Genomic DNA, 144,179 nt, shown 5'->3' on the forward strand with positions numbered 1-144,179 from the left:
GTTGAGATACACAACTCAGAACCTTTTAAACCTTTTTACCACATTTTACTGTAATGCTGCTCTGTACTTCTGGATAGTACATAAGTTACCCATATCTAGTGTCCCCTAGAGCCAACAGAAGAAGGAGAAGAGGAATCAGTAGCCCACTCTGACGGTAGCATAGCATATAAACAAACTGGCGGCAAACACCATAGTGTCTACTCTGCCCTACAGCGAACAGAAGAACAAGACAAAAACAAAGAAGTGGAAGCAGCAGCAAATGGATAAATTTGCAGCAAGCAGAGCATAGATATGGGTAGCAGTTAGTGAATAGCACGGTTGTTACAACAATGATGGAAGGTCTGAGCAAGCAAACATTACCTTCGTCAACACTTCCTCACAAGGAAACTGCAACCAACAGCAAATATATGACATTGCAAGAAAAGTTTAAAATGTATAAAAAAATACAGCTTTTGGGCAGCTAAGAACTAAAATCTGGTTTAGAACTTGTAATGTGGATGCAGCTCATACTTTAATTTTTCTCAGCTGATTCTGCAGCATTAGCCTGTTATGTCTAAGCACACGCTGATGATGGGCTGAACTTTCTTTGTATGTAATGTGTGCATTACCAGAGAGGAATGGCTTTTTTGCACGAGGCGTAACTCATGTGAAAAGGGCTATAGTGTTAATATGTTTGTTACCACATTTGCGCTTAAAACCAAGCTAAACCTATGATGTCACTTTAAGTTACATGTGTAAATGTCGCTGTACTATCTTGAGCATCAGCAATAAGATAAAAAGATATGCTCATTGTGTTGTTTGCTGTTAGTCAGCTACTTTCTTGTCATTGCAAATTATTTCTTCAATTAAAATCGAATGAGTCTGGCGTCAACATGAAAATGAGCCGATTAAGAAAATATCTGGTGATATTCCAATAAGTGTAAATTGCTAATTATACAAATTTGTGTAACTCAATAATGATTATATGATTATATAGTTCTCCACCTCCTATACTAATTGTTATTTATTTACAACACCCCCTTTCCCAAAAATAATAAGAAAGATAAAATAGTGAGAAAACAAAGACATAGAAAAGAACTTCATGACCCCTCTGGTGCAGATATTACCGCCCGTAACCTTATGTCTTAATTTTGTACAAAACTGGTGTTTTCATTGTAGATAATAATGTGCCCACAAAAGATTTTTACCCTTTTTCTGAAATCATGACACAGTGCTAACTAACCAACTGACTTTATTTCAGCTTTGAGAGTTAAAGTTTCAGGATTATTTCAAACAGTAGGTGGCGTTTTAAGCCATTTCCAAAGAAATTAAAATAATATTTTCATACAATTATGAAAAAAGTACCTCTTTAGATACTCACATGCCAACTTTGAATATTTTGAGTTTGTTGTTATTGTATTTATCTTCCATGCTATATAATTGCTAAAGTATATGACCCGCTAAAAGTGTCATCAGTAAACTACCTAAAGTCTTCCTACTACATGCAGCTATGTTTGAATAGCTTAATCAGAAATTACGTGTTATGTACCTTGAAAAATTATGCCTGAGTGTTTAATAATGTTTCATCCAATACATAATAGTGTGGGTAGATAGAGGTGTAACAGCTCCGATCTCATATAGTGACACTTCCTGCCACACAGTGCTCACTGCCGCAGTCATATGCTTCTGAGACCATGTGTGTCAGTCTTTGCAGCTGATAACGCTGCTTCTGTCACACTCAGGCCAAAGAGTGTTTCCTTGGGACTGAGAGAGCAGGATTCGTTTTGTTATGCAGCACATAGTCACATTCAAATAGAGAAAATAAGGTGAGCACTTTTTTCTCGTCCTTTGAACCATGTCACATTTATTTTGTGCCACATGGCGTGTTTTTCTCTTTCCTTTTGAGGAAAGAATTCATGCTTGAACATAATTTCTACCAGAATGTCCCTCCAGTTTGGTAAATAGTTAAATACTCTGTTAACAAATGAGATTTCAACATTCTCCAGTGTTAAACAGAATGTTTTCTTCAGCTGGAATTTTTTTTATTCTTACATGTACGTGACTCCACAACAATGGCAGGTGCATCTCTGTCTCGATAGGCCACTGCCTGCCCACAGTTTCTTTCACTGAACGCGGCACTGACAGATTAAAGAAGAGCTCCTTGAGAGCAGACTCTCTTATCAGCCTCCAACATCTGGCTGAGACTGATGGGCTCTTGGAACAGCTCTCCAAATATCATTGAGTTTGAGCTGCATAATGCTTGTTTAACTGCATCCTTCCTACAATACAAATTCAGCCCCTTTCATTATGTGTCTTTCACCAGAGGAACCCATTTCTGTGATTACTAAAATTAGTTTCTCAGCAGGGCAGGATTGATGTGAGGCAGCAAACACAAGGGGGAGGAACAGGAGAAACTGAAAGGTGAGTTAGTTTAGATGTGAGCAGAAATATTAAAAATGTCATGACCAGTCTTGATGAAACACTACTAGTCAGAAAATTATTGAATTTGAAAGCTGGTAAGTCTTTAAACCTTTGACTCTAAAGGCATTTTTCACTGACACACATTTAATCTTTTGCAGAAAATTAGTCTTGCTAAATTGAAATTATTGCTGATTTAAAATGTAAAATATTGGGTACTGCGAGCGACAGTATTAGTTTGAAGCTCAGAGGAAATCTGTACTAAATTTAAGAGATTGTTCAAAGCAATAGTTTCCATATCTGCTGGTGGCAGGATACTGTGATCAAACATGAGGGGGGTTTTAGCAGATGTGCCCTACTGAGCATCCTTTGTTCTGGTCACAACAGGACATTATCAGGATGGATCAGTTGTGTAAGTTTGTGTTTTGTTTTATTTTGATTGCAGAAGAGTCATCCTTTTTTTTATCTCCATGTGCCAAGCCTTGTTTTCTTGTTGTCATAGAATAATCATTTCATCACATAATGTGCAAACATTTTGACTGGTGACACCTGCATCATTCCTTTCTTTGTTTTCTTTTTGCCCCCCGTTCCCTCCAATTTTAAATGTTAAATCTCCAAGTACCCCAGGACCTGCTGAGCTAACCCCCCACCATTAACCTGGGGAGGATGTAAATAGCCATGTGCTGTCTTCTATTCTCATGGAGTTGCCAACTGCTTCTTTCGACTTGACTGCAGGAAGTTTCAAAGTACGTGCTGAAGTTCAGAAAACATCACACATCCCAACACAGACACCCTTATAAACCAATGGGAATCACCTGTGCAGGTATAAGGAACACTGCCAAGAGAGGTTTTTAGAGCTCGGAGAGTTTTAGGTATTTAAAGGCCTTGATTTTTGATTTTGAATGTATTCAACACTCATCTGAGAATAACAGAATCTGCCTCAAAAGTCCAGCAGATATATTCCCAAACATGCCAAGATTACTTTGTGATCATAGGGACATACAAGATTGTAATGTCAAGATGACAGAGTAACTGTCCAGTAATCATGAGCAAATCAAGCCTAAAAGTAATTGCACTCATTGACTCTTGATTCCCACTGAGACTGAAGCTGTCCTTTTTCTTTTTTTAAAAGCAATGTTACAAAAGTCACAAACTTTTTTTCTCATGTGTTCTACAACAAGTAAAGATGAAGTTTTGACTTGGTTATGTAAGAAGGAGAATACAGGGAGCAAATTAATAATTGTTACTAGTACAGCTCTGAGCTGTTGCCTGTGAATCATCATCATCTTGAGATACAAAGGCAACATCTTTTCATCTGTTTTTTGTTAGCCTTTCCATGATGCCTACCTGAGTAACACTGTGTTTGTTTTTAAATCCAAAAAGGCATACCATATAATTATTTATTTTTGTGAGAGAATGGAATTCCAGCTCAAGCGAGAGAATAATGTGGCATGGCCAAAATATCCTAATTGCAAATAAAGCAGTGGAATCACCATAATCTAAAAATCAATTATGTCAAGGTCTTATCTCTCTGCTCGAGCTCTCATCTTTCCTTATCTTTTTTTTGTTTGCTCTGTGGGTTTTGTTTGAGAGTTTTGTACAATTAACTCAGTTCTGACTGGGAATCAGGATGCACTATTAAAGAGTGACTTAAGTGTTCCCTTTGTACTCTTTCAGTTAACTGTGTTTTGTTGCATTTTAGCAGATCAACATCGCAGGTATCCTCCCATCTCCTCTCAAACAACTATCAACATTTGAGATGAGGGTATGATGTGATGTTGTGGAAATAGCAGATCACAGAAGTCAGCAGGACATGGACTGCCGTTGCTCGTTATGACTTCAGCCACTGAGGTCAACAGCCAACATACTACAACTTTGACACACATGCTGCAGGGACTGGAGAATCAATGTGATGTCATTGTGCTTATATCCCCAGAGACACAATAAATTGTGGGAATAGACATCAACTTTGACTCTGATTGGAAGAGAAATCTCACACACACACACACACACACCTACAACTGCAGAATTGCTTATGTTATCCCAATGTGAAATATCAAAACGCAAGCAATCAAATTTATAAAATCATCCTAATTTCTCTGATATTTCACATTGTCATCTGTTATTATAATGTTTAACGATGCTTGATCAACTGCATTGTTCTGGCAGAGCCCTTATCTCTCTGACTCTTGCTGGAATCAGTCATTTACTTCTCTTTCTCTTTATGAGCTTACACTGTTTTATTGCTTTTTAATGCAAAAAATCTTGAAAAGTTGAGAACAGGATACACATGCCATCCTGTATTAAGGCGAACAAGGCACATTGTAATATCAATATCAAAAGACTTATCCATGTGCAATGCAATTAAAAACTCAATTTTCAAATGGCTTTGGTGAGGGTGATAAATGGGCCAGTAATCCCTTAATTGTTCTCTCTTAAGCAGAATCAAAGGAATGATAGATGTTTCATTAGAGACAGTAAAAATTCAAATAAATATAATGACAGTGAGTGTATGGAAAAATATGACTTGGTTTTCTATCACAGATCTTCAAAAGAATGCTGTATGTATATTTATATGTTTCGAATTTCTGTTGAAATGAATAAAAATCACAACCAGAAAATACTTTGCTTCTTTTTAATCTCGCTATATAATTTTCAGTACCATGGACAGCTCTGCTGACTACGGGATTCCTCGGCTACGTCTGCCTTTTTTGTGTGGGTGTCCAGGCATTATGTTTGTCTGTCTGAATTTAAGCCCTTTATTTTTTATTTTATTTTTTATTATTCATTTAATCGTAGCCTTAACAATTATATTGTTTTACGCGCCCCAAACGTGGATAGCTTTAGAGTTAAAATGATGCAACATGGTAACTTCTAAAGTCACACTTTTAAGATACAGCCTTGTGTATCTCATTGCTGAAAAATACTCACAAATCTCTGTTTTCGACCCATGGGACGAACATAAAGATTTGCAACAAACAAACGCCGCCTCTTCGTGTATCCTCGAAATGCAGCAGCAGCCACAGCTGGAAGCGGTCGAGCAAGTCAGAATCTTTGTCCACCTGAGATTGCAGTGTTTTTTTACTGACTCGGTCAACAGTGAGCTTTTAATGACAAGAGCCGCGTTTATTCCAAGGTGTCGTAATCTAGTGGGCTGAGGCTTTTTAATTCAACGTCAGATCAAGTTTGACCAGCACTGCCCTGCCGCGACGGGTCCAATCGGAGTTCAGATCAGATCCTTCTTCCCCCACCAGCCCACCCCTCCCCTCCCTCTCCGTCTCTTTCTCTCTCTCCCCTTCCCTCTATCTCTCTTTCTTAGTTGCAAAAAAAAAAAAAATCCTCCGCAGCTGGGCTGCACCTCAATGAATGAATTGGTGCACTGTGAGCGACCATCATCTTTCCACTGGATTTCCATCTGCTCCCGGTTTTGACCCAGAACATATGAATTTGCTTAGACAGACCCTTTTAAGGAGTTGAACAGATAGGTCGGAGAAAATGGCACAACGCGTGATTTTCTTTCTCCTGTGGCTCCTTGACCGGTCATTAGCTGGTTTCCCAAATCAGATCAACATCGGTAAGTGTTTTGTTGTGTTAAGCGGTTGCAGATTTGGGTTTGTTTGTGGAAATAAAATGCATGATTGCAATTTTAAACCGGATACTGCGCGCGGAGCTCTGCGCATTGATGCCGACTAACTTGATTTTCCATGGGTTATGCAGCAAGATTAAAACCACTGGTTTGAGAACTAAACTATCATTATATCTATTGTTTACTGCTATTGTAATAAAGAACTGAAAACAGACTGAAAATTTAAAGTTATAAAAAGCATTTTTCTTATAATGAAGACGGGAGACGGCATGTTCCCCACTCATACCGGCGACTTAGCAGACAGGCGCGCTGGTCAACATGAGTTAGGCTGTTTTGTCAATTGTCAACTAGCCTCTTTGTGTATAAAACGTAGAGTTTTTCGTCATTTAACAAAACAAGAGTCTGAAGTGACAGTTGTCCGGGTGCGACTGTGAGAGAGTTATCTGATCTTGGTTTTCATCTTTTCAAAGGGGGACTGTTCATGCGTTCAACGGTGCAGGAGCACAGCGCGTTCAGGTTCGCTGTCCAACTCTACAACACCAATCAAAACACCACTGAAAAGCCTTTCCATCTCAACTACAATGTCGACAACCTCGAGTCCTCCAACAGCTTTTCGGTCACCCATGCATGTAAGTGTACCTCCTTGTCAGTCACATCCAGGTTCCCATTGCTTCTGTCCACCGAGAATAAGCAGAATTATTTATGTCAAGTTTGTGGCTACAGCTCAGTGCAGGGTCCTCTCACCTCACTGATTCATAAAGTCTCAGAGGAACAGAAACACCTGCAAACACTTTTTTTTTATCCCCAATGAGTGTATTTGTTTTCATTGTATAGGCCTAAAATATTGCCAAAAACCTTAATAATCATTTTTATCTATAAAGTAACAGTTTTACAGACACAAACAAGTTATGGTATGGATTGTCATGACACTATTTACAATATTTGTGCTTGTAGTTTGCTGCTACAGTAACACACAGTAAGTGTGTTTCTAATTACACAATGCTGGGGTCAAGAACTCCCTGGAGGAGTTCATGTCGAGTCTGCAAGGAAAAGCACACTAAACTCTGTAAATATCCTTCATTTCATCACAAAAAAATCACTTGCCTAGAGAAAAAGCTTACTTGATATATGTATATTTTTTGTCCTACTTTTATTTTGTTATGTGGTTATTATCTTCCCATGGTGCAATCAATGTAACTTTGCCATGTATCTTTATCTCTTTATCATACTTTGTGAGGCTAGATTTTGTTTTCTTTGTTTTTTTAATGAATAGAAAGAGAGAAAAACAAATGGACAATTTGGGAAGAAACAAATGATTTGGATTGCGATTTTGCTATCTGGTGTAAAAAAAAAATTTAAGAAATCAAAAAAGCTCAGTTTGGCTTTGTAGGCACTCAACTCTTGCTGATTGACTAGTGCGTTTGTGTTCTCCTAACCCCTGTATGACATGATCATAATGGCCCCCTGATTCCATGTGTGCCAGAGCGTCTTCGCCAGTTCCATCCTTTGACTCCCCCTGTGTTACAGAGCATCTCCCCAGCACTGCGGAGTCAGCTCATTAGCACTCAGCCCTCATACCACCTCACCGTGCTGTCATTGGGTGAAAGGGGGAAAAAAATCCATAGCTCCCCAACCAACGCCAGCAAATGAGTTGGACTCAGACCTGCAGAGGAGGTGGGTCTGAGCAGTGAGGAAGATGAAGCAGAGCATCATATCGCAGGCAGCAGAGCTGCAAATGCCTTAACGAAGGCATTCACAGGAAACAATAAGCAAATGAGAGTGAATAAATAATAGATAATGCCGTGCAATTTCACGCACGTTGAAGAGGAAGGGAAGCATGGGAGAAAAAGGCTTGATATCAGAATCTAATTAAATTCACGGGGCAGACAGAGTTTTAGCAAGAAGGAAGGGCTTCCTTTGGGAGCCATGACCCCGTTTCATGCCGCCATGTCTTAGTATCTCTATCATTCTGTGGCAATACTGCCACAAACTTTATATATGAAAAGCATAAGCCTTGAATGATGCAAAGAAACTAATTTCAAAGTACAAGTGCCAAATATCATGCTGCTGGCATGAAGATTGCTCAGATACTCTATTCTGGTTGAATGTTTTCCTGCTGCAATATACAAGAAGACATTTTACATTTATCAGCCACAACATTAAAACCACTGACATGTGTTTAAGTCAGCAACATTGATCATCTTGTTAGGCAAGCAGGGTTCTGATTATTAGTATGTGATGCTGATTTGTCAGACCCTCTGTGTATTGACCACAAACATGCACTTTAATTTGAAGCTTTCCATGATGTTTTCTCTTCTTACCCTGATCCAAATCAGAATTCCAAGAGCCTTGCACAATAACCACATACTCACCTGGCCTCCAAACTCTAAAGATCTCAGTCTGATAGAGTATCTAAGGGATGTGCTGCAACAAGAACAGGCCATGAAGGCACCATACCAAAACCCACAAGACCCGAAATATTTGCTGCCAACATCCCAGTCATCCCAGGACACCCTAAGGGGTCCTGTGTCTATGCTCTGATGCGTCAGAGCTGTTTAGCAACACAAGGGGAACCTACACAATTTTTGGTAGGTGACTTTATTGTTGTAGATGATAAATACATATTTCCCAAATAAAGTATTAGGCTTTTGATTGTAAGAACGAACTTTGAGCAAAGAATGTTGTTAGATCAGACAGAGACATGGCTTTCCTTTTCATTTCATTTGTGTAACATTGGGAGATCTGACATTTTTGTCAAGAGAGCACTCCGAGACTCTTGTCAAGCTGAGTTCGCCAACTACAGACAGCTCATGCTGAGCTCACAACAGTCGACAAGCACCTCAGATTGCCTCTACCAATGCAGGGAACAAAACGGAGATGACGCTTATTAAATATCACTTATCTGCTTACTTCCAAGCTTGTGAGTTTAAGCCTTTAGTAGGAGAAGACATCATGTGCTCTGAGTTTTAGATTTGTCAGTGTTGCTGTTTTGTCTTTAAACTGCCACAATTATTTAGTGGACATTCAATGTCCCTTTGTCATCATTAGGATCCTGTGAATGACTCAGGCATTTGTCAGAAGTAGCACACGTCCACTTTGTGAGTGGTTAAGGTTTTACCCAAGTGGCATTTGTGTTGGTTCGGGGAGCATAAAACTATTTTGAGACATGATTTTAACTTTGATCAAGATGACATCTGACATATTTTTTATTAGTTTGATATGGACAACCAGCTAGAGCGCTTCCAACTCTCACTCTTCACAAAGTAGACTTACCCTCATTCACTGCTCATCCTCTACTCTCATAATTCCAAGAGAGCCTGTAGAAAGAAGTTTATTTGGCTTTTTAGAAATAAAAAGCATATTCTTGCGTCAGTGCATTTTCTTTCAAGTCAGTTTTAAGCCCTAACGTTATTAACTGAATTAGTGACTGAGAAAAACAATGCTTAGCTTCAGTAATCCTGGAGACATGGCTTTGTGCCACATCAGCATGTTATGTGTTTTGGTGACAAGATTTTTGTTGCTTTGAAGTAACAGAAGAAATTGTAAAATGTGTAATTACCAGCTCAGGGTCCATTATAGCGATGGAAGCTAGGAGTCAGGTATGCTCACAGAGAGTGCCGAAGTAGTTCAAAGCAAAGGTTACCAGTTTGAGGAAAGCAGAGCAGACAGCATTAATGTTGCTGATAGTCGTGGCTGGCCGATTTAATGACACTGTCGTCCTTTTCTATCCTGTTTACCCTTCTTCTGTACTTTCTTTACCTGAGGCAGAAAAAAAGAAACATCAAGCTCCTTCGCATTTCTTCTTGCCTCACTATTTATGAGATTACTTGCTTTGATTCTTGTTAAAGGCAGATTTTGCACTGCTTGGCTTTTGAATCTTGTCTCACTATTCCTCATTCCTCATTCTGTCATTAAGCTAATGGTCTGTGTCCCCTCTGCCAGCCTTTTTTTACATCTGCCTACCCTTCTTTTATTGAATCCTCCTGGTCTTTAAACCCTGGCAGAAGCACATTCTTCTTTGGCTACTCTCTTCTCCCACTTTCCCCACTGTTATTAGCTGTAGACAAAACTGCCTCGTTCCAAGAGTCTGAATAAGAACACAGGATAAAGCAGGACAATGTGACTGCATTTGTATTTTACAATGGCAAGAAAAAAGCACAAGAGAGAAAAGCGGAACCACAACGATAATTTATTGGCTACTCACCAGCTGACACTCCAAAAAGTTGCTGGTCCGGTATATAAGCAGCAGTAAATTCCACTATTTTTAGTCTTTCTTCTTGTTTTACAGAGATTTATCAAACAAAACACGTGTTTGTGAGCTGTAGTGGTGTGCGAAGATAGATTTTGTTAGCTGTGGGCAAACTAGCTGGACTACGTCTTTTCCCTGTCTCCATGACTTAACTGGCTATTGGTTCTACCCTATATGTTATAAATCTTCTCTTCCACCATTCAGACAAACATATTTTTTAAAGTTGCTGCTATTTTAGCAGTTATAGTACTGACTTTTAGTAACTAGGTTAGGAATATGTTTGCTTTATTTACGACCATTACAGATGTTGAAAATAATTCCAAAAGACAGCTCTCTAAAAGTAGCTGGTTTAGTTTTTTAATCCTTTTTGGCTTAAAATGAATGAAATAAGATTATCTGTCCAAACTGATCCTATTTAGTCCATATATGTTCAGTATTACATTCAGTGTTTCTAAGAAAACGTTTTGTGTATCATGATGACTCTTTTCATGTTATAACATTTAATATTCAAAAGGATACATTTTGGAAATTAAATAATTTTGTTACAGACACACTTAAACCCCAATGAGCTAAATATAGTGCCAAGCAAAAATATTTTAGCATTTAAGGGCATTTCTGCAATATATTTATGTTCTGAAGTGCTGTTCAGACGAAACAAGACATTTAAATACCAGCTTGAGGTTTTGGTAAGTTATTGTTGATGATTCAAGAATGAAATGGAAAAAAGAAAATGTCTGTTGCATCCCTGTTACTAATGTTGTCCATATCCCCACACCGGAGCTAAGACCTATACAGAGTCCTGTTGAGAAACCAGCTCTTTGGGAAAGGTTAGAGGAGATATGTTTGCATAATATGGCAGGCAGAATCACAGGATACCCCACCTCACTTTGAGCAAAACTTCAGAATACAGCAGATGTAGTAGACTATAAAATGATGATGTGACACCTGTTTAGATATACCTGACATGGGCAGTTTGTTTATTTTATGGCAGGTTGAAAGTGGTAGATTGGAAAAGTTCTGTTTGAGTTAAACTAATCAAGATAAATCTACTTTTCATTTATATTTCCCATTATGCTTACATCGGCTTTAGTCTAACTGACAGGTGACATAGCTCCACACTGCTTACTAACATCGCCATCAAACAAGCCTTGAGTTTGTCATCTTAGGTGTCTGTTTTTTTCTTTTTTCTAACTGATATCTGGAGTCTCCTGTGTTTTACACTAGGATAAGCTCATTAAATTACCCATATTATGCATATTTACAGGCTCATTTTTTCAAGTATCTTTTTATATTTATGATCTATTAAAGTCTTTGTTTGAGGTGTGTAGAACTAGCTACCAGCCCAACATCATGCAAATGTCTTTCATTATGATATGCAAAAGAGAGAACAACTCGATTTAACATTTTCAAACCCAAATATGCCTTCTTTAACAGGATTCCTGCAGGTGCTTGAATTTGGAATATCGTCATAATTGATCTGGGTCATCATAAACACCAAGGCACACATTGCACAAGTCAGATTTTTTGTTTACACACACAACCCTTAAAATCTTCATCTTTCCTGACCTTTACGCTCACTCAGAGAGTGCTAGCTCTGCACATGTTGCCCAGAAACCAGCAGCCTCTTCGCACCGGTGGCCCGCACTAAGACTGAGCACATGTGGCAAATGGCATATGTTGTGAAGCACAAATGAAAGGGCCCTTACCAAATCTTCACATGCATTGTTGAGTATAGCTTTTGGGGTTGTTGTTGTGGTCCCGTGTTGAACAGATTAGAAACAAAGCGACAGGGAGACATGTGTTTGCAGTGCTTGGCCTACTAGCACTGACAGACAGACTAGGTCAGGAGAAGCTCCTCAGGTGATGGCTGTGGTGCCACAGTTCTTGTTCTTGCTGATTGTAACACAGCTTGAAAGCTGCTACGAGTTAAACAAGGAAACTGCAGAATAAAAGAGAAAACTGAGGAGTGGGGAGGTAGAGATGAAGCATGCAGTAAGTAAAGGCAAGAAGATACGAATTTCTATTAGAATCTTTCCTTAAGGTTACTTAGATTATGTGTGTGCATGAGTGCATGACTTCTTGTTTAAGTGAGAGACTTCTGTAGGCTATATGGGGTTGTACGGGGACACGCGTTCACAGTCCAGCTGTGTTGGGGCACAGATGGAGGTTTGTTTATAGATGCTCTGGCATGTGCACATGCACGGAAGTGTGTACTCATATGCACATAGCCGCACACAAACATACACACTTTAGGTGTGTGTATGAAGTGAAATGTCTCCCTCTTCAAATTTCTTGCAGAGAATATCTCACTATTTACCATCATGTAATCCATCACTTACCCAAAACAAAGGTCAACGGTTAAAAAAAAAAGAACAAAAGAAGAAAATGTTGCATTCTCGCCTCTTTGTCACAACAGAACAACTTTATGAAATATAATTTTTTTTAATATACATACTGGTATTATGGCACAAGCAACAAAACACAGCAAAAGCTTCTCAGAGAAACATGAGCCACAGTAGAGAAATGTAATGGTGTGAGTTTGAGGGCAGGCGCCCAGGCAGTCTCAGAGGTGACTCCATATGGGTCTCAGTCAAATAAAACAGAAACACAGCTTGGAAGAAACAGGCTTGGAAGACGATTGTAGTTTTAGTTAGTTAGTTAGTTACTGTAGAAAACGCTAATTAAAAATGAATAACTAATGCCAATTTTTACCACAGCTCTCTTGAAATATTGAGGGCATTTCATAGAGTCATGGATGCAGTTTGTAGCGGATACTCAAAGCTGTGTTTTTTTTTCATACAGCATAACACATAAAAGGCTGGAGAAATTCCAAAAGCCCAACCTCCAAAGAAAACATTATTTTTTGACCTAATTTACTGCCCATGAGATGCCCTCTGTTGTTAGTTAGGCGCATCCCTGAAGCCGTAATGATATTCAAAACACAAAACATAGTACACACTGCAAGGCAGATTCAACACAATGAATTTTTAATCAGAATATCAAAGATCCTCTTAAACCCAACCTGAGGAGAAATGCTGCTGTCAGAGAGCTATTTGTCTTGGAATCAGTGATGCTGGCAGATGCTGTTTGGTAAAACAACAGATTTCCTCCCTTGGTACAGTGGTGGCTTCAAATCTCTTGCAAACACTGGGCATTTGACCGTTTTCAGCAGTGGTAGCAGTGAGACGAGTATGTTGTGTAGGGACAGATTTTTGATGTGAAAGATCAGTAAACATTGTCACATTATAGATTTACTTTGTTGCTTGTAAAGATTTTTACAGTTATCAATCTTTTGTGTTGTGTTCAGACCTTCTGTGGGGATGTTTGGGTCTTTGAATTCCCTATTGATTTCCTTTATCTATGTGCTCAGTTTTATAGGGCAAATATAAATTGCAATGGGGAAGAATGGGGGATTAAAAAGGAATGGTTATGGATGGAAAGTCCTGGCAACCTGATGATATCATCATTCTACAGCCTGTAGTCACAAACACAGCCAACAAGGAATTGATGTTCATTGTATTATATTAGTATAATAGCTGTTTTTTATATAACAGATAGTACAGTATATTGATTCTGCAATTGGACATACAGTATGCAAAGCTATTACACAGATAGATATTTGCTGCAGTTCAAGCCCCAATGTTACCCTTAACCAACCTGACAAGAATAGGTATAAGTATAATTTGTTCAACACTGATGCATATGTGAGCTTTATGGCAAAGCTATGATTGCAAGGTGTAGATCAAGTTCCCATTTTCATCAGCAGACATAATGCAACATGACAGCCCATCTATGCTCCACACATCTGTTTACCGCCGTTCAAATAATGGAGGGGGGGGGGTTCTGAACTATAAGTCAACAATGACAGAGTAAGTCTGTATTCCCTTATTGAAGATGATATCATCGCAGCCTTGTGATGAACAAGAGGAGCTGGCTGACCATATGAGAAAGCAGGGATAAACACGATGAGGGGCCACACAGGAGCACACACACAAAATCTTAGCGGCACATGAAGCTCGTTCGCTGCTGTTCTCTGTGCAAAGAAAAATTGCTTCTGATAAGACACAAACGCTACTTGTTGTGCATTTTAAGTAAAGTGAACAGGGGGCAAGCAATGATTTTGAAGCATTCATCTCATGCCAGCAGTCCAACTCTGTGTGATGGCTGCTTTCCATTTTGTTTTCTCTGTGAGCAAAACCTCTCAAGGCGAGTGGGTTATGTTGTTTGTGGTACAGATTATTTTTCATTTCAAAATGTCATTTACCCTCATGCACCACTTTTGAAATGGCAGGGAGAGAGTATGTAGAGGGAGAAGAAAAGAAAAGCGTTTTCAAAACTTGTCTCTTGTAAGGATCTATGACACTACTACAGTCAGCATTTTTTACTTTTTCACAACCTCTCTGTCTTTCTCATTTCTTTGCCCACCCCCTCCCCAAGCATCTTATTCTATATATATTTAATCTCTTTCACAAAGCTCATCACTATGTTCCCATCCCTATACCAGAGCCATTGCAGTTACATTCAGCCAGCTATTGGCCATTCACTATACTCCAATACAATACCCGTAATCACTCACTGAATCAGTAATCCCCTTCTTCAGCTGGAATAGCACATCCACATTGTGTCTCTTTGGAGGTTGCTGTATTGCTATGGCTTCTCTGGCTCCTAAAGAAAAAGGGAAACTATATTTTTCCTCAGTAGGAGCTGTGGAATGCATGGTCTGAACCAAGGTCATGCAGCAGTCAAGTAAGTCTAATCTTGTTGAGCCAGTTGGACCATATATTATTAACTGTTTATTGATATGATTTCTCTGCGTATGTCAGAGTATATTTTCTGTACTAAAGACAGTAGATAATGAAGTGGACATCATGGCTGTGTTGTGAAGAATAAAAAATAAAACACCAACCGGGTGTGTCACGATGTAGTCTCCAAACTTGTAAATATTGGATCACAGTGCGACGGGGCTTCCAGCTTGCAGCCCTCCGCCTGCCGACTGAGCAGATTGATCCGCACGTTTCTGGCCTGTTTCAAAAGAGGCAGTTGCTATCAGAGCCTTGCCAAAGCGGCATGTCTGTGCAGAAACAAGGGCTCCATCATAAGTGATTGCTTGTGACAGTTCACAGTCGCCGGGCCAGTGAAGCATCATAACCTTGTGAAACTAGTGGATGGAAACTCTAGCATAGAGACAAAGGAAAGGAGCAGGGGAAAAAAAATTAGCATATTCCTTGCAGTGATGCAAACATGCAAATAAGAATGATGTTCCATGAATAGCGTTCTTTGGTTAATATTGAAAATATCTTATGTAATGGAAGACATTTTGCAGACAAACTCTCCTGTGGACAGGGTGAATTTATACAATTACAGCAATTGTGACAGCAGCTGAGCAATGAGGCCTCCTCAGCAGTCTAGTAGAGGTCTGTTGATGCGATGGAGTAAACTGCTAATGACAGTAAAACAGAAATATCTACTGGCTATGCTGAGGGACAAAATCGAATCTTGCCAAATCACTGTGTTTGGCTTTGTCACCACAATAAGTTTATTTCAGATTGTTCACTGATTCACATAGAATGCATAAATTCAATCAATTCTGCATGAATGCTGTAAAGAGTAGGATAATAATCAAACAGCCGTGATTAATATGCTTTGATCCGGGTGTAGGGGACTAGAAAGCTCCATTGCTGCTTTGACTTGTCTGCTGCTTGTTTGCAAGAGGGACGTTGGACGTTGTCATCGCTATCTGTTAAACTGTTGAGCTTATATTAGGATGTATGTGTGTATGGTCATGCTGCACATGTTTTATTCCACTTCTCTCCTGTCCTTAGAGCTCACTATCCCCATGAGTGAAAATTAAGTGAACATGATGTGCTCTTTCAACCATGACCCTCCTCTGTTTCTCCCTCCAATGGTTAATTCGGAGAGAGTGCTGTTGTGTGGCTCTTGCCTTTTCACACATGGCTACGTAAAACCTGTGGGCGGTTGCTTCGAGGCCGCTGTCCTTGTTTGTGTGTCCATGCATGACTGTGGTGATGAAATATTGAAGTGGTCCATCATTCTGTGATCAACCATCGGGTAAGCGTCTGCCCTATCGCTGTCCCTTAATTTTATTTTTCCACCCATCTTTATCTCTGCATTGTGGCTTTATTTTCTGCTGTGTGGCGTGCAGATCAGGAAGGCGAACCTCATCTGGACCCATGACAGAGCTAATCCATCGCAGCTGCAGAATGAAAAGGCCGTTTGGAGTGGATTCATTCCAAAGGCCTCAATGGAAAGCCTCACTCAGATGCCAGTGCCCTTTGCAACTCTGACAGTGCTAGAAAATGATGAAATCGGACGTGGACGAGTTCAGTGGCTTAGCTGTGTTTATAAAAGAAGGAAATAGTAGAGAAGAGAAGCACCGGAGAAAGATGAAGAGAGGAAGCAACCACCGCTTGTGTATGCACATGTGATATAAACTGGACTGTGAGCACACAGCACACTCTATACTAAAGTTCAAAATAAAAAACATGCTGTCAGATGGGTGATGGTTTATTCTTCTTTAGATAACTTTCTGTTGCAGACCCACAACGGCAGCAACTCAGCAAGTAACCAAAACACCAAAGCACCTTTAGAATGACTTACCATAAAGTAATGTACAGAATTTTTTAATTGGCTGATCCAAAATTGAAAAGAGGTCCCTCACTTGATCTGGTGTAAACGGCGAGAGTGAATTTCTTAAATATGCGAAGGGCATAAGGAGCTTTCACCGGACTCTCTTTATATTCTGTTGACTCCTTCTCGTGTCATTGTGCAAGTGCTTTCCTGCCCATTGTAGTGTTTCTCCTGCCGCTGCTGCTGTTACTGTGGAAGAACCGTCCCTAAGCTGTAAGGGGATAGACTTTGAGTCTTTTATGCTTAAAGAAGCTTAAGTTTTAAAACTGCTCTCAAGTGGCCAAAGTTTATGAAAAGTCAGTGAACATTTCACTCCCAATTTCAGAGGCTTGTCTCTCAGTAAAGCCTTTTTCCTTTTCTTCCTCGCCATGTAATTGAGTGAAATATTCAGCAGTAATATTTCTGTATCTCAAAAATCTGTATTTTCAAAGGCAAATTTTGATGTTTCAGTTCTATAGTTTCAAGTTATGAGCTATATCGGTACTCTGTGAATGCATAGCTTTATTACTAAGAATAAATTCAACGGGTCGACAAACCAAGTCAGTCAATTGTACAAGCTGACAAAAAGCCTTTGGTTAGAAATTTGAAAGATGAAGCAAGGTTGAATGGTAAAATTACAAAGCAAACTGTCCATTTTAAACAAAGCCTGATTTCTTGATCCATTTTTTACCTTTGATATTTATCCCCTTGGATAAAAGTGACAATGTCCTCAGGAATTACTTTAAACTAATTGTCAGAGGCAATCAGATAAAACTAAATTAAACATCAACTAGTAATACTCAACCTACAAGCATTTCATGGGGACTATAATGTATCGTTGATGGGAATTTACATAAATAATTGCTTGTAAAACACATTTGATAATCTAAAACATCTTAGTTTTGCTGTCATCGCAGCCCTTAAATGCTTTGTGAGGCAATTTAACCAAAAGTGCAGTTTTCAAAGCAGCTTCATCAGTTTGGCTTAGATGACAATATACTGTAAATATCATTATGTTTTCTATTGTGGTCATCATTTTTTCTACTTATAATCCGCTCAGTTAGTCACATAGTAATATATTAGCTATTATGACAAATATTTCACATTTGCAAAAACAGACATTTCAATACTATTTACTTTCTACAAGTTGATAATATTGTAACATACAGCATCAGACTGACACATAACTGTTCCATTACCACTGGTACTCAGCATAATCTTTTTTTAGCTTAGTAGGATTTCCACTGGTTGATACCACATTACTTCTCGATTCTTCTTTCCATCTGCACATACAAATGTGAAAATATACAATCCACATGTAATGTGGAAGATATCAAAAAGCATCAAAAGAAAAACACTCTATCAGCAAAGACACAGAGATAACAAAAATTAAATGATTATTATGAAATGAGAGCATCAAGCTTGTCTTCTATACTTGATAAGAACTAAAGACCACATTCAGCTTTGATATTTGAAGATTTTTTTGCTTGCTTGATCAAAATACGCAGCTGATCCAAAATCTCATGACTTGTGTGGCTGAGCAATTAGTCAGGTAATAACCCCACTTTCAGATATCAGACACAGGTCTTCCTATTTTGTAGGGTCTACAAAAAGGTAAGAGGTATGCTGATAAACCAGAGCCACACGTAAAAGTTTGACTTGTTCCTAATTTTCATAGTATGCTATGTAACTGTCAGGAGACTCCTGCACTTTGAAGACTTGGCATTGCCCCCGACTTGACGTAATGTCCAGTTTAGTACGAATGAGACCATGCAGATTAATAAGGTATTTGATGGGAGATGAAAAGGACTGAAAAGGACTTTGTACTAGAAGTGTATGAATAAGATTTAGATTCCTCTCTGCACATAGTCTGAAATGATCTGTTAAACAACCTCCAATGAAAATCACATGTTTAATCTTGTTCATGCGTCAGTGTAGTGTTTACAGAAGCTTAGAGGGACTTCTAAATATGTATTTCCTACTGTGGCTGAGCATTTTCAGCCTGCAGTGTACCAACTCCAGTCTCAAAAACATAGATTCAAAAGGCCACAACAAACTTTAGAAACTAATCCCGTTGACTCACATGGTGGAACATTACAGAGTTGGCAATCAGCACAGTGAGGTTCATCTTACATTAACAAAACACTATTAGCAGAGTAGAGAAAGTGTTACAGAAACCAAATTTCTCTAGAGAGAGAGAGTTTAAGTAGACCAGCTGCATTCTAGCGCTAGATACAGATGTGGGGACCAGTTTGTATCGAATATATAAATCAGATGAGTTACATGTTATTGTAAGAGGGGATTATTTTGATTGAAAAAAAATATATTTTGTGGTTATAGTGAAGCCAGATAAGTTTTTTTCTTGTCTGATCTTTGCCAGTGGAGGAATTTTAACAGATGGGGGCAAGTTTTAGGTAAAGATTGAAAAAAGAGAAAAGGACCAAAGCAGCAACTTTGGAGAAATTCCACTTTCAGGCTGTTGTATCTGGTAAACTCTTTCCCTACAATCAGTTGTTTAAGTAACCTTTAGTACAGATGACAGCATTTGTATTAAATCCATAGAGAAAAGTTTTGTCTGCAATATTTTATTGTCTATTTTAAGAACAGAACTAACAGTCGAGCCAGCTTTTTTTTAATGTTTTATTTCATCATCCATTTAACCAGCCAACATACCCAGAACAATCTAATTTAATCTAATTTCATCTAATGCAAGAAACTTCTTCTCTTCTCTCTAAGTTACTTTACTAAGTGCCTCCTAGCTGAAGCCCTTGTTTATTTCTTGTTGATTTATTTTTTGTGGAAAAAATTGTTTTAGAAAAGTAAGTATGAATAGGGCACATTTAAGGGACTTGCAAGATTGGGCCCTGGAATATAAAGGAATTACATCGTAGACACTTATGTAGCCCTCTGTTTTCCATTTCGGTCTCTTTGCTACCTTCTGCAGCATTATCATTCAGGGACAGTGCACCATTTCAGCAAGAGCACTAATAAGATGGAAAGTGGCATTGGACTCTACATGCATAACCATGCCTGTATTGAAGCTTAGAAGGAAAGGGAAATCTTTAACTGATGTGTTCAAGGTTAAACAACTGATCCCATCTACCATCCTCATTGATTTATTCTATTATTCGTCACAGAGTGACAAAGGGCTGAAAGAGACTGGTCCTACAGGGGTTCCATTTTAAAATTCCACCCTGTAACCAGACTTCACAATGGAAATTCTTTAATGTCTGGATTGGTTTGGATTGTTTCGTCAGAAAAAGATGTAAAGGGTGTGTATAATTTGATTAGGCTATGGCTCAGTTTACAAGGATATTAAGAGGAACTCTTAAGACTGTGCATTGCATCCTTGCATGTGCATATGCTGTAAGCTATATATTTATACCAGCTGCAAGTCATTTAACAAAATGGTTGTCCGCTAATTCCAGGGTTGTTTTTTGTTTGTTTGTTTTTTTTAAACCCTGACCCTCCCAAATGTCATATGCAAGATAACAATTCCCAACTTGATTTCACTGACAAGCACTTTGCATGGCAGTGTTTTTGTGTAAACAAATGACTGAGACACCTACTGTGAAGCACTTTGTTTAACCCAGTTAAAGATAAATGAACTATAAATACGCTTTTACCTTTTGCATAAGGATCTGTAATTATCCCTAAGTGACAGAAACAACCAGTAAGGAAGTATTAAAGTCAGACTGAGTGCACTTGATAAGGAATATGGAAATTTCAAGATATCCTTGCTGCAACTGAGGAACTGAAACTTGAGCATGGCATACTAGTATAGCTGATGTGTACAGGAAGTCAGGAGAAATAATCTAACACTCTAGGGTCTCCAGACATCCACAAAGTTTACTGATATAGCTTGTTTTTTTCAGTCAAATGAGAGCAGGAAAAGGAGAGTATTTTTTTAGCTGGCAGGTTCTTCTTGTTACGTGCATAGAATTGGATTAAAAACAAGTCAGTTGGGTTCAGCACTCGATCCATGAACTATCATCACAAATCTTTGCTAAAGCGGGACTAGTACTCTTGAAGTCAAGTCAAATAATTGAGTCATCTTTTTAAACTATTCCTTTAATCTCTTTGATGGGACTGGGTTTTTTTTCTTCCATCTTCCTTTCTTTAAGGCAGCCTTAAGGTGAACTGTCTCGTATGATTCGGCAGAGCTAATCTGCCCTGCTTGTTGTGATGGCAGAGGCCAAGACCACTTCTGACAGTAACAGTTTGAATGCTTGCTGTTATGACGTGACATCCTGAACTCTGTCCTCCTCGTTCCTTCTCCTCCCCATCCTTGGCACCCTGCTGCCGCTCATCATCTCACTTCCATCTCACAGGTGGTGATCAGACTGACTGTTAGCACACATTGGGACATCCTAAGTGTCCATTCTTCTGAAGCTGTGCTGCCATCCTCACCCCTCTCCATCCACACATCCCCACTCTTTTCCTCTCTTCATGCACGGTTTTCTTCTTCCACATTCATCTGCAAAAAAGGGCACACTTTATGCCCGCAGTGGTGATTTGGAGGATTAGTGGTGTGTGAGCGACTTTGTCACCAGCTTTCTGGGAAATCCAATTACAGAATATCATAAGCTTTACATGTTCCATACTCTGCTGAATCCTCCTTAAAAATGCACACGGCCGTATTCAAAAGGTCAGTGTTCACCAGCTGTCCTCACTGTATACTGTTCTGACAAGGTGAGAGGAGTGATCATCTTCGAAAGGACTAGACAAGTGCTATAGCACTCCTGTTGCCTCTGCATTGCAGCAAATGGTGGACTGCATGAGCCTGTCAAAGAAGAGGTTGTTATTTGCGCTTTGCAATGGGCTGGGATCTCAATGTATGTCAGCCGAGGTGAAGTGAGGGCCAAAGGGTTAGTTCTGTTATCTGGTCACATAGATAGTCTTTAATTGCATGTGTCAAGGAGATGACATGCAGTAGATGGGGGCATGCAAAGTAAGGTTTCTGCTCATATCAAACTGATTATGCCCAGAGCAAACGATCCAATCCGGCAGCTGCATCACAACACTGTTATCTGAACTTTTGTGTGGTTCACGTATTGAATACTTGAACAACATCCTTGTTCAAACCTCTCTCTCTTTTCCTCTGCATAATGATGAGCAGGGAGCACGGTCAAGATAATGAAGACATGCACGCATGTGCAAGTCCTTTCTTGAGTGTCGGTCTTTTTGACCCACACAGTGCTTTCAACCGAGCATGTTGCTGTGTGTTTGAACAAAAACTTGACGGTAAGACCTTGAAGGTGAAATATCTGTCAGGGGAAGATGGAGATGAGTCACTGAGTCCCTTGAGGATTGCTCATTGGCCACAAGTACAGAACTATATCATCAAGATGGCAGGTGGAGATGAGAGGCAGCCGATGGCTTGAAAAGCTGCACAGAAAAACAAGTGAAGAAAGAGAATAAGAAATTAAGTCCAGTGGTTGGGAAGTGTATGGATGTGAGCCACATCTGACCTTTGGTCCACGAGTCCATTTCACATTCACATTCACAGCACAGTATTTTCATTGCAGCTCAAGGCAAAACTCAAAGCTTTTATGTGACAGGCATTTTTGATGATGAATTAAAGGTTCTGAATACAGATGATGGATTTAACTTAGTCCTGAGATTTTAAGAGGGGGGGGGGTAAAGTTATGTATAACTTTACTTCCTTGTCCAGTGATGGCCTACTCACTGAATAGGTCACCATTAGTATTAGAATGATTAGAGTAGCACTAATTTTGCTGCATCTACTCTAATATGATCTTTTTATTACCATATTCTTATTCTAAATCAATAGATTAATAAAGTTGGCTCGTAGTTACATCTCATAATAAAACCATATTGATAAACCATTGGTAATTTTTTTATTTATAAAACATTGACAATAGTAAATTATCCAGGCTGCAGTTGTGTTTCATTCACATCGTAAACATGTTAAAAAGATATTTTGTTTAACCAGAATTTTACATTTACTAACAAACAAATTAAATTTTCAAAATATTTTAATTATTTGAAACTGGGTGTTGTGACTTTATTCAGATGGGCATTCTGTTTTTCTTGGCCACATCTTATTTGAACCCAAACCACATCTAAACTTTGGTTTTAAGATGAATCTTTGTGCAGGGAGATAGGTGTGTTTTCTTTACTCATTCCCTGAAATGAATTCTGCTTCACTAACTAATGAAGCCCTATGCAATGTACAGGGTTTGTTGCTTTATACTAAAAAAAAGAGACGATCGTGTCAAAGAACTTGCTCCCACACCAATTTATCTATAAGGAAATTATTAATGACGACAGGATGCTGATTTCTATTGACCTCGGGACTAATCAGCGTTGGCTAAAGAGCATCTTAAGGCGTCACTCCTCAGACGCTATTGTCCATCGTGCACTTCACAGATTAAACACTAATGTGCATGTAAGAAAAATGATGAAAAGAAAAGACAAACAGGTGTGAATCCACTGAAGTCACCAGTGTCGTGCTTGTGCTTTTTTTCCCCAAACTCAAACAGCAGATGAAGCAGTGAGCAGTGGGAATTCCCAGCCAGGCTGCTCGAACATGGAGCAGATGACTAATTCAGAGTTTAATTAAACAGAGCTGCTCAATAAAACAAAGTGAATTTTAGATGTGATCACCTGCAAAACAGCTGCTTTACAGCAAAGTTCATATGTGTTTCCAAAGGCACCGTGTGAAGTTTTTTTTAACTATAAAAGAACTTTATTCTTGTTGTCAAACAGCACAATGATTGTGTTACTGAGTGGGATTTACCAGAACCTAACCCAAAGCAAAGCAAATCTTTGAACATGGGTTTAGACATATCTTACTTTATGGACATGCAGATGCTTTGTGTGTATACTTGAAGTCTAACATCCATCAGCTTTTTCAAAGCCGACGTTTGAATTTTTAAAGCCTGCACTGTTTACTTTCGAGCAATTTTCCTCTACATTGCATTCTGCTTATGCATTATTTTTCACAACCTTCTGAAGTTTTCTGGACTTTTTTTGTAGCAATCTGTCTTTCTTTAACAACAGTCCACAAACCTACAGTTAATATCTGCTGGAACTTTGGGAGAAACATGTTGTACCGTTTTTGTCTGATATCGGTTTCTAGCATTTCAGCAGTCACAGGTCTTTGTTGCATTTTATGCTTCATGATGTGCCAGGAGATTTTTGGCGTTTTCTTTTTATATCCAGTCACGTTACTGAGCTTTTGCCAATTAACTTAATTAGTTGTAACATGTTCCTCGAGCTGTTTCTTTTAAGTGCCACTTACTTTTCCAGCCTTTTGTTGTCCCGTCCCCAGAGTTTTGAGATGTGCTGCTGTCATTAATTTCAAGGTGAGCTAACAGTTTTCATGAAACAGAAAACAGTTCTGTGGTGAATAAAATATAGGTTTATGGGATTTTCACCTATTTGCAATCTTTTATTTACATTTTGCACTGCAGCAAAGATTTTTTGGAATTAGGGCTGTATTTGCATGTGCGCTCTCTTGTTGTCATGCTTTTAGCTCCCAGGACCATAGAGCATGGCAGGCATTTGTTAAACAAAACCATGATTACATCACATATTTCTACGGACGATTAGGTAACAATGATATTAGAACATATCTGTGCTCTGCCACCATATTGGATACATTGGTAAGTATGTGCTTGTGTTCTCCTGTGTGCACTCGTGTAATTCAGCTGAGCAGATCTTTTGAAACATAAATAGATTCACGATGTTGATTCAGCAAGACTTGTAACAGCTTCCCGTTATCGTCTCACGGCTTCACTGCAGTTGAGTAGTTCTTGAATCTGGATCTGCTATTTGAGTTAACAGTTTGAAGCACTTCACATCTCCGTATGACAAGAGCTGATGCAATCCCCCTGGGCACTTACAAGATATCTCCCTGTGACAGTATTCCTTCTTCAGTTCAGAGCAGGAACGGCTGGTCCTGATGTAGGCGAACAAGATGGAAGAGTCGGGAAGGCATCAGCAAGAGCAACACGGAGGACCAGAGGGAGAAGGAGATCGAGGTTTAAGCAGGGAATGGAGGACAAGTGCCTGAGAGGAGAAACATCTGAGCCAAAGTGGGAAAGTGAGAATGTGGATTTTGTGACAGAGGCAAGGAAAACTGCTAAAGAGATACAATTATCATTGACATTTACTTTTACCAACCCCTTCCCAAGGGCTGTGCAAAACTCTGGCTCATAGACCACAAACCAGCATGGAAACACAGACGTCTAAATGCTATGAGTACATGAACATTTTTATTTTTTTTAAGAATTAGCTCATTGTGCCTACAGGACAGCACATATCCCTCTCAACTGACATTCCAGGCCAGCCATCTCAAGTGATGCATCGGAAATGTTACATCCCTGTAGCGCTGCCGAGTGTCCTGATTATAGAAGGGAATGAGGTCGGCACACTGTGTGTGTTTGACCAGTGAACTGGAGATGGGATGCATGGTTCCCTGCAGCAGGGGGGTGTAGGAGCTCAGTTAGCTGCAGAGAAAGGAAAAGAAAGACCAAATGGGATTGAGAAAGACAATAAAAAGAAAGCGCATATGAGAGAGAGTTATGTGTTGTGTTGTTTACCACTCAGTCGTGCAAAAGCTTCAACAATCACTGTCTGCATGCACATGCTTGTCTGACTTAAGTAAATTAGCATTATTGAAATTCCAGGTGATGCTCACAGAATCACATTATAACTGATGCATTATTTCTTCAGAGTTGGAGACAGGTTCACCCGCCTCCACTTGGAGCAAAACATTCATTTCACTTTTATTTAATCACTAAGAGATGAAGCTGAGGGCTGAGCATTTGTTCACAGCAGCTCTGTCCAAGTCTGCACTGCACATCCTTTGTTTCTCCCAAAGTCCAACACCAATCTGTGGTTCACTGATAGAGTGGGGCGAAATTATGGGCGAAACAATCTGAGAGGGAAAAGCAAGAGGCACTCAGGTGGAGAGAAATCCTGCCATGCTTGAGGAGCAAGTGTGCTTTGGGGGATGACCAGATGGCCGTGGCAAAAAAAAAAAAAAAAAGCAGGCAACAAAAGAAGAGGTCTAATAGAGTTGTGAGGATAAAGGAGAGGAGAGCGGAAAGAGACAGTGAGGTGGTGAAGGAGGATGGGATCAGTACTGCATGGAAAGACATTACTGGTGAAGAGTGACTGGCAGAATGCATACTATACAGAGCTCTGTTGAGCTTTTGAGCTGCTATAGGATAATCCAGAACTTTCCATATGTGGAAGATTTCAGAAACTTTGTCAGTTCTATATCTGGCTCCAAATCAGGTGCAGGAGACACTTTCATATGCAAATATTAGTATAAGCTTATATTATAATATAAGCTTTTCTCTTTTTTAATTGAAGTTGATAATAATAATCCTTATGACCTTACTATTTATAGAAAAGACATTTGGAATTCCTCAGATTTACTTAATCCGTGTTTCTTCTGACTCTGGTAATGAAGGAGACAGTCTAGAAACTATTGAATTTATTTTCTTATTGTTGCACACCATGTACTCCAAATGAGAGGGGTAGCAAATTACTGCAGCCTGCAATAAAAATCCAAAATAATTAGAAATGAAAAAAATTTGAAAATTCAAATGAAATAAATAAATAAACAACACCTGCTGCACACAGGTGTTCCCTGCTGATGATGATAAGAAGCAACACTGTTTTCCTCCTGTAGTGCGGGTAAAAACAACAAATTTCCTGTCATCATTTCCTCGCAGCAGTTTGCAAAAAGGATGGTTTTACCCGCCAGCCAAAAGAATTGGGAAGTTTAGTTTGATGAGACAACATATTTCATTAATTAATCGTGAGCAGCAACATTGCTACTGTTCTGTGAGGAAAAAACACTGGAAGTTTGTCCTCAAGAAAACGTCCAATCATTTATGTATAACTTTACTTAGATCAAAGTAAAAAGGTCAGTTGAAAGGGACTCTTGAGTAATGAAAAATGTTATATCTCTATATTCAGCCCGAACTTACAACTTGAGGACCAGGTAAAGTCGACAAAATGAAGTGCACTAAAATATATGTATTCTCGCAGAACCTCATTACTCTGTTCAGGGTGAACCACACCGAGCCATTATTTCCAAAACACAGTAAATCTCTTGACTGTAGACAAGCACTTGCCTGCCTGTAATTGCTGAAAATGTGAATATGTAACCACCTTCCTCCGTATATCCCGACAAGAATTACCAGACAAAGGACATGACCGTGGGAGACTGTAGACTTAAGCTGCATTAATCACTTGACCAGAACACCCTCTTTCAGGTGAAGAGATACCGATAAATTAACGTAAAATTAACCTGGCCAGAAGGGCAATAACTCAAGCTTGCCGGAATTACCCATCCAACCTTTGCTGCACCACCAGATTAATATAAACATAAAAAGTTTTACCACCTATAACCTGTGAGCCAAAGGATTAAAAAGAATAGAATGAAATAAAAGTATTGGTTAGTACCGCAAATTCATGGTTTCCATTCATTAACAAATGCAAAGATTCGTGCAGCTTTGATGCCACGTTTTTGTGAGCTTAATTTGGACTTGAAAAGCATTTTCACATTTGCAAATGGAGCCTTTTAAACTATAGCTTTTTCCCCCCTTTTACTGCCAAGTAATGTTACGTTTGATGCACAGAAAAAGTCTTGATTGACCGCTCCTTTTCTTTTTTTCTTTTACATTTTGCTTGATAGCACTTACAACTTTTGAACTGGGGCCATCTTGAGCAATAGCTCTCCAGGCTTTTCAAAGTTTTTATTTGGAAATTGGCTGCTTTTCTGTAAATTTTAAGTTCTTGTACCTGACCATTTTTAAAAGAATGCGTTTTTCCTTAAATCCTTAACACTAACCTATAATTCATTCTAGAAAAATAAAAGACACCTAACTCAACAGATGATGTGTTGTGTCTACACATTAGAAAGTTTTGCAAACAACCATGATTTCTGGCAAAAATAGTCAGCTAAAATTGCAGAGTACAATGCTTTGGATACATATTTATATCATTGTTTACCTTGAGAGCAAAATAAGCAAAAATATGCATTTTGTGTATTTTATAAATTGCCTTTTGGGGGAAACTTGTCAGAATAACTGTTTAGAAGAACCAACTTTATGTAAAGTTTTCTTTGATTTATTTATTGTTCGGAGATTGAAAGTTCTGAATTCCCAGTTGCACACGACATAATGACTGCAGTATATCAGGAAATTGGAGAAAGATTGCAGCCACAAAAGAATCAAAAGAAAAAGAGAATAGACACAAATGAAAAAACATTCACAGCCTTACTTTTTTTTTTTTCAAAATATTACAAAGAGTACAATGACAAGAAAAAATAATAAAAAAATAAATAAATCCACTCTCACAATGACAAAACTTAATTAAAGAAAAACAAAATGGTAATTGTTTTATAGGCTAGCCCGAAGTTTTCGCAGCTCACATTAGTTCCAGGCTACAACCTGCATCCACAGAGACTCAAGATGTATCATCATTGGTTGGCCTCTAACCATGGAATGTGGCCAATAGTGATTAAGAGTGAGAAAACAAGTGACTTCTGCACGGCTCAGCTTAAAGCACTCCATTGAAAATCAATAACACTGTTTCCATTAATCCTATATAGTGTTTCACTAATTGTGGCTGGGTCTATAGGGTAATGCATACATGTGACTGCAAAAAGAATAATAATAAAAAGCCTTACAGAGCTCTTAAACCTGTCACAAATGATGATCACGGGACTGACTCTGGGGAATGTCAAGGTAAGAGAGAAGATTGTGAGAACAGGAGGGTAGACTACTCGGAGCAAAAGAGTTCAGGATTATTTGTGTCTAAGAGTCAGAGTTACTGGGAGCAGGCAGATCTTGCGAAGTGAGAGTGACCAAGAGCGTGCCCCCAAAACAGAACTCATCAGTCCTTGTCTGGAGCATCCTTATAAAACTCAACACCACCAGAGAACCCTCATGAAGCCCAGATCACTCAAGATGGCATTGCTCCCGGGGTCACTGCAACACAAAAACCTTTCCACAGGATGAAAGTGGTGAACTCTTTCAAAGACAGTGTGCCACTAAAGGGACAAAGATATGAGTAAAAAAAAAAGAAGGAAAAAAACAGGGAAAGGGATGCAGGAGAGGATACAGTGCTGGACATATCTGCTACTGAAGTTTTGGCTCGCTCAAAGCTTAGCCTTCAAAGCAGAAGACAGCTGAGCAGAAAGGAAGAGGCTAGGAGATCTGGCCCTGTAGGATAGGTCTTGTGTCAGTACTGGCCCAAATTAAGAGAGAGTGCAGAGGAAACTGGGCCTTGACAAGGGCTGGAACTCCTACTGGCTCCCATTCATTGTGGGAGATTGCACCACTCACCCTGCAGCACTTAGCCACAATACTGCTGTCCATCTGTTGATTCACTTATCAAGAAGCTCTGTAGGGTGTGTGTGTGTGTCCCTGTGTGCCTGTATGTCTGCATCGGCATGTGTGCCTGCTTATGTGAGTGTGTGACTGTGAGAGGATGCCTATACCGTGGAGGTGCCTGTACGGTGACAGATATGGAGGGAATAGAATTAAAGCGGATGAGGCAAATCCCACCAGTGACTAGATCTCTCATTCGCACAGTATCTGTGCTTAAGAGCCAAATACGTGAGCCCTGTCAAGTTGTCCTTTGAGCATCAGAGAGGCTTGCACATGCATACATAAAGACAGACGAATTCTCTTGGGTGTAAAGAAAAAAAGCAAACAAGTTTCTTTTGTGTGCGTCTGTGTTTGCGCGTGTGTATGATTGCATGCTTGATCGGGATGGAAGCACCAAATGCAAACTGTCATTTAGGTGATGGATTGTTTTCAACTTGGGGGATACTAATACTCCTTATTTGAAGCAAGAGTCAACGCTATATCTTGTGCTTGTTTCCGTGCGACTTCAGTGGATATTCATCAGCCAGTAACAAACAAATATTTGACACAGCCATTACCTAAGATTGGATAGAGTCACCCACCCCACCCCCACCCTGTCAAAAAGCAGCTTACAGGAATATTCAGCCTTCACGGAGGTTGAGAATGCTTAATTACCCAGTGGGAACACTTGAGAGTCAATCAAAATATGTGAACAAGTCGTTTGTGAAAGGGTAGGAAAGCAAAACACACCTGTAGCTCTTGATATTAGTTTATACACTAATAGCTTCTGACTTAATGGAAGTCGCCTCTTCCCAACAGTTTACACTTTCCCTACGGAATTCATAATGGATACACAAACCATGTGTTTGAGGAAATGCAAATGAACAAGCTGGTATTAAAAAAGCTATACGTATTTTAGTTTATACATATATCTATATATATATGTGCTGCTTGTATTATTGAGATATTCAGTTCCTGAAGTGCTTGTTGCAGTTCAAAGTTTTTTTTTTGTTTGTGTTTGTTTGTTTTCCTTTTTTAATAGACAACATCATTATTTTTTTTTCCACTGTCAGAGGCTGAATCTCTTAGACTGTTTTTGCAAATCAGATAAAACTGTTGCTATTATGTGTCGACTTCTTACATCTCACTTAAATGACAGCACCTTTATGGCAATAATTAGCGTCAAGAGAAGTAAATGTTTGTGCGAGGTTGCTTAAAGTGAATCTGTGTTCGCTTTCCACTGGCGGTAGAAAGAGTTGTCTTTTCTCAGCTCCTTTGTCGGGAGCCAACCGAAGCGAGGAACGGCAGCAGTGGCGCTCACAGCTGCTCTGAATGCTGCAGCGACGCGTTCACTCTGGATGAGGGAGCAGAGCGATAGCTGGTGGGAACTCCTAGTGGGAGCTGGAGACCTTTGGTGAATGGTGTGACGTTTCTATCCTTTTGGCTGCCACTTTTCGACCGGCGCAAACACACATGCTGCACCACTTACATTTGTGAGCCTCTATCACTGGATCAGTTCGCCTCCTGCTAGGATGGAGGCTGTGTTCATGTGCACAGTGCCTTAGAGTACATTGCACATAGATACAGATGAATGAACATTAACCCATTAGGTACAAGTGTAGGCTGTTTTGTCTGCCTCATAAACCATCTGAAAACTCTGAAAGACAAAAAACTGTCAGAAAAATACAGATTTAGATGTTTACTTTTGCTACACAAAGCAGTGCTTAATATAGATTATGTCAAAGTTGCATATCTAAGTATGAATGTTCAGAAAACCTTTAACACATAACTGATTATCTAAAAGTATTCAGCTGAGGAAGTTTCGCTATATATTGGCCAAATCCTTTATCCATATATAATGGTTTCCTCTAAATATGTATGAGATTTTATAATCCCTATCTTTGGCAGCTATTTTCTCATTTTTGAGTATTACTCTTTGCCAGAACTTACAGACATTACACTCCAGGTGTATACAGGTTTATACACAAGGGTTCATAAATCTAATATAAAACAACATTAGTATTCCTAAAACATTAGAAATACCCAACATTTCCTTTTATAAACTCATTTGACTTTAAAATATCAACAAAATTAAATCTATTTTTTGAAACTGGTTTTAGCCAATGTTCAGATTTGTGTCAGATGAAAATGCAATCAAATTACTACTTTTTTGATAGATAAGGCCTTATTTGCATATTTATGGTTAAAATGAGCTCAGCAGACCAATGAATATGATGAAAAGTGGTTTGGTCTGAGAACACTAGGTTAGAAAGAATCAACACTTGGTCAAAAGGGGATTTTGTATTGTGATCTCGAGGGATGAGAAACATTATTTTGGATTGGAGCTAATAATTGTATTCAAAGCTTTTTCAGCTTGCAGATAATTTCTAGGTAACATGGTACTCCAGTGTTGGAGAAATTTACAGTACATTGAGAAATGTGAATGTGTTTAAGTATTAATGCATATTTATTGTTTTGTCTAAACCAGGAGCTACAGTATCATAAATGTATTCACAAACTGTGTGATGATTCTGAAGAGTTGAATTTCACTAACGCATGTTTTCAGTGATTCATCAAGTACTCAAAGGGTCATTTAGAGCCAAGTCAACTCATAATTGGCTGTTAGTGGTTTGTCAGATGATGAACTCTTACCGCCTAAAGGAATGTCACTTTGAAAGTGCATACATGCTGACCACTGCTGTGACACTTGTGTGCTCTTGCGCTCTGCTTTCCCCCGCAGTTTGCTCTCAGTTTTCCCGAGGGGTGTACGCCATCTTTGGATTCTACGACAAGAAGTCCATGAACACCTTGACCTCATTCTGCGGCGCTCTGCACACCTCCTTTGTCACGCCCAGTTACCCCACCGATAACGAGGTGCAGTTTGTCATCCAAATGCGGCCCGCCCTCCGGGGTGCAGTCCTCAGCCTGCTCTCCCACTACAAATGGCAGAAGTTTGTCTACCTCTATGACACCGACCGAGGTAAGTGAAAGTGCAAGCCTTGAGTCAGGGCTTATGTAGCTTGAATAAAAGCAAAGAACCATAAAAAGCAGTCGCACAGCAGTGTTAGCAAATGATAGATTTACCCTGTAATACTTCAGGGAAGCCTTGTAAATTCTTGAACTTTTAACACTGCTCTATTTAATACATTATTGTTTTTGCACGTGAATGTGAAATGCATTAAATCTCACAATAACACGTCACACTTGCATCACTGGTTTGCTCTATGAGTCTTTCTAACAGTTGCAGGGTCGGTGTCAGTTAATCGTCTGTTTAATCGTGTTGTTGATATTGGCTCGTCTTTCATCTGAAATGAGCTATGTCACAGCTGCTCCTAAAATGTTTTCAACAGAAATCAGAGTCCCTGCCTTCCTGCGGGGGCTGCTTATTGTGCTGCATCAGTAGGGGTTCTCTGTAGTTCCCGGATTGCATTGCATTGTTGATGCCGTGTGTATGACAACCTGTCAACAGGGCAAAGTGTTCATTTCGTGGATTTCTAAAGTCAGACTTGGAAATTAGCTCATTATCTCTCTGTAAAATAACAACCCTCTCTTGCTACTGTAACTTCAATCTGTTCAAACAGCACCTGGGCAGGAGAGAAATTCAGGAAATGATAGACAAAGCCAAATTATTTCCTTCTTCTTTCTGAGAGTGCCAGAGTGTGTTTCTCATGCACTGTATAGTAGAGTTTGTATTTTCTTTCTTTATTTGTTCATTATAGAAAGGTCCTGACCTGCAGATCTGCTTCAAGCCATATGTCTGTCCTGCAGCAGCCATTCTCCTATCTCATTTGGTTCTTTTTTTTTTTTTTTTTTTATGGTCCAGCCTCACGCCCCCGCCTCTCTGTGTTTCTTGCTTTGAGGCAGACTATGAAGTGTGTTTCACCACAGAATCTTCTGTCTATGGGTCTCCAGGCCTGTAGAGTCCAGAACTATGGGCCTTAATCCTCCACACAGCCTGCAGATAATATGTGGTTAATTAGGGTCATTCTGACTAGGACACTCATTGGATCTTCCCCTGCGGACTCCAGCAACCCACATGTCCTTCAGCACAACCAACACAGCTCAGCCCCCATCCTTCTGCTTTTCCACTTCTGTCTGGCAAGTGAGACTGTCTGGGGCAGAATTGTATTCATAGTGGCTGTGGGAAAAATAGCTTGAAATACAAAAACTGAAGAGGTGTTAGTGAGATGGAGAGATAGCGATGACAAACCAACATGATCTTTAAAGAGATAAAAGGGCAACAGAGGGCAATGGAGGGAGAGAAAACAACAAGGAGCAGGAAACAAAACACCAATTCAGTCCAGCAATTAAGGCAACAGCAGGCGCGTGTGATTTACAGCTTGTTACCTGTGTACAGACAATTCCCAGAGTAGAGCACATCCTTGCGCTGAGGCCCATGCCAAACCACTTTTACTTCTTTCCTTATTGCCAGTGGTGTAAGACGATCCCTTATTAGTGGGAGGACATTGGCCCCAGGAGGGGATTAAAGTCGTTTATTGATGCACTCCATCCAGCACTTTGGGGGGCTTTGACACTTGGCTCATCAAGCAGACAGATGTGTCAGAGAGGCTCTACCTCTGCTTATCAGGTAGTGCAGCTCCCCTGGCAATGTGGACACTGACTGCTGGCTAAACTCAGAGGAGTGACAGGGGAAAATGGTTTTCAAGGGTTTATGTTTTCTTTTTACCCCCTAGCTGTGAAGCAGAAGGAAAATTGGAAAATAACTCGATTCACTGAATTACTTTGAGTTATTTTATCTATTTCTTTGTTTTCATAGTTTTCTTTCACATTCCCCACACAACTAAGATTGATGAGATGTGCTCTTGCCTTAATAAAAAAATGTATCCAGACCTGCTTATTCGAGTCAGCTGCCAAGTTGACTTTTACTCATTCTAAACAGAACAGGGCATTTTTTTAAAGGATTTAAACAGTGATTGAATATTTTGGAGTGAATTGCCAGTGATTAGGTCAGTAACAAAGAGCCCATATAGTACAGCTTTATAGGTTTTAGATTTTTTTTAGGGCCGCATGATGGTGTTGTGGTGAGCACAGTTGCTTCACTGCAAGAAGGGAACCTCCTTTTTTTTTTTGATTTCCAATGTGTGGATATCATTTTGATACATATCTAATTATTTAATTTTTTTATCAGAATCTATCTTTCTTTCTTTCTTTGCATTTTGTCTTAGGTTTGAAACTGGAAGTGGTATTTTTGGAAAGGTCATCTTTTAGTACACCATCTGGACATGAGCTAGAGGGAAAAATCTAAATGAATAAGACACATCTCTGTCTGTAAGAGGCTGTTGCATCTCTGATTTCTCTGCACAGAAGTCATTTTGATTTTTAATTACAAATGACCTTCTGTTGAGGATGTGCAACGCAAATCACCTGTTGTAGCGTATTATTTTCTCGAGTGCCTTTTTGCCTTTTAATTTGTATTTGATAAAAGCATTGATCATTCTCAATGCTGGAAGCAGCTTTGCAATTATTCTCCAAACTCTCCCATTAGGGAGGAAAAACACAACACTATAGGGGGAAAAAAATTAAAGAAAACAGCTGAGTTCCACCAAGAGGTTTTATTCAGTCAATAGAAAAGATTAATTACGGCCACACTATTCATTTGGCTCTGTTATTTGACTGGAAAAAAAAAAGGCTTTTAGGCCTCAGTGCAGTACTTTCGGTCGGAGAGTGATTGTCCGTATGCTTCAGCCTCAAATGTAATAGAGGGAAATGGAGGGAAATTTGTACCATAAATGCCAATATCAGACAGCTGTTTGAGAGCAGACGTTATGATGAAGGAACTACCATGGTCACAAATGGAGCATCCGTAGGCTGTGTTATGCCAGCTTCATGAGTGGCTACTCTCTTCTTGTCTGCAGTAATTTATTGACCAGCCACCTCGTGTGTGTGTTGATATACTGTATGTATAGGTAGAGGGAGATGAAAGACTGAAACAACTCTCACCGCTCTCTTTTTTTGATTATACCCAAACATTACATATTACTAATTAGGAAAAAAACTCTCTCATCCAATATTCCTTCAGCCATATTCTCCGTTCTCTGTGCCCTTACTTGTGCTACTGGGAATTTGGTCTTTTTGTATGACAAAAATCCCCCTTAAAAACTAGAGCGGTATAGGGTGATAGGTTGAAGGTAGATGGATCCTGCCCTCTCTGTTCTGGCGGTCAGGTACGTATAGGCAGATAATTGCCAGGTCTGTGCAGCAGAGACAGATGATTACAGGCTTTATTGTCTCTCTCGGGCACAATCAACCCTGATTCAGCAATCTCACCTCTTCTTGATTTATGAGTCACTCTCCTTCTCCATCCTTCCCCATACTTCTTCTTCATATGCTTTTAGCTTTCTCCTGTGTCGCCTCCTCCTGAGTGTATATCTTTGTGCTCACCGTGTACAGTGATGTCTTACAGCAGTCGCAACCTTCCCTGCCTTGAATGCAGCAAAGGGTGCAGTAAAAGATGAATTCAAAAGCAAATCACATGCGGTTGGAAAATGTGCTGTTTGCTTGACATCAGAAAACAAATTAAAATTTTCAGGATCAGTTAACGTGACTGTCAGTGCTACAGGGCTCTTGGAAATTTTTGAAGCAACTGGTTCTGCATTTCAAACAGACTTCTGATTTCACTTGGAACGACGATTGTCCCTGGCAACTTTTATCAGCTGTAGTTAGCTCATTAGGCTTATGGTAATTCCATGAGGTGCTTGGAAACAATGTTTTTGACTAACTTTTTTTTTTATTGTTTTCAGTGAACTCAGTGAAATAAGAACCCTGTAAAAGACACTTTAAGTATCTATACCAATATGCTGTAGATGGCATCAAGGATAAAGCAGCATGTCACACCCAGTCATTTGTAAATGAAAGCAAACAGCTTTGTTACTGTATTACAGTGAAAGTGCAACCTCCAAGGCTGAGAAATGGAGCCAATTCAGAAGTGCCACAAACTTCACTACCTTGAATGGCCGCTTGAGGCTTTCTACAAAAGTGAATCAATCCTCAATAGAGTCTCATTCAGACGGGCCCAACTACAGCAGAAAAAAACAGGGTTAGAGCCTTATTAAAAAGAACAAAAACTTTTTGTTACCCAATTTGTACAAACAGCTTAAATTAGATTTTTATAGAATTTCCCTGAATGAATTTTAAAGAAACATGAAGAAATGACTCAGTTGTATGTCAGTGCTTTCTGTAAATCTATCAGCATTTACATCACTGTCCTGCTTCTTAGTATTGTTTTAATTTTCTCAGTCTAAAAAATCCACAGTCTGTCAAAAGATGAGCAACTTTACGACGAAAGTCGTGCATTATGTATGAAAATGTTTGAATGACTGATTGAGTCGCCTGTTGGGATAAAAGCACTTACACTTTATTTTGACATTATGTGAATACCAATCTGCACAGAGCAATTCAGTCCTATTTTGTGCTAAAACCTGGAGCTGCCACTTTGCTATTTATCATTGAAAAAAAGAAAAAAGAAAAGATTTGAGCTTGTCTCGCGGTCATGCTAAAGCGTCGATGACATTAAGAACAACGATGGGTCCTCTGTAGTCTGTTTCCATCATTTCTTCTGCCAATATTCCAAATGTCATATCATAAGAAGGAAAATGATCCAACACATAGCTGCTGCAGAGAGCACAAAGCTATTTACTTTTACCATTTAACTGCTGACAGCTGAAACTACATTTGAAATGGTGTCCTTTGTTATAGCCTCATTACAGCACTGGGAAGTCACATGCTTTTATAAGAAAAATCTGCCAGATGGAAGCTACATTCGGTTTTAAAAGATCATCAGGGATTTTAGTTTATTCTGTCAATATTTCCCGTGACCCCAGCTGCAAATTTACATCGAACAGTGCAGTACGTGTACAGTATTGATCCTAGAAGGCTTTGGTATTTGTAGCCACAGGATAGCTCATTATAAAACATGCACATATTTTTAAATTGCTAAGGCCTTAGTTGTATATCTAAGCATCTGAACAGTAGGTAATTCAGGTATTCATTTTACTTTTTTATTAAAGTGATTAAGATTTAAAATTTGAGTATTGAGTATTTATCAAGCAAGCCTTAAAGAGTTATTTAATACTAGAGGAAGTTTTAAATCCAAGACAGCGTCGAGAGAGAAATATATTGACTTCCATTGAAAAAAAAAAAAGGAAAAAGAAAAACTTACTTGCTCCTTTATAATCACTCAGGCAGCTGTCTCCCAGACAACAGTTTGAGCTTAAACCCAGATCAAACAAGCCAATCTGGGAGTCTGATAATGGAAGAAATGATTGGTTTCTGTTGTTTTTAAACAACAAATGGATAGAAATAATTGAAGCTTACTAAACAAAAGAGAAAAAGAAAAAACAGTTCATGCATATAATTTTTTTTTCTCTATCAAGTAAAAAGTTAAGCTCTAAAGTGCAACAGTAAAACACAGATTTAGTTGTGATCCTAGACCCAAAAACCTGCAGTGTGAAAGTGAATTCCTATTAAGTGGGCCATACCTTGCAAGCATGTAAAAGGTGATGTGGCCACTTAAAAGAGATATGGTATTGTATCGAAACAGTAAATAATATTTGTTTGAAGAGCTTGAGAAAGAAATATGCAGTATCCTGAGTGGTAATTAGTGCCTTGTTGCTGCCCATCCCATAGCTGATATATTCAATTTGTAACCAAATCTACATTGTAATTAACCGAAAGCATCCATTAATGATTCATTCGACAATAAAGCATCGAGGCTGACCGGGGATTGCGAGTAGCTCAGCAGATTCCTGACGATTTTCAGAATGTTATGCCAAGCAAAAAGTCAGCTGGTCACTCTTATGGAAGGGTCATTTTTAGGAGTACTGACAGTCTGTTGCCTCGGTTAGAAGACGCTTACTGCATGTGACAGAAAAGATGAGAGGAATGTGAGTGACACTGACAGACGACACACTCAACACTACTGACATGCAGGTTGTGGCATGTATAGACGTCATTGTGTTATATAAACACTACAACTGATTTGAGCTTTTCAGCTCATTAATGTAAAATACCTTCCACACTTGTAGATACTATGTTGGGATGTGATTATTAATGTGGATCAGTTGAAAGTTACAGAACTATAGCCTGTTTGATATAAATCTGTTTATTTTCACAGTCTTAGATAGTTTTTCAGAAGGAATATTGAAAAAGGGCACAAAAAAAATCATTCCGACTGATGCCTCTTTAGCTACATCAATCAAAAACTGCGCTCTGCTTTGTATTAAACCCTCATAACATGCCACAGACACAGGTTGACTCCTGGCAGAATTATGTGCCAGCAAGGACAGGATGCTTGTGATTGGGAGGATGGCCACACCTAGTTAGCTTAATCTCTGCTGGGTTCCTGCCAATCTACATTATAGTAGAAAGAAAAATAGAAAGTCAGATATGGAGGGGGAGGGGGACTAAATTACTAAAGCAAACTTTGCACCCTATCATTCAGCAATCCCCCTAATTGGCTATCCAGAGACAGTTCCCTTTGTTCCTTAAAAGAGTCAAACAATAAATGCCTCCTGCTGCTCTCCTGGATGCCTTTGATGGCGAACCAAATGAAGTCTGTCCTTTAATTAGATTGTTGTGGTTTGGCATTGCTCCTGCTGTTGTGCACAACATAACAAACCAAGAGATTTGAAACATTCTGAGCACTGAGGATTGTCCAAACTAAAGTGATTTAACACATAAAAAAAACATAAAATGCTCCTTTTACTCCTGCATAACTATTTAAGTATGAGCGGTTATGAAGTGTACTCTGTAGTTCACACAAAACTGAAACAACATTTATAATCAAAGACTACAAACCTTCAGCAGCTTTTTCCCATTTCAATTTGTTATACAAGCAATTTTTTTATGCCATTTTGATGCATTTCACACATATAATGCCTTGTTAAGGGCAATATTGTTCTCCACAATGGTTCCATTCTATTATTTGTTCACAGTGCGGTAACAAGTGTGAATGCCAGCTCTTTACTGCTACCGTAGTTGGTTTCCTTAGCGTTGTGGTCCCATCACAGCCACAATAATGGTACATTAGCTGCACCTAGCTGGGACTTTATACACACAAACACACATATGCCTCTTGTGCTTTAGAGGGCCTCTCCTTCACGGTGGCTTCATAACAACTAAATTATGCATGCATCAGAAGAATAAATCAGCTTGGACACGCTGACAAGGAAGGGCACATCAGAAAAGCCATAAAATGCACAAGGAAAATAATATTAAAGAAATATGGATGAAGCTCTGCATCACCGTGATTCTCTGTCTCTTTTTATTTTGCACCCATAAACTGGTATCACTGCTAAAGTGACATCCTGATATAGTCCAACCTGCAATGGCAACCTGTGTAATGCAGCAACCCCTTGAAAAAAACTACAAGTCAAGCACTTGTACCTCAGAAAACATGATATGAGGGCTATCATCTGTCGCAATAAGCACACAATAAACCCCTCTGCTCTCCCTGTGTCCTCTTAACTGAACCTGGAATAAAGCCATTTTACCACCTGCCCACTGTTAGCTTCAGCAGCCATGAAATTACAGCTGGGAGCTTCCTTTTTTCATTATAACAAAATGTCCTGGCCTTTTCTCCAAGCAGCTATGGTGGGGGTGGATTGCTTTGATGTTACTTTATGTCACAGGAACAATTTGTTTGTTTGAAAGAACAAATAAAATATGTCATCCTTGAGAGTAAACACGACTGAAGAAAAACATTTGAACTTTTTCATAAAAGGGTCTCTCGTTTTGTCATTTTCCTTTGCGTTTCAGCTGATTAGCTAAAGCTGCCCAGAGACGTTTGTGCAGCTCTTGATCAAGTCCTTTAGACACACACATACACAACTCTGCCTGTGCGTTAGTGTCCATGCCCCTCTGTGTGCACAGTATGTACCAATATGTCACAGTATGTAGTGTGTGTGAGAGGGAACAATAACTGACAGGGAAAGATGGAGGAGCTCTGAAAAGTCTGTGGGTGGATTTTCTCAGTGGAAAAGCACTCCTCTCCTCCCTCCTGCATGTACTTCAAAAGATATATACAGCACGCTGCCTCTGCTTCAGATGACATGCGCTGTCTTGTTGATTGGGATAACATTTAGCAGAGAAACAGTTTTGGTTGTAGGCCTACCAGATCAAAGCTTTGGCTACACACTTTGGGCTACTACTTGCTTTATAAACAATGCTAAATGTCTGCCATTGCTGTAAAGTTCTAATGAAGGTGTAACATATTCTCTGGAACATTTTTTCATCCAAAAACAAATATATCTATTTGCATCTATTCTGACAGTTGATTGTCAGGAGTTTGAACTGTTTTTAATAGTTCTTTATGTTTACATGTCATTTAAGCTGAGAAAGACTACTCCTTTAGACAACCAACTGACGTCAACTTGACTACCTCTGTTTGATGTTAGTGCATGAAGTGGAATCAAGAATACAAGTTAAATAATACATGCAAACCCAAGCCTTTTATATACAAGTTGTTAGCCTATTCCAGATCATACTGGGACGAGATATTAAAGCCTTCTTCCGAAACTCATGATTTGGATTTCCACCACACAAACACTGTAGGGGTCATGAGAATCCTGTGAGCATACAAAGCTCAGAGGCAAATACTCCACAAGCCCTTAATAGTATTTATTCTTGCTAAAAAAAAAAAAAAAATAATATTTATCATTTAGAACAAACAGAGACACTGTTAATAAAGAGTGAGATATTTCGAGCTTCAGAATTTCCAATATAAATTTGCTGTGTTCTGTGTTCTGTTGGTAAAGGCAGCCCTCGGCTATTGATTCCTATTTTCTTTCAAGCCCAATGTTCCAAGGCCAGTTTTAATTCAAATAGATTTATTTTTATTTCAGCACAAGCAAATCTACTCTCCTCTGTTGGTCTAATCATAACTTTTATCCAGCTAACTGGCAACTGTTTACCTTGGTTACATCACAAAGTTTCAATAAAAAACCTTCTCGTAGTTGTATCTGTCTACACAAGTAGTTTTTGTTGCCCACAATTTGAGCTTTGAGGTGGATTTGAGCTCTTTTTGCTTCAGCCGCAGTGAAATGCTGGTGAGGTGTTCGTCTCTAAAAACAATTATCTCTAATTCATGTCTGAAAACCGGAACAGAACTGTCTGCCTGTCGTGATACGAGCAGAAATAAATGGTGCACAAACATTACATGAAAAGTATATGATCATCTGATCATTTTTCTTTCTAACAGACTTTTTGGAGGGTTTGTAATGGTGCCACATCTGCAAAGTTACCTTTCCATCTCTTTCTTTGGATCTTCACTCAGGATCAAGCTAAACCCACAATTACCAAAAAAATAAATAAATAAATGTTATCTTCAGCCCGGTCATTTCTGATTCCATGTGAGACCCTGGACAGTGCTCAACAGGGCGTTTCAGGCTGTCAGAGACCCTTACTTACCAGAGGATTAGCACATTAGAGTGGAGAGGAGCCACATTTACTGCTGGCTCAATGGCCAACACTTCTCTATCATGTGCACCCCCTTGGATTTTTATCCCTTGCTCATGGGTTCAGATTGTATTGTTTTTATCTTTCATTTATCTCTCCCTACATAGTGGTAGTTTAAGTGTAAGTGGTAGTGTAACGATACAGTGTTATATGAGCAAGCAGTATAGCTGTGTCTCTAAAGCTAACAGTGAGTTTTAGCTAACACTCAGGTGCTTGTTTGGAAGAATTTCCACTATTTTTATCAATTGCCTAGTTAGCGCAGATTCGCTGTTAGGAATGAGAGATGAGAGTGAGAACGAAATAAAGTGCAACTGAGGCCCATGACACTCCGCACCAAACCCTAATGAGAGGCAGGGAACCAAAGGAGCTGGGCAATGAGATTAGATGCAACCAAATTCAATTATTGCTGAGCCGCCATGGGTGACGCTTCAAAACTCAAACTGTTAAGATCCGGTTCACAGACGAAGAAGAGGACCACAGCTCTCACTCAGCCACAGTGCGCTACGCTGCCACAACGTCACATTCGCAACAGCTCTGATTTATAACCACACAGGGTATCTTTAGGCTCCATCTGGATTTGATCGCAGGAAAACGTAGGAATAATTGAGTTTTCACCCATCGCAGCTGCTTATACACTACTTCACAAACTGTAGGCCTAGAGTTGTTTCAAGAGGGTATTTGAGATTAAGAAGCAACTTAACACCCCATTCAGGCGTGAAAAGAGCCCCTTAAACAATTCGGAAATTTGAATTCAGGCCTGGACATGAAGTTACGCCACTGGCACTTATACTCCCACTCTCCTCTCAGCTCGCTTTCTTCATATAATATTTCTGATTCCTACATTCATTTCAATTGCAGCTTGTATGACTGGGTCTCAAAGTAGGTTTCTGTAATGATACAGGTTCTAACTGAACACAGAAAAGGCTGTTACGAGCAACTTCCTCTTTGTTTTAACATCTCTTAAACCACCCTACCAATGCACATTTAAATGTACGTGTGACCCAGACACATTTCAGCCTCAGCAAACTTAAGCATGTGTTTTCTATTTCAGTGCAATCTCAAGCGCCAGAGTTAACGTATATTTTGGACTATATCCTGGTAACGTTAGCTGGCAGAAACACAGAATATTAATGTAAAAAAAATAAATGAAAAACACATGATAAGATTTTTAATAAAGTAATATAAAACTGAAATTTAAAAAATATAGATAGCATTTTATAACTTGGGGGCTGTAATGCTATGCTGTGAAATTACTGTTAAGCCTTTGTTCCATCTGCTTTTTCTGTGAATACATATGCGGTGTATGATAATTACTAGTTCCTGTGTAGCTAACCCATTTTCATTCCCAGTGTGGCAAATACCTCCAGTTTGCAAAGCTGCAAGTCACTCTTATATACGTATGAAGGCCCTGATGTGTGAAACTCTTTTTTTGTTCACACAATGGCACAAATGTGCAAATGCCTTCCTTTCAGCTGGATTTGTAAAGCTCTGTTTATACCTGGGCCTCGTCAAGCCTGATTTCTGTCCCATCTTTAGCAGTGAAAAGATTAATTAATGCAGACACGCCATTAATTGATTTGGATATTCCATTTGGATATAGAAATTCAATTTACACCCAAAGACACGCCAGTAGTAATGACCCCAAGAAATTAAGTCTTAGTTCTTCAGTCACAAACGGACCAAAATTCTGTATGTGTGTAAAAGCTAAAATTATTGAAAAATGGTATATGCTAAATTTCGTCTACCCTTATTTTTCATTTCCACTTCTTTCTACCAAGCTCAGCGTTTTGCAAAAGATCTGAGTGCCCATTGTTTGAAGTTTTATTAAAAAAAATGGTGTGTGAGATAAGAGGTAGACACAGGATTTCAGGAGACCAGCTTTTGATTTCTATGCACGAATACCGTTGCCACTGCACTGTTTTGGTTACAGTTAGAAGTAAAATGTCACAGTGACGTTAACCTACATGTTAAAAGATATTGGGTATCCTGTGTTAGTGAGGAAGCCCTAATTAAATAGCTCTATCTGATTACTTTATACCTATACAGATTAAATATAGATGACATGCTTTATTGTTTCCATTGTACCAAGCACTGCTCTCTTGTTTGCAATACATCATGTAACTGGCTGCATGCGAATTGTCTACGGGTCTCGATGGTACGACTAGCACAGAGAAGTTTGATCAGCAGAAACTGCTGTATTTGTATAGCACAGCAATTTACAGGAGGTGATCAGAAAATCATGTTGCTGTCTTCTAAAATTTATATAGTTGACTGTAATACATTTTCAGATGCAACACAGCTGTGGAGCTCCTGTTAGCAAAGATCTACATAGGATTTATAGCTTTTCTCTATGTTGGAAATATATATCACTATCAAAAGCATTTGTGAGGGTCACCAGTGCTGTTTAGGACGATGAATTCATTGATTGCTGAAGCTGGAAATGGATTATTGGCCCAAATAGGTGAGTGGCAGATGTAAATCTTTATAGAAAAGCAGGAATTGACACAAATTTTTAATCTTTTTTTACTGACTTGTACAGATGAGGGAAGCGCTATCAGTTTTTGTTGCTGCTGTTAGATTAAGTTAAACGCTCAAAGGGTTCTTTTCAAGATTTCGAAGTCTAAATTATGAAACATAAACTTTTCTGCTGACTTTAGAAAAAAAAAACATGAGCAAAAGTAATCCAGTTCCAGCTGGACTATTTACCACCGCCAGATTCCATCTCTTCATTTCCATACAAATGTAAAACTAGGCAGGCATGGAATCTTCTGTGAATCTTAAATGAATCCGATTGTTCCTGCACAGTTCGGGGTTTGCTGGAGGCAGGGAGGATACAAATGCTTCCCAAATCAGCAATTTAAAAATAAAAGCCCTCCATGGTTTTAATCTGATTGACAGGATAGTGCTTCCCCTTTCCAATTTTTGTAGTTTTTCATGCACCTCAGAGCTCCTAAAATGAATAGTTTAAAGCACAATTTCACAGATAGTTATATAAAAGAAGCCCGAGTCTGTAAAGCGTTCCAATGTGAGTATTTAGTTTCTTTAGACACTTTAAATATTCTAAGACATATAATAGTGCCTTTAATGCTACACAGAAATCAGTGTTTTCACCACACTAAATAAATAGATACATGAAGCCCAAACAAAAACATCCAATCACTTCTCATCATTTTAACCCTTGCACACGTCACACACCTGATGAGATTAGTGCATTATGAATAGCTCATTTGCATTTTTACGTTTACCAGCCTTCTCAACAGTTTCTAAACCAACCGAGACCATTTTGACCCAGTTAATCTGCATGACACCTCTTAATGTGAGAAGCTTTTACTGCTGGGAAGACTGCCATGCTATCCAGCTGGCTTACGGTCGGTGAGGGTTCTGTGCATATGCCTGAGGAAAATGAATAATGCATCCATGTTATTCAAACCTGCTTTCTGTAACTTTTGCTTTAGGTAGAAGAGATGTGAGGAAGCCTAGCATATGAGAGACAGCTGCTGCTGCTGCTGTGCTCATGTGATAATGATGATATTTTATCTGGTGTGATATCTGATATTTGTGGCATTTATTCCCCCTTTATACTGCTGCGATGCCACTACAGTGTAAAGTCTCAGACTGTTCAGTTGTCGCCACACTTTAAACAGCCCTTTGACCCAGAAACCTCTGAGGGACTGCTCCATATGTGTATATTTACACACCCTCAACTCTCAGTATCATATGAATGACTTGTGCTACAAGTTACATTCATAAAGAGCTGGCTAACTCCTTAGAGATGTGACCTGATAGTTACATTGCCTCATAACCTTGAGGTCTGGCAGGCGACGTCTCCAGCCAGTACGCCGCAGCTCCTTGGAACAGATGACGCATGTGGGCCTCTGCTATTCTCTGTGCTGCGTGGCAAAAGGTCACCTGGTGGAGATGTGGCTGCGTGCTGCAGAAGTGGTGAAACGCTGGAAATGCAGGAACACGTTGTTCAGATGTCTCAGGGTATTACCAAGTTAAAGATTTCTTGACCACTCAGATGGAATGGAACTGATGGAAAATGCAAAAGCCGACAACCGAAAAAGTCTCAAAGTGGTTTTCTTGTTATAGCTGTTGTTGTTTCTTTGGTCTCTGTGCTAGCTTTGTCGGCTGTCTGCAGCTGGCTCGTGGTGATAAGGTTGAACAAAGAAATAGCTCAAAAGTAAGAAAAAACAGAAAATACATGACCAGTGTTTACTTTGCCGACTGCTCTTCCGACTGTGTCAGACAATTTGCAAAAAATACCAGGTCGCATTGAGCTATACCACCCATCATATAAAAGCTGTACATGTCTGCCAGAATTTTGTGTTGGTGCTGCTTTCAGCTTTTTTTTTTCCTTTCTATATCAGTGACCCACATGATGTACAGTGAAAATTAAACAGAAGTAGACAAAAGAAGCTTATTTGACATTGAATGCGTTTGCATTGTCCTTGGTTTAATGAAATATCAGCAGTATGTTTGATTTTCATTAATAACCCCATGTTCACTCTCACCCCTTCAACAGTAGAGACGAGTTAAGCCATTTTTATTTCAGCGTGTGCTACATGCAGTCTATCCCCCCAGAAAGAGGGCTGCATTATTCATTCTGTGGTATGTGATTTGACCACAGTGTTTCTGAGCACTCGGTTAAATGAAAATATTTCACGTGTGAATTAATCATTAGAAGGGCTCATTCTCCAGTCTTCTCGTAGTATAATGATCTCTTTCGAACAATGGCCTGGATGAATCTTTCATTGTCTTTATCTTTAAATGCGCCGGCACAATCCTCTGAGGAGAAAAGGGCTGCGATGTGTTACACAGCACCGTCAAAGTTAACATGTGGCTGTGCTAAATGCCATAATTTAATTGATGCCAAGTGCAATAACATCACCAACTCATCTTTTTATAATATGGAGATACAGTCCCTGTCTTTTAACTTCATTATGGTATTGCCTTTTTAAAATGCAAATGTGAATTCCCACAACCATTCACACTCACATGCACAAAAGGTTTAGATGATATTTAGTGGGTTTGCAGAGTTTGGGATCCTTTTGATTGTAATGAGATGGCCTTTAACCTTTGGAATCAGCTCCAAACCTCCACAGAATATTTAAGAAGCCATTCAGTTCTTGCATAACTGCTACTATGTGTCAGTCCCTTTGTTTTTTAATCCTCTGTGTCGATTCTCCTGCTCCGTAGGTTTCTCTATACTACAGGCCATCATGGAGGCAGCAGTTGCCAACAACTGGCAGGTGACCGCTCGCTCTGTCAGCAGCACCACCGACGCAGCAGAGTTCAGGCGCATCATCGAGGAGATGGACAGGAGGCAGGAGAAGCGCTATGTGATTGACTGCGAGGTGGACAGGATCAATACTATATTAGAACAGGTCGGTCTCACAGTCACCGTTCACATGAGGTTCGGCATGTACTATAGATGATACAATCAAACACTCACACCATCCATCCCGACATTTTTTCCAGTGTTATTAATTTCTGACAGATTAGAGCCGCCACTTTCACATGCCAGGGTTAGTTAAGTCGTAGTCAATACTACTCAGCCTGTGAAAACCTTTGTCTTGTTTTTCCATGTCTTCTGTCACTGGCAAAAATTGTCTTAATATTGAGTAAATCTAATGAGGCACAACTGTGACTATCAGAGGAATCAAAGAAAAGAGTTTTGCGGGTTTGTAACTTTATGATCCATATTTTGCAGGGAAAGTTACCATTTTACCATTTTCTGCATACCATGGATATGTATTTCAACATGTCTCATCAAATGCTATGGCAAGATGAGGATGTGAAGGGGTGGTGGTAGAATATGTCAGAGGAAAACCCAAAATCCTTTTTGCCTCGGATGTAACATCGAAAGTCGAGTGAGAGACCTTTTTTCTTTTCCTTTTTTGTTCTCTGTTCGTTTGGGGGTGTATCACACGTGAGTGACTGAAGGAAGACCCACGTGCAGGGCACAGGAGGCAGAACTAGCTAACTGAAGTCTTTTGAACTGAAAGTGCTGCAGAGACGGGTGAATTCCAAAACAAGCCACCGATAAAAATTCAAACTAGAATCGAGGGGTTTACAAGGCAGGGACACAACAAACACGGTAGACAGAGGCTGAGTGAACAAGCTCAGGGAACAGGCGGGCTAACAAAGGAAGAGGCAGAGACAGGAGCGTGCTTACGAGACACTTTACAAAAAAAAAAAAACAATAAACGAGCAAAACCTTGGGTATCTGTCATCTCAACATGTCTGAGCAAGAACAACATGGCTTATCTCACACCTGGTCAACTGTGAGGATTTTTCTGGGTTCAAAAAGATCTTCACCAAAATATCTTTGTTGTCCATACGCAGTTCTGCTCTCTAAAGCTGACCAGTCAGTGACTAAAAATGAAAGTGAAGAAAAAAGAATGGGGCTTACGAGAGCCTGGAACTGTGGTGTCCAGGCTAAACAATGTAGAGACAGAGATTTTACATTTCTATGGTTTCAAGAAATGTATAATGTGGGCAAGTGGGTTGTCAAGCCAGAACAACCCTGAAAAAGCAACAGAACATGGCTTTGATATGCTTTTTGTGGTGATTTGGCACTTATTTATGGTTACATTTCAAAACTTTTCTTATTGTTTTTTGTTCATAAAGGCAAAGGACCAAAAAGCTTTTAATTTGCTTTCTCAGAATTTTCTCATTAGTTGTACTTCATTGTTATTGCTATAGTCATTCGTCTTGTTTTCAGTTACAGAGTGCAGCTGTTTTCAGAGAAATAGCTTGGCAGTCTGATTAATGCCCAGTTAGCCCATAGTTAGCCAACTGCAGAGTAAGACTACCCTCTTTCTGTCTACACTATAATTCACTATTTTTAGTCATTTCACTCTAGACAGAAAAAAAATATATATATATAACACCCATATTTAGCTTTTCTGTTGAATGGGAGAGGGTACTACAGATAATTAATGCTTGGTTAAGGACTACTAGTTATGCGTATTTATTGGTTCGTATTTAGTGGCCACACTGCAGCAAGCAACAGAATGGAATCAAATTACTTTTTAATTTTTATCACTTATATAGGTAAAAAGGGTACTAGTGTTAGAGTATATGGTGAATTTATTTTTTTTTTAAAACATGAAGAAAATGATGTTGATTAACATTTTCTGTAACAGTGGATGTTTTCTGTGTGAGTTTTAATGACTAGACAGTTTTTACACAAGCAGATTTGTTTTTGTCAATACAAACTAAGCAGGCAATCCTATCCGTTAGAGAAGGCCAGTTTTGGGGTTGTTTGATTGCTTCATCGCTGTCTTGTTTGGAAATCATTGCGTTGTTGAAGCAGACCAAGAGAGCCTGAGGTGAAGAGGTCTGAGTGTGAGCTGACTAAAGACGATGCAGACTGTTTAATCCCTCTGTAACAACCCAAAAGCTCTCCATTCTTCTATCAAGTCGATTGCCTGAGGAGCAAATGAAAGGTCCACCAGTCCTTGTAGTAGGAGAAACACAATTACCATGAATAGAAGAGTGGCTATTATGCCATGCATTTCCTCTGTTTGACTGCCTCACTCCACCCTCTCCGCCTCTGCTTGCTGCTGCCTACTTATAAGGCAATCAGTTCCAGAATTGGATTCTGCTCGTTAACATTCATTTAGATATTGGCTTCTCTTTGCTTCACAATATCCCCTCAACGACTGTTTGTTTCACTTGTTTTTTATGAGTCTAATTTGATCCCAGAGTCATAGTTTAAAGCAGAATTGCCGTTAGTATTAATTTGCTGTGTCTAATTTAATTCTTGAGCTGCAGATTTCCTAGCCTTACAATCCTGCGACAAGACAAAAATCTTTTCCCTTTTTTTTTTGCTAACAACAAGCGTCAGCTTTTAAGAAAAGCTCATTACAAATCAAACATGAGGCATATTAATGGTTGTGTCTGTAATTGCTTCTTTCCCTTGCAAACAATAAGGATGCGGGGCAATAATCTGTTTGATGTTCTCCCGTTCCTGTCTGTGTACTCCTTAATAACTTAATTGTTTTTCTCTCAATCGCCCACCATCATACATTTTGCTGTCTAATTTTTGTTTTCAAAGAAGGATGAAATAATGTTTTCATAGGACCTAACCTTCAAAGCAGCAGCGTCCTCAGTTTTGCCCCTTGTTTCAGTGACAACCTCAGCATGGGACTTTTTTGCCCCCCCCTCCCTTTGTGGAGCTAATTGGAATAATCCGGCCAGCTCTGCCAATATGAATGAGTCACAGGCATTCAGAGAAGCGGCTGGACTTCTCTCTGTAGCTGCCCCCTATTGGGCCACACTCTTATACACTGAAACAGGAATGGACTGTCTCCCATGTGGGCAATCACACAAAAAATGGCACCCACTGTCAGCCGTGTGGAAACCTGCTGCTTACACCTGCTGGTGCAGTTCTATTAAGCAACGATTGTAGACAGATACAGATACATTTGTGGTTGACTGGTGGGAGAGTTTGAGTAGCCGAGGCTAGCGTCGACATGTCGTAATGTCTGCATGTTGCTTCAGTCCGTCAAGGTCACTGCCTGTTGCGAGAGGATCACGAAGCGGGGCAGATCTAGCGAGCTGATTGCTGGGGGAAATGTGAATAGCTCAGTGTCTTAGTTTCACTCTGAGTAATCCCACTGCCAGTGAATAACTTAATACCAAATAAGCAAAGTGTTGAGTTCGCCAAATTTGTTGCAGTTGTTCCACAGAACAAAAAAACATAGTACAATGTAAGTACAATGCAAAAACATTGAAATATATTTAGTCATTTACTCACCAAAGCTTGTTTTGGCCATATGTACTGCTATTTATGTGTTTTCTGTACAAATGAATAGTGAAACAGTTTTATGAAACTAATTTTCAATTTTGATCAAAATCATCTTAATATTTAATGAACCCAAAGCAGCTTTTGAAGAGCATACAAGGTTTCAAATCTTCAAATCCCTTGAAGGAAACTGTTAGTCAAAGTAATCGATGTCCCTGTGCACCGCGCAGAATGTAAATAAATGACAAATGACGTCGCCCACTGGTTTGTGAACTGCTGTTCACTGTTGCTCTAGATCACTTTTTTGGTGCCTGAAGCGATCATATTTGGACATGAAGGTGTCCAAATGAGCTGAATTTTGATCCTTTTGAGTCTTTTCTTTTGAGAACAACTTCATATCAAATTATGAAGAACCACCAGCACTCAGATCACAAGGAGTGGATCTAACTGACATGACCAGAAGGACATGAGAAAAAATGATTGACTGAGGTCAATGTTTTTTTTAAGGGGTCTGCTGAGACGTTCTGAGATGTTTCGGAGCCAGGATCTAGTGTCTATCAGTGGAACTACAGCTCGAGGCCTTCTATCAGCTTTATGCTGAACAGCAGATGATTTTGTCCCCTAATTTTATCCAGTCATTGATGGAGAGTTATGTTAAGGACCCGTCAGCTGTAGAATCATACAGGTTTATTGGTTTCCCTGAGAAGAAAAGGCCTTATTCTCTATTAGATTTTCTTAAGATTGAAGACAAAGTTCACTTTATGTTTTGATAATGTTTTATCTGTCATTACACTTAATTGTAGATGAGTTTCTTTCAATAGCTAACCAAACAACTAAGTAAATTTACAAAAGTAAAACCAAGGATCGCTAATGTGCACAGAAAATTTAAACTGCAACGACAATGTTTGTGATTTTCATATGAAAAGATAAACACAAAGCATTTGACTCAGAATTAGACGAAAAGTAACTGATTAGACATTTGGTGGTCAAAGATCAATCATGATTTTTGCCAAAAACCAAGTTGTAAAGGCTTATTATCAGAAAAGAAGAGAAAATAGGATAAAACAATGATAATGATGTCATGTTATACTCAAAAGATGAAAGGGTTTTTTCACTTTGACATCATTATGTCATGCAGAAACATCTGTCTGGCCGTTACCCAGCATAACAAGTTTTGTGACTATATTTCCTATTTCATTGGACACTGAATAAGCAACACTAATCTTGAAACTGCAGTAATTGCGCACATAAATCGTCTGTCCCGCCGAGTTGAAAATTTATGCGAGGCATCCACATTTTAGAAACTTCTTTAAAGCAACATCCATTTTTTAAACACTGACTAGTGTCATAGCTATAATTTACGTTGTTTGTATAACAGCTTTATTGGACAAATATGAATACACTCAATACCTTTTATCTAAATCCTTCAACGTTATATTATTAGTTTGGACAAACAGGGATTTAAACTGAAACGCTGCATAGAGGTGTAGGGCAGTAGTTTTTATATTTTTGGTTAAATGGTGATAATCAAATTGTAGATTGATCAAAATAGGAATCAGCTGTTTTTGTCCTTATCTCAGCCCCTGCAGATGTCGAAGAGTTCATCACACATCACGAACACAGAACACTGAATGTGCCTCTTCTCCAGTCAGAGCACGTCCTGCCATATGTCACTCGGATTGGCTTCATTTTTAGTTGGACATGATGTTACAAAACACTAAGTGTGGATTTGCATACTGCTGCATCAGGCCAAGTTTTGTTTAAGAGCAGAGTGAACTTCCCTGCAAATTTGTTTTGAGATACTGAGGAGAATGCTACGCTAGGGCCATTATCATTTATGCTGTAACAACTGCACAGGATTTACGGCCCATAGGAGTCCTCCATCAATACTGCACTGCAGATAAATCAACCCTGTGGCAATACTTCCCTTAGAACATAACTTGGAGAGCCTCTGCCCTGCTTTGCTCGCTCAAACATATTCAATCAATGAGTTTCATTGAACCATAGGTCCATGATATTATATGTTGATGAGAATGTTTGTGGCATTAAAGAAGGGCTGTAAACACTAAATGTAATTGAGTAGAAGTTAATCATCTTGGTACTGCCACTACCTGTCATAATGATGATTTTTAATCATGGGTATATGTATTCTAGATCCAGCGATGTGGCCTTTAGCTCACATGTGTGTTTGATCCTCTGTATTGTCAAGTCTAATCTGATGCATCTATGAGCCTGCTTATATTCGTTTAGATGGCCCTCACTGGCCCTTTTTCCTCATGGGATTCCTGTGTTGCTCAGTCTGCTCAGGTGCAACAACCTGCTCATGACTACTGTAAAGAGAAGGAGAAGAAAAGAGGAAGAAAAAAAAAAGAAGCAAAGACTGGGCTAGGCCCAGGGCAAGCAAGCTGTTCAAAGACAGGCTGGCAATGAGCTCTCCGTCAGCCACATGCTGGGGAAAAGACAATAAGACGTGAACTGGATTAAGAGCAAGAGCGTGAGGAAGAAGAGATGCATCTGGGGATTTGTTAGAACAAAATTCTGATGCCTGTAGAGGCATTAACAGTGGTCATATTGCCTCCCTGTGTAGAACTGGAGGTTGTCCATATCTTTCTTTTTGCTCCTGAATGGAGAACAATGAGAATATCCACAGTTGGATGTGATACAGGTCTGAAATCTTTGCGTGATATCAAATTTAAGAAATGGAAGGAAATCTGACCACGGAAGATAAGAAGTCACGGGAGAGGGAGAGAATGGACAGTAGATTTACTGCAGCAGATAAGAAATGTCAGCAATAAAAACTATGCCTTTAATCAATGTTGTGGATGACACAGGGAGAACAGGGAGCAGTATCAGCATTCTGTGAACTCAAGGTTGACATATTGTGTTGCAAACACAGGTGGAAACAAAGGTATTAAAAAGTAAAATAAAATCTAGATTAATGTACTCTGGCAGTGTCTTATTTCTTAGAGAACACAAAATCCACCACAAAATAAGGCACCATGATTACTTTCAATCTGTTTTGAAGTCTTGCTACTTGGCAAGCCGCTCAATTGGCTTGAAAAAATATAGAGAAGGAAAAGAGGACGATAGTGAGCTAATGTCTCCAGTGAAAGTAAAGGTACTCAACATCAGCTTACTGTCCCCGGTTTACCTCGAAGAGGGTTTCACAGAATCATGGATGAATCCTTCCTGCTGGGTATAAGGTGGAGATACATAGTGCTTTCAAATCCCTGGCACCAACCGTGGCTTTTGAGCACCATTTACTAGCTGCGATTATAGAATTAAATGGGATTAAAGTGTTATCATTAAAAAGAATGTGACCTGCTGACTCAACAACTGAATGAGAGACTGACAGTACTGAGCTGCATGAAGAAATCCTCATCACCTTATCAATCGTGCAAAACTGCCACGATCATTTCCAGTAAAAAAAAGATAGGCTATCTTAAAATGCAGTTTTGACACACAAACATGAGCTGCAATGTCAGCGATTCCTTCCTCTCAAAATATCATGTCTCCAAAAGCTCTTGTATCCCAGAGCGATTTCAAAGACATCATCATCTGAATATGGAAGGCTAATACTTCTGCCACTCTCTTCTGGGACATATGACTGCTGCCAGGAACAGCATCTCAGCCACAGTCTGTAAATTAGAGAGTGCTCCTCCAAATGTACCTCTACAAGAGCCTTGAAGTAAAAATGGGGACCTAAGAGAGGAAAGCCCTTTTACATCAAAAGCACGTAAAAGATCAAATTCACCCTAGTCTCCCACTGTGTTAAGTGGGACATTTTAATATCTGACTGCAAAAACAAAAACATATCTAGCATTCAGCACATCTTGTCATGAACACTGGATTAATAATTGAAATATGTTTCATACTTGCCGTTAGTATTTAAAGGGTTGAGTCTGTTGTGACAATGACCTCCTAAAAAATTCACAAATCACAAACAGGATCCATGCAGCATTTACAAATTGAGTCGGCATTTGTTTTGTGAGTCAACCAAACTGCTGTTGGCTGTTACCAGTTATCTGTAATCACTGCAAATTACTTTCTGTTTGATCAACCAACCAACCAACTTTTAGAGACAAGAGAGTTTATGTTGTTTGTTTTCCTGTATTGTTTTTTATATTTCAAAATAGAACTTGATAAATTAGAAAATATTTCTTTTCATAACTATTCAAAAAATAATCATGTAGATGATCTTGAATTAATTTTCTGTGCACATAGTTTACAGCCTTGGATTAACCACCCAGCTGACTAATATTTGGATTAGTGGAGCATCATTTTCTAGATCAAATATTGAGCTGCAGCTTATCAGTAGGTACATTTTGAAAATTGGTAAAAATCTACAAAAAGGTCAAGGGCAAGACTGAAAAAAGTAGATACTAGTGAATCGCTAAGTAAAATGGCCAAAAAATAAGAGCACTGACCTTCTACTACTTCTTGTAGCAGAAAGCTTTACTGATGGAGGTAGTTGCCGATCTGGCCGGGGATGGACTGGCTCTGTTAGCTGAGACGCCGGATGGGGCAAATCAGAGGGCAAATACTCAATTTGGACGGTAACTTGTGAATCCAACACTGCTACTCATGGGATCATCTATTTTTTGGCTGTGCATTAGCATGGAGAGGCTAACAACTAGCATTTCTTATCTGGTGACCCATTGGATTAGATACTTCCTTTGCTGTGCACTAGCATGGAGAGGCTAGGAACCATCATTCTGAGGCTGCCAACTTATTAAATTGTCTACTGCTTTGCTCACTATCATGCTGAAGTTACCTGCATTAGCTGGTGAGCTGGCTCCTCTTCTTTTGTATTTAGAGCTAGATTGTCCAGTACCTACAAATGCCTACTGTTAAATTGGTAGGTACTGCAGTCTGTGACTCCCATCATAGATTAGAAATTGACTGTTTCAAAGTCTCTCTTGCAAAATACATATTTGATCCCAGTTGGACCTTCTGGTAAAAAAAAATAAATAACCAGAAATAATCATCCTTTTTCTACTGTTGAAATTCCCTGAGTCACGCTGAGTTTTATGGATAACATTATTAGTTTCATATACCACTCAATTTTTCCAGTCTTCATATAATTTTCAAGGACGATCTTTGCACCAATTTTGATAAAAACAAATTCTGTGGAAAATTAGATTTTTATAAGCACTTGTCATTCACAGCCAATCAAAATTACAAATCTAAGCAGCGCTTCAGTCTATCAAAACAGAACTCAGTACGTTGAATCGGGTCTCTTGTTTAAAAATTAGAGCCATCAGCCACTAGTGGCACTTAGATAAGCTGTAATGTATTTTGCCTGACAATTGTTATATTCTGGCCCTTAAAATGTAAATCATCAGCTCTGTCATGCCATGAGAGGTCCCAAGGCAGAGCCATGTCAACTTAGTTGATGCAACATAATCGCTTCTCTACAACAGTTTCCTGTTTTCTTCACAGGTCACAATTTCTGCCATCAAAACTGGTGCAGATAATCTTCAGAACAAACCTAAAAAAAAAGCGATAATGCAGAGTTTGCTGTTCTGTGTTTTTCCTACAGCCATGCTTTTATCATGATCTGATCAAGTTGCCATGGAGACTGTGCCCTGCCGAATTTCTTCCCCCCTCATTTCTGCTCACGACTATTTTGTTGTTTTATATACATTTCCGAGCCACCTACTAACAATCAACCATCTACTACAACATGAAATTAAATGAAGCCTTAACACAAAAAAAGTTCCCTTCTACAATTTAGTTTGGAATTGGTGTGTTTTGGTTTCTGAGTTTTGCTAGTTCAGTTGGAGGCTAAAAATAATTGCATCATTATTTGCTCATCTTTCATATGCTTTAGTGATATTTAAAAGCTCTTGGGAATTATTTTCTGTCTGCCTCTTCCTGTGTTGTGGCAGGCTCTCCAGTGGAAAGGTCATACTTTGTGGAAATCGTTTATTAAAAATGTGAGGCTGTAGTTTTACATTCAGCGCTTTGTGTCTGTCTGGTGGGGCTAAAAGCATGCAGAGAGTGGATGAGGGTGACGTCAAGGTCATCCTAGTTGTCTGTCCCCATCAGACTTTAAAGGAAACTCCAGCTTGCAAACTGCACCATCTCCTCAAGCTGCGGAACAAAAGGCAGTGTAGCCAGCTACTGGATCGATGTGCAGGAATAACACTGTAGGAAAAAGAGGAACTGCTTTTTAGTGAGCATGTGTGGAAGTGTGGAAGCAACAGCAATCCCAAGGGAGATGAACAATAGGATGATGGAGAATGTTGATGATCCAATGTGTTTGAATAACTTTTGAAAGCTAATGCAAATGAATAATCTGTGTTGTTAGTAAATGTTGATTTATAGCTGAATGTGACTTGCAAAATAAGCAAAGTTTTGCAAAAATTTATGTAGAGAAACAGCTGTGATGATAAATCTGTTTTTTATATATTAAGCTAAGAATAGCATAAAGGGTGAAGGCAGGGGTAGAACTAGCTCTCACTTTAATGAAACAACAAAAAGACCTCTAAAGCCCACTTGTTAAAATGTTGTTACTCATTTGTATTGTAAGCTGTTCAGCTACAGCTCCACTGATGAGACTTGCTTGCTAAGTCTATGTCTGAAAATGGAGGCGTAGGACCAAGAGGAGGAATTGGGATTTGGCCTAAATGTAGCAAATAAAACGGCAACATAACAGCTGCACACAAATAAGCTGAGTACATATTATGTCTGTTAAGGCTACGTCATTACTGAAATAAGTTGAAGTTGAGATTGTCAGTTGTACATCACAACAAAGAATAATGAAATCTGCCCATCTGAGTAGGAGTTGGGGCTTTTGCCTGCTTCATAAAAAAGGTTCATGGGAAAGGTTAGTGTGTTCTGCCTGGAGGTTCTGTATATCTCTGTGTCATCAGTGTCTTGCTGTGCTCCATCCAAGGTTGCTGCTTGTAGCTTTTGCCAGGCTGGCTGTGGGCTGCAGGCTGCAAGCAGGTGGCAAGGTTTTTCTCTGCCCAGCTCCAGGGCAGGTGTTAGGAGGCTTACGGATGAGGTCAAGGTTAGCACACGGTGAAGGAGTGTGGAGCCATGGGGGTTTTTCGCCCAAGAAAATACGGCAGTGTTTCCAGTCCAGAAATATAGCCTCGTGAGGAATTACTTGACTGTCTTACCTTTAGATTACTCAAATAAAAGTGTTACAGAAATTTATTTTCATGATGCTTTTTGTCACTTAATCATTAAAATCAGACTTGTGGATTTTGAAAGCAAATTTCTGGTATTTCTGCATTAGAATTGACTCGTTTCCTCTGTTTTCATTTCAGCTCCTTTCTTTTTTTCCCCGTCTGTCTGACATCGTGCTTTGTTAGAGCTTTAAAACGTGATGGGGAAGCTGTCAGAGAATGCTGACCCATCCAGATAGCATGATTGGAATTCTTTGCGTGGTTGTGATCCCTCATGGGCTGTTCTTTATAAAACTTCTTCTTCGTTAACAACCGACAATCACCATTATGACAACCTCATGTCTTTAGAAAGGGAGAGAGTGGTTTATTTTATCTATGAGGGTGTTGAGTAAATTTGCAAAGCAAAATTGAATGTTGTAATTGCTGCTGAAATGAGTGAAACAAGATTTTTGCACCCTGAGATGTGAGGATACGAAAGTTTTCATCACTCTCTTTTACGGCTGGACTGTCGTAAACGATTCCAAGATAACAAATATCTAACGTCCCCAGCCCAATACGCACACACAAACAAATTATGAACTGACGGTTTGTTTTTGTGACAGTGCCAGAGCCAGAACATGTGCAAACATGTTGATTTTGCTGTAAACTTGTGTTGCTGTGTTTGTAGAGCGCAGATGAAAAGCGAGACATGGTTGACAGGTTTCTGCATGGCAGCCACTCAGAAGTCCATCTGCAGCAGACAGCAAACTCATAAACAACAGACCTCACAAAGCCAAGTCGAAAACCCTGTTCAGAATGTAATACACAGAAAGCCAGGACAGTTTAGCATTTTGCTACTGGATTCCTCTGCAGACCAAAATGAAGAAGAAAATCTAGAATAAAAGGTGGCATATGGTTTATATCACAGTGATGAAATGGCCTAGAACAACCACTTACTATTTTCAGACAAGCTGCGTGGGTTGAAACATGCTGTACTGCTCCAAAGGTGTGATACTTTCAAAGCACAGGGAGATCTACATCTCAATGTGTGACTATAAATTCCTCTGAAATAAATTCCAATTTCTACCTTTAGTCCAGCACTTGTGGAGGACTCATACCTGAACTGAAGGTGACTTCAGAGGGAGCAGAATATTTAAGGCTGTTCCACATTATTCCTGTTTCTCTCTCATTATCATTTGAGATGGAATAACCCCCCCTCCTGTTATTCCATTACAAGACTTTGCTTTGTTTAAATTACCATGACATCCTGCGTGCTTGCAGGTTGTCACTGCATTTACAGAGATTGTTGCAGCCACTTACATTAGCCGTGACTCTTAGCTTTCATCTCATGGGTGGTTTACGGTATTGATATTTTTCTCTCATAGGTTGTGACCCTTGGGAAGAACAGTCGTGGTTACCACTACATTCTGGCCAATCTGGTGAGTAATTGTGTTGCCTCCCTGAGAGGGAACGGAGGCTGCTTTTTGCTGCGTGTGACAAATGCACATGCACAAAAGGTGGATTATGTATTTTTGTATGAAATAAGAAAAAATGGCAGGTATACTTTTTTATTTTTTTGCTCATTCTTTGCAAATCACCTTCCTGTAGTCATTTTACACTGCATATTTTAAATGAACATGCTCATATTTTAGCTCTAAGAGCTAGACAAAAAAAGACCATTTTAACCATCTTTAGAGGATAGCCATGTTTCTAGTCTTGATGTTAGCGTTGTGTGAGGGTTATAAATTGAAGACTAGCACTGCTCTAATTTGCTGATCTCCTGCTGTTGTTTCTCTGGTCTCAGAGGATGTGATTATGCAACAGTCAGAAATGTGTCCTCGCACACCACGACAACAATGCTGCTCTTAAAAAAAATGTATTTGACCGTAAGAGAAATTGTCATGGCTCTGAGGTAAATCTAAATGGATTTGAAGCTGTTAGTTTTGGGAATGAAACCAAGCTGACCGGTTCAAGTAGATTATGTTGTTGTTACAAGATGCAACCCAAACTTTGGCTGGATGTTCATCTGAAAATAAATTCAGGTTATGCCACAAAGCGTGAAGAGAAACATTTGTCGAAGCATATTAGAACAGTCCCTGTATTTGTGCAAATATTTTTTGTGGTGCTTTGCCCCAGGTTAAATTATTTATCCTTCAAGAAAAAACAGCTTATCTTATGCCCCCCATTTCCCCTTTGTGTCACCTCAGGGATTTTCGAACGTGAGCCTGGACAAAGTCTTCGCTGGTGGAGCCAACATTTCAGGGTTTCAGATAGTCAACCCCGAAAACACAGTTGTGCAGCAGTTCATGCAGCGCTGGGAGCGGCTAGATGAAAGAGAATTCCCAGAAGCTCGAAACGCTCCTCTGAAGGTACCAGGCTTTGCAAGGCCTTATACTATACCTGTAGAATGCAGCAATTAAACCTTCTGAAGTTCTCTCAATCAGTTCTTCTCCTCTTGTCCCCTGTTTGCCTTTGTCATTCTCTCATCCTCCCACCCTTTGCTTCCTGTGCTGTCATTGCTTTGCATCTCTCCGAGCAATCAATATATTGATAGGCAGTGTGTGCCAAGGTTATAATGCAGCTTCAATTTACATCTAATTAAACAATGATCAAAGAATAAATGGATTTTGAATGCCATTTAATTAGATTTTCCTATGGTGGGGTGGTCAACAAACAAGTGGCTCAACCCTGAGTGGTTAAAAGGTCAAGAGAAGTTGGAGAGGAAGTGTATGAGAGATAAAATCATGCTCAATTTCATTATTTACTCCCCAACTCGGCACTAAAGTTTTGCAAAAGGTCCTGACCCTAAGACAAGACCTGCTTTATTTAGTCAAATCTGTGTAATAATATTAGGGTTGTTATAAGCAAAGTGTCAAATTGTACATCCACCTTACTAGCAATGACATGACCTGCAGGCACTGAGACGCAATGGAAGGACAGCAACACATGCACTGCCTTGCTTCCTCCTCGATGCTCTCAATTTGACAGCTTTATGACAAAAATAATAATCTCATTTTTCTCTTTTGCCTCAAACGATTTGTCTTTTTCTCACTGTGTCTGTTTCCTGTTCTGTTTTTGCACAGTACACTTCAGCCTTGACCCACGATGCCATCCTGGTGATAGCCGAGGCCTTCAGATACCTGCGGCGCCAACGTGTGGATGTCTCCCGTCGAGGCAGCGCCGGAGACTGTCTAGCCAACCCAGCTGTACCTTGGAGCCAGGGCATAGACATCGAGAGAGCTCTGAAAACGGTGAGGAGTGATGGGAGGGAGTGGCAAGTTGAAACCCATAGAAAAGGCTGGGAGAAGTGAAGCAGAGATAGCAAGTGAGTGAGATAAAGATGGAAAGTGACAGAGAGAAGGGGGGGGGGGGGGGGGGGGTGAGTGCAGAGCTATTCTCCACTCTCTGCCTCCAGATATCTCTGCATAGAGCTCACTCAAATCCAGGCCCTCATTACCATAAAACTACATCTTTTATTAAAGCGTATCCAGTTCATCACTTGATTAACAGACTGAGTGCACTCCAGTAACTCAGTGGACAGGAGCGCCTTCATTCCAGCTATATATGCAAAATGATGGCTGTCACACATTCCCCTGTGTCTTTATGTCTGTCTGTCCATCAGGTTCAAGTGCAGGGTATGACTGGGAACATCCAATTTGACAACTATGGCCGCAGGACCAATTACACGATAGATGTTTATGAGATGAAAACAGGTGGGCCAAGGAAGGTAAGACTTTTAATCGCTCTCAACTGTCACTAAAAAGCATTTGACACTATTTATTAAACTAATGAAGGATTTCACACCCTTGTGTTAACATAGACTTTTTATTAAAAGGATGCTTGTACAAAGTGCCAGCTGCTTTCTGTGCCATGTCTAGCAGGAGGAGACTCTTGTGGTTGCCCAATGAAATTAGAGTTGTTTATTGTTTATGTCTTTTCTGTTGGACACTGTTGATGCCTTTTTGGTCTATCAGTAAGAGAGATCACACTGATTGGCTGTTTAGCTAACCAATGAACTATGGTATGTTAATGTAACATTAACTGTGTTATTTCCCATGCATAAAAATTAAATGCTTAATAAATAAAATAAATATAAGCATACATATATAAAACAATGGATAAAATGTGGTAGTTTAAACTGAAATGCTGGCTTTTGAGGCAAAATGTCTTCAATGCACCTAAATGAGAGAGAACTAAGATAGAAGAACTGCTCGATACTAAAAACTGAACCAATAATGACCTGAGTTGACTTGACCTGAAAAAACATTGTTTTGTTCAAACTTTTCACCCTATTGATAAAAGTATATATTCTATACTGCAAAGTTTAGCCTTCTTGCACAGAAGTTGTGTTTTGTAGTTAGCTGCTGGAGGTCGTCTTTGTGGTGTGAGGAGACATGAGGAGACACAGCAGGGTGTCCTGCCATCACGGCCGGCTTTTGACGTTGGTTTGGTACTTAAAAGCCCCTAGTCTAAACTACTGTCTGGCCTTAAATGGACATCTTGAAGCATGGGTCATGAGATTTCAAATCTTGCAAGAATTCAACAAAGAAAATAAACATAACAGTGGCCGAAACAGCTTGTATGTGGGTCCAGAGGTCAGCCCAGAGTAATGCTGATTGCTGATCTCTATCTCTGTTAGGTAGCAGTACTCATAATCCAAAACCAAGCGTTACAATGTCCACAAATCACATAGAGCCTGCAATCTGATTGCCAAAAGTTTCCTATGAAAAAAAGACTTTTTTTGTTGCCCTGGGATAGTGCAGATATGAATTTAGTCTTCTACTGACAGTAATTACCATTCCAATAACCAATTACTGTAAAGGGTATCCAAGAATTCCTCTGGCTCTTCTTCAAAATGGTAATTCCCAGTGGAACACTCACATCATAAGCAGTACCATATGATGACCTCTGGTTTTATTTCATAACCTCACGTAGTTCCAAGAGACAGCTGTGAATTTCTCTTTAGCTGGATAAGTGTGTGCTCAATCCGATATGATGTGTGATCATGCTGCCTGCCTCCCAGGCGTCTAAAGCCTGCACTTCAATTAGCATTGCATAGCCCTCACAGTCATCCCCACACAGCCGACCAGAGGAGGGGAGAGCAGGGAGATGGATGGTGAGTGTGGGATAAAGGAGGTCAGTGGGAGAGAGTGAGGGAGCAAAGGAAGATGAGACAAGACGGGCAACACTTTGTCAGGACCTGCAGCCCCAGCCACCACAGTGACAGCTAGAGGATGAGTCTTCTTAGCTGTGACTGTCAGGAGTGATGTATGGGCTGATATCTGTCCCAGCTGCCTGGGGTGAGATCAGGACGTTGCCTTTGGAGCAGCACTTCATGACACAGGTCCCAGCAGTCCTGTCCCACAACCAGCACCTCTCAGATATCACTGTCAGACAAGAGTTGGGGGAAGAAATACTATTAAAAGCATTCCCCCATCTTGACAAGCACTCTAACTACTTGCACAACTGTAACCATAATTTGGAGCCCAAGCTTGAAAGGTTTGCTGCTTTCTAGCACCTCCTCTTGGTATTTAAACTTAGTGCACTGTTGTACACCTGTTTGCCCCAATCACGAAAAGATCTGAGGCTAAATAAATGCAGAGCAGATGTGAAGGGGAAACTGTTAGCCAGCAACAGTTAGACTTTTGGCAACAACATGTGCAACATGTTTCATCGTGAGCCAGAGAAGCCATTACTTCAGATGGGCAAACAAACACTTGACAGTGGTTTGACTTAAGCATCTGTACAGCAGAATACAGAATAAATGCAATGGCAGGATTGCGCAGGAGAAAACGTGCAGCCACTGGAATATTATACTTAATTATTAATTACATACACAGTTCACAGGTCTGAATATCAATAATTTAACAAAAAACCTGGCAAGCTGACGGTGGGAGGGGTCTGAGTTGTTAGCCATATGCTCAAATATTGCACAGGGGCAATTCAGCTTCACACAAACATAACCCCCAAAAGTATATTTATATTTGTGACATTTAACTACATTTTCAGTGAGGAAACGACAACTGGATGCTTGTATTACAGGGGAACATATTTGTTTGTCCAGTCCACATTAGAACTCTGCTCATTTGTTGCTATTTTAGTTGAACCTCAAGGCAGAGGCAGCAGGCCTCTGGGAAATGCAGCATTGTTTAATAAGTCTGCATCACTGCAGTCCCGAGTATGATTTGTCCTTTCTACATGCTCTCTTTTATTCTTGCTAGTGTGTTGGAATCCATCGCTAACTTCTTTTTTCCTTTTTTGCAGATTGGGTACTGGAACGAGTACTCGCGATTTGTAAATATTATGGACCCGCAGGTCTCCAACAACTCCTCAGTGGAAAACCGAACCATTGTGGTCACTACTATTATGGTACACTTTCCGTGCAGTTTTAAATGTGTCACGTATTCTGCCACTCAAGGTCATGGTGTTGATTCTAATGAGTGATACATTCTGTCCTGGGCGGGTAGAACCACATCTTTTTTGTGTTGCTTTCCATCCACTCACTACATGTTGAAACAGTCGGTCCAAACGGGGGAGTGTTTCAACTGTATCCGTGTGGGTGTCAAAGCATTTTGATTTTCCATATTTCAGTGGCCTGTCGTAGCAGTGACATCACAATAAATGGTATAAGTTATAATGGTTAACCCCATCAATAACAAAAAGCATACAAACGCATACGTAAGTAGACCTGTCTGTCCTCATCAAGTAAATGTTCAATGACACTTGGGACAGACTGGCTTCAGAATGACTGGAGAATGATCCTGTAATGGTTTTACAAGCTGGGCAAAGCAAAATAAATTTTGGAGGAGGTGATCACATTTTCCTTGTTATCCCTTCTTCAGACTCTTTTGTATTGCTCCTCCGTGTGTTCTGTGTTGAAGTATACATAATATCCTTCAGACCTTTAGAAGATCATTTTCCCTACTTTTCCCCAGACTGCATTAAGATAAACAAACAACATGTTTAACTGTATTTACCCAACTAAGGGCTCACCAGACGGCTTCCATTGCAAATGCATTAACTTAACTGTATAATAATGCAATAATAACCTACATGCATTAGCCCATGGAAACCAAGTATCTCTGGAATGTATACACAGTTGGATTTTCTTTGTATAAACCAGTATTTCCTTATTGCAAGAGGAAACTATTAACATCTCTAGATGAGAAATAAAGTCAGCAAGTAAACACATTTCAAATGTGGGAGGGGGGGGGGCTCAATGGATCCAAGGTGAGGGGATACATTCAGCACAGAACAAACAAACCATTGCTCTCCTACTTGCGCTCTAATTGTGTGTGGCTGTAATGACAATGCCTTCTCTCCTGAGCAGTCCTATTGTTTGATAATGATGATGTGCTCAGTATGAGAAAGGACAAGCTGCACCAGCGTTTTGAAAAGGAGAGGAACACAAGCACGCCCCTGCTCTCCTGTTGTAATTATTTATGTTATAGAACATTTTTGGTTTGCATTATTCTTGATAGCAAGTAACAGCTCTTTTTTAAAATTTTTCTTTTATGTTCTTTTGGAATGAAACGGCCTTTAACTGCGCATTGGTCCAATGTGCTTGAATATGTTGAGATACTAAGAGCACCCTCTGATCCCTCTCCTGTCACTGGCATTTACTTGTGAAAGCCATCCCCATTCCCATTTCCCATCCACCTCTGAGCTGACCAACACCTTGCCCGCCCAGCCCTATGACAGCATACTGTGGGCTTCTGTGTTCTCCTGGAGAAATGAGAGACATTTTTTTCTCTCCTATTGAATGGAACAATGTTATCTTTCCTTCCCCATAAACTGTTTTCATTATGCCCCAGAGTTGCACCCATGGGCTCAAAATGGGTTGGATACATAAGGCTCGGTGTCTGCTGGCTGCCATAGCTTGATGAGAGCAGTGCGACCACATGATCATGCTGCTCTTATCAGTGCATATTTGTGCATTTGCAGGGCATCATCTGTATAAGCACGGCTGCATGTATGTGTTTGTAACAGCTAATAACATTTTGAGTATGTGTGTGTGTGTGTGTGGGCGTCTTGACACATTATAGGAACCTCCTTATGGGGACAAAAAGCAAATCCTCTTGAATTAAATCTTTAACTTTAAATAGCTTTAAAGTTAGGTTATAAAAGACTGGTTTCACTCTTAAATTGTCACATAATCAGCACCCTTGGCATCACGTTCTACTGCACTGGGTATGCTTTTTTAGATATAAGCCATTATATTGTAAAAGAGTTATTTTAAGCCAAACCATGATCTTTTCTTAACAGCTCTAATACACCAAATAAGTGAACAACCAGCTGCAATGATAGAGCCTACTCAGAGCTCTGTCTGCTTATGGGAAACAAAACAGCCCCTAAGCATACCACAAACGTCAAACTGTCGGCCAGAACACACAAAATGTCTGCACAAGAAGATATAACTCGCTAGTGCAGAAGGGAAACAATAAGGGGAACCGGAAGACCTCACAGGTTTAGAAAAAGTAAACAAACAATGCTTGCTTTGTGTTTTTGGTAATGTCCCACAGAGCTGTTTCCACTTGAATCATGATTATCAGTGGTCTTCAGTTATTTTTCCACATCACATGGCCATGTTGTTGTGAAAACCGTTGCTTGTTTTGGAGAAATAAAGAAAAATGAGACTAAAGTGTGTATGACATGTTAAATTAGGTGTTTGCTTTCTGTTGTGCCACCTCCCTTCTCATGGAATCACTGTTCAAGTTCAAGAGTGAGCTCTTTTTGCTGATAGACTCATAGCAATTTCAACACACTGAATTTACTGAAAGGAAAAGCTACAACAAAACTTTTTTTAAGTTGTTGTTTAGCCTTCCAAAAGCAGACACGAAAGTACGGACAGACAGAAAGGGGTCGGCATGCAGTTAATTGATGCAGGCAAACTCGAACTGGCTTAAGCAAGGACTGCTCCTGTGGATGGGTCATGCGCTCCGTCCGGGTAACTATGTAGACATCCTATCTGAGACAACAAACCTTAAGAAAAAAAAAATTTATGTAAATGAAAAATGAAATCGCAAATGTGCCCCAAACGACTTGAACCAGTAGTGAAAGTCTATTGACTCTCACCACCAAATCTACCTGCTTACGCTTACTTTGCCAGTTGTTTATAGGGCAGACATTCTTGCATTTCCACATAAGAGCCCCCAAAACATTCTCATAAAGAAGTAAGGGGGACGGGATGGGGAGTTGGGGATATTGGATGGTTCGTTACACACAGCTCCAACATATGACCAACGACAACTCTTGAAACATTACCTTCATAGATGCCACGGGTTCCCGGTTACATGTAAACAGAACACATTCTGACAAAAAATTTTCATTTCCTGGTCTCGTTTAGCCAATAACTTCTCACAGTTAGGGTAGCAAATTAAAACTGCTTGGTTTTAGGTTAGAAAAAGATCATGGTAAGGGCTAAAATACATTCATTTAACAACATGGCTGTTACCCTCAAGACCACCATTTTACACTTCACATGCAATTGCTCTCTTAACCACTAGAGGTCGCATGCAGTTTTATAGGTCCTATTTGCCTGCAAATTGCCTCCATGGGGTTGTATGTGGGAGGATAGTCTCCAAGACGTGGCTAAGAATTAAGCAAGTACTTGAGTTAGGTTAGGGTTAGAGTTGGGGGGGAATGGAGTGGAGAAAGTCTTAAAACAAAGAATCAAAATGAATGTTGACGTCTTCTGAAGTCATCAAAACACTTTACACGTGTGTATGGATGTGTTTGTGCATGAACACATGTAAGTGCACGTATGCATATTTCTGTATAAACTAATTCTGTGAAAGGGCATGAGAGTGAATAAACCAGCGTGTGTTTGAATCAACAGGAAGCTCCTTATGTGATGTACAAGAAAAATTATATGCATCTGGAGGGGAATGACAGATATGAAGGCTACTGCGTCGATTTAGCATCTGAGATTGCCAAACATGTTGGAATTAAGTACAAACTGTCTATAGTAATGGATGGAAAATACGGAGCCCGAGACCCTGAGACCAAGACGTGGAACGGGATGGTGGGTGAACTGGTCTATGGGGTGAGTACTGGGAGTCTCGATTTTGCTGATTACATGACAGTTTGCAAGGAACTTCAACATGAGAGGAGATCTCATTTTTCTGTCTTAAGATTATCACCAACCCATTGCAAACTCATCAGCTCTTGCCTAGTTCAAAGTCTGGCGCTTTCTCAGGAAGCTCAGCTGTGAGTGAGTTTGTCAAATGCAGCCTCAAGCATTGGGGAGTTGGTGATCATCTTGAGACGGAGAAAATGAAATCATTTCTCAGTGCTGTTCACTGCATTTAATCCTTCTTGCTTAGCCTAAAAAGCTCTCTCTCTCTTACAGTCGAAACAGAGGTAGGTACATGAAAACAATGACTCCATATGGCAAACACACTGTAATCACTTTGATGAATGAAACATTGTATGCCTTTGAAGTGATTGTGTAATTATGTTCAATGTTTCATGCGTTTGATGAATATGCCACGTTCACAGCTGAGAAAATGTGCTTTAGAATCAACAGCTAAATGATGGTTTGTGGTTTGAAACAACTAGATCCATATGTGTTGTGCTCCACAAAAGTTGAACCTTTCACATTAGCAAAGAGGGTCACGCTATGGTTTACATCTGACAGAGCACTCTCGCAATACCCAAAGAATTCTGAAATTATCCCCCACACCTGCGCCCCTTCCACCCTCCTCTTTGACCCAGTCGCCTTTCTCCAATGCCATGATAGTTGAAAAAGGGCCAAATGCAAAATGCATGAAGGTTAGACTTCTTCACATGTTCAATATCCTAACTATCAGCCTTAGAGATTGCTTGGTTTGATGTGCTATCACCACCAAATTATCTTCTAAATGGGAAAAGTCCACTCCCAGCAGATGGAGGGTGGAATAAAAGATGTTCCCATCACATCTCAGTAAAGTCTTTCCAGGTCTGTAATTTTACAGCAAGTAGGCTGGAGCTAATAGTTTTGTACATTTTGACCTTTTGACCAGTAAATTAATTTGATTTTAGATGTCTTTTAAAGGTTAAGCCTGAGGCTGGTCTTTATTGGTTTGTTTCCCTCACCATTGATTGAGCGTTGCTTACCCCTGCACAAGGATTAAATGGTTATAGCCTCACGCAGTGTTGTGTTGACAGGGTAAAGAAAACAGTCGTGTTTATTGGCTCCATTTGTGTCGCTCCTACTTTGACCTTGTAAGAAACATTCTCTGCCTCGTGCTGGTTCAATTCAACTTTTTTCTCAGTTTCAACACAAAAAGACAAACCCGGCACAATAAAACAATACAAAGCATTGTCCTTTGCGTAGTGGCTCCTTTGAAGAGAAGCATTATTTAATTAATCACATACACGCAGGCTGCGGTAACTCTGTCTAACGTGATGAATTATTTTCTTCTGCTTTTACAGAGAAACCTATTGTGATTTCTAGAAAGGCAGCACCACCTCCATGGATGTGTTTTGATAGCATTATGTGATTGAAGTAGCAGAGCAAAGGAGGGAGATAAAGAGAAACAGCTTGGAAATAAAAGGACCCATGCCAGAAAAAGCTGTGTTTGGGAAACCCAGAGAACTGAATGGCATGTGATAAAGTGTATGCACCCAGGCTTTGCTGATAACTATGTACAGCATTGCCTTTACATTCTGCCAATTAAAACTTAACACTTTTAATTAGACACACCCACTTAATCATAATTAGTAATATATATATATGTATTATTTTATTTATTAATTTTCAGTACAAAGAATTAATTTCAGTGTTTATATTATATACTATGAGAACTTTTGCTCCCCTCTGTGTCTCATTTACTCAAATGCTGCTCAAATACCCTTCTGTCTCTGTGGATTGTTTCCAAGCTGCCTCTCTGAATGCTTTGCAACACCCTTGCAGTTTTCACTCTTTCCTATATCTAAATCTAGCAACATTTCAATGTATGTCCTCATCTCAGACTTATTAGCTAAAATCAAAGTACCTCTTCTTTTCCTGTGTGTCATCTTTTTTTCAGCTCACCTTCAAATGTAGGAGCTCGGGGTTTATTTCTGAAAATCATAAGTAAAAATCTGTGATAAAAACAGCTCCAGTCACTCACTGATGAAATTATCTATTTTCTCATCACTGGTCATGACTAATGCTTGCTGTGCATGTCCCTGTTTCCAGAGAGCAGATATAGCTGTTGCACCTCTCACCATTACTCTGGTTCGAGAGGAGGTGATAGACTTTTCCAAGCCTTTTATGAGCTTGGGCATCTCCATTATGATAAAGAAGCCGCAAAAGTCCAAGCCTGGTGTTTTCTCCTTCCTGGACCCGCTGGCCTACGAAATCTGGATGTGTATAGTGTTTGCCTATATTGGGGTGAGCGTGGTCCTGTTCCTGGTCAGTCGGTTCAGTCCTTATGAGTGGAATCTCGAGGAACAGGACGAGACCAAAGACCCCCAGACTCCCCCTGATCCTCCCAATGACTTTGGCATCTTCAATTCCCTTTGGTTCTCGCTGGGCGCCTTCATGCAGCAGGGCTGTGACATTTCTCCCAGGTGGGTGAGCTCCAGTAGTTACCAGCAGGGCAGAATAAAAGAAAAAATAAGAAACATATGAACTCCTTTTGGACATCATTATTTGCCTGATTGTGCATTAGAAATTCTCAACAAAATAGTTCCAGCAATAATTTCATGAAACTATTAAACAAACTTTGACCATGATTGTGTAACAGTCAATTTAACAAGTTAGATCAGAGGAAATTGAAACTACATGAAGTACTTTCCTTGGAAGTGTGTGATTTTAGAATTATGACGCACTGTCAGCTTGTTTCAACAATTAACAAGAAAATTCTGATTACTGATGCAATCACATACATGGAACACAACTGCTAGGTCTTAGCAGCTTGATAGGCACCACATTTTGCTGTGATTACATTCTGCATTTCCCTTTCATCACCTCCCTCTCCAGGTCACTGTCAGGCCGTATAGTCGGCGGTGTGTGGTGGTTCTTCACCCTCATCATCATCTCCTCCTACACAGCCAACCTGGCTGCCTTCTTGACAGTGGAAAGAATGGTCTCACCTATAGAAAGTGCTGAAGATCTGGCAAAGCAGACAGAGATTGCGTATGGCACTCTTGACTCAGGCTCAACAAAAGAATTTTTCAGGGTGAGTGTTGTCAGAATACTGGTTTCACATGTTGCGCTAATAAGATAATCGTTCCTTTTCTTTTAACTGAAATGGCAAATAATGCAAAGTCCCTATATGTTGAATTACAAAAGCAACGTCCTTGATACTCATTGCAGCTTTTCTATTTTTTACCATCATTACATCCCTACTGACCTGCGTGCGATTGCTCCAAATGAGGCATGTTGACATAGAGGCAGGTCTTGAACTCTTATGACTTGGATGTCAAATTTATGAGGCAGTACTGCAGTGTGCAACCTTGAGGCACAGGGGCTGTCAGCAGAAAGCGTGATAACAACATGGGAGACTCTGAGGGGATAAAAAAGACGCTAATCAAAGCATCGACATAGGACTCAAACTCAGAAGGGTCAGTTCATGAAGTATAATTAGCCGGCCAGTTGAGGCTGGCAAATTGGATGTGATGAAGAAGAGCCCCCGAGGTCAAACAGAGCAGCCTGAAAGACATTTTCGAAGGAATAAGCAATATGTCAGCTGGCATGTGGGACTAAACTGGCAATTAAGTTATAAATTAACTACAATCTGAGGCGAAAGTTTATTAGTCTCTAAGAGGGAACCGCATGCTCACAATGCAGGACTTAAACAGTGCTGCATTTCGTCACAGTGATCAACCTTCTGCTGTTAGATCCGTAGATGTTTTAGCTCATAGCGTCGCCACAATAACGGCCCAATGTTTAAAACGAATTAATGAAACACCACTCTGCCTGTGATGACGAAAAGGCAATGTGACACTCTTTTATCTTACACTCCCTCATTACTCATCAGCAGGAGAGAAACAATTCATATGTTTCACAGCTGCAGCCTGTTGGCAGAGAGAGCACTTCATTTGAGTTACCCATGGGTTGAATTGCTCACAACAGCAAGAGGGAGAATCAAATCCATGTTTTAGTTTTTTTTTTCAGACACAGAGCAAGATAGTGTCTGAGCTTAAAATCCTTTTCTTTTAAATCTGTAAACTCTCAGAGGCAGTTTATAAAAGACTGGATACAGTGAAGATAACACTTTGTATTCAAGGGAACGTGGCCTACATGACAACATCACTGTATTCTTCGTACAACACCTCACAAAGCTTGTCATTGCTCTCCCCTTTTATCAGAGATGCTGCTCAGGTGAATACACTGTACAGCATACAGTATGTTTTTGTGTGACAAATTCCATGGATGCCATTTGCACATTAGGTTTTCATCCTAACAGTGCAACCTCTGAAAGTCTGCTGTGTGGTAGAGCAATCTGAGAAATGGTAGAAGATGCAGGTTTTTCTGTATTCTGTATAATGAGTGTCCTAGTTACATCCCTTAGTCTTCAAATAAGAAATGACACGTGTGAAGTGCTATTCCAGGGGACTTTTAATTAAAGCTATTGAAGGCTGACAAGGGAAAAAACACACTGATTAATAGTAGTTCAAGTTCTATTTCAGATTTGTTTTCAGAAATATGTTCAGGTTTAATTAGACCCATACGGCACCAGCCATCTGGAAATAAATTAATCTAAATAAAGTCCAATGTTCAAACCAGACATATGTCATCATGTCTGACACTGTTGGCCTTCAATTTTTTATGCTTTCACCTGGTTTATTTTCCAAAGCTCCCTGACAAGAAGAATATGCAAGGTTATGAAAATGTAGTACAAACTCTCACTGTCAAACTGTCATGTCTAAGATTTAATATATTAGGGTATCATAAAAAAAATCCTCTGGTCCTTACAAAGTCTTAGAATTAGGTATGTAAAACCTCAGAGGAACAACAACACATGCCAAATGATTCCATGTCATTATCTATTTATCAAAAACTAAGTCAAAATGCAGAAGCAGTGTGTGGAAAAAACAGTCAATCCCATGATTCAATAGCTGGTAGAAACAACAATAAACTGAAGTAATCTTTTTCTGTGTGATGTTATCGGTCTCTAGCTGGATTGGGCCATTTCCAATTTCCTCTTTACAACATTGCTTTAGTTAATTGAGGTTTGACGGCATTTGTTTATGAACAACTGGCAACTGGATAGTACAGTGGTAAGATTGCTGCCTTTCAAGTGGTTCAAATCCTGACGCCCCTGCATGAAAGGTATTACCTCCAGTAAGGGTCCCTGGTCACGATCCCTTCCGCTACCTGCCTACCTGGGATGTGAGTGTAAGTCGCTTTGGATAAAAGCATCTGCCAAACGCATAAACATGAACAACTCTCTTAAGTTCCCATCAGAGCATTTCAATCAGGACTAGACTTTGACTTGACTATTGCAACTTCTTTTCTTTTTCAGACATTCTGTTGCAGATTTGCTACTCTGTTTGGGATCATTGTCCTCTTGCATAACCCAATTTTGGCCAAGTTTGACCTGTCAGATAGATGGCATCTGGAGGAGTTCATGGTGATTCAATGATAGCAAAGTGCTCTGGTCCTCTGGCTTTGAAACAAGTTTCTCTGAGCATCTGACCTTGGGGTGAACTTGCTGGAATTATCTTTCTCACAGTAGCATTATGGACTCCAATTTGTTTTGCAATGGCTTTATAACCCTTTCCGAAGTGACGAGTTGCAACTATGGCTTCCCAAAGATTATTGCTGTTGTCGTTACTCCTTGGTATTGAGTTAACACAGACCTACATGTTCCAGATCAGCAAACTGCTAAAACCTCTGCTTTTATTGAGGTCTTGCTAATAATCAGTTGAACAAGTGTATTTGATTAGAAGCACTTGGCTGATACTTTCCTTCTTATTTCAAATGGAAGCAGTAAGAGTGGGCCGCCTTGTCATCTTTCTTTCTTAATGGTGGAAAAAGTAATGTTGGGCTCCTCATCTGTCATGCAGGTGTTTCTGGTTGAAATATCCCATTTTCTTTTGTCATTTAGGATGTAGTGACAATTTTTTTTTCTTAGCTCCTGTAAAATTGACACTTTGGACATACAGGTTATTATCTGACAGAGACAATACTCCACTCATAAGTGTCTTCATTTTGGAATGTAGAGAAGCTGTAGAGAAGTTTTCAAAGTGATCAGACTTAGTATAGATCCCCCAGAAAGCCCAGATTCTGATGCTCACAACCAACTAGGACAGCTGGCCAGGGAGCCTGCTGACGTGCCCAACAGAAGCCTGAATCACTCGAGGCATTTGGCAGTGGCTTAGTACCAGCCCTTGGCTCCTCTTCCCCAGACTACCCTGCTTCTTTGGACACCTTCCTCTCCTCAGTCTTAAGCTTGCCTGTTGCTTTACCTTGAAACACTAAGGGAGAGCTTCAAGCATCCTGTTACTCTTCCTCAGCGTTGCAGCTGTCATGCACCACTGTACCTCCGTGGTTTTTTTCATCCTTTTAATTCCTGTCACAGATATTTTTTCATGCAGTCAGTTGAATATTTGCGTTTTGGATGATTAGAAAATCATGAGTTGTACCACTGAGACCATGTTTAGCCTCTTGATGAGGTTTGTTTCATTCAAAAGCTTGGCTCAGTTACATTTTGAGATGTATATTGAAAGAGAGTCTGGATCAGAATAATGGCATAGGATGATAAAATGAGCTGATGTGGTTGCTTAATTACGTGTAAAGACTGGGGTGAGACCATCAAAGACAGCCCCACTGCTATCCCTTCATGCACCTCATTTAACAGCGTAACAATGAAAGAATGATAATTGCATTGAGAAATGAGACCACAGCATACTTTTCTCCTCTCCTCAAAAGATTATACATTACCCAAAGCCTCAACAGTAACCATCATGCATCTTACAGATCTGCAGGTGTGGTGGAGATGGGGGACAACAGCTTGGGTGCAGCCACCAATACATTTTACTAAGCATGAAAATCAATTTCACGTCTCAGCTATTGTGGCGCACACTGTCGCTTCAGGATGGTCTGACACAATGTTTAATAAGTAGCTCTTTATGCAGAGCAGACCAGCATTTGAGCAGGGTTGCATGAAGAGGAGTCAGCAAGAAGATTTATACAAGAAATCCTTATGTTACCTTGCAATCAAATGCAGCACATTGTAGCACAATTCCCAGAGCCCTTGTCACTTTGTGTTTCAATACAGTGCTGAATAAAGGGTAGGCTTCTATAATGATTAGAGCCTGTTTGCATAAAAGAGAAAGCTGACAAAAGAGCGCACCGCAAGATAGGCATAACCTCTGAGGAAAAGCTCTGCGCTCCAAGGGCCGATCTTTAGATGAGCAGCAGTGGCGGGTGCAGAGGAGCCACAGGAGTCCAGCAACGAGCATCAAAGACAAGCAATTGGTATTCAGGGTGTAGCATGTGGTTTTCAATGACAAAGAACATCCCCAGAGCCTCAACTTTCATCTCTGCATACTTGAGATACAGGTAGTCCTGGCACACAGGATATTGGACGGAAGTGGTGATGTCTACAAACAAAATGGAAGGGAAGTTGAGTCGAATGAAATGTAATGGTGGGGTGTTTGGAGATGGCCTTTCGATGCCCAAGCAGTGGAGCATATGTGGGAGAGGCTGTAATGAAAGCAGCCATGCGATGCCAGAGGGAGAATAAAAAACAGGCTGCAGTTCGAAGGGCAGCGGGCAGAGGTCTGGAAATGCTGCGTAACTCAGAATCAATACAGATTAAGTGGTTATTTAGAAAGAAGAGGTCAATTTCCCTGACTTTAAAGTTTAATCACTCGTCTCTTTCTTGGACATTTTAATGAAAGACTTCAACCACTGATTTTCAACCAAAAACATTTCCAACTGCTAAGTTTACCAGTGATCTTATACAGAACTGCAAAGTCATTCTGTCTCCTTTTTGTCCTCTGCAGCACAGAAGACTTAAAAGACCTGCATATATACCTGCAGAGTAGCCTAATTTAGTGTAAGCGGGCTTGACTTCTCAGGCAATTGTAGGTGAAAAGTGTGTTTTCTTTTGTTGAATTTCCCTTTTGGTAGGGCATTTTGCAAATCTACTGCAGATCACCATATATATTTACACAATCCTTTTTTTCCATAATACTTGAATGTTCCCATACAGTAAAGCCACAAGCGAAGCGCTCATTGATCACGATGTGGTTTGATCAATGCATGAAAAGCTCTCAATGTTCTCTTTTATGTCATGATTTATTTTCCTTTCTCACAGTTTAGATTTGTAATCTCTTCTTTTACAGTGTCCAGTCCTCTCTATTCAGCTGTTATCACAGAAACGGTTCGCTTTAGAAAACCACAGTCTCCTCAACTCACTTATGGCCTTTTCTCTTCTGTCTAGCTGTGATTCTTATCACAACAATTACTTTGTGTGTAAAGAGACAATTAAAAAAATTAAAAAAACAAAACATTTTGAATTAACAACCATTAACATAAAGTTTTGTATCCAGTAAATACAAATAGACAATGTCTCAAAGCTATATAGTCATTTATTAGCGCTTAAAGTTTAAGTCCTGGCACAAACAATATCCCACACACAATCTTAAAACAGCTAACACTGCTAAATATTTCCCTTCAGAGTTAGTGGATACCATAAAAGAAAAGAGCTGGAAGGACCGGTTTCCCCCTACCTCTGTCTTTATTTATCTCTTTATTCATCTCTGTATTTATCGTCTTGGGTTTAAAAAGTTTGAAAAACAGACCTAAGTTTGTCCTCATGACTATTACAAAGCATCAGGAAACTTATTGTTTCAGGCAAAATTGCAGGTTACACACCTACGCAGATGATGTAGCAGTGTCACTGAGGTAGGAGGCTTGACTATTTAAGTAAACCATTGTGACGACAGCAACATTGTAGTTGCCGTCGAATGGTGTGTGTATGCGTGTGTGTGTGTGTGTTTGGGGTGGGGCTGTGGTGCAAATTATACAATATAGAATCGTGTTTCTTTTCACTTTTTCCAACAGATAAGAAATGAAGCTATGCCGTGTTTATTGGCTTGAAGTTCATTTAGAATACAGTGATGTGTTCTATCAGGGCCAATATATGATGAGAGGAAGGGCCACATGTACAAAGCTATATGTATGGAAATGTTTAATTGCTCAACAAATTGTCTATTAATTGCTCATGGACTTGTGCAGGCTTTGAGTCATAACATTTTAAAAGGAGATGAGAGAGATGAGACTGTCAGTCATCAGTTGACTATTACTTTGGTGTTATCTATCTATCTATCTATCTATCTATCTATCTATGATATATATCTTCTTTTCTTTCTTTTTTTTTCGATAGTCAAAATTTAGATGTAATTAGATGGTCATTTGCAGATATATCAATGCTAAAAGTGGCATCTTTATATCCTGCAGTGGTTTTGATTACTGACTGGCCCAAATGTGCACACTGACAACCACACACACACAACCACACACACACACACACACACACAGGCACGCTTGTCAGTGTGCACATTTGGGCCAGTCAGTAATCAAATATGTCTTTTTCCCTACGGGGCGCTTTCTTGAATCTTGTTTTCTTCCACTGTGTCTGCTGGAAGCATCTCAGCTGTGATTTTTAGTTCCTGTGGAATCGGCCTATTTAGGCTTTGATTGCATTTTGTTCCTGCTCTGATATTGACTCCAATAAATTGACTCCATAAAGCACAGAGGCAGCAGAATCTGTCGTCACTAATCAATGCCCAGATCCATTCTTTTCTCTTCATTTGAGGAGGCCTCTAAAGTTTTCCCAATGCTGAGCAAATAAGCCCTGCGACTTTGGAGAAATGTCCTCCAAACTGATGTTATTTGCATGATGTGTGACACATGAAAATATTATTGTTGACAAAAACATCCCATCTAACTGCTTCTTGCTCACCCTCTCTGTTGTATTTGCATGAAAATAGAATAGTTATTACCCCATCCTCAGTCTTTTCAATTTGAGAGGGGAACATTCATCACACACATTTCTATATTTATGTAATGTGGCTGTCTCATCTTATCCTCACCCATAGCCTGATATGTTAGATGCCTGCAAACAAATTGTATATAATCGAATAAAGCCAGTGAAGTGTTTCGATAAGGTCAAGGTTAAGCTTTTGTTTATTAATAGAAATGCAAAAGAGATAGATATACTCTTGTTATGGGGACTTTCAAGGCACTGATGTGACACCTGATTGTTCAGAATGTTTGAACACACAAAGCCATGGAGATTGGTACGTATTATTAGTATTATTCAAATGTACTTTGACTTTAGATAAGGAGCTTATGATGCACAATCTTATATTGCTTTTTAGCTCTACACAAAACTAAAAATACCACAATGTAGTGAAAGTTAACATTTTTGTCTCACAATATGTGCAAAAGATACATTCGCAGAGAAAACATGTTATAAGCTATAATATCATACTTTGCACCACGTTAGCTAGTTGAAAAATGATGTAGGACTGGAACTAAATTGACCCGAGGAGTGAATGTGAGTATGCATGGTTGTTTGTCTCTTTGTGGTTCTGTGATGGACTGGCGACCTGACCAGGGTGTACCCTGCCTTTTGCCCATTGACAGCTGGGATAGGCTGCAGCCCCCACACGACCCTGAGCTGGTGTAGAAAATGAATGGATGGATGAAACTGCCATAATCTGAAATAAAAACAAAAATATAAATGAATGAATAATGAAGAGATAGGCCAATAAATGCTATTAAAATGAAGCCAGAAATACTTTGTGCAGTAACTGATTTATAGAATATGTAATGAATTGAGGATTCTATATTTCTCTGCCTCTATTTTCACATTCCTGTACATGTATTTCAGAAGTGGGGAAGACTAACAGCACTAGTGGCTAGCTTATGTGGGCAAATAACTACGTTATGCCATTTCCCTGGCCTGGAACTGCTTTGGAGCGCCCAAAGGGTTGAGATACTGCACTTCATAGCTTTGGTTTGACACTGTTTTGTTTTATGGTACAATATCATGCCCCGACAAGATAGCAACAGAAAAAAAAGAAAAAGGAAAGAAAAAACACTTTTGCCATGAAAAAAAAATTTAAAAAGAAAAACAGCACTGGAGAAGACACTCGTGTTGCACAAATCAGATGCTACAGAAAGCTATGAGAGGAATTGAGGAGAAAGACATTGGACAAGAATAAACAGATTGGATTTTACTGCTGGAGAGAGCACAGAGGAAAAATAGCATGACAGACAAATGCGGAATTAGCTTCATTGTTGCTATCGATAAGTAATAAGCTTAGTTCTCTTGTCCTGTTGCACTTGCTTTGTTGGCTCTGTTGGCAAAGCTGCTGATGTGCGGGTTTGAATTCATGAAAATAATATGATCACAATCATTTCTCCCGCCGTTATGTGTAGATTCTGTATCTTGAGAGATCAAAGCTGTGGTTGATTGCCATAATAAATTATGAAACATCTTTACATACTCCAGACATTTACTTTAGTGCTCTGTATCATAACTAACAGGAAATACACAATACACAACAGCTGGGTGTTCATCAGTGTTATGTTATTCATCAGAGACTGATGTCATTATGTGTTATTTTTATTGTCTCTGTCTCACAGATGAAGCCTCACTGTAGATTACATTGCACATAAATCGACTGGACACATAAGCCAAATAAAAATATAAAGGAAAAGCAAACTTTTTTTGTTTTTTTCTGTGAGCCTGTGTGAAGTCTTCTTCTTGTGAAGTTATGTAACGTTGCCCTAACTTGTCTTTTTGACTTTTTTGTAGCCTATGGAATTGTTTCGTGTCTGCCTCTACAACTGCCTCGTGTCTGCCCCCCCCCCCCCCCCTCTCTTTTCTCTCTGATTTGTGTAATGACATAGAAATGCATAGAGGAATGTACGGATATTAATACATTGTTGCTTAGGTTAAGAAAATGGAGAAAATAATTGAGAAATATATGTATCTATTAATAGATTAATAGACAATAGATAATGGTAGGGGATAATGATGTAGAGATAAAATATATCAATAAATGAATAATAGATGAGTAAATAGATTTAATAAAATTGAGGATAAAATAGCAAAGATAATAAAAAAAGGTATTAGCACAACGTTGAATAAATACAGTTCAAATTCAAAGTAGAAATTACATTACTATTTTACAATCTACATTTTTCTGGCTTCATTTTAGTTGCATTTATTGGCAGTAAAAAAAAAGAAAATGACTCATGATATTCTAAAAAGAAAAAAACACTAAATGGAAGTATATCTGGCATGTGAAAGTGTGGATATAGCTGGTGTATCCATATTCCACACAATATAGATCTTTTAATGCCTTTTTCTAGCCCTTACTAGAAGAGAATATATTTAATTATGTTTAGTCTTCAGCACACATAATACCACTGGGGAAGTATGGCTAATCACTGCCTGGACCAGGATCACACCAGGAAGTGTTTCATGCCCATGCCAAAATAAATCCAGCGGCATTGAATAATTTAATTGATGCTTATTTTAGATAGAGCCCCACTCCCCCAGATTTTACAGTCTTGCTAAGCCTAACCCAAGGCACTGGGGAAATGCTCGCCTTTGTCACTTTTCATGGGTTTCCTTGTTGTTCACTTCTCCTGCTCCTCAAACTTGAGATATTTCATTAACCACGTTGTTGAAATAAATGACTGTAATAAGTTCTAAAAGTTAATTTTCAACTATCTGTGGCAGATCCCCTGCAAGTTTTTAAATAAAAAGATCATTACCTGCAATTCACTGTCACAAAAGATGGATTATTAAGGATATATTTCACAAAACAGGTCCACAAATGCCAGATTTTCTTCCAAAACTCAATTTGCTCAAATTACCCAAGGGTGACGTGTGATCCTCATTCAGATTCAGTGAATTTGAGTTATTACATATTTGAATAGTATATTAATTAATACTTGTGAGGAGAGATGGAGTTTGTAAATTCTTGTACTTGATGATCATGTACATCATCCATATTTCCTTGAAGTATTTAAAGATATCACACAGCTACTTACCCAGATGTCTATAAATACTTCACAATGACACCTTTAAATCATGTGATCGTGAAGCACAAAAATATAACAAAACCCATCCCACAGCTTTGTTTCTGGAATTCTAAACTACTTCTCTTCTCCTTTTCTTCTCTGCACAGCGATCCAAAATAGCAGTCTATGAGAAGATGTGGTCATACATGAAATCCGCTGAGCCTTCAGTTTTTGTTAAAACCACACCTGATGGTGTGGCCCGAGTACGAAAATCAAAAGGCAAGTTCGCCTTTCTCCTCGAATCCACCATGAACGAGTACATCGAGCAGCGAAAGCCGTGCGACACCATGAAAGTGGGAGGGAATCTCGACTCTAAAGGCTACGGTGTGGCGACGCCCAAAGGCTCTGCATTAAGGTGGGTGGAATAATATAACAATATCCCCCATGTTGTTATAGTATTCCACCTACCCTGATGTCCCCCTGTTGTCATTGTCTTCTCTTTTTCTTGTTTATTTGTGGACACAGAGGTAATGGTAGTATGCTTTTTACTGTACTTGGAAACAAAGGTTATTGAGTAATACCTAATGTTTTTCATATATGTACTAATTTCTGCTGTTGTGTGGTAGAGGAATCGAATCCAGCTAATAAGGCTAAAGCTTACAATTATTTCATGTTCATGTCTTTCTTACTGCTGCTTTTCTCTCTCCTCCGATCTCTCCTTCTGTCCCATGTGCTGTCCTACCTGACTGTTGTGTTGTCACATTTAATTTAACAGTTCAATGGTTTTTCAATTTAGCCTTTAAAAGCTGCGCCATCACTTGTGACGAATGTTAATTGCATGATGTTTGTTGTTGTTACTTTTCTTCTCAATGACAAGTGTCCCCATCCCGCACACTTCAGTTCTGAACTACGTAACCCTTCACGCCACCTTTTCCAAGATTTAACACTGTCTCTACCTTATATAAGCCTTTCTTATCTCTCCATATTCCTTAAATTCTTAAGCAATTTGTCCTTTCCTAGACCATTCTGATTAACAGGTAGCAAGTAGTCTGTGCATAAGCCCCTTTTTGACAGTGGTAGTCTCACTACCATTACCTATTCTTATGATGCTTAGTACAATCATCACTTTGCATTAGATTTCTCACGGACCTGTGCATTTTCTTACAAGTTATGTTTTATCGTTTCAAGAAATGCTGTTAACCTGGCAGTTTTAAAACTGAATGAGCAAGGCCTCTTGGACAAATTGAAAAACAAATGGTGGTACGACAAGGGAGAGTGCGGCAGCGGGGGAGGTGACTCCAAGGTCAGCCTCGATGTCACCACAATCGGGTACCATAGTGCAGAGTAATCGGCAAGGCTGTTACAACAACCCAACCTTAACCAACCCAACTCCTGCCCCAACCACTGTTGCTCAAAGGCAGATTATCAAATTTAGTAATAGTCTTGCCAGATGGTTTAACAGCTCAGATCAAACAAAGGAGCTCTTGGTTAACCAGCAGAAAAATATGATTTTTGATGGCTGTGATGTCTCCAGTACGATGTTTTGTAATTATTGACAGTGTAGTGATTTCTGTGGGTGAATATGGCTGCCTTGCATTTGTGAAAGGTTGAGTTTTTTTATTCACTCTTAGACATTTGCAGGGCAGATCATGAAATCTAGCAGGGCTTTATCTGAATTCTTTTTTTTTTTAATTTAAACAAGCTGATGAAGTTTCGGAGATGTAATCCAAAAAGTGATTGCCAATGACATTGCATTGAAAAGGCCAGAACCTCTATACTTCCATATCACAGGTGAGGTTTATACTAATCCTGTAAAGTATGGCATTGCAGCACTTGGCTGCACAGCTGCTTCGCATCCACGACTCTGTTTCAGAGCTGATGAGCTTAGAAACCAATTTCCTTAATGACAAAACTTCAAAATGGCTGCTCAGCCGAGGCCGACAGGGAAGCGAGGGGAACAGCGGCGTCTTGAGGGGACTAAGCATTGCAGGCAAACGTGAGAATTCTAATTTTTAAAAAAAAGGCTTCTAATTTCTTTTAAATGAGTGACCTGATAAACCACCTGAGGTTTGATTTAATGCAATTCCTCCTTCAACACATTATTAACCCAGCTAAAACCCTTTTGACCAACAGATGTCCTTTTTTTCTTCTTTTTTTCTGACGTTTAATGGTGACTTAATTTGTCATTATGGCAGCTGATAGTGCAAAGTGTGCTCTGACTCAACCATGACACTTGAGCATGATTACATTAGGTGCAATGTTCACAGATTAAGGCAGTAAGATAATATCTTTACAAAGCAGGCCTGTTTAATGACAAAATTATGCATTTCAGTTCATACTTCAGCTAGATTATTGACAAGCTGCAGGCTGCTATTGTGCCACTGCACTCCTACTGGGATGTTACCCATCAAGTCAGCCAAGACATCTCAGACATATTTTATTCTTTTGTCTTTTTTTCTGGCGAAAGATGAATTGATATGATGGAGAAAAAAAAAACTAACCATGGAGTTAAAAAGAATTTAAATATATATGCCATTGTTGTTTCATGCTCTGGTCAGTTTTCTAAAAGTTTGGGTTGTATTGCTGTCATGGAATTTTCTCTTTCAGCCTAGAAGAAAACAAAATCTAAAATACACATTCAAGTGTGTATTTCACTACATTTCTTTTTCTCCACTGGACATTCGCTGAGGTTTGCACATACTAGTTGATGATCGTAGATAGATATGTGCTTGAATGTATTGATTTAACTATGACCATCAACTATTTGGGGAAGTTTCTTTGGGTATTGTTGGTTAAATTTATACAATATTAACCTGTAGTTTCTTAATTTACTTACATACTATCATTTCCATATATTACATTGAAATATTCCATATAACGCTAAAGGAGACTACTGGGACATATTCATGAGGAATTTAACCTTTCACCTACACATTGTTTTTGATGCAAAAAAACTATTTTTGAGAAAGTCTACCAAGGTTGCTAAAGGTTTGAAACCTTGAAGATATACCTGTTAAATTTGTATACCTATATTTTACATGGGATTTAATTTTATATGGAAATTTCTATAAATCTTTTTCACCAATTTGATACAAAGTTGTACACTTTCATTCATGAGCCACCATTGCAGGCTATTTATGGTTAAAAGTTCAACAAAGTACATTCCTCTTCATCTTCATGCACATACACTGAGCCATTAGCTTCAAGTCACAATGAGGAGGAAGAAATATAACAGTAGCCCATCAGTCATCAAGATTAGCAATCCACAAAACTGCTTCACTCCTTCTCAGATCTAATACAACAGCAGCACAACATAGTTCCTGTATGCAGCTATAGTAATCAAACATAACAAAAAATAACCACATCTTACACCAGCTGAAACAATACAGATGTCCAGAAAAGTTTGCTATGAAATAAGAGAACATATCTGCAGATACATGTCTGCTCTGCCGGGCTCATTTTTAACTAATGTGTTTGAACTATAACCAAAAATTGAACGGCAGCAATCCATCTCTAGAATAACATCACTAGACCAAGCATCATGAAAAACACATTTGATTATGTCTCAGACAGTTATCACTGCATTACTGACATTGCTGTGGTCTGCGGTCACTGAGCTCAGGAAACTTCACTTTGCTACTCAGAGCATTTGAGACTCTTGTCTCTTGTGCTGTCATCGATCTATTGCCATGCACAGGTATGTAGTGTCTGTTTGTTTTCTGGCTTGTCTTGGCTCCCCAGGACTCAGTGGAACAATGGAATAAAGCAGCCTGGAGCACTGTGTTCCAAACAGCAAACGGCTTGGCCCGGTCCTGCTCACAAGTCCACGTTCCAACAGACATCAGGAGATGCACACAGCTGCATGCACATCCACTCGCACACAGCTAACACCGAGCCCTCCTCATACCCTCAGGCACGGCACACTGCAGCTTAGATTGAGTTTCAGACACAGAGCATGTTGCAGGGTAATTGCATTGTTAATCAATGTCTCTCCAAGTCAAGACAACAGTCGGGTCTTCACAGTCCGTTTCTCCAGATTGGCTATGAGGGATATACAGTGCTGTAATCTTCTCTCAGTGCATTATGCATTGCATGGATCCCTTCAGGGGATATTGTTCCCAGGGAGTAGTCAGGTCACTCATTTATCGATGTACTATTTTTCTTTGCCTCCAATTTGCTTCTCACTTCCACAGAGAGATTGATCTACACCACAAATGAGCTACAGGCCTAATCTGATGATAGAACATGATCTTTAGATAGTTTTTGAATAATTTTTCTTTTCTCCTGAAGTAGTGCAATGAAATATTATGCTAATTTATGTTGACATACAATGTTATGGGTCATATAATAACCTATAGATATATCAAACAGCAGCAGCTCGCATTTGATTCCCCAGTTGCAGGTGACCGTGAGATGAATATTCAACCAATGCTTTTCAGCTTTGTCCTGCAGCTTGGAACGCTGCTCTGTCACTAATCTGCCCTAATTGGAAGATAAGGTTTTCTTAGTGATATATTGTAGCGGAACATGCAAGAATTAATTAAGCTTTCACGTTTGGGCATAGCTTATTAAATCTCAAATTGGTTGTTACACTGCCAGAACTGACTAGTGGTATCCACCAGCAGATTTAACTGACATTGTACATTGAAACATATGATATCTAATGCTTACATTTTTCTGTTTGATAAGACAAAGCTCCTGATGGAATGAACTGCTGCTGAAAGCCAATTTTCCCACCTGCCCCTAAATGAATGCATCTTGACCTTTATGATACTCAAAGACATGCAGATTGTACACTCTGTACCTGCTTGTCGCCCTGTTAACAGCGTCTGCCGATTACTCAAAGCGATACTGGTAGGTCCTGGCTTTAGACTAGGGGTTATAAAGGTAATAGGTAGAATGCCTGCTCTTTTTGATGATGACATAGCCAGGTGCCCTGCTTTATCGCTTTGTAAAGTATGTAGTAGTTTAAAGTTGAATAACATAAAATAACATAATATAATGTTATTTATGTTATTTCCCACGTGAAGAACTCCTGTAAACCTTGCAGTATTGAAACTCAGTGAACAAGGCATCTTAGACAAGCTGAAAAACAAATGGTGGTACGATAAGGGTGAATGTGGAACCAAGGACTCTGGAAGTAAGGTCAGTCGCTGCAGGTCTTTTGTACTGATTCCAAATTGCATTTTGACGTATTGTTCATATGCAAGCCAAAAATTCTCTACCATCTGTAGTATGCATTTTGTTTATTTGCTACACTTAACTGTTCTTTTCATAGTGTCTCACAAGTTCTGCCACAAGCTGTAACACAGTTTCTACGTGGCTTTAACACAAGGCACTGCTTCCCCAGATTAACTTCTTTTCTATTATGTTTTAGAAAGGACACACTTTCTGATGCATACTTAAAGTATAGAAACTCTATCATTTTTTGATTTTTCATTCTTTTGTGAACACTGTAATGATAACACTGCGGGGAAACTGCACAAGTGCCTTTTAGACATATTAATAGAACTGAATCACAGCAGTTAACACTTGTTGATAAATGCTATTTTTGCTCATTTTCATTCTTGACATTCATGATACTTTTACCATTATGCTGCTGTTTCTATTTACCAAACTGTTAATGAAAATTTGATTTATTTGTGTTCTTACTAGTTTGCATCAAGATGTGTCTATTAGATTCCTTGACCTCCTGTGGTGTGATGAACAAGCAAACCATCTTATTGTGATGAGTTACGCAAATTCAGCCTCTCCAAGCGATGAGAGCACCACAGGGTGTTCTCTAATTCCTGCGGCTTCTTTGAGAGGAGGTTTAGAGGCTTTGTTTGCACATTACAGTTGTAAAGTTGAGGAATGTAATAAACCCACTAGTTAACCCTTTGAGATCCAGATAAAGTTTTAGATTACAGCTTAGGGTGGCTAGATAGCTTTGTGGTATCTCCATCCTCATAGGGTTAAACTGCAAATAGTAAAACTCTAATGAACAAATTTTTAATGAATATGTTTGGTAGGTAAGCAGCAGCAAAATGGTTTGATATTTAGTGTTTTTTTAACTTTAATTGAGCTATCATTCATTTACTATTACTTTGACTGTACTGTATGACAGTGTTGCTATGAGAGTTATACGTACATGTCGCTAAAGAGGATTGAACAGACAGGGATTTTCAGAGCTGTCGACCTATGCGATACTGACCAGCTTCCTTATATGGTCAAGAGCAGAAACATTTTATAGATATTCATATGTAGCCTTAGACAGAAAAAAGCTCTACATTCACCAGCAGATCAAACAAAAAGAGTCAGCTTCTTTCTCCTTAGTGGAGAATGATTTAAATATGGCTGTCTGACACTTCTAATGAATTTGTGATAATTGTAGGAGGATCATTTCAGTCAAAAGTATAGCCTTAGTCCCTCATTACACGTCTATTTATTGTTGCTTAATATCTAGAATCTTCCACTAGTGAAGTCAGTAAAAAAAAAAAAAAAAGCAAGTATGATAATTTACTGCTTAAGCAGTTTTACTGTTGAGTCGAGAGAATTCAATGGAAGGCTAGGATGTAAGGACAGTTAGAGGACTGCATTTTGTTCTGTTGCCCTTGCTCCACTGCAAAACTCTTAACTGTGTTATTCATTTTCTCTCAGGACAAGACAAGTGCTCTCAGCCTAAGCAATGTGGCGGGTGTCTTCTATATTCTGGTTGGAGGGCTTGGGCTGGCCATGATGGTTGCTCTGATAGAGTTCTGTTATAAGTCACGACAAGAAACCAAACGCCTAAAATTGGCCAAGAATGCCCAGAATTTTAAGCCGGCTCCCCCGTCCAACACCCAGAACTTTGCCACATACAGAGAAGGCTACAACGTTTACGGAACTGAGAGTGTGAAGATCTAGAGGTATGTCGCCTCTCCTGACTGTCCACAGGGTCCCATTTCCTCTCATACCAGGGAGAGTAAATTATTCAGCTCTGTTGTTTGTGAAATTGTTTATGGTTGTCATGTACAACACAAAAGACAGATTTCCACTAAAGTAAAAAAACAAATATATCGATTGTGCCTTATGACACATAGTTTCATGTCTGTGCCTCAGGCTGTTATTGAACGCATCATCTTAGATCACACAGGTGAGTGCTGTGCAGCAACATGTTGTCACTGGGTGGTGTATTATGCTTTGAAACAAATTTTCTATTAAAAATTTGGAACGTTGTGATTTGATGTTTAACAGGTCTAGTCTCTTCAACTTCAAATAAACCAAAGTATTCCATTCAGGTGCTTAAAGCATTTTTTTTTTAAATGAAGTAAAAATAAATTGATTGACTTGTGTTTTTTGTGGCGGGGTCACTCACTGAAGAAACACACCATGTATTAACAGTTTTATGAACCTTTAAGCAATTCATTTTAATTTCCTTACTGTGTTCAGCACCTAGCTGAACACATACCTCAGGTGAAACTGTTGAGAGCAAGTTGAAATAACCAAAACATTGGAGCTTCAGGTCGTAATGTAAAATAAGATGAAGTGAAAGATGCTGAAATGCTCTATAGAGCTGAAGGAATCCGCAATAATAACACCGGTGGGTTCATCATTATGAGTGGTCCCTGTCCCATTGCTCACAGTCATTTAACCCAATGCTAATATAATTGCTAATCATAATGAACGTCTTCTTTTGCCAGAAACAGAAACCACATCACACAGAACTCATTGTCAACTGTTTCAATACTATGGGAATTTAAGTTTCTACGAAGGAATTACAATCAATACTTCCATCAAAAACTCACCGGAACATATGATTTGACCAGTGGGAAATTGTACCATTACACTGAACTGAAGAAAGCACAGAATTGAATGTTCGCTTTGTGTTTTATTAGACTGATTGTGTGTTTTTAATTCCCTTTTAAATGTGTGTGACATGTTCAAATATTTTAAATGCCACCGGAACATGTTTTCTCAATCATCGTATTACTTTGAGCGATGGAATCCACTGACTTAGAGTTTTCTTCCCGGGAAATAAGATTTTGATTATTTACATGAGACACATCTGTGTTTTTTTTTTTACTTCTTCTTTTCTCTGTGCTCTTGTAACTGGTTTGAAGTGGGCATGACTCTTCTTGGAAAAAGACAATGTCATTTATGTCAAATAGTCAAAATGTGATGGCATTCGATGGGGTTGTTTGCCTTTGTTGCCCACTCTGTCAGTCAAATCTGATCAAACCAAGACAACACAGTCCTGATGAAGAAGATTTTAGTAGACTCTTTTGTAGCTTGTTTCGTCGAAATTTTGTGATGTAGTGACAAGAGTTTGAAAAGTCCTCAAACCAACGTGTAACAAGCTATAAAAAGACAATGGAGTAAAAGGAAAAACAGGACAACCCTCACAGTCACATATCTGTTGACTCTTAAATAGATTGCTTAAATTTACAGATGTAAGCTTTAACATGGTAACCCTGCTCTTCCTGTGTTTTCTTTTGCTCTGCATGCTGACACAGGTTTACGACACAACTCCACTGTCCTCTACAACTGTGACTAAACATCTGAAAAAGGCACAGGATCACGGGGATTGTGCTTCAAGCCAAATCCTCTCGGGCGGACACGGCACGATAATCTGCAATGACGACACGACTGGACTGGTCATGGGAAGAGCCGATGAGGTTCCCTCCTCTCAGTGCCTTATGGAACTCTGAGTCCAATCAATGCAACTCATTCACAATGATATTGCTTTTTGCTTGAAACTCATACAGAAATGAAGAATGGTGCAGTTAAAAAAAAAACACATATATATATATATATATATAAACTGTATAGGCATGTGTATATATATATATATATATATACATACACATTTATATATATATATATATATATATACATACACATTTATATATATGTATATCTAATGAATGAGAGAACTAAAGCCATCATTTGCAACCCTAAGCACATTTTGAAGTGCCAGCAAGATGAATCTAATTGGTTTCTTGTTAACTATGATCAGATTACTCTTCATCCTGCTACCAGATTTTCACTGGGTCTGTGTGTTCAAATAATTTTATTAGATCAACTCAGTGCACTGTAAGACACTGATTATTAAATATTTGCTTTTATACTGCTGTGAGTCACCTCTAATGATCATGTACTTAGTGTAAAAGATAATAATCTCATTGGAGCCATTCAGCCCAAAAACAAAGATGTGTGTTGTTTGTACTCTGAACTCTGGTGCTGCTGCCACTGTCTTCTGAGAGTTTGATGGGACTTGTGAAGATGAGAAGATGATCCGGTTTGGCTCATACACTCCAGAACCAGGTCATGATTCGCACTTTCAATACTGCCAAGAGTGTGTTTTGTATGACAAGGGTGTGTAAAGCCTAAGTAAGGAAAATCTGTTTGTGATTTACAGTTTGTAAAATATCAAGGGAGGTTTGACGCTCCGAAGAGTCTTTCCCTGAAGTCTAGAGTCATTAAAGCCGTCTTTACATCAAAGTAAAACCAAACAAAAAGGGTAATTTAATTGTAGACTAACTGCAATCCAATTAATGGATAACAGTGATGGCTTTTTAACTGTAGTTTTTTTTTTGGATTCTCTTACCTTTCTTTCTTTGGCAATTGCACATTTTACGAGCTGTGGTTTTTTAATTTGATTTCCTTTCATGAAAATTATAGTGTTTGGTGACTTCACTTAGTAAGTAAAAATGAAAAAATATATGAGTACAACAGAAAATAGATTTATACAAGGTTATATGGGGCGAGTTCTGAGGCTTAGCACATTTCCATATTGCTGTGACCATTTCTTTCATAAAGACTGTGATTCCATAGGATTTAGGAAGATACTTATCTAATCACCTGAAACTATGGGCCAATAGTTTTATATAAGAAAATAAAGAGACAACATGAATAAAAAACAGAAAGCAGGGAGAGAGATATGTGTACATTTAGATGAATGAGAATTATTTATATTACAGGGTGACAGATTGGTTTCCCCCTTTTCCTGTCTTTTTCTTTTTTTTTTTTTCTAAGAAACTGCATGTGAAATCAGTGATGCTTGACGAGCTCTGCTACTCACAAACTGACCCTAGGTCAGTGTTATAAATCCAGCCCTGGTAATTCTTTTGTAAATCAGTTTCACCTTTATTCTTTTTAGTAGGCCTAACCCTCTGCAGAGACAAAAATCGCCAGGCACAGTAGTGGGTACAAAAGAGCAAAAGATGCATGCATAATTTGCTGAACCTCATTAGAGGGGCACTGTACAGAGAATTTTAATACATTTTGTAAATAAAATGTACAGAAAGGGTCCTATGTTTGTGCGTGTGTGTGGTTTTTTTGGTGTCTGCCTACATTGATTACAGGCCCGCGTCTCAGCTCAAATGAAACGTACGTTACGTGAAACTGTACGTTTTAACTTGAGCATCCTGCAGGTGGGGTGTCAGTAGCCTGAGCAGACCCCCTGCAGACAAGTGGGGTGAAATTTACCCATTATGGTCCAATATTGAGCTGTTCTTCAGTATAACAGTGTGTGTATGTGTGTGTTTTGGATCAATAGTGAGCACCATCTGCTTCAATCCTGCTATCTAGCCTTGTTGATTGAGGGTTCCATTGACAGTTTCATCTGACATGTGATCTTTCTTCCCTCCTTTCTCTCCATAAGATGCTTTGGGACTTGATCAATAATATATTATAACCTCCGACTGCTAACAAAGCATACCGCACACACATGCTGTACCAATTATGATTGCAAGTCAACCATTCCAAGTTTTAAATTTCAGTAACATATTTCAGGATGCTTTCAACAGAGAGAGCTCTATTTAACCTGTCTGTTCTTAATCCCATACATATACAAACAATAGATTTCTGTCTGTGTCACTCTACTAGTCTTTGGGTCTGCATTGTGTGGTAAAATGAATTCCTCCTTCCAGAGATCCAGTCTGCCACAACTCAAATAGAAAATTCAACAAACATGGCAACACACCAGTGGTCTTTTTTTCATTCATTTTTGGATGCAGACACTGTGATTCAGGATTTATTCACTGCACCAGTCCTGTGGAACCGGCTCAGGCTGTATGGTATGCTTCTCGACAATCCAAACAAGCAATTTCTGACAAAGCATAAAAGGATATTGCTTTTTTGTCCTTCCTTTGCCTCACTGCCTCTCCTTTTATGTCTTTTATTTTTCTATGTTATGCCTGGACCGCTACCAAATAAGACTATGACAACAGGGGGAGGAGTGTTGTGTGTGAGGATGGCTCTGCACTGCAGTACATGAGGCTCATGAGACTGTTCTTCAGAATTAGTTTACTCACCTATCAAAAAGGGTGACACAGTGGCACCGTTTGTCCTGCAAGAATAGGAGAAACACAAGGGGCGACAAGCTATTACGATGAGGCCTCGCATTGAGAAAGTGACACAAGAAGAGGATGTGTTAATCTAATCACAGGTGCAGGAAAGCGCATTTCCTTCCACCAGAGGACGAATATTCATCTCCCGCTGCGTTCCCGCACACTTGGAAGTGTGCGACTAGGAGCTGGCTTCTAGTGCTTGCTAGCTTTTTGTGCCTGTGGCTGTGAAAGTTAATCTGATCTAACATGGGCTCTGTCACTATGGAGAAGATGGTTATATATTTGTGTGTGAGGGAGGAGGAAGAAAGAGTGCGTGTGTGAGAGAGAGAAAGAAGGAGAGGAGAACATTCAAAAGGCTAAAGGAGGACATGGCATGGGAAGGATACTTTGATTACTGCTGCAGAAAAAAACCTTTCTGGTTCAATAGCTCCCTCACTTTGCTGCGTACTGCGGTCTTTCACTCCATCTCTCTCTTTCTTCAAGGACACAATGAAAATCTGATTTCAACTCGCTTGTTCCATTTCCATCCTTTCCCCACTTTAGCTCTTCACCTGTCTTTGAGTGCACCCAAGGAGACCATCACTTGACAGATTCTCTCGACATTTATCAGCAACCCAAGGGTATATTCTCCATCATCTGAGAAAATGTTTCCTTCTATTTGTGCAATTTTCTCCCAAGTACAGTTCCTTCTGTGCTTAGTTGTTAACATCAACAAATTCCCCTTTACTTGTATTCAGTTCTCCAAAGCACAATTTAATAAATTCAAAGATCACAGTGACATAACAGCATAACACATGAGGATCATCTCTAGAGCCTCAGGGGCACCAATGACAGTCAATATTAACAGAATATTAGCACAGAAACCATGTGGAATAAGAAGTAATGATTTGCATGGATACATTATTTAAATAAAAGCAGTACATTTGCAATGCTTTTCGGGCTTGTCTCCTATCTATGATATGCTTCACCTCTGCAGACAGTGAGTAATGCAGGTGTGACTCAGAAACCATACAGACAGCAAAGAGAGATCCGGTTACCGTTTGATTAAACCTGAGAGGACAAGGCTCACGATGTGACTCTGCACACAGTTTGATCGCTGGTGATAGATGTGCCAGTTCCAGCATCCACCGAGACAGCTGCTCTCATGGGAGTTTTGTGCATTAGACACTTTGGGGTCTGCACTTAATAGTGAATGAGTGCTGCAGTATACAGGACACATGCAGACTTGACAGCAAAAAGCCCTAAAAGTGATGGGTCGATGGAAATAGCAAGACTTGTTCTCGCTGACAAGAATGCCACATGTGTGCAACCAGCTGGCTGGGATGCTTGTCCAAAGAGTTATTTCCGCAGAGAAATACAGGCAGCTGTATAAAATACTTTAAGTTGTCAATGCTGGAACCTCATATGATCAGTGCGTAAAAGATAGAGGAATTGTTAATGTTTAATTTCGTCCAGCGTGACGTCACAGTTTTGTGATAAGAGTCCATTAGAGACCTAAAAGCTTTGATATCTTTGTTGCCAGGAATTAGATTAGGAACAAATGAAGAACTTACTCATTCATCAGTACATTCTTGTTTGTTAATGATTAGTTAATGTAGAAACTAGTTAGAGACAAATCAGGAAGAAAATAACTGATGTGTCATTAATAGATACATCCCAAATAAATCCAAATGAAAAACAGTATTGCTGATAATGCACCCCAAGTATAACATATTAACGAGTAGTTAATCAAGTAAAACAGTGTAAGTATTGGATAGATATGAGCAGTACCTTATTATTTCCTTAACCATGTGCCGACTAAAATATATAATTGTACAGTTTATTCCTGAAATGTCTCTCTTTTCATGCCCTCAAGTTTCAAATGATCAAATTGCGTGTATGTATCACGTATGATACATACACTTCAGATATACAACCACTATCAGTCGTGAGAGCAACTGCATGTGAAGTGATAAAATGGCATTGGCAACATTTTCTAACCCTGAACAAGTAGCTTCGATGTCTAATCTTAACCAACTAACAAGTTATTACCTAAACTCAACCAGAAAGTGATCAAATGTCATTGTCACGTGTTCTGTTTACAGCAAAATGCAGTTATCGTTTGTTCGTCTTGAACATGCATCATGAAGGTATAAAAGACTGAAAGTGCTGTGTGGAACACACCATCCAATGTGTTGTGTCTTGTTGGTTGAAACTATAAGGTAAATATCTGCCAGCAATTTACAGATTATCAAGACAATCCTTGATGTTTCTCATTTCTTATTTAATTAACTGATAATTAGACAGTTAATAAAGTTTCTTGAGGAAAGATTAACTAATTAATGGTTAGTTATCGGTTAAGTTTTTCTGCTCCTTATTTTCACAGTAGAAGTGCCCATTTATACACGGATGCCTACGAGCACTACAGTCCTGTAGCTGTTGGGTTGTCTGGGAGAAGGTTGTCATAACATGGTCACAACACATCGCCGTGAGCAGTCATCCACAGAGAGCCTCGCACACCCTCTGCTGACAACATTTACATCATGCGGACTTCAACCCACACATTGACGGACACACAAACAATAACACCCTCTCCAGGCTCGGGAATATGGCAGAGGACCAAAGAAAAAGTCTGCCATGTGAATCCTGCAGAGGCCCATAACATACTATCGGGGTTGTTTCCTTCAACCTGCCTCAGTGGCACCTCAGGTCATGAATTCCAACATTTCTTTCATTTCTCTCCAAAATTAAAAGCTGTGCTCACAGAGTTTTTATAGCAGATGCTCGAAAAATGAAATATCTTGCGGCTGCATTACATTATTGATTGTTAAAGCTCTGTGAAGAAATAGGTACCGCTTCCTCGACAAGTGAATTTTCATTGTGTTTTATGATGTATTAGTGCTGGTACTATATGATGAGAGCTCTTTGATTTTGAGGGACACAGACTGAAAACTGATGGCAGATCTGAAAAGTCTTTATGACTAAAAGCTTACCCTTACCTTTAAAATAAAAAAAACATTTATAGCATAACACTGTTGTCTCATCCATTCTTGATCATTCGGTATAGATTATAATATGCTAAAGCACATAAATAATTACCAAGTAACTGCACAGAACATTTATTACCATCTTAAGTGTTTACAGCTGCAAATCATCCACACATGGCTTTTTAGTTTGCAAACAGTTGGACAACATATGTATTGTTTGAGCAAGCAACCTTGTAGCTTAATGTAGCACCTAGTCTGGAACCGTATCAAACAACTTTCTCTCTAAAAGGGAAGAAAAATCTTTATATCGACACAACTTAACCTCTACAAATCAGGTCTTGTTTGTTAACAAAAGCCAAATATTTTTAAAAAGCCACGATTTTTGGATTCTGTAGATATATGAACAAGAATCTAATGTGTAAGGAGTGTGTGATAAGGAGTTAGGCTGCTGGTGGACGGCAGTACCAGCGGGGAGATTTAGTAGACTGGACTGACCCACTCTTGCCGTTTAACAGACATGTAAGCGTATCAGTCCTCTCATCAGGGTTGGAATATACTAAGATGGATCCCTCTTAAAATTCACAGCAGCGTTTCCTATATGGGTGAAAGAACATGAATAAAAAAATCTATAAGTACGACAGGAAAGCTGCGAACCAGTTTGGACCTGCATCCCTGCAGAGCAGCTTTCTCTCAGCCCATCCTTTGATGAATCCCTGTGTGAGCAAACGTAAAGTCCTGAGCACCAGCAAGGTGTGCGTGAGCAGCTGAGCGTGTTGAACTGATTTATGCCAGCTTTGATTGCTCATGTGTGTAGGTTTGTACTTTCACTAAACATGTGGAAGACAGAAAGAGGCACAGGGGAGATTTTGTAGTGTTGGATCAGAGAGATCAGGGGGAAAAAAAGGCGCTGAGGGCCTGCAGAGGTTCGTTAATGGTTCCAGCAGAGCTGACAAGTTGCTCAGTGTGACAGCACATCTGGACATTGCACTTGTTCATTGTGGATAAGGGCAGCAGGCTTTTACAGGAACAGTTTTGGCACAACTGACTATACAAACATACCCTTTCAAACAGAATTCATGCTGACCCAGATATATTTTACACTTTATCACTCTGTATTTATAAAGTGAAAGGATCATCAGTCATTAGCTGCTACAAAGCAGCCAGTTGTTTCATTAAAAAAATTAAAAGTGTGCTTTAGTGTCTACTTGATTGAATGGTACTGGTCATTGTTTTCTCAGCGTTAGCTCTAACAGTCAAATGTGTAATTCAATCATCATAATTGCTTTTTTTTTTTAAATGTTATGATTACTGCCCAAGATATCAAAGGGGAAAATGACTCAGCTGTGGTCCACGCCTCTACAAACCGCCGGTTGGCTTGTGATAAAAGTTTAACTATGTTTTGCTGCTCTTCTGAAGAATTTCCTAAATGTCTGTTTGTCCTGGTGGAGGGATCAGTGATGGATTTTTAACTAAACTGGCGAGAAAACAACAATGTTGTCACAAATTCACACAACAGATCATGCCACAGAAAGGCGACTCATTAACTTAATGTCTTATCTGTGTCATAATATCTGAGTCTGATCTGGGCCGTGCTTCCCACAACCTCCTCAAAACAACAAGCCCATCTAAGCCTTGAAGGAATAGACATTTCGTAGCCCTTAAACACAGAGGATGGCTATTTTAGGTGGAATAATTCTTAATCTTAAATCTTAAATTGTCACAGAACCTAAAAACACAGTTAAAACCCCCGACAGTTAAATTAATATTATTGGTTACATCGTGATGTAAATTGAAGCTTACAGTTCCACCTGAACAGTGTAGCAGAGCATGGTATCAGAACTCCCTAATGGCAGCAGCTACGGCCCAGCCCAATCAAGCACCTAAAGGAGGCACCAAAAGATGTCTGATCCATGGAAAGCCAATACTAGAACCTACAGGACCCAAAGGATCTGCTGCTCACTGCCTACTAATAGACATTTACCCTGTCACTGAAAGCAGTTTAACTATTTAGATGCTTAAAAACCTGAACATCTGTGTCTTTGACTCAGTGGATTTGTTGTCTTTGTGCTACTGACTGATGCAGTGCAGCTGTTTTCCATAGTCAGCATCAATTTGTCATAAACCTTTTAAACTTACATTTACTGGCCTGAGGAAAAATTCAGTTACAGCCCCTGAAGACATAATGCCATCCAGGCAAGACATGGCCATCCATACTTTTGCTTTGCATGACGTGCAAATCGCATTACAATGGATCAAATTATGGTTTTCTATGGTTAGAAAAGCTTATAATATACCTCTGGATAGCAACTAATCATAGGGGAGTATTTTTTTAAAAGAAGATCGATATTATTACTGCAGAGAGAAAGTATATAGTAGGCAGAAAGTAGGCAGGTTAAATGTAAGGGTGCAGATCCCCACCAAAGCCAACACTCTGATTAAACATCATAATTTTATGTCTATGTGTTCCCTGTACCCACATTAATCGGGACTCGGGGTGTGCCACCAGTCTATCTAACTGTATGTTTAATTCACAATCACTTCTTTACCTAACTTGCATATAACAGTGGGATGAATCCAGAATACCTAAAAGAATGGGGTCAGCCCAAAACCTCCCGACTCATGTGTTACCCACATTGACTAACTGCTTCAGAACGTGCCAGTGTGTAGAGCACAACCTGTGCATGAACTGGGAAACCAAAACCCATATTGATGCCGAATAAGAGAGGCTGCGAGAGGAGATCCACTGCAAACTACACTTGTCTAAATTGTACCATTTGTCTAAAAGATTAAAAAGATCAGTTACATTTACTATAATTCATGGCGACAAATCTGCACAACCTTGGAGATGTGTCATCGTGTCAAAGCCCATCCTCTGCACACGTGCACGTCCTCCAAGGGGGCCAGAAAGGGTTTTACTTCTGAGATGTTTGTTAATCATGCAGGTAGTTTGAGGGGGAGATGGCAAAGCTTGTCAGCACTCGGGGCTTCCACTCCCAGAAGTGGCCTGGAGACACAGTTGACAAGTTCAATAGGATCTTGTGTGATTAAAAAGAAAAATGTATCAAAATAAACTTTGTTGTTTCAACTATGAGAAGTTTCAGACAAAAACTACCGAGTACCAAACTGCAATGAAAACATCATTTTTCTGTTGGAGGAAATCAGTTCATAATCATTTATTCAGCATGTTCACATACACAGTTAAGTCAAGCTACTGTTAAACCTCGACTTGGGCATTTAATTAGACTTAATTAGACAACGAATAGCATGCTATATAGTGGTTTTTCTCTGTTGTTAGTAGCTTATTCTTATTCTCTGCACTGACTTCTTCTGTTGCTTTCAAGTAAAAAAAACGCGACAGAAACTGTCCCACTGTACGTATATCTGCTGGAGTTATTCAACTCCCATATGCATTATTTGCTGTCGGTCCAACTTAGCACCATTTTATTTGCAATAACATGTTTACACATATTTAAAAAGTCCCGTTTTAGTCTTCCACGGCAATTGCATTTTATTTTTATACATGTAAACACAATCACGCTAACACACTTGTAGTTTGTTCCCACAGTTTTGGAGCTGTGCTGGTCTATCTAAGCTATATCAGTCTATCTAAAACAAACTGCTTTATCTGCACCTTACACTGCGGCACAGATCTATTGTCGTTTAAAAATACAAGACTTCTACTACCGTGTTACAAGAATAACAAAGATGCAGAGACTGAGAGGAGTAATTGAATTCATTCACTGGAGCATCTGAGGAGACAAATCACTGTGTTTGTGTGACTGTAAGCAAGAGTGTGAGAAAGAAAAGAAGAGGAGGTAATATCCTAGATGTTTGATGTTTCTATTCACAACTGACAGGGAGACAAAGGCACTGCTTTTTAAGTTTGACAAGCCCTCGAGCAGATAAATAAAATGTAAGCTCTGAGTGAGAATGTAGAAAAAAAACTGCTCAGCCTGAGACAAACACGGGGCGGTTGTGACCCAGCTCGTTGCTCCCAGAAATAAAAAGTGTGTGTACAGTAGATGAGTGGCATAGTCCAGGTCTTTGAAGAGGAAGCGATTTATGTCACACGCACTCCTAATTAGAGCACAAAAGGCAGAGCCGCTCTCAGTTGTCATCCAGGTATGTAGAGAAGATGTCCCACCTTTGAGAAATCATCAAACGTTTTTTCAAATCCTGACTGTAAATTGCTTTTCCTCACTCCCTTTTAATCGCATGATCGAGGTTACAATAGATGAGACATAAAGTATAAACACCAGCCTTTTGCATTCAAAACGCTGTGCGTGCAACAGTCACTAATGAATCTCACCTTGAGCCATCATGTGAGGAAGAAAGTTAGACCACAAAGAATTTCTACATAATGTATTCTACAGCAAAAACTTTTACCACTAATAATGACAATGCAAAGATGGTAACTGACTTTTGATCTAATGCTTTATCCTCTAGGTAACTGGTGATCTTTAACGTTTAGATGAATCTGTGCTATGTTCCTCTTTCCAAAACTTTACCATTTCACATTCTACAGAAGCTATAATGTCATGTTCGTAGCATTTGCCTGGATATATATGACTTGGTTCTCTAACAGCGCCAAATTGTTTCTGTCCATACAGTTCATGTTGCTGACACGAGAACATTGTGTTGTTTTTCCCATGAAATATTTATTTACACCCTTTTTGCTGATGTATTCCCACACTGCACTGAGCTCTGACTGAAACAAAACAACAACTAAAAAAAAAGCTGAAATCCAGGCTTCAGCTCAGTCGTGAATTCTATTCATTGTCCTAGACGATATTATTTCACATTTTCTCAAAAGTAGAATCCCTGCCAACATCATGGGAAGCTGTTAAAAAGGTGGAATGGGTGTCATGGAAACACTGCCTCATCTAAATTCAGAGGAATTGCTGTTTCAAGTGGAGTCATCAGCATATTTCCAAATTGACTGTCATTTCCGTCATTGACCGTAACAGCAAAAACACTTCATCTGCTCTGCCGCTTGACAGGCGCTATTCAACAGGGACTGGTTCAATAGAAGTGCCGAGCCTGCAAGATGGCCACGTCCAATCACGGGGAGCCAACAGGCGTGCCAATCTGAGCGGGAGATGGAGCAGTGGGGGAGATATATTGTTGTCCAGAAATTACATTACACGAATGCATGAACAATGGAAATTGGTCTGGTCAATAGATTCTCTTTAAATGTCAGTCAAGCATTTACTTTATGCAAGGGGGGAAAGGACTTTTGAAGGCATGAGGCCTACACAGGGTAAAATGCCTCTTTAACTTGCAAAGTCTGGAATTTTCCTCAACGTAACACATTCTGTGCACTCACTGGGTAATGAAGAGGAGAAAACCTTAAAAAAAAGAACCCTTTAGGAAAAGCGTTTTACAGTGCCAGATTTATGGGATTTTTCAATTGTCTGCACATAACACCCATGTCTTATGAGGAGGGCTATTTTTGAGCCATCTCCCTCAGCAATAGCTCAGTTTAATAGAAGAGCAGCGAGATACTTGCCTAGAACACTGTTCAATTTGATTACGCAGTTCATGGGGACTGCGGACTTTGATAAAAGATTGATTTATTTTTCAGGGAGCTTGAAATAATAATCCTCTGTTCAACCTTCGAGGCCTCCAGGCTCAAACTTTTAATAACGTTATGAGAGAGATGAGAATGGTGCATTTCTCCAGGTCTGGTGCTACTCAGCCGTCCTGTATCTGTTGGAGTCTCTGCATGATGACCTGTTTGTTTGCGATTCTTCTACAAACCATCCAGGAATGTGCCCTGGGGTTTTTATCTTAAAATGTGCATGTAAATAATCAGTGCCATTAGCCTTAGTTTTGTTAGGTGTTTACGGTGCCTCTTTGTAAGACTACAGACTCCTCGTAATAGATGTGAAGCTTGTTATTAAAAAAAACAGAAGAGAACAAAGAGGTTACAGGCTTCGCCAGGCTGCAACCAAATAGTAAATTAAGAGCGACTGTGATGAGGGCACATGAGGGGGATTGTGATATAAACAGGCTGAACTGCCTTGAACAGCCACCGGGGCCTCATAAAAACTGAATGGATACCGTGCTTTGTGTGAATTATTTAAGTGTGGAGAGCAAAGACCGAACAGATGCTGCATTTTCAATGAGTGCTTTGTGGGAATGGACATCACTGCTGACGTTACAAGAAAAAGACCCTTTTAGAGATATTCCAGTCATAATTTGGCAATTAAATAAATCAAAGGGGTCCACGTATCTAGATTAAAACTGGGATGAGTTTATCCTGGTTTTTTTTTAGGAATTCAAAAAGGTATGACCCTGATGAAATGTGTTTGCTTTATATGACACATTCCAGTCAATTAAAGGAATGACATATTGGGATATGCTCGTTCATTTTTTTTTCTAGACAGAAAACTGAACCCTGCTTCCTGATCTGATGTAAATATGAACCCTGTTGTACTTGATGGTTTACATAATTTTTTTTTTTTTTTTTAAATGGCAGTCCAGCACATAATCACAAGCATATGTGGAAGTCACAGACAGGTCCTTACACACTCTTCCAGGGAGGACACAGCTGGAGGGCAACAGGTGCACCAATTCAAACCAACAAATAGATTGTTTATTCAATTATAACTCTGGGTTTGGGCAACAATATTTTTTGGTTAGGGTTCATAAGCAAAACTTCTAAACTGAGATTAAACAAAAAATAAATAACGCACACACATAAATATATATATATATATATATATACACACATATCATGGCTACATGGCTATTGTTAAAATACAGCTGTGCCACCACTGCCTTCATAGACAGTTTGTTTGCGGCCACTAAAGGTCACATATTCTTGGAACATAATTATCAGTTGTTTTTGCCTGCATGAGCAAAAACAACCCCATGGGTTGCTTGTGGGAGGAGGGCAGTCTTCATTGTAAACATAATTATATAGTCTTCTATAGTATCTCTTCTAGTTAGAAATGCAATCACTGGTTCACCAACAACCCACACACAGAGACAGCTCTCAGAGAAAATGTCCCTTAGCAGGTGTGCTCAGGACGGCAAAGCGCTGAGCTAATTTCTCTTCATCCAGGACCACAACATGGGTTTCTTTTCAAGGATTTCTATCAACAGACAGATTTTTTTTTTATCTTAGGATTTACATCACTCTTAGGTCAGTAGGATAAGTATGAAGCAACTTTCAGTCACCGAAAGACTGATTGCACAAGAAACCTTATGAATCTCACAAAATCGATATACCTGTCAGCGCCTTTAAAACAGCTGCATGTGCCATCATATTTCAGCCTGCTGTCACAGAAAATGACCACAACTTTATGATAATGAATCATATGGTGGAAGCTCATAATGTGTTAAAAATACATGCCAGCATGACAGAAAGCAATAAGTTTCACTTCCGTTGTCTTGGTAACCGGTGTGACTTGTCCAACCATCTGTCTGAAACTTGACATGCACCTCATGTACCCGGCATGATGTCGGGTAGTTGTCAATTTCATGGTGCATTCATGCTACCCAATCCATGACCTAACCATGTAATTTTGCTGTCTAAACCTCACCAAAATGATAGCAACCATAAGCTTACAAATACTGAATAAAACAGCAACTGAATATGAGGGTTCCATGGTTGGATTATTAATCCTACCATAACTACCATCACCTTCTTGTCAATAAACATTCATGTGTCCACCACAGCTAAGCTGAAAATAGCTTTTTCAGTCTAAATTTCAACACATTGCATACCACCAAGGAGTAAAGTGGTTTTAAAGAGGCTGTGGCCAGTTCACATGAGACAATGTCCTGTCCTTACAACGAGTGATTTTCGCCTCTTTTTAGTGAGCCAGATTATTTGGCTCAGCCCACCAAGAAGAGACACTCCCGAACGGCTCTCCATTTTACCACTTATGCTTTTTAGAATTCAGCCAAATTTAGCGTTGCTTTGACTTGTGATTTGTATTTGAACACTTAAATTTCAATAAATTGCTGTAGCCAGTTGCATTTACAGTTGTAAAATCCCTTCTAACTCTCTTACTTGCTTGAAGAACCACTCTGCTACACAAAGCAGATAGAAAATGCCTATAAAAACCTCCATCCATCCATTTTTATACCCTGCTTAATCCGTCGGTTTGGTCACGGGAGGCTGGAGCCTATCCCAGCGGTCAACTATAAAAACCTAAACATAAAAATTAAAATGGGAAAGTTATTGACACAACAGTCAAAATGCATCCAAATACTTCTTCTGTTTCTGTTTTCACTCATCTTTGCACCTCACTCCTCTCTCTCCTTCAGCACATCTCTCCCTCCCCCTCCTCCTATCACCGTCTCAGCGATACTACCCCTGCCCCTCCCTGCTTGGTGGTATGATACTTGTCAATCCTCACATGAATGGTTGCACAGCATGCACGTGACACCCGTAGCCAACACCCCAGCGCCCGCAGGTACTTTTCCGAAAGCAAAAAGTAACAAAAAAACAAAAAACAACTCACGACCGTCCGCGAGCCGGCTCTCATCGTTCACTTAAAAGAGCCGGCTCTTCGAACCAGTTCATTCGCGACTGACACATTATTACTTACAACAACAAACTTGATCATTTTGTTCATACAGTCTTTGATATTTTTCTTTTATTTGTCCTTTTTAAGGAGTTCACTTCAAAATTTTCCAAATTTAAATATACAACTGGGCATGTTTGATTGTTATATCTGTTAGCTTTTTGTCTCAGTTTGTTCAAGTCAAAAGTGTTTTTCTGTTCAAATGTAAGGGATTTGACAATATTCTTGAAAATGGGGTTTTCAGACACTCTGAAATAGAAATCTCCACTTCAGTGGCACTTACACAAACCAAATATGACAGATACAGACACCAGTTTTATCCCCATCTGTAATGGCAGGGTTATACTAGAGAGTGTGTTTATACAATATGTCATTATCGGCCTGATTTTTACAATATTTCCCTTCTAAAACCTGCTGAAAATTCAGATTTTTTACTTTTTAGGCATCCTCAAAAGAGATAACCTCCTCTGTAAAATCTTTCTCTCTAATGCATCAATTGATTTTGATATATTTTACCAAGATGTTTCGAAGTATTCGTTTGAATATTTGAACACAACATTTCAGAGAACTGCCTCATAGTGCTATAGATAAGTACATAATATTATCCCTTGCATTCACCTTACAGATTAAAGCAAGATGGCATAGCCTTATAGTTTTTTAATTCTATCCATAAATTTTGTTGGAATAATATACCAGGCAAAAAGAAAATCCCTTTACAGCCATGCTTGGCAGAGCTTCGTTCTTAACATCTTCACTTGATGAAGATTGTTTTTCTGTCTGCCTGCCATTTACGGAGAAGAAGGCAGAGAACATTGGGTTTTATAGCTGCGGGCTGTGGGCAAAAACAGACCAATGAGAGTCATGAGAGTAAACCAAAACAGTACAATTGTAGGATAAGTAGCAGAAATCTCACTTTAAAGCTCCATAAAGCCCAGGAAAGCTGCAGATTTGGATGATAATTATCTAAGCATTAGTCGTTAATGCAGTAACAATCATCCTCACAGTCGGTGGATGCATTGTTCATAAAAAAACATTAAATATAGCTGCGTTAAAGGAATAAACTTACCAATAACTTTATAAAAGAACTACTGCATAAACTGTAGTCATCAAAATATCAATACATAATGCATCAATGTGCTGTTGTTTCAGACTGACTATTGCTAAGCAATAAGACACTGTAAGCCCATCCTACCTCCCACTTGCACACCATCATATGATTAGGTTGGGATGAGATAGGTGCATGGCCTTATCCGCTCTCATACCACTAAGATGTTATTATTTCACCAGCCGGCACTTGTCTCCCAGAGCCACAAAAGCTCATTACAATTGATAACTGATAGCATCGCTTAATCATGACTGGACAAAAGGCCACGGCCATCCCAACAAGTCCCCCAATTGAATTAATGGTATTCATTAAGCCTCAATGAGAGCCCGTACAGATGTTGCGACCTTATCCTGCCACTTCATCTTCTCTGGGATTGACCAGGGTAAAATACAAGCTCAGGGAGGGAGAAGAAGGGAGGGAAAGGAAGAAAGAGGAGAGAAAGAAATGGATGAATGAAAAATGAGAGAATAAGCCCCCAGAGTAGGAAGGGAAGAGAGGAATGCAAAGTAAGAGAGGTGTTCATTTCACTACCAGCAAACTGACACAGTCCCACTGGGAGGAATGGTGCTGTCCCAGAGCAGATTAACATCAGCTTTGCAGTGACTTGAGCATGCCTGGACTAATGGCCCTCCAATGCCACATTTTATCTGAAGTCTCCTGAAACATATGTGAACAACACTGCAAAGAGGAGGAGGGGAGTGGGGGGGAGTCACTTCCTCCTCATTACTTGGACTAACCTGAGGCATGATGTCCGCCCTGGGACCCCAGACCTTGAGTTAGAGGGCGTCATTCAAAGCTGCTGCTTTAAAATCAGCACTGGCATGAACAAGCCTGCCCATGCACTATGAATCATTTACAGCCATACTCCAGCAGCTTGCTAACTTGCTGCTGTGCTCTCGAACTCCCCCAAGCAAGTCTGAACCAGCAGCTCTGGAATACACAATGATGTTGACCCAAAATGTCCCTGATCTGAAGTAATGCTATGTAGTTAAAGTAGCACCGAACACTTTTCACCTGAAAGGGAGGGTTAAGCTTTGGGTCTTATGGGTGATTTGGACGTGGTTCCAGTCTGGCTTGGTTCGGAAAGATGTAATCAATAAGTACGGTACTTCATTCTCTTCTTACGGACTTGCAGTGTGATCTGAGGAACTGGATTGAGACAATTAGTAAAAACAATGAAGTTGTGGCATTACAGTCAAATATTTCAAATGTTAACTCTGACGCTGATGTTACCGAGAGTCTTCAAGTCTGAAATATTTCTAGCATGATTTCAAGTAATTACTTTTGCAATTCAGGTAATGTAGGTGTCATTTCCATGAACGTTCCTCAGTTCTATTCATTAATGATGAAGAATTTCAGAGGGAGCCGCAATATGTTGTGATATTTAGCATCTGGCAGCAGAGACCAGACAAGATATTGTTCTGTATGTGGCTTTTTTTTTCTCCACGGAAACACTGACGACAAAAGGAAGTATGCTGTTTTTATATTTGCGGTCCTGTTACATTCTGTTACCAACATACAGTAATAGCTGCTTGGATTATGCCGAGCATGTTTTTGGCTTTGAAGGAAGTGCTTCATTCAGAGCTCCAGAGAAGAAAAAGGGGCCGTAAGAAGAAATCTTTTTAAAAAAGCCTTAAATTCTCTTAAATTTAATCACAGTAAATCTTAAATTTACTGTGATTAGCATTTCATTGCAGACAATGTGGACCCAAGAAATTTGTCTCATTACCTTTATTGTATTTTTTTATATAGCACATCGGTCAAATCTGAAACTCAAAACCAAGTTACGACTGAGGCAATTTAGGGCTTTTGTAATGAAGGGGGAAAAAACAAGAATAATGTTATTCATAAAGCAGAGTATCTGCAAAAGGCTGAGATTATGAGGAGCAGAGATGGGCAAAGGGATCTCTAGTTTGCCAACATATGCATGAGAGTCATTGAAGTCTTTGAAATGTTCTAAAATAATGTCCCTCAAACAAAATTTGGAAGATATTTGCATACATCTCTCACTATAGAGCATTATTTTAAATGATTCAAGAAATCTGGTGCAATTTCAATGCTTAAAAGGCTGGACAACCATCATCTTTCATCCTTCAGATGGCACAGCATCAGGAATCATCAATAGCTGCTATAAACCTAACCCTTAAGCCTTTGGTCTGAGTAGCAATGTAAAGAGTGGGAGGTAAAGCACAATGTCTGTAAAACATTATGCAGTACAAGATTCAAACCAGCAATCTCTTGTATGAGGACCTGTGGTTTAGCCCCTTTCACCTCATAAGCAGCACAAGCACACAGTGGGAACGGAATGCCATATGTAGGAACACATTTGTAAAGTAGTGTGTTGATGTGCTGATGAGGAACGCTGACTGACTGACAAATTGAAACCTGCATGTGTTGAGGGAACAAAATAAAGAAAAAAACATAGCCATTTATTGTACAATAAATTTTGAAACCTGTAATTATGTTATTATGTTTTGGTCTGCAGACCAGTGTAGCTTACTGTCATGAGATCGGTTGGCTGTGCTCATTCAACATGTTAGTGCATGAGTGGCATCCATATAGGGGCATGAAACAAAAGCAAGGACAAAACATGCATACAAAAAGGGACAGGATTAAAGTTATTCTTTGAATAATAAGATTCTCTTATTTGGACTTTGAACATGTAATCAAACTCAGTTCAGACTTTTTAGCTGTTATGAAAGAATGCAAAAGTGCAATAGTTTAATTACCTATTTGCATATTGTTATCGCTTGCATATCATATGCATGGTATGACTTTGACGCCTTGCACATGTGTAGAAATGCTCTGAACTTATCTTGAAATGAATCGTTTCTCCACATTTCTAAATGTATTAGTAGTCATTTTAGTTTTAGCTGCAGAAGTGTGGCAATGGCAGTATAGTGGGCTAAGCAAGGAACGTTAATTTCCTGTTCATCTATTTAATATATCATATAATATTATATTACACAATTCCAAACAGGCAAATAAGACAAAAAAAAATAGTATTTGATGCAGAGTCTCAGCCACGTTACAGCTGTACATAGGTCCAGAAACACACTTGGTTGTGTCAGATAACAAAAGATTATGCTAAATGATACAGAACGGGAAAAAAATTAGATGCAAACACAAGATTTTCAGCTCCACAGGTACTTATTTTTCTCTTTAAACATCTAAAACACTGAAAAAAAGCCACTTTATTTATTACATCTTACGTTTACACTTTTTCATATCAGATTAACTTTACTTAAGGTTGTAAATATGAAAACTGTCGTTGAATTTGACAAAAGGAATAGGATTTAATCTAAAAAAAATTAACAAAGTTATAATCAAATGAGAGAGCAGGGTCAGCAATAATTCACATAATCAGCTTCATTAACAGTCACAGCCACATGTGGAGGTACGGGCCGGGGCGTCCGTCTGTTGGTGCAAGATGTCAGGTGAGCACAGCTCTGCTAAAAAAAAACAGCCACACAAATGGGCTAATGTCCCCATTGACTACAGATAAACATGTCTGTATCACAAGCAAGGTCAAATTGGATTTATCTGCATTTACGTTGTTGCACAATGCCTTCATGCTGTGCCTTACCACTGAATAAACTGGGGTAAACAAGCGAGTATGAAAAACTATGCGGCACACGTTTGAGCATATCTCGCTGCAGTATGGCGCCCTCTGTTAAAACACTTTCACTCTACTTCTGGCTTTGCTTAAAAGCGATTCTTTGAAGTGCATGTATTTTTTTTTACTGTGGACTTGTAAACATATATATATATAATTTCGGTTGGCACTTGAATCCTAGATTGCACAGTTAAGGTTTGGGGCAAATTGCCCAGTTGTTGTACTTTAAAGCCATACATCATTGTCAAGAGTCTGTTCACAAATGGCACTCCCCCACTGGGAGACATATAGTTGACTAATGGACGTGTGGCAAACAGCATTTCTTTCATTTAGTACCGGCTCAGTTAGTAATTACACAGAGGGATAGCTATCGGAGTGACGCTCATTGTAGAAAGCTTTAGTGGGTCATCTGCACTGAGACGGAGAGGGAGGGTTGTAGTCCTCTGTAAACATTTCAGGGTAACAGATTTGCACTGAGCAGAGGGGAGTGAAAGAGTATGTGCGCCCTGTGGAAGACCCGCTAAATGTGCTTGTAATTAACGAGTAAGTTGTCACTGATAAACAAACAAGCTTGGGGAAATTGCAACTCGTTGGTGCGTGCAGCCTTTTTGGCATTTTGCAGCTCTTTTTGTGAGCATGAAAATGTGAATGTGTGACCCTGTTTAAAGGAGCTCTAAAAGTTCACAGGTCAAACTACTTCACTTCGGGCCCATCCGCTTTTGTTCTCCCTTTTATTTTTTTCACCTTCCTCCGCTGTGACTGGTTTAGACAGGCACGGATCATCTCTGAGCCTATTAATTAGCCCAATCACTGGCAAGCAGGCCCGCATTATCACTGCAGCACGACAGTCTTTCAAAGCTGAAATTAAACCATGCACAGCACTGTTTCTGTGCCAAGAGGGGAGCAGAGATTTAGCTCCACTGGCACTGTAAACGGATAAATCACCACCACTAAGAAGCCTGTACCACTGCCATGCCGAGAAAATAAATAGATAAAAGGAGATGGCAAATTTAATGTGCTACTGTTTATGGCAAAAAGACCATTATATATAAAGACAAACTAGTGATGAACACTTTGGTTCAAAGAGAAACTGCTTCGCAATTTCAAAAGGAGACAATGTCAAGACAAAAGAGAACACTGAGGAACGTGTGCAACTGGGAAGAGAGATTCAAAGAAGAGCTTCAGCAAGCCAAGGTCTCCTTTTATTGAAGGAGAAAGATAAATAGGGAAAGAAGTGAATCAGAGGTAGAAAAAAAAACAGATGATGTGAAAGAAGCATGTGCACAACTGCATGCATCCCCAAATGTTCTGGCCCAGACTTCAAGTTTGAGCTGTATCATAAAACTGTTTCGCAGCTTAAGGCCTGCTTACTCCCCTTAAAATGCAGATGTTGGTAATAAATCCTGCGTTTGCTCATTTATTTGGGAGAACTGCACCTTGCTTTATTAAACTCATCTATCACTCAGTGCTCCTGAATCAATGGGATGCAGAGGAAAGCAGTGTCAGCACAGCGGCACGCAGGGAGAATACGAGCAGCCTGTACAAGTTAGAGCAGAGAGGAAGCAGGAATAGATCAAAGCATCCGTCATGCATTGTGAATGTGCAGTGATACGGGTCAGATTCTTGTATGTTAATAAAAAAAAAAGAGATTAACAAAAACTAAAAACACGCTATGTTTCAAATGCCTTGGTGGTGGTGACAAATGTAGTTTAAGTAGTGCACATTCTGAAGAGGAAAACCTGCAAGTTCCAGGTGCAGCATGTAAATACAGACCTAAAACCAGTCAGGCAATTAATTACACTCAGACTGCATTTAGTATTCAGATATGCAGTTTTATCCCGTATGGCGTTCATCTACAAGAACCAAGGGTGAACTGCTTCAAACCGAGCCCATCTGGATACTCCCTCCCAGGGATTCACTCCCCTGTGGTAGGAAGGGACACATCAACCTCTATTCCGCAGCTGCCACATTCACCACCCAGCCTGCCAGGAGCTTGTTAAATAAGTCTCTCTCAGACCGCAAACCTGAGCAAAAGGAATATAGAAGAGATCTGGCTCAGCGTAGGGAGATGAGAGAGTGTGGGGAGAAGAAAGTTGGAGAGCAATGTGAGAGTGGGAGGGGATAAACGGGTGGAAGGCAAAGTGAGAGTCGGTTGGGAGAGTAGAAGGTTTCTTTGCTAACGGACATCAAAGGCCTAAGATTGGTTTGTACTTTTTTATTGTGCTGTTGCTAATCGGCTAACTGAAACAGCCCCCGCTTTGGATGCATCTAACACAACCTGAGAGGAAGAACATTTCAAAAATAGGCCAGTAAGCCATCCATCTTTCTTCTGGAGCTGAGCGTGAGCTGTCAGTCACAATGATCAATGTTCAGTGATCTGTCAGAGACTCATGCGGGTGCCTATGGTGTGTTTGTTTATTCACATAGTGGACACAGCTGTAGACTTGACACTTAGAGTCAAGCTAAGACACAAAGTGAGGTTTTGACCTGGACTTGATTGCTGTATGCTTTAAGTTGACTTACAGGTCAAGTGTGGAGGCAGGCAAGTTTGGGGCTTTTTCTTTGGAGCCATGCTATTGTAATACGGTGAGAATGTGGTTTAGCACTGTCTTTCTGAACTAAACGTGGCTTCCGTTAAAAATACATAATCCTCATGGCAACATATGTTTCTCCATAACCTGTACGTCTCATTCATCAAAAATAGTGCCTTCACAGCCCTTTACCACCACAGATGCTAACTTTTGAACTGTGAGCTCTTTTAAACTATATTTGATGCAGTGATGAACTGTGTTTAACATAAGGTTTTTAACAAATGTTCTGTAGCCCTTGTGCGTCTGTTTTTAATGCATTGCTCCCTAAAGGCCTGAAAATGATAGCCTTTCAGAATAGTTTTTCAGCGTTGGCCCTCGTTTAAAGGCATTTACTTTGATTCTCTCATCTTTTAATATCACTGAATGCGCAGTAGATGTCTTTCATAAAGCAGTAAACTCCTCAACAACTTTACTTTTGAAGAAGTCTGCCTCTCTGGCGTCATCTTTCAACACACTTCTTATGTCATGTAAACGATTTATTGCCAACTGGGCAAACTGTTACTTTTTCCACCAGGTACTTTTTATTCTAAAAAACTACGCAGCATTTACGATATTAAATTGCACTTCCGTAAGGTGAATTTGATGTTAGCACTGGGCATCAAATAAAAAAAGGAGAAATAATTTCATATATCTTTGTATAGTGTTTGATTGAATACAGGCTTTGAATGAATTGATAATTACCCACATAGTTATGAACATGGTTGTATATCATTTTTATCACAACTCCCTCTTAAGTTGACACATTTTGCTGTCAATTCGCTGACTTTGCTGACATGAATAAAAGCTTAATTCTAAATTCAAGATTCCAGTTTGTAACAGTGAGGTCCGTTTTTTTCTTTCTTTCACACAAGCTGCTCACTCTACAGTCAGGTGCTGCCGATAAAAGGCAAGTATACCGAAAACTTTGTGGGAGTGAGCAGCTCAGTGTATCATCATCTATCAGAACTAATAGAAACACCATGGGGCACGTTGCAACAGCCGTGCACACTCAGGCTGTCTGGGAGGCCTCGTCTGTGTTTATCGAGGGGTCAACACCCACATGAGCTGAGCTCACCAGAAGGTCAACGCACATATCACTCCTGTGACTCTCGTCTAACCATCAATCAACATCCTGATTCAAGTCTTTCACTGGCAAGTCAATTTTAACAACCAATTATGATGTTATGACAACCTAATTGCAGGTAATAATCAGCGAAAGCCAAGAGTCAAACAGAGACATGCAACCAAATGAATACCGAATGTTGTCTGCAGGGAAACATGACAGCTTACAACATGTTTCCTAATGGCTTTGTACACGTACTTGGTAAATATGAAAGCAAACAAGTCATAGTTATCTCTTACTTCCACTTATTCAGTTGTATTCCCACACATTTGAGAATGGCCTGTGAGTGATGTAGATGAGTGCTTAAAACAAACATTTTAACAACAAAAGCTCTAATTTCAGAGTTTGAAGGACTTCAATTGGGCTGGATAGTCTTAAGGTGGTATGACGCTCATACATAAATCATGCAATCATCATCAATGCATATTCAGGAAAGCTGTATCACCCTGCCTCTCTATGGGAGATAAGAGGGAGCCCAGACTGTGACAAAACCCAGCTGATTGTAATGAGCTCTTTTTGCAGCTTCCTGCACTGACAAAACAAGCCTAAATTAATCATGATCCCACCCTCCTACTGCGGCAAGGAAGCCTAATGCTTCAATCGGCACACCCTGTTGTAAATTGGACCCCAAGACAGACATTGCTATGATGCAAAGAGAGCCAAGCTCCAAAAACGCTTTAATTTACGTCACTCACAGAAATGGGTGAAAGAATATGTTTTCAATAATTGGTCTGCCTCCATGAAACATGAATCAAACAGTTGCAGTTTGTTTGTTGAACCAACTGCAGTGAAAGGCATTAGATAAGGGAACAGGAAGGGGGGGGGGGGGGGGGGTACAGCAGCAGAAATACACACTGAAACCTACAGCTGGCTCCACAAGAAGCAAAATCCGTGTGTGTGTGGGCTCTGAAATTAGCTGGAGGAGATTGGTATTTTTAGACTTTTTGCACATTTCTACTTGCTAGCATCGACTTTTCATCCTTTCCAAACAGCTTAAACTAAAGTTAGGGGTTGTAATCAATCATAGTTTAACATAGAAACAACACACTGATTTAACAAAGTTATTAGACATCCTAAATAATTATCTGAATATGTTAAATTATAAAGTATTCTGTATAACGCTTTGCTGTATTGGATTACATGGATCCAGCTTTGAAAACAATAAACCCAAATATCTACAACATAAATGTGCTATATGTATCTTAAATAAGGATGTTTATTACGACCTCATTTCTACAATTTCCAAAGCTTCAGGTTATGAAGTTTGCTGATTTGTTTTGTTTTTAAAGAATGTAAAAAGCATTTCTTCTCCCCCTTGTAGGCTTTTTTATAACAACCCTAAATCTAAACTCAGTCTTTCAAGAAAATGTGTAATAGATCAGATGAAGCGTGTATGGGCTACTAATATGTGTCAGGGAGCATCTATGCAACTTGACCGTACAGGCAAAAATGTGTGAGAACTAACGATGTCTATTTTTCTAACCCTAACCATGTGCTTAGCAACATTTCACCCCAACCCAATGCTTCAAACTTTTAACTCTGACGATTTGCAAGTGACAGTTAAGTAGAAAAAATGACAAATCACGACTGAGTGTGAAGAAGGGAATTCAAAGCACTGAGGAAAAGGTAATTGTTTGTAATTTCTTCATTAACCATCATCTATAAGAGGTTACTGTTAACCCTCAGTTTTAAGAAGCAGGTAGAAGCACTTATTCAGACCCCTACTGCTTTGATCATGGTCTGCAGCAAACTATATTTTAATTACCAACTGTGACAATAATCTTTTGTAAATTTCTAAACAATACCTTTTACATTTGTTTTTTTTTCCCTGCAATAAGATGGATTTATCAGTATGGTTTATATCACCAGTGTGGATAAAAGACACATCCCATTAGCCAGTGAAGTTAGCCAATGGAATTCTCATGCTCTTGGGAGTAACAATGCAGTATTTGACCTTCACAGTTTCATCTGTAACAACTGAATCCATTGCTTACACTTGTATTTTTGGTTTTGAAAAGAATATAAAATTACACTTCGCACACTCTGCTCTGACATGTCGAGTAATCCAAAATGACAGACCTGTCACCTGCTGAGTTGTGTTACTGGATAACCTCATCCCAAATAAACACAAGACTGTATTTAAAGCTGTCAGTTACACAATGCAAATAAAACTATAAATCACTGACAGTTAAGTCTTTTGCTAATTGTGCTGCAGAACTGGTAATCTGAGTTTAAAAAGCTGTCAGTACCTTTAAACTTGTAAAAAGATGTGTTATTTCTGTCCAAGCATCGTCACATAATTTGCTTAGCTGCCATCTGACAATGTCCTCCTTGTCAAAGGATGATGACACTGTAACATTATGATTTGACGGGGATCCAAAGACACAGCTTATCCGCCTCTTTAGTCACACAAAGAAGAGATGCTCTCATCCTGTTTGTCTGACACTTGTTTTATGATTTGATTACCTGAGTGCCAGAGGGCTCATGGGACAAGAGCCACCCACACAGTCAGCCAAAAAGCAAGTGAAGGCAAGAACAAAATGAAGGCAGGTGTTAGGTGGAAGAGTAGAATATGAAACATGAATACACAGACACACACATATACATACATATATATATATATATATATATATAAATGTAAAAGGGTTGAACGTCTTCTTCCTTGGCAAACACATTCTTTGGGATGGGTAAATTTCATTCCAGCCATACGCCTCAGGGATATTCCAAATCTTCTCATATTAGGCTCATGCTCATCTTACCATTTTTACATGTTCAACATCTTTGATAATATAGAAACTGGGTCAAACTGGTGCACACATTCTGGTTTCATAATTTCAGTGAGGGGAGAACTTTATAGTATTTGCATTCACAGTGATCTAAAGTTGATTAGGTTTGGAAACATATGGTCTCCTACAGCAATAACATTCTACTAAGTGCAGTTTAGAGAGATCTAATGGTCAAAATGCAATATGATTCTCATAACTGAGCTGTTGTTAGTGTTGAGTTAGGGAATAAGATTCATTACTGCTGAATATCGTGAAAAAGATAATTATGTTTTCATTACCTAAGAAAAAGTTTACATGGGATTTAAACTTATGATTAATCAACAGTTCCCCAATCAAACGGATCATCATGACAAACAAATTTCTCTTGCTATCATTTTTTCTCAGTTCGTTTGTAGATATAAAGTGAAGAATCCAGTTATTTTTAAAGTTTTCATCATTATTTCATTTTCTACCGAAAATTCATAAAGAGTTGTCAAATGCATGTTAGAATTGCTGTTTCTACTGTATGCTGCTGATGTTTCTGTTTGATTGAAGGACTTAAGTGAACTAAGGCCTTTAAAGAGGCAATTAAGTTCAGTTCAGTTTTATTCATACAGTGCCAAGTCACAACAAAAGTCCTCTCAAGGCATTTTAAGACAATCCTCAGGCCAATTGTAACCCAATTATAATCCAATTCAATCAAATTCTTTAGAATACAAATGATTCCAGTTTGTAAAATAACAATTCAATGAATAAGTAAAAATTAAATAACGTTTTAACTCTTGTTGGATATCTTGAAAAAACATGATCTAATTTCAGGTAAACTACTGTTGAAACTGTCCACTAGTTCTCAATATAATTGATAGTGTCATGAGTCAGCCATTTTGGAGGGCTGTTCCAAACCACAACTTTTTATCCACTATACAGTGCACAGCATAACATTTATATAGCATAGTAAAAGTTATGTAAGGGTAGGGTAGGTCGGTAAGCAGAGCATTTGCATGCTAACAGCTTAGACCTTGAAATCTCCTGAGCAGAATAACTCCTCAGACTTTAAAGCAGTGAAGTGTTTCCTCATCTGAGCCACAGGACTAAATTCTTCAGTCTAAAAAGTAAACATGTACTGTAGCCTGCTTTTAGGTTACTTGCAATAGGGCTAAAAAAAATGTTGCTCTGAAAACAGTTTATCGATTAATTTGACATATTTATTTGTTTTCCAGCTGACATTTGTTCATGTGACTCATAACTGTGAATATCCACTGCAGAGGCTAAACTAAACTCAAGTAATGTCCCAAATGTAGTTATCTGCTCCTATTCTCTAGTGAGTCCTATGACGCTCAACAATGCAAAGTTCACAATTCAAATGCAGTTTCTACCTAAATGAATGGAGAGAGAACTATGATTTCAGTGGTAACTGCATAATCTTTTCCGAATGTATCCCAAAAATCAGGTTTTTGTTTCCTCGCAGATTTGTTGACGTCAGCATCCCGTATAATGGAAAGAATTCTAACATTTCCAGTAGTATATGGAGGGAGTTTATCTGACCACTTGACTGTGGTGTGAGAACAGAGGAGGGAAAAAACTTGTAATAATTTTCTGCCTGAGACTCAATGCATCATCAAATCCAAATCTCACAGCTGCAACAAAACTTAGTAGTGTGCTAATCACAGAGCAAAAATATGAGAAATACACACATTGCACAGGTTCAATATGAGAACGGGGATGCCCCAAAGTAATTTACCCAAAAAGACCCAACACATGAATAATGCACAAAAGGCCCACAATTGCAGAAAATAACTTTAATGGTTTTATCTCATCTTATACAAACTATCCCAAGAGATGTGACATTACAAAGAAATTATATAGAACCCGCCGCTTCCAGAGCAATATAAGCTATAATAAAGTTGCTGACTACAGTAAATACGACTCCCATCCAGGCAGCAGTTTAACTGATGTTGAAAGGCACAGAGCAGAAGACTGCACAGGCTTCTTAGTAAGCATGTTTATCAATGCAGAATCACCTTTAAAAAAGCCTTTAACAAAGGTTCGCCAGGCAGAGGGAACAGGTAAACTGAAAACGAGTAGATGTGTGAAAGGAGGGGTATGAGTGGAATGAAAAGAAGAGAAAGGGAGAGACCGAAAACATGGTCTCCAGGACATAGCTACTCAACCTGCTGAAGACTACAGGCAGCTATTTGGATGTCACCCAGACACCTGGAGCTGTTATCAGGTTGCCCTAAGTGAGGTTTTCAGAGGACTGTGAATGGGAATTCAAAGCTCAGCACTAACTGGCATTTCAAGGCTCTTTTCCTCTGATGATGGTGGCATTTTAAAGCGGGTCAAGCTGACAGGCTAGCAGCTGTGTGACCCCTCGTGCCTCGACCTGCGCCTTCAATGAAATCTAACTAAATGAGGGGACAACTACTGTGTAACTGCCAGACCAGCCCCTGGAACGACACTCCACAAATCAGAGAACAGAGTTAAGCCTGGGACATTTCTGCAAGCGTGCACACACAGAGATGTTAACACTAACTGGAAACGTATGCATACCAGCTGAAAAACTCTCTTCCATTTCTTTCTTTCCACCATTCAATTGTGTCCGTTTTGATAAGTGGAGAATAATTCTGCCTGCAATAAAGAGAGAAAAAAAGCAATCTTTATATCGTCATAAACCTGGTTTCCGTTGTGAGTCTTTTATTCATATTTAAAGGACATTAACAAGAGAGTTTGTTGAAAGGCAACTCAAGCCAAAAACAAACCAGCAGCACACTGCTGCGGCTTAACATATGATGAGCATCACGCCGTAACACACGGACAGACAAATCCTGGGCCGTGGTGACTTTGAATCATAAGTTCCCAGTTCCAGTGATACTATGTGTTCAAAGCAGCAGAAAAATCTACAGTCAGATGGCTGACGTATACTTGAGCTTAACCTTTGTATAATAGCCCTAAATAGTGTACTTTACTTATGATTGAAAACTTATTTTTTGTGTGTGTGTAGCTCAGAATATTTCTTCACCTCAGCTATTCATCTTTCCTTATCCATTTTAGAAATAAGTTTGATATGAGACTGTACTACTCTAAAAGCAATGAAGAAGACGCATCATAGAAGAATTGCTGTGAGTATGGCAGCCAAGATGTTATTGCATGGAGTAGCGAGGAATAAAAGCTTGAAAATAGGACAGTGCCAAAAAGTATCTGGTGCACGGCTAACCACCACCGTTGCGGGGCGTTTAGCATAGAAAATAGTTGAGGTATCTGTTTAGATGCCAGACTTTTGCTGCTCATGTGTTCTGGCTATAAAGAGACATCCAGTCATCTGGCGTCCTAAGTGACAAGTGAGAACGACTCGGAATACCTCATATATAAAATTTCAACAACTCCGTACTAATCTGTAATTGGATATTACATTTAAAGAGATGATGATGTGTAACAACTAAAATGGAGGAGAGTAAAAAGTTAAACGATTGCCCTCTAAACGTAATATAAAATTGAAAAACTCATGTTAAGTGTAAATTATACACACGTGCATTACATAAATAAATTGACTTTTTATAACCATTAGCTGAAAGCAAAGCTGAACAATGGGAAGAAACGTAATTGTATCACTAAATAGTGGCCTGGGGGGTGTAGGAATATGAATAAGTCTTTGCATCAACAATGATTCTAGCTTAAAATTAACCAGACACAATGAAACCTTGACAGTCATTCATCTTTAGCTGGTGTTCTGGCTGACTGGAGCTGGAAGGAAGCAGAAGCAAGAAGGAAGGAAGAATGAGAACTTTTTTCCCTTTTTTTTTTTTGCTGAACATTAGTCCTTGGTTCTGTCAGTCACTGCTGAACCAGCCTTTTAGATTCCTTGCTGATTCCTCTACTATTCCCTCTGAAATGCTAATATGGCAACTTAGTGCACCAGTGTCAGCCTTTCCCAGCCTCACATCTTTATATCTCGTGGATGAGATCACTCTCTCTTAGAATTTTCTGTCTCCCGGTCCTTTCCTTCCCCCATAGGTGTACACAAAAGCAGAGAAGCAAAGTTATGGCATGTTTATAAATATCTACAAATGTAATAGAAGGTCAGTGATAATGGAATTTTTGCATTTTCCAAGACAAAACAGTCACCTAGCATTAAAGTGCTGCCCGTCACTGTGACCTTTCTTAGTGCTGTTCGGAAAAGAGCACATTTCCAGGACGTTTGTCCACTTTGCATGTGGATGAAAGCTATAATTTTGGCATTACTCAGACTTTCCTTTGACTTTTTGGTGTGTATTAAATCTCAAGGTACCCACCAGAAGATGAGACAGACTTGCTTTCACACTCTGAACACATGCTGCCAGATTCTTCCCAGTGCAGATGCACACAGGTTTGAACAAACTCCTGGCAGACTCATCTACTCGGTCATCCAAGGAAAACGAATCTGATGACAATTAAAAAGGCTTCTGCACATCAGTCCAAATCAGTTCATACGGAGTCAGTGTAACAAAAGGAACAGAATCCTGCTGTGTTTAAACCCTGAGATCTGACTTGCTTAGGAACTCTCCAAATTACACTTCACACCATTATTAAAGAGCAGCACGTCTGCACGCTATCGGACCTGCTCTTTGGTTGGCTGAGTCTTTGCCTGGTATCTATTCTAATAAGCTGCAGAGTTAATCGAGAGCATAGAGCAACACAGCTTCCCCCTGGGAGCAGCCAGGCAGTGCTGCTGACTGTGGCGCTGACAGCCAGAGAGCATTAAGCACAGGGGTACTGCTGCCAGTGCTGGCACTCAGTGAACCATGACGGTGTCATTTCTTTTAATAGGGCCTTTTTCTTTTTCTTTCTCTCATAGTCTGTTTCCTCCTCTCCCTCTCCGTATTCAGCCTCATATTTTCTGTCTTCCGTGTTGTACTTGCAACCATTAACCCTTTCCAAATCCCACTTTTCTGTAGTTCTTTAATCCCGGCACTCATCTGCCTACTTAAAATGCAAGACATGGGTATGTAGTTGTTGCTGAGAACCCCAACGGCGTGTGGGGAACTCTAATTGGTTTGCTTAACCTTCAGAGCACAATGAGCTGGCTGTAATGAAGGCTCATGATTCATGGCCAGGTAATAAAGCTGAAGAGGGCCGTTTACCCAACAGTATGCACACACACACACACACACAGCGGCAAATTGTGAGACGCACCGAGTAACACACAGCTGCATATGGGATTTAACACAACATCGGGAGAGTGTTGTCAGACCAGCGTATGGTCCCTAATAAAGCCCTGAGCTATTCTACAGAGGAACTAGTGAAAAGCATTCCTTCTTGGCAAGTGATTTTCATCAAAAACATGCAAGCAACATGGCAACCAGGTGCAGGTAATTTAAGCTCTGGATGCCAGGAGGGGAAATTATCGGAGTATGTGACAGTTGACAGCATAATGTTAAAATTTTAAGAGCCGCATTTCTGCTTGTGACAGACCAGAGCTGCACAGGTTGTTCACAAGTTTGTTGACAGCACACTCTCTTCAGTAAATTTCACTCACTGCAGCATAAACCCAAGCCACCAGCAGGATGCTCTGACAATGGCCCCTCAGATTCAGATCTTGAACCCAAAGACACTATATGAGAGCTAAGTGAGAGTTATTAACGACAGGGGGCAATGCTTCCAGAAAGCTGAATTAGCTGGTGTGTGTCTTTAGTGTGACTGTGTGCCTTTGTGTTTGTGTTATGCATGTTTGATGAGCTTTTTTTAATGAACTGGCAGACTCTTGGTGGATATTGCTGTGTCAGGGTATAGTCTGCCTTTTAAGGGCTCCTGAATAAGTTATGATATTTGAAGAGATAATGAGATGGAGGGAAGGAGATAGAAGACTTGAAGGAGCTGAGATGATCAGCAAAAAAGTCTTAACACAAAGTGACAACTCGAGCTTGAGGCAGTTTTCAAGGTCAGATTGAAATTCTCAGACCAAAACTTTCTATCTTAAATGCTCTAGTAAATCTACTGATATTAACCTTCATTGTAAAAAAATATTATTCTTAACTGCAAATGTCAACCTCAGGCTGTGGTTGGGGATTTATTGACAGCGGTTCCTCAACGTTTCCCACCTGATATGAACATACAAGACAAAGGGAATTGTATCCTTTGAAAACATTGACCAAGTACCACAAAAGAAAATCAGAAGAATGCTGTCTGTTTACAGAAAGTGGGGCATTGCAGCAATAACACGGCATCATTTTATACACGGTACCACACAAAGCCCACTTGTGTGAATTAATCCTACCCACAGTCGGTTGTACTACCACCCGAGTATCAAGGCTACTGCATTTCAAACTTAACACTTCCTTCAGCCTGTGTTACCGCAAACCTGTTGGGAATCAGTGGAGCTCTGCTGCTCTGATGCTCAGATGCTCTCTGTCATGTAGGTGAAATGAATGACGGTCATTGCAATTCAGTGACAGGCTTTCGCGGCTTGGCAGCATTAAATCATGATAGTTTGAAAACTAGATCATTTTGGCTTTGTGTTTTATGGCACTGCAATAAATCTGAAACAAAGGTTTACTTATTGGATTGTTGATTTAGTTGGTGATACATCTGTGATGCCTGTGTCATCTATGAATAATGACTTGTTTCCACTTGTCAGAGCCAGTAAAGAAGAATGTAGGAGTAGCCTCCAAACCACTCGGAGCTGAGGCCCGCCCTTTGCGTGACACAATCGAGCTCATTCTGTCTCAAACATAGAGAAAAATGTGGACTTTTGCTATAAATCAGGACGAGGTGGTGTTCTATCATAAAAGTGGCAGTGATTTTTTTGCTCAGCAATCCCCATTCAAACTGTTACTGAAGCAGAAAGTTGGGACATGGTGTAAAACTGTAAGAACAAAATCAATAAAACATCATTTCATTCTGAATAGAAAGGTTTTGGTTATTCTAAAATTTCAAACACATGAACATACTCATTTATTTTATATAATTATAAAACAATGACCAGGCATAAAAGATTCTAACAAACGATAGAAAACAGTCCATCGGAGGAAATGTTTGTCATGCTAAAATAGCTTTGTGCTGGGGACACCAGCCAGTTCAGATAAACCTTGCTCATATCCATGTGTTCAGCTGTTAGTGATGTGACAGGCTTTGTGCCTGCCTGTCTGCAGCAGTGCTGTATGAACTTGCGTGTCAGATGGAGGAGGTGAATGCGGTACGGTTGGCTTCGAGATGGCCGCAAGTTAGAATCCAGAACTAGTTTTCTGCATAGCTTTATATCATAAGAATTGAATTATTTTAAAACCCTTGTAAATAGTACAAAGAAAACATCTTGGAAAACTTAGTCTTCTTATCCTTTAAAAGGTGTGTGCTCATTTTGAACACAATGCCATTTTAACACAGTGGCATGTTTACCACTTATCACAAATACTTTCAAAAGCTGACAAGTTTGAACTGCAGGTCAGCCAATTCAGCACCTAGACTCTTGGACCCAGGCCATGCTTTTGTAATAAATTCAGAATGTGATTCGGCATTGTTTTGGTGAGATGAGACGACTTTTCCAGAAATAAAGAATTGTCCTCTGGATTGTAAGATGTTGCTTGAAACTCATGTACCCATATCTGGATTTTGAACTGCTGATACCAAGCTAGTTGGTCAATCTTCTGCACGGAGATGGCAGCATACATGATTTCTGAAAACAAATCTTTTTTTTTCATTTGTCAGGCTATCAAGCAGTTTTCCATTTCACCTCCATTCTTGACCCTGTCACGATTTATCAGGTCGCATGGTGGAGTTTTAACATACATTTACGGGTGCACAGTCTTGTTTCCAAAAGTATTCCTGAGTCCAATCAGTTATTTCCCCAACAGGATAGTGCGTGGCTGCCTGAAGGCCTGGAGATTTACTGCTCGGTCAATTCAGTTTTGACCCTTGTACACAGAATTTATTGTGCATAAAAAAATTTCATTTTAAGAAATGCTGTTATTAAATTGTCGAAGTTGTAAAGATGTGAAGTAGTGAACCCCCCTCACATCTTTACAACAGGCTCCCTGTTTGTTTTGTTTTTGCTAGCGTCAAACACTGATTGTAAATTTGAATTCAAATTTTTGAGTCTCTTCTGCATCCTATTTTTAATGTGATAGGACTGTATTTTTTGGAGGTGGACAAAATGACAGACATTGACAGACTCAAATATATATGTCTGTCCTTAAACTGTTGTGCTGCTGTTGAAATACATATTGTATTACTGAAGAGTTACACACGAAACTGACACAGCACAACTGAGACAAGTTAAATACAGGCAAGTTAAAGGACCTTTTATTAGCTGCTGGGTTTGCTTTCCGTCATTAATCTTCATGTTACTTTCAGAAAGGATGAGTATGTTCCAGAATTATGTTCCCTCTCGATGTTCACTTCAGAACTGCCACGAATAATTATATTAATGTTATCCTGTGATTTATTTTCTTCATTCGAGATAAACCCACAATGAATACTGTTTCAAAAACTGAAAGAATCAAAGTTTACAATTTTGTACAGCACAGGCTGTTGCTGTACATTTAATGGTTTAATGGTGCTGTCTAGTTGAGCAGGAATGTCTAAGAGCAGATTCATGTGCAGAGGGCAGTTTTGTTCAAACAGCCAAAGTCTGGAAATGGTATGTGCTGAGGGGAGTTATTCTTATGTCGAGGCTGCTGTGAGACGAGAGGAGAAAACCAAGCACCTCTCCAGGTGCTTGATCATTTTCCTCACATATTCCTCAATGACATTTAAATATCAAAACATAAGACCTAAAATAGCTAAATCCAAACATTTTAGGGGTTTTATCACACCACACGTTAGCAGGATTTGGTTATGAGAGATGTACCCATCTTTATTGATTGAAAGCGGTGGCCTCAGTCTGACTCAAAGCCAGAAAGAAAAAGGTCTGTTCCTCATTTCTTGATTAACAACAGTTTTTTTTCTGGGCCTTTAGCCTCCTGCTGGCCTATAATACCATGTTGTCACACCTATAGCATGCATTTTGCCCCCTCCAAAGATGTATCACACACTGTAAATTATCAGCGAACTGGATTTGTTTTGAACAACAGCTTCTCTTATGGGCCAGATTTCCTCCAAGACACTGGAAAAGTGAGTTTCTTAGTCGTACATGCAAACATCTGGGGGGGACTGTGCATCCAGGTCTGGAGGTGCATATGTTAAGTATAATTTGATGCAATGCCAGGGATGCCAATGTTAGCTTGTTAACATTGTTGTTTTTTGTTTTTTTTTATACGATGATGAATTTGATATTATGATCCACAACCATTGCCGAATATTAGCATAATATATAACACAGTGTAATGTAAGCAATGAACAAAAGGATTTGAGCGGACAGGTTGGACTTAGCAGTGTTGTACCGGTTGCCTCCTCAAAGCTGTGAGGTTTTAAAACCTCAGAGTGTTGTTTAATGACACACCATTAAGTTGCGTTTGGGTACACACAGTGTACGCTGTCGAGTGCTTGCATCTTGCTGCTTTGTAAATTCATCAGTGTGTGAAAGTGTCTTGTGCAGCGACATTAATACTGCTCATTGTGTCCTCCCCACTGATTCTATTACTCTGGTAAAATCTCACTGGACAAAAGAAAACCTGTATTTTCTGACACACAGCAGCTTCAGAATTGAGATGCATTATTAAAGTCAAGCACCAAATTATAAATATTTCAACTTGGCTGACAGCCTTAAAAAAAAGTGTTGACAGGGACAAACCTTCATTGCTGGTGTTACCTGAGTGCTGCCTTCATTCCAAGGACCATTAGATTCCCTCAGTCACATCGTTGGAGCATGTTGGCCCCTTGTGTAATTATCTTTAACTGATTTATACCTTACATATAACAATTTGTTTTGTGCAGAATCTTGTGTCTTACCATTTTTTCTCATATGGTTGGTTTATTTTTGATCTTTTACCATCCAAACAGGCTATTTTTTATTGTTATCTCGTTCACTTAATTTAAGAATGTGAATTAATCTCTAAATCCATCTCTCATTCTATATTTTGTCAGTAATTTGTAAAGCACTTTGAATTGCATTTGATTTGTTTGAAAGGTGCTATGTAAATAGAATGCATTGATTGATTTATGTTTAGAGTACTGTCACAAAGAGAATAAAAAATGCCCTGAAATTGCTTAATTCACTTCAAGAGATTTAACCTTTGCCACCTCAACCAGGAAATTTGATACGTCGCACTGTTGTGTTACTTTTTTGGAAGTTGTTTTCTTCTCATTCGGTGAACACGACCACAATAACTTTTGTTGGCTGGCTTTTTCACACCTTCCATTTGTATCTTCTGACCATGTCTATTCGACTGTTTATAGAAAAGGGGGCATGCGCATTGTTTAACTGTAGCCAGTGAGAGCACAGGAGGCATTCATCTTAAAGAGGGCAAGTCAAGTCACCCCATGAGGGAAAAAATATGAACATTGACCAGAGAGAACGAGCATTTATCTTTCCCAACAATGACTGTGCGGGGAAGCTGGGATCTAGGTTGAGAATAAGAGTGAGATTGAAGGAGACAAAACCCATGGCTGGCGGAATACGAAATGGACCAGGGTCACTGCTAGGAAATGAAATCCCGAACATATGAGAGTGGTATATTACCATGACATGATTGAGGAGTCAGGGAAGTCGAATCAAGGGCATGACACTGCAATTCAAAATATTCTACTCATTCCAAACTAAAAGAAATGTAAGCAAGTAAAACATATAAGACAGGGAGAAATAAACAAAGAGGGGGCAGCACTGAATAAGAGGCTGGAGGGTAGATTACCTCTGGGTTCACCTCAGGTGTGCCTCTTAATCATGCTGTTGGTCTGACTTAGAGGCTTTGATAAGGGTAGTGACTCTTTATTGAAGGTGGCAGCCTCACATGAGCCTCAAAACAAGCAGCGTGGAAAACATCCAGGAAACTAAGAGGCTGCAAAACTATCATCCTGACACATAAAAAGGCTCCTATAAACATGTATCTCTCTCATATTTCACTTCTTTATTGGACTCTGCTTCATAGCCCATCCAAGATAAACAAGTGATTACATGAAGATAGTATTAATTATACTGCACCTATGGTACCATACAGGCAGTGGATTACTGAGCAATTTGATGCCTAAAAACCCAAAAGGGTAAACATCCCTCCAATGGTGGCGCTGGCAGCAAGGTATGACAAATCTGGGTTGGATACGGGTTTACAGTCCTCGGATTCAATTCTTTGTATCATTACAACCGGTGACTTACTTTTGTCATCATATAAACATAAACACGACAGAAACTGTTACCTTTAAAGTGTTCATGAATTCAAACAGCTATGCTTCTAGCTTCACAGTTGTTAATCCCAAAATGTCTTTCAGTAAAGAAAGAAGATATAATCAATATTTCACTATCAACAAGGGATCACGTGTCTAAATGAGAAAGGGTCACACAGAGTGCTAAACCCATAAATTATTCGCTCTAGTCAATCTCTGCTCCTCTCACCTAATTGTTTACATTTTGAGCCCATAGCTTTGAAATTTTGTCTCTTTCAACAGCTAAACATACACTAGCCAAATGGCTAAATAGTGGAAAAGCATGCATTTAGCAGCTGAAAAGTCAGGCAATTCCTTCAGAAGATGGTCGGTTTAAAAGAAAAGCAAAATATTTGACTGCTTTATTTGTTTGTTTTTTTAAACTTTGAAATGATCTGGATTTCTACTTACAAAAGATACTCCGGTCCAGTGTAGATAACACACAAAGACTTGCGTTATCATGATTTCATTTGAACACACTGAGCTACCTCCATCACACATTTCCTGTAGCTGCTTATAAGATTTACAAGACTGTCCTCCACCCCCAGTGTTCTTCACGAGAGGCCGTCATGAGCCATACTGATGGGTACGAACAAGCAGCTCAAATGATTGTTTCAGCTAATAATAATAATAATGAAGTAAGGCAACTTCAAGCCTTGGTGCTCCCCCCCACCGTGCTTCACTGTGAAGATAAAAAAAAGTCTTCTTATCCAATAACCTTATTTCAGCATTGACATGGTACAACAAAGATTTTAGCAAGTTGTGGAAATTTCTGCTACTTTTACTGCTTTTTTATCCATTTTAGGTCCGCATGTTGTACTCTTGGGGGAAACTCAAACATGCTTTTGAGATTACCCAGACTTTACCCTTGTGAGCTGGACTGCAACAGTAACCGTTCCTGTATGTTTTTCAGCTTTGTGCCCATATAAGAAGCTGTCTCCTCGATCCTGTCAACAACATTGTTGTCAAGCTATGGTTCAAACTTCTGGATAATGAAAGAAGTACGCGAAATAACCATAATGTCTTGAACAAGGCACTGTGCAGTTTTAGCAAAAAAACGTTTAACAGACTTTTTCAGTAATCAAACTTTGTATGCATTCATCTGCACCAAGCTGCACATCTATAAGTCACACTTAAAATCTCATCACCCTTACTGGAACAGATGAGTCAATATAGCTTTTGGAGAGATTGCCATGCTGAACGTGAACATACTTTTCCAGCCTGAAGGGTGAAGGATTACTTATGATTCACACCATTTCTGAAAGAACTGTTTGTGCAACTGTAACTTAGAAGAAGATCAGGGCACATTTGATTAGGAATAAATGCAAAAATCTTAGTGATTCCAAAGGGGTTTTCTTGCAAATCCTCATTCAACACGTTGGTCAGGAGCATGATGGGCCGTGAAATGTAAAATGTGGGCTAAAAAAACATTAAAATTTAGCAGAATCAATTAGATTTAATAACTCTGTGTGTGGAGCTCTGCAAAACAGGCAGAGAGTGATCAGAAATAGACAGTTTCTTCAGTTTTTCATTCAGATTTCATTGATTCTACCTTGGTCCAGATTACATGTGGGCTAAATCAATATTCAACCCTGTCTAAGTCATTCATGAAAGAGGTGTCATGAGTAAAGTCTTTCATTTATCCAGAAACACAGCTACCTCGCCTGAAAAAGACCAAGCAAATTCCCAATGATACCAAATCTGTTCTCCCACAGCAGACTTCAAATCAGTGAAGCATTGCAGGCAGCTGCAATAACCACAAGCATGTCAGTTTGAGTTTGCTTGGTATTCATCAACCTCCACTGAGAAATATTGATGACAAAAACTCAAAAAAAGAATAACAAAACGATTTTTTTCTATAAATGGCTTAATCTCCTTAATTTAAGAGCAACTTGACCAGAGACTTTGAGTATCTAAGTGTTTGAAAAATGTGTATTTTAATGATTAAAGATTTAGAACACAGATTTAAGAGCAACATTTTCACGAGTTCTGCAGTCACATAACTCTTAATCATTTGTTAATTAAATGTTGATAAGTGAACAGGGGTTTTAAGCCTTACAGCGTTCTTTGATATCCAGTGTAGCTGATCTTCAGCAGCACTGTATTCAGTGGGGGTGATATTCATCGGATCTTCATTTGATGTCATGCGGGTATGTAGGTCTTACAGTTCCTCTGTTTTTCATTAATGTACACAATACCAGAATCGTGTCTCTGCTAATAGGGCTGCAGGGTAACGGAGAAAGTTACTCATGGAGGGGTACTGCTGAGCTAGAGGCAAGGAGAGACATGACAGGTTTTCCAGCAGAACATCACTGCTTAATATATTCCATCAGACAGACTTGGCAAAGGAAAGGTTGCTTTAGGGCTCAGAAACTTTCATGAAAGTATGTGCATATTTTATGTTTGTCATTTGTAGATCACGTGAGAGGAGATACCAGTGAAAACAAGCACATTTACGCAAATAGTGTTAGTTAAACTTCGTTCTAAATTTATATTCTCCTATGAGCCAAAAGACTTTCAAAGAGAATTTCAAAGCTGCTCATTCCTGTAGCAGAAAGAGAACTATCGCCATAATCTTGAAGAGGCATTTAGTTTAATTTAGTTTAACTTGTTTTGGTTGTATGTCTTTGCTCTGCTCTCATAGGAGTTTCACACGTCAGGCATCTGCGTTAAACCCGAGATCTGAGGAGCTGATAAAGACATAGTCAAGACCAAGACCAAAGCAGGCTAACGTCAAACCCTGGAAAACTTCAGAGATTCGTGTAAAAATTTGAGCACCATATTTCAACACATTTGTGTCAAATCATTTGCAGCAATGGCATTGTGCCAACCAAGTTTGTTCAAAGTGATGCAGGAGGATATGATTAACTTGATATCGTATGGCAATTTAATTTTCTAAACATGAAACAGAAACTACAATATCTAAGGTGATTAAAATTCCACAGAAAATGGACAGATGTGTATTTTTCTCAAGAATCAAAGATCCATGTGGGAAAGGCCGAGTGACTGAGCAAGCCAGAGGTTCAGGACACTTAGAACACAGAAAGGCCGAGTGACTGAGCAAGCCAGAGGTTCAGGACACTTAGAACACAGAACACAGTATTTTGTGTCATTTTGTGTCAGACTGTCAGACTGTCAGTTACAACTCAAAGTCATAGAGAATACACATATATTATCCATATAGCTTTATGTACCAAATTTTTTTAAGTATAATGTGTAAACATTTTTTTTTAAATAATATATATATATAGTAACTAAATTATGTAGCTTGGATACAGAGCCAGTTTGTCCAATAGCTGAATGAACAGTGAAACAATAGCATCTTTTAAGATATATAAGATATATATTTTCTTGATTTTATACAATTTTAGCTGTTATGTTTACAATTTTTTTAAATCTCCAGTTTTGTTTAGACTAACTAACTTGATTTCTTCCTAGTTTTATGAATGCGTTCTTATAACTATTCATACAACCTGGAAAAATAAGAGAAAAAAGTTCAACGTTCCGAAGGCTTGACTGATGCTACTTCTTTTCACATCACTGTCCTGTATGTAAGCTACAGAGGCAAACCTGGGGGGTGGGTGTCAAACTTGGTTCACCTCTGAGCCAATGATGAAGGCAGTCAAAGAGCTGATAAGATTTTTGTTTTTAAGGGAGAGCCGACATGGGAGATCATATCTCTCTAAACACCAATGCTTCTGTTATTGGTTGCTTTTATAGCAGGAAGATTTGCCTTCAGTCAAAGTAAAACAGACAATGAACAGCCTTTTTATTGCTATCCCCTTTGTGGCTAAAAGTGATATCTTGAATTATCTTGAGCATTACATTAGATTCAATTACAACCAAGAGAACATAAAGCTATGAAATAAATTACAAATTAGCCAGTAGTAGTGAAAGATATTCAGGCTATTATGATTCAACATTTTGAGAAGGTCATGTTGTGTGTTCTTTTTTTTTTGGGGGGGGGGGGGGGGGGGGGGGGGGGGGGTACTATACAATCTATATTTACTTTGTGCTACTCTTTTCACTTCCTGTATCATCAATGAATGATGCATGAAAGCCAAACTAAACAGATTATAAGTGGAATTCTGTTAAATTGGCCAAAATGGTTTCTGTGTTTTCACACTGTGGTCAGCTAACAGAAAAAGGAAACAAAGGCAGCACAGTATGAAAAGACTTGCGTATAAAGAGAGAGCTGTCTCATCTTGATAAACACTCATAAGATGGACACCCACAATGAGAGTGAAATAATCACTCGAGGAAATGGCATACATGGTCCAATTTACGAGAGACTTATAGGTAGGAAATCAAATGTCACGACATATCAATTAGCCAAGGTTAAACCTCTGAAATCCAAAGCACAGATTTCTTCCCATGAAGGCATCATTTGGGGTGGAGAGATGTGAAACAATTTGCTGTAATAAGTAAACATCTTATCCTACAAGCTATGAATCACCATTAGCTCACATGTGATTCTCTGTAATAACAGTCGATTTTAATTTGTGCGCTTTTATCAGCCGGCGTAGGAGAAAGGAGAAAATTACAGATATCAACTCTTTAGCTGATACCAAGCTGCCACCATCTTCCAACAGCCCACCTCCTCACCTATTCGTTCTGCAAAACTCTATCATCTGGCATGGAAAGCCTCTAAATCTTGTTATAAGCTTGGAGGGGATAGAGTGGCACACCATTTATGGACGCCGCATCAAAGCCTGGAGTACTTTTTGAGAATCATTCCCGCTTTGCTCAATGCCATAAAAAAAAAAAAAAAAAAGCTCTAATTTGTCACAAACTTAAATGATAAGTTGTACTGTCTAGAAACAAGGCAGCAGATATTATGACACTGTGTTCAGTCTGACCTTCAGCTCATGTCTGTCAGACCTCTTTCCCTCAAAACAAACAAATAACATTTGATAGAGATTTGACAGAATAAATCCACTGTAGCAACGCCTCACACAACTGCGTAGGAGCTAAGAAAGATCTTAAATATAAGAAATTTGGCCTAAATGTAAGGAAGTGCACTTGTCTAATTTTTGCAGACCTGAATCGTCCGCCTCTTAAAGTCATACCGCCTGCTGCTTGAATGAGAACCATGGAGAATAGGCTTAGGCTCAGCCCCATACCCTAAGAGGGTTACTTTGAATGTCTGTCTCTCTTCAATTTCTCTATCATAGAAGCTAACAATGGGGGAATGACTTCCCTGGAAAGAAAGAGGTTTAATTTTAGATCAATAGTCTGCAGAAAAGCAATATAAAGCTGTAAAAATAAAAAAACAAGATATTTTATCTAAATTTAATTATGTGACCAGTACAAAGCTTTTTGTTTCTTTGAAGTTCATTAGGACAATGGAATGCAGTGTTATTGATTTATGGCTTGGCAATGCTGCCCTTCAGTGGTAGCTGACTAGAATAACTTTTTCTGCAGATGAGTTGGAGAAAAGAAACTGGGTGTGTGGGGGCAAAATAAAATGTGATACAGTAGCAATGGTAACAGAGTTAACCAAAATATATATATATAGTAATACAATTTCACCCTAATCCTGTAATCAGTTTCAATATCGTGAAAATATTTCAAAGTGACGAAGTACCCTTTTCAGATCTCCAAAAGTCATTCTTCTCCATTACTTTCCCCTCACAATATCAAGTGAAAACCAGCGATTACTCAGCGTCTGTCAGTTTGAGCTCTTATCATGAAAGAGCGCACCTCCATGTAGGTCAAGTGCACGCAAATGTCAGGTTTTGTCCCAGTGAAATCAAGACAGATCTTTCGTGGCGCACGCTTGGAAACTAACGTAACACAATGATCCATCAACGTTGCACGTTTCAACCCTGCTTAGTCCACTGGTTTCATCATCTGGATGCTCAAGGACAGGCTGATGGACCATTGTCCTCTGGTTCCTTGTTCACCAAATCAAAGTAACAATAAATGAAAGGTATTGCTCAGCCTTGGATGATGGAAATGTAGAAACCTCAAGTTTTCATTTGATGTTTTTAAAGCATTGTCTTCAGTTGGCATTTTGATAACAAATGTAAAACTATTCCCCATGTGTGGTTCTGCGACACGTGTTTATAGCATTTAATGGTGATCTCAAAGTGACACCAGCTCTCCCACAGGCCTGTTCATCCTGACAAAGTCAAATGTAAATGAATATGGTTGAATAATTTATAGGCTGTTCAAGAACATTTGTAATACTTTCCCTCTCTTTGATGATATAATTGTGAAAGTTGCTCTTTTTCAGCAAGAAAAAAGGGCAATATTTACCAGGGTTTCAAATTAGGTCCTCACACAGGACCACAATCCCATGAGCTGCTGCCCATGTGCCACCCACATAGTGCCAAACAAAGTCCACCAGTGAAAAATAGCGTGTCTAAACCCTAAAACACTTGTATAAACAATATACATTACACCAGTGACCACCCGTCACCATTCATCCTTACGTAAAAAAATAAATACATTTTAAAAATCACTGAAAGAACGCCGCCGAATGTGTTTTCCTGTCTATAGGTGCTATATAATAATGACATAATGAACAAACAAATTTAATAAATTGGGCAAAACTCTCACAGAATCTGTCTCATGGGCGCTGCAGTAGTTGTCTTTGTCCATTAGGTGTCGCTCAACTACCGCGTCTATCTCATCCAGCCCCCAACCTGTGGCCTGGACTTTCTGCGTTAGTAATTGTCCCGGACCAATCATAGAAGAGGTGGGCGGGTCCCTATTGTTACTACAGATACTCGAAGAAGTTTGCTGCGACCTGCTGCTGCACCTATGAGTCTCCACGTAAATGAATAGCGTCGGCCCGCGCGAGACAGACGATCTGATTATGCCGAGATAAGGAGCATATGACTCGCGCTCCTTCCGATAATGGCATGTGATGGTTCATCCGCGGAGGATTTCCCGGACAAAGTGATGCCCGGAGTGGCTCCCTGCACGTGCAGCAAGAAGTGCAGGGGTCGAAGCAGCACTGCTGTCTTCCTGGGATTATTCCTGCTGTCGCTGTCTCTGCACGCAGTCACCCTGGTCTGCTATTTGGACCTGCGGTCCGAAGTCAAAAGGGAAATTATCCACCAGAAGCGGGACTCTATGATGACACTCACCGGGGGTGACCCGGCTGACCCGGCGACGGTGTCCCCGCCCGGCCGCCCGCGAGTGGACAGCGGCAGCACCCGCGGCGCGGACGTTCATGAGGTAAAAACACCACAACCAGAGACTGATAGGAATATTTAGGATAAACGACAATGGCTTCTTTGACAAAATTTCTCTCAGTCCTCCCTCGGAGGCTGTTCGTGTTCATTCACCCCCGTGCAGTGCTCCTGTTCCGGTATCGCGGTGTCAGGTTCTGTGTCTGTGATCTGTCATGGCATGTCTCTGTCAACTTGTTTTACAGTAGCCTGTCACGAAGTTGTGTCTGCTCAGTTTACAGGCAGGCATGATTAAAATTGTGGTTTTCGCTCGCGTGATTCGGTCTGTTGGGCAAAGATGAACTCGTCTTTCAATCTGTCCCCTGGCCAAAGATTCCTGCGCGAGTAAACACAGGAGTGAAAGTTTGGGAGCTCTGGTCCAAACTTTGCCCTTACAAAACAAGAAACTGCCACTAGGGAGCAGTTTTCATTCAGCTTGCTTGTTTTTTTTTTTGTTTGTTTAATCAAACCACAGTTAACCCAGTTTGTCTTTGTCTCTATCAGAAAGAGGTAGATGCTCAGAAGTTCGGCAGACTGCCCAGCTGGAATCACAGAGAGGGGTCAGTCAGTGTGCTGGAGCAGGTGGACGCAAATTAACTGGATCACCAGCAGGTGCAAAGCCCAAGGGCTGATGTAAATTCATCAGGACTTAGATGGGGGCAGTTGGTACTTGAAGCAGAGCCAGCCTCATCTCACATGTGTTTTCTTTTCTGGCAGCAGGCTGATTGAACACTCATTGTGTTGTCTGTGGGTTTGGCAACAGCCCCTGCACCATAACACACACACACACACACACACTCCCTGATTCGATCAGTACAAAAGACACCAAGTGCACCTCTCAACTTCGCATTGCTTTCTCAATTTGCTCATGTGTCAGCGGTTGTGTAACCTCTTCACAGAGAAAACGATCCTCTGTGTGGGGCATTGGCCGGACATTTAGTTGTGCAGAACCGTCAACTTGATAGTCACTCAGAGGAATTCCACTTCTCCTGGATGGAGACGTTTGTTTTTTTTTTGTTGTTTTTTCCCTCGGCAGGAAACATTAATAAGATCCATAGCTCGTACGGGGATTTCTCTGTAGCTTTTTTTTTTTTTTTTCCTCTCACGAGCTCGGCCTTTTTATTTAGTTGTCCGCACGAGCTTCGCTGAGCTTATTTTAGATAGCAGTGGTTCCCCTTGGTTTTAGCTGAGTGAGAGGGCCCTGGTATTCAACCCAGATGGTGACGCTTCATGAGGTGAAAGACTGTGGCCCAGCTGTGAATATTTAACAGTGCTGTGATGCTGTCCTTGCCAGATGTCAGCATTAAACAACTCTGATTACACATCCCACAGTTTACATAGTTGAAGAAACAGGAGCATGTGGCATTTAGAGGCAGCGGCCGCACTTGTTAGCTTTTTCTGGCATTTCCTTTGAAGAATCTCTCTTGTAGGCCTAAAAATTGTTTATTGGATTTTTCACACAAGTCTTCATCAAAGGCATCGCAGCAAGATCATTGGATTTTGATGTCACATGCAGGTATACAGAGATATAAAAGAAAGCTTCATACATATGACATATGAAACGAATGGGCTCCCTCATACTTTGGTTACCATGTGTACGCATGTGTACTCGGCTCAGATGGCTTTTTAATGTTTTTTTTGTCTTTTTAGCCTCGCGGTCGAGCAGTGTTTTGAAAAAGGACAGGTGGTGTGGTTTCTCACAATGTTAAAACAGCTCTGTGCGCGCTGTTTAGTGCGTGTCTGATTGGTCTCAGCAGGGCTGGATACGATATCAATCCTGTTACTTTAAACAAGCGCATCCAAAACTAATTATGAGGAGGAGTAATAATTCTCTTTAGAAGCTTCATTCTTCAAACTGAACGGGACGAGATTGTTTGCTCTGCCGAAAATGATGCCATTTTCATCGCACATTTGTTCATGCTTAACCACCACCTGTCATCTTCTCTCACAGAGTTTTAGTTTAGAAAGTTTGCAGATATACACCTGGGGGGGAAAAAAGGAGACAGTTGTGGCTGAAACTATCAGATAAGCATCTTGGCCGTAAAAGCTGTAACACTGCAAGGCTGTTATCCGTTTTCTGAATGTTTCCTTGAACTGAGGAGGAGTTGGGTTGTGAGACAAAAAAAAAGTATTTAAGGCGCATAAAATCTAATGCGCAACATCATAAATCTGTCTCTGGGATATTCTGTCATCCTAGGATGAAGGTAAAACATAGTGCTCTGCCTTTTCTCAGACGCAACCATTGCAGTGGAAGCTCTTTGAGCTTTAAAGAGATAAACGAGAGGACATCAAATCATTTTCGTGACAGAGATCCATTAATTTCTGGAACGCAGTTAAAGATTAAGCACCACTTAAAACCTCACACTTTTTCAGATCCTTCTCGTTGTTTTTTTTTTTTTTTTAATGAGGACGGATGATCTGGTCATTTATGATCAGGGCGCGGGAAGTGAGCGAAACAGTCTTCACCTCAGCAGCCGCAGTTGGTATGCCCTTGAGCAAGGCAGTAAACCCCAGCTGTCCAGCAGATCCGCACAGTTCCCAACAGTAAAAATCCCCCCCCCAGGTGTGCACAGCCCCCCCCCAAAAAAAAACAAACCTGTGATACCAATGAGATGTAGAGCATTAAAGAGGGCAAGCGCAAGTGTCTCCTTCATGTCAGCCTGACCCTCGTTCACCTGATGTCATTGAGTAAAAAAAAGTGTTAAAAGTCAGTCCAGGGAGAACTTAACTGTGTTAGTTCAGATGGGCTTTTCTTCTGGGGCCTAACATTTGATTATATGAAATAATTCTCTCCTCTGATGTGCCTTCAAAGTCTCGCAAAGAACAGATGCTGAAACATCTGGAGTCTAGTTAACGGCTATTAAAAAAAGTCAGTTTGATGGGACACAAAGTGTTCACCAGCATACAAGTTCTGAGGCGCCCGGGTGGGCTGTCACCCTTAAATTGTGACTAGAGCGCGATTGGTTAAAACGGCAGCGTTGTATGTGCGCACACGGATATCGGCGATTGATCGGCATAGACGCACATCTCGTACAAGCACAAGGCATAGGAGGTCAAAAACATGAGCGACTATGAAGCTGCAGACTCCTCCATCGAAGCCTGAGTCGTCCTGACAGACAGATGGCGTAGACGCCCTGTACAGATTAAGTCCAGAGTCGCAAGCATCTACCAAAATAATAAATTCTCAAGCCTTTCACTGCATTTAATGGGGAATCATTTTGCCAGCAAGTGTTGCAACAATCTGAAGTGTGATTGGCTGCTGACAGGCTACATTTCCCTTAGGTTGAGCTCCACAGCCTTTTCAGATGACAATCTATGCGTACTGTGATTAAATTACCCGAGTTATGGTTTAAAACACATGGCCTTACAGAGAGCGGCGTTCGGTATTGGCTGAGGCAAGGCCCCTCTTTTTGTATGATATTTAAAAAGAAAACACGCTGTCATTGTTGAATCCAGGAGTGTGAATCACAGGAGTATTATGAGCAATCGGCTCTCGGGAGTATGCATGCCGCTGAAGTTAGTAATGCCTGCGCAGCAGTGATGGGCACCCGGACGTGCAACCACAGTCACCAGCCCTCAGTTTCACCTCCTCAACTTTGTAACCTCACATTCCCGAGCACTATTGAGTTTCAAATTTTCAGCGAGAGTCCAAGATCTTGACACGTTGCTGAAGGCCTGGAGGTTTAAAAATACTTTTAACGGTAATCTTCATAATCATCGCGAAGCATAATAAATGCTGTGGTAGTGCTCAGATTTGTCAGTAAACAAGCTGTTGTAATAGCGTAAAAGTGTTAAAAAGAAGATCTGTAATAGTAAAATAACACTTCCCTGGGGTGACTGAATTTTAGTCATATCCTCACGAAGCAACAGGGAATCAAATCCACTGGGCACAACAGCAACCCTCCACTTTGAAGATTTGAAAGCCCTCTAATTAATAGCATTTTCCCTTTGTGTTGAAAAAGAATGGTTTACTCAATAGTTGGCACTTGGCATACATACCAACACGTTGTCATCCTGATTTACTGTAACTCTGCATGCCTTTGAAGGGTATGAAGGCTGTAAATGTTGTAATGAAGTGCAATGAAGCAACCAAGGGTGTAAAACAAAGTTCTCATAGTCGCATGATGGAAGTGTTTGAAAAAGACAAACAAGAAGACAAACCTTGCTGCTTTTCACTTGCAATACCAGCCTGCCAGTTTGGTAGTAGCCTAGAAGACTGCTTGTTTGTCTTTTGTCGTTTTGCTGTGGCTTAAATCTCGGGCCAGAAATTGGCTGTTGAATCATGTTTGGCTGTCAGAACAGACGAAAGTGTAAAGCCATATGGCTGTACATGCACCAAGAATCCTTTGAGTGGTAAATCCTCCCCCACTATATGCCAACAGCTGGCGAGGAGATGTGGAAGCACCTGCACGCCAAATGAAGAGCAAACGTCGCTGCTCACAGGAACATCTGGAGGACCGTGCGTCCGTAAACCATTCCAGCACATATTCCTCCATCGGGCTGGAATTCCCGTGCTCGTAAGGTCAGACGTGGCTGGCAGCTGGGCAGGGATGTAGACATTAACTACTCTTAGTTTGCCCAACACAGAACACGGCCAGCTGGGGGGTGTTTGACATGATTCAGCTTATCCATTACAATGCAGGGGGGGTAGGTTGGGGTTAAGGGGGGGGTTCCAACATCTGAGATGAGGTATGGAAGAAACTTGAAACATTACTTATGTCTGCCTTCTTATGGTCTGTCAGTGGCTCTGCCTTAAAGCCACACAGAGAGGCACTGGGAGTTCACGCTGCCATGAAAAGAAGGGGACGTCGGGTTTTTCCTAAATGTGTCTGCTTCAAGGTCACAGATGGAAAGGGAAGCTGAAGCGCGTGTTGGTAAGCTTGGTTAGTTTCAATCCCTGCTTTGGTGCTTTATAAGTCGTTGCCTTTTGAGATTTCAGCTATCCAAACATCAAGCAAAAGTCCCGCGTGATGCAAGCTGTCTGATAGCTTGCCATTAAGAGTCTTTATGCCTCGTACTCGTAGCGCTATTTATGATGACACTCGGGAGCGTGACCGAAAAACAATCTCGTTTTATTGCAAGCCTTGACGAAGGGAAGGTTTTGGGTGGTCTTGTTGTGTTTTTAGTGCCAAGTTTCTTTTGTCGATGAGATTCTGGGAATCCTCCAAAGATGTGATCACAAACTGGATGCTCTAACAGAGAACAACTCGGGAACAACTTGTGTTTTAAGCTCTGAACCCTTAACATGGTTTAAGGTTTTGCGGCCGCTGTGGTCGCGTCTTGACTGCGTTACAGCCGGGTCTGCGCTGTCCTACTGCAGGGTTCGTGTGAATTTAGGTCACGTAAGAACAGAGGCTTGCGGTTTGTCCCGCGCCTCGCTTGGCCATGGGAACACCCACCAGCTGCATGGCATAGCTTTTCCTGTATTTAGGGATGAGTTTAAATCAGCCATATCGGATCCTTTTCTTTGCTATTTTTTTTTTTTATTATTAGCTTATTCATGCCACCTGAATAGGGCTGGGACCAGGTGCCCCATGAATGGGCATTGATCTCAGATTAACCACAGTTCATGTCCTCCTTTTGTGTAAGAAGGTGAATTTTAGAGCAGCCGTGGCCAGGTGACTGTCTCAAACACAGACAAAAGTGACTTGGGTTACAGGATAACTTACAGCCCCAGTGGGACAGACAATGACTAGGCCACAAACAAATGTGCTGGCTGACATATTTTCAAATAGCCCAAGTTGTCTCAGTGCAAACATTATACACAAAGACTAGAATGGCCACTTGGGACATGGGTTTCCTTCTCTAAAAAAGAAAAAACTTGTTTCATTCATTCATTCACTCCGTTTACAGAGTCCATCTCAGGTGGCTCCACTGGTACTAATATTCACAGCTCTTCAGTTGAAAGTTGTGGCACACCTGATTTTAAATTTTTTATTTATTTTTTTAAAATTAATTTATTTTTTGTCCACACTTAAAATGTTCTTTGTGTCTCTCCAGGAACGGTTACTGTACAGAAACAGCAATTTCCACGCCACAGAGGACAACAGGGGCATAACTCAGCGAGCGAAAAGGAGTCCAGGCAAGGAGCCAGAAACAGGTGCGGGCTGTACATTACAGCCTTGTCATCTTTTGCTACTGTTCTTTTATCCTCCGTACCTTCTTAGAGAGGCTGTACGCTGCCACTTAATGTATTTCAAGCTCTAATTTCAGAATGTTTAATGGCAGCATTAACACCTGTGTTGGTCTGTTCGCTGGGCCTTATAACTCCTGATCAGCGGTGAGCGCTGGTTCCCATAATCTTCGTTTATTTAGGACGGGACGTGGTTACATTGTGGACAGAAATTTAACAGTGGCCTTAAAGCTCTTAAAATTTGAAAACTGTTAACGGTTTCTCACTTTTTCTTGGAATTTATTATTCTTTTTTTTTTTTTTTTTACAGCTTTGTAGCAACCTAACAAAGCAGCTTCACCACATAATTTAACCTGGTTTATAGAGCAAGAGATCAAATGGAGTGGGACTGACTATTACTTGGACAGCAGGCGAGGACAACAAGGATTCTAGGAGGGTGAAGCCCTGTTGATTTCCCGTAGCTTTAAAACAATATTGGGACCCACAAATACCTTTTGTTAATGCCGGTGAAGCATTTTGAAATCCAGCTGTGTTACCGATCAGGTTCAGCCCATCGGAACATGAGAGAGAGAGAGAGGGAGTAAGAATCTCTTTGTGTGACTTAAAGTCAGTTTTTGAGAGACTAGGTGGCCATTTCTAAAAGCAGTTCTCAGCTGCGAATTCGATGGCTTTCATTAATTTCCCCCCAAATTGATTTATGTCAATCAATAGCTCCGCTGACAACCACATGGCCAATATGTCTGAATTGGCTTTTGTAGTTTTTGTTTAGAATCTGAGCTATGCAAAAAAAAAAAAAAAAAAAAAAGAATAAATAAAAAGAACGAAAAGCCTTTGAAGTTTCATGTCTGAGTGCAACAAGTGCAGCATGATCACAAGGCATTCCAATGTCTGTGGCGTGACACTGAATACTTGGGTTGGGGTGGGGCGTGGGGGGAGTTTAGTGATTGTTTTTAAATTAGAAGAAAAAACTCACCTTTGAGACTTTCTACATAAATCAGTAAAGTCCCGAGCCTCTAAACACTAATCATTCCCAGGTCTCTCCTCTGCTCTCAGCACACAGACAAAGGCTTTTGTAATCTCAGCCTCAGATGTGTGCTTGTGTGTGTGTGTCCCGTGTTTGCACATGTGTGTGTGTGCGTTCTCAGCTCTCCTAACGGGCACCAGATTCCAGATAGGGCTGCTCGTTAAGAGAAATCTATGCGGATGCATCCAGTCATTTAGCCAGAGGAGAAACGCTGGCCATATGTTTGAGGGGGACTCAAACTGTGAGGTTTTAAGGTTAAATGGCCTTTGTAGTTATAATGGCATGGTAAACACAAGCGAGGCGGCTTTTTGAAAAAGATTCATCAGCTGCACACTAAACATGTACTCACACACACACACACACACACACGATGCACACAGAGTGCATTTTGTCTTTCAAGCAGTGACATCGATGCCCCACCAACATTCATGCATGCATGCACACCCACACACATTGCAATAAAGGGGAGACACACATGTACACACACTTTCATCTGCATTCTCCATCTGGGCCTAATTCAAAGAAAAGGATTTTGGCAGGATAAAGTATCTCTCTAATGATCTTCTCCAGTTCCACTGCCTGTGAATGCTTAAGGCACTTGTTCATACAGAGGAGGTGAAACCACACTTACAAATTACTACACTACAAGATACCACAAAGTGACATACCTCCACTCCAGCGTTCAACGCACAACATCTGAATCCGCTGCTTCAGCCTATTTAGGACGCCTGCAATGGAGCGAGCCGAGTCCCTGAGATGTTATCCGAGATGATGGTTGTTCGGGAGACCATTTCAGGCGTAATCGTGCTGTTTTTGTTGCTTTCAGAATCGACTGGGAAGGAGAGACGGAAAGACAGGAAAAAAGGTATCTTCCGTCTTTTATCCTGGTCACTGGTTAAAAGTCTTGGTTGAAAGTGGATGAAACGCTTAATATTTGATTCTGTCCACTGTGAAAGAAGCCCGACATCATGGCCTCTTGCCTACCTCCATATCAGTGCCCATTCTAAAGCCCTGTGAGGCAGATTTGTCATTTCTGCTTTCAAAGTATTGAAACTGATTTCATTTCCTTTCTTTTTTCTGAAGGGAAGAAGAAGTCTGTGCCAGGACCCCCTGGTCCCCCGGGTCCCCCAGGTCCACAGGGGCCACCGGGTATACCTGGAATCCCCGGTATACCTGGAAGCAATGTTGTGGGACCTGCCGGACCCCCTGGACCCCCAGGGCCACAGGGACCACCAGGCCCTCAAGGTCCTGCAGGTACAAAACCTAAAAAAAAAAAAGAAAAAGACCCCAGCCAGAGAACGTGAATACAAGCGGAGAGATCCTTTTTCTTAGATTACAGCGTTTCCCTGCATGTAGAAGCTTTCCCACACTGGGAGGGGGCGCAAGTTGTCAAAACTGATTAACTCATTGCCTACACAGTGAGAGTGTCTTATTCAGGATGTCAAACATTGTGCAGAGCAGCAGTGATTTATTTTATACTATCTCAGTGTTTGTTTAGTCTAATCACCGTCACGTCTTTGTTCCTCTGTAGCACCGAACAGCAGAATTTGACCATGTCTCTCTCTCATTGTTGCAGGGGTTTCCGATAAGACCAAAGCAAAGGAATTCCAGGTGAGAGTGTGTCACGTTTTTTTTTAAAAATTATTTCTAATCCCACACGAGGCTCCGGATGAAAGAGCTGCTCCCCTGTTTTATGGGAATTGAATTAGTCACCAGAGATCTTTCTTTTCTTTTCTTTTTTTTTTTTTTTCATCTTTCAGCCTGCTGTGGTTCATTTACAAGGACAGGAAACGACAATCCAAGTGAGAGAAGGTGGGTCCTCTGCTCATACTCAGCCGGAGATGCAGTGCCGTGTTTAACACAGAGCAGTAAGCACGAATTATCCCTGTCAGTGCCGTTTGTCAAACACCCACGTCTGGAGGTACACCAACGGACATGCCTGCCAAACATCAGGATTACAAGAAAATAAATGGAAATCGCTTCAGATTGTTTACACGCTGTTGATGGTTTACACCAGAGCTTCGGCATGCCGCGTTTTTTAACATGCACCGCTCTTTACGTGCTGATCTTCATGGAACATGAATGCAAAAGCAAATATTTTTTTTCAAGTGAAATGTTTTGACCAATATTTACTGGAGCAGGATTTTGGTTTCCTTCCAGTAACCGGGTCCAAGTATTGCATTAAAACTCATGTCCAGCTCGGGAGCAAAAGCCTCGCATGCTAGCAGATTATGCCGTATCACTTTGTCTGTCTAAAAAGAGTGTAAGCATAATTAGCGGGTTTATATTTTGTCAGCGTGGAGCTCTGGCTTTGGTTAAACACTGCTGAAGGCTGTTTATGTTGACCGTTTTGTCTCTTGTGTGTTTGTTGTTACATGTTTAGATCTATCTCAAGGGGTCCTTAGGAACTGGAAGATGGTGTCCATCCATCACCGCGTGTTCAAAATGCACTCTCGCACAGGGCAGCTTGAGGTGCTGCTGGACGGTGTCTACTTCATATATAGTCAGGTAGAAGTGAGTACGGTCCTTGACGTAACTCCTTAAATTTACAGTTCAGACTCAACAGAACTGGCAGTTGAGTTTAAAGACATTCTTGCTTTGTTGACATCTGGGTTACACAGTACTTTGCAATAGTCTGGAACCACCACTCATTTCTTTATGTTTTACTTCCAAGGAGCCAGACTTTCATGTAATCATTTAACGTGGTTTTGAGCAGTAGTTCTCCAGGCTGTTTGAAGGTTTTCCTTCGACGTTCGTTTCATAATTCTCTCGTTTCTTTTCAGTCCAGTCCTTGAACCGTTTTTTGTTCGTTTGTTTAGCCACTTAACACTGAGCTATAAATCACTTTAAAAAAGAAAAAGGCAGCTAACTCGAGTGATGAAGAAATGTTGTCTACATGTAACTGACAACTTGGTAAAGATCTATTTCTAAATTGGTTATTTACACACATTGTTAGCAGTAGCTTGTCGCAGTGACACATAGTTTGTTCCCATTTCTCATGTTTTACTGTGAGTTACCGACAGGAATAAATTCTTATTTTTGCACAAACAAGGTGATTCTGCTAGAACTGACGGCTTAAATCTTGACATCTCAGCATATCTCAGCAGAAATGGAAAAACTAGAGAAAACTGGACAAGTGGAGGACAGAAGAAGAGGTGGCAGGCCTAATAAAACTAAGATGAACGGTATCTAAAAGCGGTAAAACAAATGGGCGGGGGGTTGAAACCTCTTCAGAACTGGTCTTCATGGAAGGGTGGCTGTCATAACCAATATCCTTCTTAAGGAAGGGAAACGAGGAGAAAAGGCTGAGGTATGATAAACTGCATAAGGACTAAAAATCAGTGGCAACAGGTCTTATGGAGGGATGAATCCTCCTTCAGACCTCAACATTACTGAAGCAGTGTGGGATCTTCTTGAACAAAAGGCAGCCGACATCCAAAGAAGAGTTTTGAAATGTCTTTAAAGAAGCCTGGAGAACTATTCCTGAAGACTACTTAGAGAAATGACAAGAAAGCCTGTCAAAGAGGGTTCCGGCTGTGTTGAAGAATTAAAGGTGGTCACACCGACCGTTGACCTTTTTTAAGCCTGTTAAAATGTTACAAACTGGCCTCAGATAGTGTATTTACATTTATGTTTGCATATGTTTCAACAAGTCACGGCATCTTTTTCTTGTTTTTTTTCTGGCAATTTTTCAAAAGAAATTCCTGGATGGTTTAAGACTTTAGCACAGTACCGTATGACGAGACAGATTTTCCTCTGCATGTGAAGCTCAATAACTCATGCTCATGTCGGTCAGTCTGATACTGCAGCTGTTTAAGCTTACAGCAAGCCTTTAAATGATTATGTGGACTTGTTTTGACTACCCTTCTCAGTCTCGTGTGAATTTTATGCTCCCTCTCCAAAAGGTGTACTATCTCAACTTCACTGACATCGCCAGCTATGATGTGATGGTGGACTCCAACCCGTTCCTTCGCTGTACCTGCAGCATTGAGACGGGCCAGCGCAAGTTCAACACCTGCTACACGGCTGGGGTGAGCCCGCTCCGC

The 144,179-nt window shown here is 39.8% G+C and overlaps 2 protein-coding genes across 6 annotated transcripts in view; both read left to right on the forward strand.

Moving 5' to 3' along the window:
• Positions 1-5,429: 5,429 nt before the first annotated feature.
• LOC140318234 (glutamate receptor 3) lies at positions 5,430-90,800 on the forward strand. 4 transcript variants are annotated; one of them, XM_072395955.1, is made up of 16 exons: positions 5,434-5,971; positions 6,454-6,612; positions 31,959-32,198; positions 46,892-47,079; positions 58,951-59,004; positions 59,773-59,934; positions 60,649-60,816; positions 61,188-61,292; positions 63,830-63,934; positions 67,404-67,610; positions 69,729-70,102; positions 70,515-70,713; positions 80,702-80,949; positions 81,723-81,837; positions 87,174-87,421; positions 89,009-90,800. In XM_072395955.1, the coding sequence occupies exons 1-15, from the start codon at positions 5,893-5,895 to the stop codon at positions 87,417-87,419; spliced, it is 2,649 nt and encodes an 882-aa protein (XP_072252056.1). In that variant the 5' UTR covers positions 5,434-5,892; the 3' UTR covers positions 87,420-87,421; positions 89,009-90,800. The 4 variants fall into 4 exon arrangements, with proteins under 4 accessions (XP_072252058.1, XP_072252057.1, XP_072252056.1 ...); XM_072395954.1 differs by lacking the exon at positions 81,723-81,837 and adding an exon at positions 85,565-85,679; XM_072395957.1 differs by lacking the exons at positions 87,174-87,421; positions 89,009-90,800 and adding an exon at positions 85,565-85,690 and having other exon boundaries at positions 5,430-5,971.
• Positions 90,801-132,513: 41,713 nt separating this feature from the next.
• The window catches only part of LOC140318236 (uncharacterized), a 12,547-nt gene continuing 881 nt past the window's right edge, over positions 132,514-144,179 (forward strand). Inside the window, exons 1-8 of one of the 2 annotated variants that reach the window (XM_072395958.1) lie at positions 132,514-132,984; positions 138,978-139,077; positions 140,960-140,998; positions 141,217-141,387; positions 141,710-141,744; positions 141,894-141,945; positions 142,517-142,647; positions 144,039-144,179. The exon at positions 144,039-144,179 is cut by the window's right edge and continues 881 nt beyond it. In XM_072395958.1, the coding sequence (XP_072252059.1) occupies positions 132,661-132,984; positions 138,978-139,077; positions 140,960-140,998; positions 141,217-141,387; positions 141,710-141,744; positions 141,894-141,945; positions 142,517-142,647; positions 144,039-144,179 (993 nt within the window). In that variant the 5' untranslated portion in view covers positions 132,514-132,660. The remainder of the gene's footprint in view (positions 132,985-138,977; positions 139,078-140,959; positions 140,999-141,216; positions 141,388-141,709; positions 141,745-141,893; positions 141,946-142,516; positions 142,648-144,038) is intronic. The other variant, XM_072395959.1, reaches the window with a different exon arrangement.

Source organism: Leuresthes tenuis, unplaced genomic scaffold (assembly GCF_036924035.1).
Source record: "Leuresthes tenuis unplaced genomic scaffold, fLeuTen1.0.hap1 SCAF_11, whole genome shotgun sequence".
In the NCBI taxonomy this organism is placed as follows: Eukaryota; Metazoa; Chordata; class Actinopteri; order Atheriniformes; family Atherinopsidae; genus Leuresthes; species Leuresthes tenuis.

What these genes read in the sequence shown, in the direction of transcription:
- LOC140318234 (XM_072395955.1), top strand. Translation starts at nt 5,893, where the DNA reads ATGGCACAACGCGTGATTTTCTTTCTCCTGTGGCTCCTTGACCGGTCA. An exon ending in CCTCTATGACACCGACCGAG is followed by an intron (nt 32,199 to 46,891) that starts GTAAGTGAAAGT and finishes CCTGCTCCGTAG; the next exon opens with GTTTCTCTATACTACAGGCC. An exon ending in TCGAGAGAGCTCTGAAAACG is followed by an intron (nt 60,817 to 61,187) that starts GTGAGGAGTGAT and finishes TCTGTCCATCAG; the next exon opens with GTTCAAGTGCAGGGTATGAC.